This window comes from Pelecanus crispus, chromosome 7 (genome assembly GCF_030463565.1).
Source record: "Pelecanus crispus isolate bPelCri1 chromosome 7, bPelCri1.pri, whole genome shotgun sequence".
In the NCBI taxonomy this organism is placed as follows: Eukaryota; Metazoa; Chordata; class Aves; order Pelecaniformes; family Pelecanidae; genus Pelecanus; species Pelecanus crispus.
In genome coordinates, this window is record NC_134649.1 from 15,686,144 (window position 1) to 15,793,291 (window position 107,148).

Consider the following 107,148-nt stretch of genomic DNA (forward strand, 5'->3'; position numbering starts at 1 on the left):
ATTTGCTGACATCTAAGGAATTCAAAAAAGGAAAAAGTGGAAGATTTGTTCTGTTTGATTCTCTGGGGGCCAAGATTTCATTCCAAAGGAATAAAATTAGGAAGGAAAAAAGCTGGAAGCTGGCTGAACTGCGCAACTCCGCCACTTCCATTACCAGAGGAAAATACAAAAGTTTTCTTCTCACGTAAGCCATATATGTTCTAAAATAAAGCACACACAGCTTCAACCTGTCAAGTTACTGTGATTTATCAACTCATCACAGAAGACGTCCTACACAGCGAGACAGAAATGGACCCCTGTGCAATGAACATGGACCTGGGAGTCCAGCAGGCTCACGCAGCACGTCCAGCCTGCGTGGGCGGTGTCAAGGTATGGCACGTGCACGGCAGGATCTGGCAGCACCTGCGCAGGTTTTCTGGCACGTGGACACAGAAGCCAAGCAGCCAGTAGTCTCTCTCCCACCTGGACAGAAAGTGTTGAGCTGGAGAAAAGGGACACATGTAAGGAAATTTGGACTGTGATAGGCTTAGCTCGTAGCAGTCTTCCAGCATCAGTAGAGTTGATTCCCCCACCTGCTACGAGGGAAAAAAAATAAAATCAATAATTCATTTTTCTAAAAGGCCCTTTTTCATGTTATACAAATTAAAGTGCTAGGTCTACAAACTTGTACATGTTTCACAGTACTACTGTGATAAATAGGACTATTTATCAAGGCTGGAGGGAGTTTCTGTCAGGCCTGAGACAACACTAAAAATCCGTTGTTACACTAGAGTTACACCTCTTCCTCCAGACTCATTTGTTCTCCTCCGCATCTCCCTTTTTCAGGGTAGTAAAACAAAACACGGGCATGTTTATAAGTACACAGGGATGTGCTTTTTATGCCTTCTTAGTCTAGCTGGTCACGCAGCTAGTGTTGCTCTGGAAAAATACGTTAACCAGGTCCCTTCTGGGTCCATCAGATGTAGAGCATCTCTCTGCCAGTCTCAGGGATTGTAACTGTAACTGAAACAGTTTGAGTACAAGTCATTGAAGCTATTTTAGTGCAAATTGCTCACCTACTGGTGAATGTTACATCTGTTACGGTGATGTAAACCAGGTCTCATGAGCCCACGTCTGTTTCATTTCTGCTTTTAATCAACAAAAATTAAGACTGTCTAAACTTCTGCATTAACCATTCACCCACATCATATAAAGTACAAAGCAAAATCTAATTAATTGTCTGTCCTGGTTTCAGCTGGGATAGAGTTAATTTTCTTCCTAGTAGCAGGCATAGTGCTGTGTTGTGGATTTAGTAGGAGAAGAATGTTGATAACACACTGATGGTTTTAGTTGTTGCTAAGTACTGCTTATGCTAGTCAAGGACTTTTCAGCTTCCCATGCTCTGCCGGGTACACAAGAAACTGGGAGGGGGCACAGGCAGGACGGTTGATCCAGACTGACCAAAGGGCTGTTCCATACCATATGATGTCATGCTCAGTATATAAACTGAGGGGGGTTGGCCGGGGAGCAGCGATCGCTGCTCGGGAACTGTCTGGGTATCGGTCGGCGGGTGGTGAGCAATTGCATTGTGCATCACTTGCTTTGTGTATTGTTATCATGATTATATTGTTACTATTATCATTACTATTCTACTTTATTTCAATTATTAAACTGTTCTTATCTCAACCCAGGAGTGTTTCTCACTCTTACTCCTCCGATTCTCTCCCCCATCCCATCGGGGTAGGGGGAGTGAGCGAGCGGCTGCGTGGTGCTTAGTTGCTGGCTGGCGCTAAACCATGACATTGTCTGTTCATGTTTCAACTTCAGTCTGAAATGAATACAAAACTGTTTGTAGGAAGAAAGTGCAGAACACACTGCTTTACAAGTTAGTCCACAGAAGAATGTAAGATTTTTTTTCTGTAGTCCATTGCATTAGTTTTCTTCCATATGATGCATGATATATCTTGAAATCAAGTAAAAAGCCTGATGATCACGCCTTTGTCTAATCACATAGCAAATCATTGGCTGATGAAACATTTTTCTAAGCTTTGCAAGACAAGTTATTAGAGAACTGATCAAAAAATGTCTCAGAAATGTGTGCAAAGGGCACTCTAGCGTCACATCTACACTGGAACAAAATTTTTAAAGTTCAAAGCAAGCTCCTAGTTCTGAAACTCAGCAAGCCTAACTGATACCTTTGTTTGAGTGCACACTTACCTTTTCAGCTTACAGTTAAAACATAGCCATGCTCAAGTATTTCAGGAAAAAAAAAACTTCAATGCACTCAAGATACTCGCCAACAACACATGTGACTTATAAAGTTAAAACCTACAATTTTCCAACAGTTTTAAACTATAAAAATTTATAGCTGATATGTAAAAATTAATAAGTATAGTACCTAAACATTTAAAATATGAAGACAGACATTTATTATCTAGGAACTTGTTTCATTATTGTATTTATTTATATACCAAAGTACAAAAGTTTTGACAAGAAATCCAGTGTGTGTGTATATATTTACATTAAAAAAACCTCATTTGATCTGCAAGTCACCAAGGAACGTAAGATTTCTTTCCCCTTTACCTCTAGGGTACGTACAAAGGAAGTTTCAGTTTGCCATGTTAACTTTATCAATATAATACATTTTTAAAAGGGACAGATACATGTTTAACAAACCTTGTGGACTCCTCTGCAAGATGGAGTACTACCTACTCAAAGAAGTGGTCGCCTGTTGAGCAATGAATAGTGAAATGGGGACACTCTGTGGGGAAATGAAAGAAATGCAATTTCTTGTGCTTTCTGGATTATCATCTTTAATCCTTTACATTTTCCCGTTTATCATGATTTGATGAAAAGAGAGGCAAGCATTTAATTCCTGCACTTGCTCAGCTCTCTCAAGAGGCCTTTCTAGTTTTCTGCAAAGGCCACACTGATCTTTGCAATAACTGGTTACAAATCTGTTCTTGGATCCGGACTCTGTTGATGACTTTGCTGAGAGTCAGAGTTACAAAGTTCTTGTGCTGTAAAAACCTGAGGAAGCCTTGTCCCAGGTTGTCCTATGCATCAGTGCATTTGTAAGTAGGTAAGTAAGTAAATTTGGGCAAAGACTCTTCTGGGATTTGCATTGCAGAATTGCCGAAGTGAAATCGTTGCCATAAAACTAAAGGAGTGGTAATGCTAAGTCTGGAGGCAGCAGAGCCTCTTGCAGAAAAAGCTCTCCAGGCTTAGCACAGTTGTGTGGCTGTTCTCGCATCTCAGGCCTCTGCCTCAGTAAGAGCCGCGGACAGGCACAGAGCTTCCTGACCCGTACCCGTGCCTGTCTGTCTGCTTGCCCTAGAGGGAATCCTCCTGGATGCACTGCCTCTTTTCTCTTATACGCCAACAACAACTTCTTTACAAAGCTTTGCAAGTCATATTCATTTGACAAGATCTATATATTATAGAAACTTCCACACACAAAAATGTATTTGTTTTGGTTTATGGTCTGCTTTTTATGGTTTTGGAGAGTGCAGTTCACAGGGTGCTGCCTCTGTGATGGATCAGATCCACTGAACATTGCTGACTGAAGTCCTTGAATTTCAAGCACTAGGTCGTCTTGTCCAGTGAGAGTTAAATGCTTATGGAAACTGCAGCTCGGAGTATCAGGCAGAGTCACTGAGAGAACAGCAGAGGCTCCCCTCAGTACCTCTGTAGACTGTTCTGGATTATGTGATACCACTATACGCAACTTCTAGCCACACCGCAGTTGCTCTAACCCTAGTTACAGATGGGTAAATAACAGCTTTCTGCACTAAGGAAGAGAATCAGTACCTCATTGCTATAGCACATGTCAAAGAGCACATGAAGAAATAGATTTAATCCATACGTTTGTGATTCACTGTCTTCAATTAGAACTGACATGTATTAGTAGTGAGACAAAATACTGATGCTCAGCTCGTGGTTACAAAACTCAAACTCGCATTTAGAGGCCAGCTGTTTTTGACACTACTGTACTGGCTTCTCTTTTGAGGACTCTGTATTGGGGCTTAAGGGGTACATCTGATCTCTCTAGGAAGGACACGGATAGTCAAGAATAGGGAAAGATTTTAGCAAGAACACATCTGTCAAGAGGAACAATTAATTTTACAGCCACCTCAGTTAAATCATATCACTTGCCCTTCCCTCCATCCAGATCAGTAGCTGAGTTTTTCAACTACAATTACGTTTCTTTGAAATTAAGAGCAGGACACTCAGAAGCCAGCTCTATATTAAATAGCAAACAGGACCAAAATCTTAGTACAAAAATATCATTAATTTTTGTATTGGATGTCAGTGGCATGGTTTTGGTAGGAGCGGGGGTGCAGAGGTGGCCTCTGTGAGTACAGACCAGGGGCAATAAATTAATCTTCCCCAAGTCAAGTCTTGACGGTGGTGGTAATTGGTAGAGCAATCTCCCTGCCTTTGTCTTGACCCATGAGCTTTTTCATTTTATTTTCTCCCCATTCTGTTCAGGAGGGGGAGTGAGAGAGCAGCTTGGTGGGCATCTGGCAGCCAATCAAGGTTAACCCACCATAATGTTACAGACCTTCTTACAGTAAAACTCATATATTTGCAGTAATTACCAAGCATTTCCACAATTAGCAAGTAACAAGGAAATGTAGGTAGTAGACAATCAAGGAGACTGCTACATGACAGTATGTGCTATGTTTTTTTTTTTTTTTTTTAAGCAACTATAGCTTAGTCTTAATTTTTACAGAAAATATTTACTGTAATGGAATAACAAAACCTCTATTTTGAACAAGTAGCTATATCTGAGTAATTATTTGCTGGGAAGCAGGAACCAACCAGTGTCTGAATTTGGGGGTTTGTAGACTATGAAAGGAAAATGCAGCTAAAGCAGCAAAAAAGAAAAAGGTATCACAAACGTACCATTGTTAGAAAATGCAGTAAAAAAACCCCACTATAAAATCTCAGAATTCTGCCATACTTTGAGAGGCGACTACGAATCAAACTTAGTTACCTCTCTTGTTTATTGTACAACAAAAGCAGGGAAGAACACAAGAACAGATAACTAAATATGCCTAAGTACACTGTGACCTAGTTACATAGATGCTGCACTCACCCATTACATTTGAGAGCAGCTTCCCTAATCCCCAGGCTAGAATTCACATGAAATCCAGGATTTCAAGAAAAGAATGTGGAACTAATTATTTGAAATATATGCACTATCTGTCAGCAAACACCAAACTGGATTAAATTCCTTGACATGTATTATGCTTAGTGGGTACAATTCAAAATCTGAAATTTACAGACAGATGTTTTAGGGTGCTATACCTCTGTTCCTACAGGAATCCCGTCATTTAGTTATCTGCAACTGCAGGGCTGGGCTGTAAGTTTTGGCCAGGCTGGGCGACAGAAGAGAAGCATCATCACAAACCCTTAAAACCCTGTTGAATGCTAAACCAAGTTGTGGAGCGCTCCTATGAGAAGGCTGTTTCCAGTCAACCCAACTACAAATGGCAACCTCATCACTCAGGCTGAGACTTCTAAATCATAGGATATGATACAAGCCAGCACACTCTGCTGGGTGCCAGGGTGCTTATCCCCTCTCTAGTCAGTACTCAAAAGCTAATCATGGGTGTAGTCCAGGCTCAAATAAATCTCTGAGCCCTTACAATGGCAAAAGTGGACTCTTGGGTATTTGTGATTCTAGGCTGTGCTACAATGGCTTCTAATATGCAGACCTTCTTCACTGATTTTGTCTTACCATATGTAGACCACAAAGCTAGAGATGCAGTATATAAAGAATAAGAGGGTGCCTTCCTCTTTAACATAGTCATTTTTCTGTAAAGTGTTGTAAAAGCCAGTATCCGAATTCTTTCGTGTTATGAACTAGAGGTTGTCTTGCTTTTGGTTTTGCAGAAAAATTTTAATTTAAATACTTAGAACTCAAGCTTGGAGTTAACTTATCCCTTGAAGTTGGAAATCTTGATCTCAAGGGATTCATTCTGCCTTGACTGTGGGTTTTGTGTAAAGCAAAGCCATATTGTTTTATTTGGTAGAGACTGAGCAAGCTGTTACTGACTTTCAAATACTCAGGATCTGTTCCAAAGCATGATGGTTGCTAACATGAATGATATAATTTTTAATGGAAATTAATTGTATTTTTATTTTGCAGTCTGTGCTGTAAACTATCTTACTTCCAACTTCAACTGCATGACCTAATATAGGGAAGGCTATGAGCAAGTAGTTCAGTGGGATTGTTTTAAGCTAATATGACTATAAACTGCAAAAAGTGAGGAGGCAGCATATATTAAGCTCTGCCACTCATCCCCTGGTGATAGCTTTCAGCAAACCAGAGGGGTTAATTTCCTAGACCAGCACACCAAAATGCAAATTGTTAAAGGCTGTAGTGAGCTGTAGCATGAGCAACGCTTTTCCTGCCAGGCTGCTGCCTGGCAGCTTAGCCAGAAATCTGCTGCTTTACTCATGAAAATCTTTTTTTTCCCAGTGTATTGCCATGCAGATAGAAGGAAGTTCAAAACCATTCTATTAACATGACCTCTGGCAAGTCCCCAGTCACTTCCAGCTAAAGCAGAATCCAGTGTTTTGGGCACTCATTTAAAACTTCCCATGGAGCAGTATAACAGTTATCTTCAGTCACCCACAGAAATACACTTTCATCCTTCAAACCTGCAGATAATTACAGCATCTAGCATCCCCTGGACCCACCTGGAGTTTTGGTCAACTTCCAGTGATGCTTGAGCCATCTCTCCAGAGAAACCCTGAGGAACTTGGGGCCACTTTGCAACACTGCCAGAAAACCATCTCAGCTGGTTCTTGTAGGCCAAATGGGGATTCATACCTGACAGCAAGGGCAGAAATCTCTCAGAGAGCAGCTGGCACCCAAACATTTGCCAGCCCCCAGATCTCTATTGCCAGCCAAGGGGGATCCTATGAACTAGGGATATCTGTGCATAGTATATCTTTCAGTGAGGCACAGCTAGATTCTGAATTATTTGCATTTTCTCTATGTCTTAATGAATAGGATTTAAATTATGGGATTTAAATAAAGCTTACACTCCAGTTTCAGGTAGAAACAATAGGGTATCTCTTTGTCAAATGTGAGTTTCTTTACCTGGGGCTCTAGCATGCACATATGTGCAGAGAGGAGCGTTCAAATCGCATCCTCTTCACTGTGTGGGGAGGAAAAGGTGAAGCCAAGTCTTAATACATTAATTATAGAAAGAGTAGGACACTGCAACACAGACAGCAACAGCATTAGCACCTACAGCTTCTCTCTTACTGACAGAGGATACACTCTGCTGTCCAGCACCAATCCTGAGACCATGATTGCAGATGAAGGAAAAAGGGGAGACAGACTGGGCTGCACAGTGCCAACATGTATTAGAAATAAGATATGGCATAGGTTAATCCTACTGATAACAAATGCTTATGCATCCCCAAACAGAAAATCCAGCTGGACGTACTTGTAAATATTCAGAGAAATAATTTAAGGAAGAAATGAAAGGAAAGCAGACGACTTTTTTCATATATAACAAAATGCAAAGTCTGGCTTCAGGTGCAAAGGAGATTCCAAATCTGAAGTCACCAGAGCTCCAGATTTGGTGGAGAACTGTTCTGGTTTTCGAGATACACGTACCCAGTTTAGACCTTGGGGCAGCCAGTTCCTTTAGTGTGCGGTGCTCTGCACAGTATTAGCAGCCAAATACAGGCACAGACTCTGCTTCTTAACAAAGATGCCAATTTTACCTGCTGGCTGGAAGGATGAGGACAGGGACAGGAATTAACCCATAAAGAACTGCTGCTCACCTGTTGTAGTGCAAGGGATGCTTCACATAGCGCAATCCTGATGCGTTGCCACAACTGCAGGTAGAGTCCTTTCCCTCCCTACTCCCTGCTTTCCTGCTTGTTGGGGGCCGAGCGACCTGCAAAGCATGGCAGAAAGCTAGCTTTCTTATTCCAAGGTATTGATCCTTTTATGCAAAAAAACAGGTAAGCAAAGACTGTAGATTGATGTCACTGACAAACTAAACAAAGAAACAGCAATGTTGTCATTTCAATTAATGTGGCCATTCGATGCAAGTGGCCTACAGAGCTCACCTGTCTGAAGCTCAGGCATTCAGGTTGGTGGCAGACTGCAGGCAGGTAGCACAGCATCAGGTCACAAACCAGGGCTGTTTTAAAGCTTTCCTTTGCAATAATAACTCCTTGAAAGATGGGGCTTTACTATTTGTTTATTGCTATTGAGAATGAGGATTCTGGACTGTAAAATGCACTTGTAACTAACCAGCAGTAACGCAGTCAGGAACTGCACTTGGCTCCTGTTCTCACCTAGAGAAAGAACAGCATCTCTGGTGGACAACACTGGTAGTGCTTTCATATTACTGGACAGTCCAAGACCACTCCCTAGCTATTAGAAATTCTTTGTTGTCTTTTAAAATGTAATTTATTTACTATATTTAAGATTTTTTTTTTTTTTTTACAAATACACTGTTAAAATACTTTATTATTTCTTCAGTGTTGGTCTAATTTTCCTCAATTACCTCTGAATGACAATATTTCAGTATTCCTATATTTGAACATAAGGAATAATTTTGGATTAGAGTTTGTTTTATAAATAGTCACCACAACTGGTGCCCTAATACTCCCAGGGATAAATGTCATATAAGCTACCCAACTAGGCAGAACTGTTCCATAAGCAGACTCTGCAGGTAAGAACAGCTGAGATTCGTAAAGAAGCATGATGAGGCTTTTTGGCTTTCCTTTGTCTTCTGAGAATTCAAAAGGAAAGACATCATTCCCCTGTAGAATCTTCTGTTCTACTGTAGAAGCCAGGCAGCCCAACTCATCCACACGAGATGCTGCCAGAGCAGAAAGGCTCTGTCTCCTAGGGATGCACGCTGCACACCCTTTCTCTTAGGGGCGCCCGTTAAGTGACAGGGCACATGCCTCTTAGAGACAGTCAAAAGAGGTAGTAAAAATAAAGGTATTCAAAAGCAGTCATTTCCTGGACATAGAAGAAAATTAGTGAACATTTATTACAAATCTTCAATTCCCAATACTGTGATTTCAAAGCTTTGAAATACCTGTGAAATACCTTTCCTTTCCCATTAAGTATATTCAGTGCCAGTGAAGAGTTCCAGTCTTTCAGGGAACAATATAGATGAAAAACCAAAGTCAAACCTACCTAAGTATTGTGAGAGTTCAGACTCCATTGCTGTTTTGGTTTTATCCTCCCTAGAGACCCTGTAAATAACAGCAGTAATTACTGTGGTTTAATTTCCAGTAGTGTAAGATTTGCATGGGCACCGCTACTCTAAATCCAACCCCATACCTAACTCTCTAAACCGCTTGGCCAATTTTTCAGTTGCTTTCAAGTGGCAATCAGTAATCACCCTGCTAGCAATAGAAACCTTTTAATCCCTATAGAACATAATTTCCTCACTAATTTAATTTGACTGACTTTTGTCTGGAATGTAGTCCTTCATAAAAATAGCAATTTGCCTTTTGACCAACAGCAGCAACTGCATTTTCATAGTCAGGTCATACGTTGAAATACCAGGTTCAACAGTTAGCAGGTGTGAAAATGCCAGGGAAAGCTCAGTAGTGCAGCTTTGTCAGCAGCTTTCCAGACTTCTCAGAACAACTGCGCTGAGAACCACATCTTCCACACCCAATGAAAATAAACCAAAACAGAGATCTTGCATGGGTGTTTGACAGTAGTGGGACACAGACAGAATTTTTAGGTGGGAAGCAATTCCAGGTACATAAATGATATATGAGTACGTTTGGGAAAGTTCTATGAATGTCAATGATAAGGCATGTGCAGTTTACTGTCTACCTCTTTTTATGACTTCAAGTGCCAATATCGCCCTAGCTGCTCAGCCTAAAATGAGTCACTGTATTTATATCTTCCTTGTTTTGAGCCACTCGTCAGAGACACCGAAAAGAAAATATTTATCAAGTAGCACTTTTACTAAGGAAAACTTTTATTTCAACTGTGCAATCAATCAGTATTTAGACAGCAGTTTCATAAACTTTTGGCATTTAAACTTCTATTACTTTTTGGCATGACCATGGGGTAGTATATAAACAACCCTGGGGGGGAAAATGAACCAACACACTAGGTAACATTTACTAAAATGCTAGGAAAAGAAAAACAAATCCATATTATTAAACAAAATAGTTTTTAAAAGACATTAAAAAGTTACATTCAAATCAGGGCAAACATTAGCTTCCCTCATGCAATGGAATTCACAGAGCTGATCCCCTGAGACAAATATAAAATTAATACAATTCAGCTCCATCCTCCATTAGCCGGTCAGCCATTGCTGCCCTTAGAAGAAAATGGCACACAGAGTGAAAGGATCCAGACCACCACAATATGAGATACACACCTGGCTCCTACACTGGCAATTCATTCACAACTTCAAAAAAAACCCAAAAGCCAAACAATCAAAAAGCAACATTTGTGTAAGTCGGTTTTTCATATACAGTCAGTCTTTACTGAAAACATACCAGGCAGATGCAATGTGGGCAGATGCAACCACAAAAAGCTGAAAACTTCCAGAAGGAGCACAGCTCACAATGGAACCAGAGGGCCCAACACAGCAAAACCTTAAGCATGTGTTTACATCCCTTTTGATTCAATTAGGAGCAGTCTCAGTGTAAATCTAGAGGAATTCCAAAGAAATACACTTACTCATGTTTGAGCCAAATTGAATTTGTGTTCCTTTCATAGGGGCCTCTGTTAACAGAAAGTGATCTGATTTTGGACTTGTATTGAAGAATAGTATTTTTTTGAAACACGTGCTCCAAAATATACAGTTGCATAAATAATATATTTTAACTTATGTTATTATAGAAAGGCGGTATTTCCTGCAAATTCTTCTGCTTTAGAAATTGCTTGCTATTAGCAGAGCTGCAGTTGCAGCAACTAGTAAGTGTGTAACAACTGTTCAAGCTAAGAACTACCTCTTTAGCAATTACTAGGTGTAATTCTGCTTTCAATTTTACCAGAATAATTCCAGTAAATTGATTTCTGTGAAATACCACCGGTGTTACACCTGTGCAGCTCTCTTTTCAGTTGGTGTGAATGAGATTTTTGGCTAACCATGGAGTGCACTAGAAAACTTACCAACATTCCCCATGTTAGGAGATGGACTTTTCCCTGCATGAACTTTATTCTGTAACGAATAAAATGAGCAACAGCTCCTGGTCTTAGGGTTTACAGGTTTGCTCAGAGTAACATGTTACTGAGACCCAGCAGTCCAGAGCCCTGAGGGAATTGGCTGATGTAGTTGCCAAGCCACTCTCCATGATATTTGAAAAGTCATGGCAGTCAGGTGAAGTCCCTGCTGACTGGAAAAAGGGGAATGTTGTGCCCATTTTTAAAAAGGGAAGAAAGGAGGACCCTGGGAACTATCGACCTGTCAGCCTCACCTCTGTGCCTGGGAAGATCATGGAACAGATCCTCCCAGAAGCTATGCTCAAGCACATGGAGGACAGGGAGGTGATTCGAGACAGCCAGCACGGCTTCACCAAGGGCAAGTCCTGCCTGACCAACCTAGTGGCTTTCTATGAAGGAGTAACTGCATCAGTGGACAAGGGAAAAGCAATGGATGTCATCTACTTGGATTTCTGTAAAGCGTTCAACACAGTCCCCCACAACATCCTTCTCCCTAAATTGGGGAGATAGGGATTTGATGGGTGGACTGTTCGATGGATAAGGAATTGGCTGGATGGTCGCATCCAGAGGGTCGTAGTCAATGGCTCGATGTCCACATGGAGACTGGTGACAAGTGGAGTAGGGGTCCATACTGGGACCAGTGCTGTTTAATATCTTCATCAATGACATAGACAGTGGGATCAAGTGCACCCTCAGCAAGTTTGCAGACAACACCAAGCCGAGTGCTGCGGTGATGGGGAGAATCTTTTTAACAAGGCCTGCTGTGACAGGACAAGGAATAATGGATTTAAACTAAAGAAGAATAGATTTAGACTAGACATAAGAAAGACATTTTTTACAATGAGGGTGGTGAAGCACTGGAACAGGTTGCCCAGAGAGGTGGTAGAGGCCCCTTCCCTGGCAACACTCAAGGTCAGGTTGGACGGGGCTCTGAGCAACCTGACCTGGTTAAAGCTGTCCCTGCTCACTGCAGGGGGGTTGGGCTAGATGACCTCTAAAGGTCCCTTCCAACCCAAAGCATCTATGATTCTATGAACTATTCTTGTGTAGGCTCAGGTTGCAGCAAATGGTAAGTCATTCAAGTTGATTTAGTTTGCAATAAAAATGCGGTCAACTGACTTGAAATGCTCAGTATTTACTACAGACTAAGACTGGATGCATGGAGAGTTACAGCAGACCTCTGATGCATGGTACCTTGTTGTCTTACAAAAATCCATTTGCCAATGGGTGTTTTAACCACTTAAGAATTCTGTCCTTTAAAAATAATGATACTGTGAAGATTAAAAAACAAACAGAGATATGATTTTTTCTGTCCAGACCACGCATTTCTTCACGGAAAGGGCAGTCAAGCATTGGAACAGGCTGCCCAGAGAGGTGGTGGAGTCCCCATCCCTGGAAGTGTTCAAAAAACGGGTAGATGTGGCACTTCGGGACATGGTTTAGTCTAGTCTACCCTTGATTGGTTTAGTGTGGATTTGGTTGTGTAGGTTAATGGTTGGACTGGATGATCTTAAAGGTCTTTTCCAACCTAAACGATTCTATGATTCAAACTGAAACGAAAATTAATTGTCCCATTGACTTAAAAAGAAACAGGATGAGGACCCTGATTTGAATAAGGCAACCAAGATTTAGCTCACAGTCTAAAGCAAGGGAATAAAACCAAAGAGGGAATGAACTATGAAAAATAATTAAAAACAGGTAAAGAAATCTCTTAATACTCTTTCTGCTAAAATCTCATGTTATACAGAAAATGCACAGCTACTATAGGAAATTATTAAAAGTATACGTAGATTTTTCACATTTCTCTTACAAAAGCAGAGCTATTAAAAAAAAAAATAGGCCCTGTTCTACACAGCATACACATTCCCAATTCTCCTAGATAACTCCTGAAAGATGAGAATACTTTTTATTTGTTAAATATGAAGAAAGTACACAAGTGTAACTGTTGGAGATTGAGCATTTGGTTTTGGATCCAGGTCCTGCAGAACAGGCATTGCTGTTGCAACTGAAGGGCAGAGTCCTCACTTGGAAACACAGTTATCATGGTAAGCCAGTTTCAAGATTTCCTCTATAAGTTTTGATGCTTTTCAAGTCGCATCAACTGTAACATTTTTGCTTTCTTTTTGAAGTACAAGGGTTGCATATACACTCATTACACCAGCCATGGCTCTTTAGTTCTTAATACACTTAAACAAAATCAATTCACATAGTGTAACACTAAATTCCACATTTATGTTCATCTTCCAGAACATATTTAGTAAAATTCATAATTAAAAAATGGTATTTTTTTTCTCCAGGACCCAGTTTCTACAGACATAACCAAGAAAAAAAAAAAAAAAACTACTGGAAAACCTGAAACCATTCTGCCTGCTGTGTTCTGCCAGCTCTTTCTAAGCAAATGGAATGAACAAAGTTTACATATGAAAAACTGATTTCCTTAGGCAGCCACAGGTATAAACATTTAAGAAAATTAATATCTGTAATATCATATCTATAATTAGACGCATTGGCTTCAAGGATATGAAACATTTAAACTTTGAGCCCAATTTTGCACTGTTACAATCATGAAGGATTGATTCTGCTCTTGAGTTCAACAGAGAAAGTATCAATTTCTACACAATTTTTCTTGAGATTCCTTTGCTTACATTGGTGGAGTTTTCAATCATAAGGCAAATTTTCTCCTGCAAAATCTTGTGATATATTAGTAATAGGCCACAAATTTTGAGAATAACGTATTTTTTGTCCTGTAGTAATCATGACTATGTGACAAAGTAAAGGGAAGCACATGAATGTAGACTGGGTTCTGGAGAAACATGTTCCTTTTGGTTAACATAAAAGTAAAGAAAAAGACAGAATAATTAATGTCTAACTAAGCTTGCCTATATGCTGAGGTAACCTTAAATATCTTTGGTTTTCTTTATTTGCTGATAGAAAGTACCTTAATAAAACTTTAAGTGATGAATAGAGTTCTGGATGGACTGTTCTCACATACACTGAATATTTTAATCTCTTTGGCTCCTGAAGTTAGAGCATCTATATTAGATTGACAAATTTTATATGAAGTCTCTTTTTCTCATATTATCCATGGGCTAAACTACAGAGTCAGTCTCTGGAAGAAAAAGTTGAGGATTTAAAGTGTTTACCTGTAATGAAGGTCATAAAATTACATCGGATTATCAGTACTTACAGCAAACAAGTCTTTGGAGAAGCAAACAGTTACCATCTGCATATCAGCTCTTTCTGAATGAAACTAATAAAAGAGGCTACTCTGAAAGATGAAGTGTGAAACTTCATGCTACAGTTACACATTCTTAATCTAGTTTTGATTAATTCACACTTTACCTAACTAGAAACAGTACTCTGCTGTACACTAAACATTCTGCCTGATGAGACCAAAAATAAATCTTTGGTGAAAAGGTTTTCTTTTTCTTCAGCAAGTAGATAAAAAACTGTCCAAAAATACTTTTTTTAATACTGTATTGTTGATCAACTACATGCTGGAGAAAAATATTACACTTGAAGTCTTTGGAGATATCTGCTGGTATTATTATAACTTTCTTTAAAGGCTCTTGTAACAACAAGGTAGTTAAAATTGTAGAAGCATACAACTCATCTATGCAATCAACTACTACAATCAAGAAGCCCTATTGTTTTTTGTTAGTAACTACTTATACAATAAAATGTATTCAGCTCTTCAAACCTATAGCTTTTACCTAGTTCAGTTATTTTTGGACAATATGTGGCTTCCTTCTACAGAAAAGTCTTTGGTACAAGATTATTTTTAAAGCATTTGAATCAACACTGTTACAAAAAGGTGAATGTGTACTGTCTGGTTCAGAACTAGCAAACAGTCACAAGGTGAAGAACTACAGTAACTAGAGGCCGATTCATCAACACAAAACAGACAGAACAGTAGGGCTTATTGATGACTTCTGACCACCTTTCGATACATGAGGAACAACACAGAAGTCAGCCTGGCCTACCTTAAAGGTGACATCTTGGCCCCAGTAAAGTCAATGGGAGTTCTGACAGACTTAAATAGAGCCAGGAGTTCCTATGGTTGCTTTCTCACAACACTTCTTTTTTTTAAAGTAAAAACGTATGCCAATTTTCTTTTTTTTAATTTTTTTTTTTTTTTAGTAAAACAGGGAAAGAAGAGGAGTGGAGAAGAGGACTGGGTATAGATACAGGCAAGTTTATAACATTAGACGATTCCAACCTCCTCCCACTCTCTCCTTCTCTCCTATTAAAAAACAAAACGTGATACCCTGTCAGTTTGCTCCACGTTTCCGTGAGGCAGCTCAAAATTAACAAACTGTTCCCTGAGTACAGGAAAAAAACAACAACAACAAAAAACCCCAAAAAACACTAGAATAACTTTTAAAGGAGGTAGTATAAAACAGGAATTGCATGGGTTCAAGGCAGTAGCAGTACTCACCTCTTTCAACAGACTCTTCAACTAAAGCTCTGGCTTTTTTCTTTCTCATGGTAGCCTAATCAGAGTTTTAGATTGGCATGTGGGTAAAGTCACTCCCTGAGCTAAAATTCCTGGCTAACAGCACACTAGGCAAAGGCAAGGAGCAGGGTTGCATCCTAACAACAGTTCCGACACATACTACGATGCTAGCAGTGCTTATTAGCACTCAAAGCTGGGTAAAAATTAACTATAAACTCACGATACAGTTTACTTAAAACATGTAAGAAGCATTTAAGGCATCTTTCTGTACTCCAAAGCAACTTCATGAACACTAAAAAGGCATAAGGCAAATCAGTAATTTCATAATATATAATGCAAGGCACCATTGCTAAGAGGTACTGCGATACTGGAATACTCAGCATTATTACGTATTCCACGACTCTCAGGCAGAGCCAAACTGTTTGGAAATGCTGAACACTTCTTCATTTTGCCACGCTTTTTAGCATTAATTGTCAGTAAAGGGGCAACATTTGTCACTGTGGGGAACGCAACGTGTGCCAGAACCCTAAGGATACAGCATACATCCTGTCAGCAGTTGCTGGCACAAGTTTCTGGGGGAAAGGCACTGTCCTAGGCTTACTGGGGTTATGAGAAATCAGGAGGTACAAAAGATCTCATGTGGCTGTATATGTGGAAGCACCAACTCCAGTTTTCCCAGTTTTCAACATCCGCTATGTCAACCACATTAAATCATTACATTTTATACTCTGAGGTTTCCTTCTTTTTAAAGACAGAGCTTCAGCTAAACAATCTTGTTCACATACCTATACAACTCCCTGATCACTGAGCGCACACACGTGCGCACGCACTCACACACACACGTTCTACACACAAGTGAAAACAAATGAAAAAAAGAAACCCAAAAACCCCAACACTACTAGGAAGTATCATCAGTTCTATAGCTGAGACCAACTAGAACACAAGTGAGGTAAAGCAGTCGTCATTCAGAGTTCACCTGTCGGCAAACTGAGGTAGATAGTCAGCAAAAGGGCCAACAGCCTTCCCTTTGCTCCAGTGACATGTTTTTAACTTCAGTCAGAAATTTTCACTGTCCTTTCACATTTGTTGACCACTGAACATTCAAAACGAGTGAGTTTTAAAATACAAACAAAACAAACAAACAAAAAAAGTAAAAAAACATTCAACAGAAATATGGGATCACCTGCTAGGTTAGTCAGGCTTTCCACAATTAAACTTTGGCTCCCTGTTCATTGTCCTTCGAACAGACATACACTGCAAGAATGTCTGGCGTGGCCCTAAGGATGTCAGTTTTGCACCGCAGAGTGTATCTGAAGAGGTGAGGTAGGAGTCTGGTCAGTAGCGAACGGCAGAGGAGACGCCATGCAGTTACTTATGGCAGGGCTCACCATGTTCGTACCCAAGTCACTGCTTACAAAAGGACTGGTCATGGGAGGGGTGGCACTTGTCAGAGAGGAGAGGTGTATCTCATCGTTGGACTCGTGAGAAAATCTTCCGGAGTCACCAGTCTCGTGGCTTCCTTCGCTGTTGGCTGAATGCTCCGTATCGGCAGCAATACTGAACGGCACCTGGAAATTAGACTGCTGGCCAGGAGAGCTGGGGGAGTCATCCTCACTGGTCAGCACAGTGGTACCTGGCTGATACAGACACACCGCCTGGACAAATCTTCTCTGAGGCTACGTAAAAAGCAGAGAGAAAAAGGTTGTTCAGCCTCTCAAAAGCTGAGCCATAATTTGAATTTTCACTGTGTTTCCTATCTCCTATTCCTCCAGAGTGCCCCTAACAGCATTGGCTGAGAACAATCTGGGCTTTCCTACAGGAGGTTAAAAAGAATCAATCTCAAGTCTTGCTCATACTTGTCTCTTCCATAATAGATGAAATAATCCTTTCTAGCTAAGCATGGCTAATCAAGAATGATTTCACTGGAGAGACCTGAACGGTATTTTAAAAACATACTTGATAGAGCTCTCTCCTATCCCTTCATGCATATTCGTCAAGCATTACTCCTTGGGTGGTAGCAAATATTTTGCTTACAGAGGCATCAGAAATGTGCAGCTGCTTCTGGAAATATTTTTGAATACGCTTTTACAACATGGATATCAAGACTTCCCATTCCTTAAACATACAAGAGCACAATACAAGTTACAAATCAATAAACATTAGGTAGATGCCCCATAGGTGTGAATTTGCATGATAAGGTTCAGGATTTGGTTTAACACTGCAGCTTTAAACTGTTACTTTTCTCATCCAAATTGCAAATGTGTCGAGAGCAACAATTTCACAAACCAGACAGTTCTACTCAGATGCTCAATTTCTTCAGTACTTTGGGTAAATCACTTAATTTTCCTCTTTCAGTTTCTCTCCAGCAAACAAAGTTTCAGCTATCAGGGTGGGAGGGGATTCTTTATATTTTTATATTATTTTTATTTATAAATACACATTTAATTTGTATTTATATTTATACCAAGTCTCTGCAGAGGTAGTACTGTAGATGCTATGCATAGACCCAGTACACAGAAATCCTTTTGCTGACAGATAAAAGGGCACAGGCAAGAAAACCACCAGTTAACTGTAAAGAGTTACAATATCTGACAACTTGGGACAGAAAATGAAACTTCTGTAAGACTTCACTACAAGGTAGAACACCGCCGACCTTAACACAACTGAAACTATCCGATTAAAACTTAGACCACTAATTATGCTTTTCCATAAATAGAAAACTACGTAACTTCCTTTGCAAACACAGGGTATTACAGTAAAGATTGCGCATCTCTGCCCATTAGACCAATTACCTCCTCGGTCTTCACCTTCTTAGTATCTTGGAAGAACAGCCATCTTTTCTTGCAGTTAGCCTTTGTGACAGGCCCATAGCTGTTAATAATCAGATCAGATCCCCCCTACAATAGAGGGAGACACACAGACATTTATTTTAACAAACTAAATTTCTAAGATATTTGAAACGATTTTTCTATTCCTACCTATTGGCTCCATGCTGAAAAGGAAGACAAAGGAACTCTTGGTGCTCAGTCACATTTTTGTGGTCCGGTATTCATCTACTGCTCGAGACAAGTCAAGACCAGATCTACTAAATCTGGCAAGGCTAGAGGCCAGACCCAACAGCTATAATACTGCAAACACACAGCACAATATTCCAGCCACTGCTCTTGCTCTACTGCTTTGAATGTGACCATTCATAGACATAGTGTCTGTGCCTGTACCGGGGTCCATTTCCATTTCCCAGCTCTTGCATATATCCTCAGGGAGCAGCTGCATTCAAGTTCGCAGTGTGTACGGAACAAGCCTTAAATCAGTATGTCTGCATGTGAAAGTAAGGCCAGTGTGGCTTTGTCACGCTGGACTCCTGGCCTGTAAGACTCTACGCATCCACTGACACATCCTGCCATCTAGATTAATTTATAATTTGACCAAATATGAGTTTATAAAATGTAACATTGTCTTACCAGTAAATATACAGGAAAATAATACTTTTTTTAATACCTGCTGAGTGTCATACTTGACTAGATTGTGCGCAGGCACTTACTGAACTAAGTGCTGACAAGGACTCTCTCCCCTGTCTCCTTGGACTAGCAGAGGCCACCTAGCAGCCCAAAGTTTATGGAGCTTTTCTCCTTTGATGCTGTGTCAGAGCCAAACTCTGCGATCTGCAGAGTATAGTGTAAGACAAGTATATTGGAACAGATCTCTAGCTGAACTTTAAGACGAGTCTTGAAAATTTGACCCTGGATTGCCAAACTTGTGTTTGTCCCATTAAAAAAACCTGCTGTGGATTTGTAGTGTACATATTTTACTTTTGATAAGGACTCAGATGTTATAGCAATGAATGCTAAACAAAGATTTCTGGTTTGGGAGTGAGTAAAGCTCACAGTACCTTAGCATCGATGAAGCTGTTTCCCACTAACATTGGCAGTAAGGATTCTTCATTCTCTGCGATTCCTTCAATACTCTTCTCCACCTCATTAGCACTGGCTAATGAGATGCTGGTATGTGACAGCTGGTCCGTGCTTTGCTGCACAGGTTTAGGAGCAGATGTTTTCCTACACAATGTTAAGCAGGAATGAAATTGACCCACAGGAAGCAAATACAAAAAAATCAAGGATAAACTTTAAAGCTATTATTAATCAAGTAATATTGGTATATTCTTGGCATTTACATTTTGTTATACGATACTCCTAACTCTCACGGAATTTAAATGTTGCTGCTTGTGATAAAAATAACATCTGCTTCCAGTTAATCATACACAGTAGGCTACAAGCTTATGTGCAGACAGAAATTTTCATGATTACTAATATTACTTGGAGGAAGTAACTACTAATGACATTAAGACCTTTCTACCATGCTACACAGAGACTGTCTCCCAATCCATATTTTTTCCTGCGTGTATGCTAAAAAGCCCTTGTTATGAAAATACACTTTCAGACAGTTTTTTAATTTATTACTTCAAGTAACTTACATTTGTTCTGACCCCAAAGTTATGGGCAGAGTCAGTGGGCCAGTTTATGCCCCATAGCAGCTGATGAAAAGACAGAGAGATGGTGGCTTGCGCCACTGCAAAGAAACCACATCATGGAACTGCTTTATGTCAGAGTTCCTCTTGTCCAGCAACACCAGAGGGTTAAAGCCTTGCAAACCAGGTCTGGGCAGGCTGGAGGGTTAAGCAGGAGGAGCAGATGATGTAGAGCAGCACGCTTATCTGACTCAGAAGGGTTTTTTTTATTTGGAAACATGCCTCCTACTTAGCTGTCAAAGCGCCACTGACTCACTCTGTGGGTTCTTCCTTCTTTACATTGGAGAAGAGGCTCAGGTAGAGTAGCAAGAGGCAACAAAGTGCTTTGTTTCCACTGCTGGTAGGAATAGGTGAAGAGACAGAGTACTTCAGAGAACTTAGCACTCTTGGCGAAGAAGGCATGTCCCAAGAATCAGTGCATTGAGACAGAGCTCAATCTTTCAGAACAAAAACATACCTGGCTTTACTGCGATAAATTAAGATCAGGATGCAGATAAGGATGCAGGTCAAGGCTATGCAAACCCCAACAACAATGCCAGTCATTGATTTCTGGTCCAGATGGTAATAGTCAGAATATGCTACAGCAAAGAAGAACATAGAAAGGCTCAGTCAATAAGAAGAGTTACCCCCTGCTCCGTCAGGAAATTAATAGGGTTACAGTCACAACCACAGAGACAAATGCTTCCCTTTAATGAGATTTCCAGACCTTCTCTGTCATACATTTTGACATTTTTGAAAATAAAATCTGTAGACCAAACAGAGAAGTGTGTGCAGTCCTGGTGTGGGAGGGGAAGAAGGGACTGCCCCACACCACAGCCTCTTTGGTGACCTACAACATGGAGCAGAGGAGCTCTCTCCAACCCCTTCCTTACAGGGTGCTGCTAGACAACAAAGGGAAAAGGCTTGGAGAATTCCAGGCACTGTCACCTAGGAGGGTTCACTTTGGTTTATGCTTTGACATCATATGTCTATTAACCTAATCCTAGGGGCATGACTCTATTTGCTTATTCAGGCCTAAAATATAACTGAATTCCAGGAAGGGAGAAAACCTGAGCCAGAAAAATCCCTGTGTTTTAATCACAATTCAATGTGTAGCAACAAGGAAATGTTAAAAAGTTCATGTACCTGAATAATTACTAGCTCTTATCTCCCCACATAGCTTTAAAATCTGTAACAAGTCACCAAGATAAATCCTCTTCTATGTCAAAGACAATGTGTTCTTCCATTCTTATATGGAGAAACCACTGATATTACCTGAATTTCAGCAAGGTAACACATAGTTTTCCCCAAAGAGCTGCAGGTGGGGCTAACTTCTCTGGTGAAAATATATGCTGGTATATCACTGACTGACAGGTTGATTTGGGTTGCTGGAATACCAGGAGCCAGCAAATTTCAACAGAGTTATCTGAGATGCCATCTCATCTCTGCTGGGCTGTCTGGTTCTAACTGACCCAGTGCTACTGGTATCTCAAGCCAAATATAAGGACTTAAAGGAAGTGCCTTAAAAGAGAGGCTGCAAAGTTGATATTGATGTAAAATTCAAAACAGTTACGTATTCTCATTTGAAAGGCAAACTTCCAATTTCTGAGCAAAAGAATTAAACCAGTTCTGAGTTGAACTGAGATAAAAATTCCAAAATGGTTTCATTTAGAAGAAAACACTACACTGTTAGGACTGCCTCACGTAAAACAGAATGGTTTATCCAGAAAGCAGTTACAAGCTGAAACAAACAAGGATCTTCTTTCCTGGTACTTGTGACAGCAGTAATGCAAACATTGCTACTGACTTGCGGAATCTCCCAAATCCAAGCGTTTAGGTCTCTGATTAGACTCCGATGTCTCCTTTGGCAGGACAGCAAGTTCTACTGCATTTGAGAAGGGTCCTTCTCCCACTTCATTGGAGGCTGCTATTTTGACCAAGTAGACATTTCCTGCTACGAGGTTTTCCAGCAAAGCCATGGTCATTGCTCCTATAAAAAGATTTGATAAACAGTTCCAGTTAGACAAAATCTGTGGGAACAGACTGAGATTTAGACATTGGGACCTACGCTTTCTTTCCAATACCACCTCCAAAACTCGTTTGGGGACTGTGACCACTTTCATGCATTCTAACCCGCATATACAGGGTACAGAATGAACACTGGGGTCACCTGCTTGTCCCTTCTGTCCTTTCTCTCCATACTGCTTGAACACAGCACACTGCAAAGTGCCAGTATCATTCAAAACCAAGAATCAAGTATTGGCTACAACACACAGCATACCAATCCTAAATCTAGCACTAGCTGCATTTCAGTGTGACGGAGTTTATGTTGTGATCGTATCTGTGAGGAGGTGCTCCAAGCATTAATCGGACTTTCAGGCAGAGAAAGCAGAACATTAGAGTTCTCTCATGTACTAATCTATGTGCCTCTCCTAGATCCACTGTACCATGAATATGAATGAAAATTGTCCTAACAAAATAATTCAGGTTCAGTTTATCAAATTTCAGGCCTAGTTGGTAAAATGAACAGGACAGATTTGGAAGGGCACATTGTACACTTTTAAAATAAAATTAAATGCTATTTAGACCTGTGGAGGCTTCCTTGATTACTTTGCATCTAAGCTGTGCTACTAAAAATATTACAGAAAATGTCTCTCTTGCATGCTAAGGATTCATTTCCTAAAGTCCCTGAAGGCAGGAAAAACAGATTAAGAACATAAATAGGATTCACTTGCATTGTCCTTAGACAGGCAAAACTCCTATCAAAGTCAATGAGGGCTTTGCCTGTGCAGGGACTGCAGACTGCTACTTAACATTCCAATTCCTTTCTAAAATGCCTGTGTTTCTTCCTACTGTAGAAATATATTGCTTTCCTTTCCCTAAATAGTGGCAGTTACAGGACCAAATCTACCCCTCATCTTTCACATATTCCATTCACTGTCTCAGACTTAAGTCTAAATTTCAACCTTTCAGATCAGTTTTAGAAGTCAGAATTTATAGTATCATAGAAGCATATAAAATATAAGGTTGTTTTGTTGACAGAAAAGATTATACATTTGGCAAAAGGGAAGCTACTTCAAAAGCTGTTTCAGCTCTTCCATAAAAACACCCATTAGCTGAAAGCATTTGAAGTAAAATGTGAGGTATCTGTAACCAAAGGAGCTGTAATATTTAGCACCAGCAAGGGCGAAAGGTCACGTTTCAATATTACAGGCTCTTTCCCACCAGCTCCTTTCAAATCTGCTACATTGCTAAAGCAACTAAGCACTTTGTACTGATTTACTGCACACCAAGTGTGTAAAGGCTATAACTTCTGATCCACTTGAAGAGAACTAGGGAAAAGGGGGAAGGTAGCTGGAAGATAACTCACATCATGAATCAGCGACAAACTGCAGTTACATTTTCTAAGTCTGCCATGCCTAACACAAGCTCAGTCAAACTAGAGGGGTTTGTTTTCTAAGTTAGTGGATTGGTAGAAATTTTCATGCATAAACTAAAGCCCATGCTAGGACTTTTACAGGTGGTAGGGTTGGTTTGTGGTTTTTTGTTTTGGTTTGGTGGGGGTTTTTAATTTTTTTATTGGGGGGTGTCTTTGGAGATATGGGAAAGGAATGGGGTCAAGATTTCACAAATCTTCTGCAGAAGAAGTTTAGTGTCAAGACAAAACAATGCTATTTTTTGCATAGGGTTAGCTGATCTTATCAGAATAAATGCACTGAAAAACCCAAACCCTGCTTCTACCTCAAATTACCTATGAAAGGACTGTTATGGTTCTATCACAGTATTTGCCCAATTTTACCTGTACATACTAATTTTCTTTCAGACTTTTTCATCTGTACTTTAACTAAGAGCATTACAGATTGTCCTAACGTGTCAAGATGCCCGAATTCCATGCCATGCCTCAAACCCTAATATATCCATCAAAATACAAAACTAGTGTCTCTAACATTGATGGACATAGTAATACATGGAGATTTATAGCTCTCCATTTGCTCATCCCTCCAACACTTCCAGGATGGGAGCACATGAAAATGTTTACTGCTATTGCCATCTCCTTGTCCGAAATATCTATGGTAAAATACTATTTGAGATGCTGTTCAGTTTCACAGCCATGGCTGAGCTGAAGTATATGCCTGAAAGCAATTCAGCCACTTTGCTGCATGCAACAAATACAGCGTATCATCACCAGAATGACAAGATTTATTCTTCAAATATAAGCTCTCTGTGAATTTAAATCTGCCAGGTTTTTTAGTGCGTAAAAATTAATATTAAATTGGTCCTTTAATATGACAACTTTACATCACTCTTTCTTCCAACAATTTAATGGGACAATTTTATATCACTGGTTTTTTTGAACAATTTTAATAGTGAAAAAACATAGGCTCAATCTTCCCCCTATAGTTAGACCTCATTGATATTTCAGAGACTAGGTTTTTTCCCCACAAATTTTGCTTAAGATTAATAGTCATTTTACTGTTACTCTTCACAGCTGACCGTTCTATTTGAGGCCAGCCCAAGAAATACCATTCTGCTCCAGCAAAGACAAAGCGGCACTGCCACCTTTCAAAATGGCTGTTGATCCTTCGTCCTCTCTTCAGGAGCAGCACAAAGGACAACCACTATCTTTGAACTAAAACAGTTCACTCACTCTGATGGCAAAATGAATTGTCCTCTGTGAGTGCATACTCATTAAGTTTTATTAATTTTCTCCACAGAAAATTTAAAGCCTCACTCTCTTCTGACAACTAAGCTTTCAGCCATGAAACAACACAGAACAACAAAAGAGTAACTCTTCCTGGGCAATCCTCTTAAATAAGCTACTCAAGCACATGACTTTACTCTGTAACACTGAGCTTCCCTCTCTGGTTTAATACATTATTAGAACATTATCTATTCTGAACTGAACTGCCTCTCTCTATTTTGAATATCAACCAGACAGTAAATGCCTTTTTCCTTTTTTTTCCTGGCTATGGTAGAAATTGGTTCTTGATGCACCTCTTCAAATCGTAGTATTATTCTGGAAAGTGCCTATAAAAATTTAGACTATATCTACATCTAATCACAAAGATGTGACTGCAGTTCATATCACCATACCTGAGTTACTGTTAGATTAGCTAGCTGGGGCTCAGCAGTAGAATAGAGCCAGACAGTTAAATTGAATTCGCAGAGCAATTTACTAGGAGTAGGGGAAAGTTCATTAAGCAAACTGAGCTAACTGGATTGGGAGTGATCAAAAGAAACATATAAACCCACGCAGCCACATTTATAAATTTATTTCTGGAGAGCAAGGCATCTCGGAGACTTCAGATTTGAAAGAGTGCATTTACAAAATGAAATCGTCACAATCATGGTTACAACAGAACTAAGATGGATGTAATTGGATTTAGGAGACGTTTTCGTTCACATGCACACATTGAGCAATAAAGCAACACAGACAGCCCCTCTCCCCTCACCTTCTGAGTATTACTCGGTTTTTAACACTTTTTCATCACAACCATGTGAATAATTCTAAACTAATTATAACTTTTATGTGATCATTTATACGAATTTCTTTCTTATTGTAGTCCAAGGCAGATGAAAGTAACAAAGCATCTTATAAGTAGCATCATTGTTTGTCCAGTTCATAGGTTTATGATTCTAGTTTACCTTCTCTGTGCAACACTTGCCATTCCCCAGCAATCCAAGATTTCCTGGATGCATAGAGGATAGTATATCGTGTAACAACTGTTTCAGGACCATCAGGTGGCTTCCAGGAAACCAAAGCAGTATCATCCTCTATCAAAGTCACCTTCACTCCTACTGGAGGGCCAGATGGTGCTGTGAGAACAGTAACACAATGCTATTAGGCTAACCTAATTTACATGCAGTTAAATTGCTCAGAAAGAATCTGATGTGCAGACCTAATGGCTACTGCTACATCCTAGATGAACAACATATAAACAAACACATACTGCTCCTCAAGAGAAACTCTCCTGTTAACTCTGATCTGGTCAGTAGCTTAGATTTTCTAAAAGCAAATTGCCTATTTTTCCTTCAACTCCAGAAGGAAACAGTTACTGACAAAACCCCACATCATTACCCTGTGAACAGGTACATCCCAAACATTGCAATGCTGAGAACATGAAACTGAAGTTTTTGATCTTCACTGACCATGCTGACAGAAAAGCAAACCAGCAGCTAGAGCAGCACATGTGTAATATTCTTACAGTTTCCAAACCTTCTGGGTTTTAAAATATGTTTTCATAATGCCTATGGATCAGCCATGCCTCTTCCATACATATTTTACATTTTTTATTCCAGTTATTTCCATTCGTGGTTGACAATGGTGTAAGTATATCACATTTTATATAAAAATCATTGCTGATTTTGGGTAGATTTTGAAAAAGAATTTCACAGTTCCAAAACATGGATTTTTCTGACAGTGTTTTTCTATCTCTCACTGAGAAGAGCAGTATCTGTATCTCAGAGGAAAGTATTTCTCTCTCCTACAGACAGCTTAAAATTAACAAGCAATTTTTCAGGCCATTTAGTTAACAGAGCTTTCTTTTTGGAACCATGTGGTCCTCTCCTAGTGCCTTACCTTCCGGAAGGGTAGTATGGTAGACTACTGGACTCCAGGGACTGGAGAGCTGGTCCACATGCAGCCGAACTGCAAATTCATACATGGTTTTTGGCTCAAGACCTTGAACTAACATGTGAGTCTCTGACCTGTACAGATGAAGGAATAAAATAAATTTAACAGCAGCAGTTGACTTGAAGATCCCAAACTCAAATGATATCTCTTAGTCACTTGAGTAGATTCTCACTGTCAGTTGAACACAAGACAGCTCGGTTCAAGTCCAGACACGTGGTCCATCTGCACTGTCTACCTGAAAATGTAACTGTAGTAACCCTGGAGCTCTCTGGAGGATATCATGTCTGCTGTCAGTTGACTTGAGCTCAAGTTTTTATAAAGGTCACTTGGACAACCGATGCACAAGCAAGTCCAAGAACATTATTGCCCAGATCACCAGTAGGTATCCCAAACTCAGCTCTTTCCGCATTTGTCTGTAGGACACTATGCTTCAAGCTGGAGTAACACTGCAACTACAACCAGCACCACAGCTGAAAAGGCACATGCTGTTGAGTCCATTAGCTATTCCTGGATCTGCTTCTCAGTTCACAGAACAGACACAGGCTATGTGTGCAACTTCCCCTTCCACTTATGGCCTCTATCACCTCATGTTTAGGGGATCTCTATGGAATATGAATGTTCCCTACTCATCTTGTAGTCATATATAGTAATTTCTTAATTTTAAAATTGATTATATTAATAGTAATATTGCGGTTAACTATTTGATCAAAGTCAGCTGTAGACATCCTGCTTTCTTTTGGTTCTGGGGGTGGGGGGGGAATCTTTCATACACCCCAGGGTTAATTCTGGGTGATAATACCCACGTCGAGATTAAATCTCAAATTAAAATGGTAGTACTCTACAGATACTGCTTTATTAAATCTCATTTAGTATTTTCATCTTCCATATAGCAAAGGCAGTCACCAACATTTGCAATAGTCTCATCCTATCACAAAAAGCAGCATTCATTGCTATGCTCCATATTGCACACAAGAATTTTACGTGGTGATTATACTGTGTCTAATCGTTAAGTCAGGAGTTATACAGCAGGGGATATGCGCTTTGAAGAGAAAACCATCAATATTGGGGATGGAAACTATCTTTTAAGACAGCATTTTTCTTATTTAGAAGGCTTGAGTAAACCCAAGTATTGAGGGAGCTGCACACATACAGATTACCGCAACAGCACCATGGACCCCAGCATAGGCAGTATCTGTGAAGCAAAGTCTTCTGCTCCCATACCGCCTGGGCAGAGAGTTGAACACCAAGCCTAGGCAGAATTTCTTCCCTGTTCTGCCATTCTGTGGCTCATGCATTGCTTCTCTGAAAAGCAAGCTGTAGTTCCTACTCAGCTTTCTCCTGGCAGGATGCCACACACTCAGGAATGTGGCATTCCCACAATAACATGCTCAACCCCTCAACACTCAAAAATTCTTGGTTCCAGTCTTAAAATCAGACACTGGACTAAGTCCCATCTTTGCCCAGACATGCTACCTAGAAAAAAAGGTATTCCCTTTTGTTTGGTTGAAGAAGAGCTTAAAATTAAATTCAACTTAGACAGCTAAAAATCCATTAAAAATTCAAGAGCTTGTCCAGGGATCCAACACAAGGATCACAAGTAGAGAATTAAGCTGTTCTACGAACACATCTTAAATAACCCAAGAAACAGAACTAGCGGCCACTGAGCAAAACACACAGTCCGCTAAGGGAGATAAAAGTTGTTACAGTAAAAGGCAACTAAGAGAGGGCATGAAGAGTAGAAACTGAGTGGGAAGGACCTGGAAATGGGAAACCAAGACTCAATAGTAGCTCTGCACTTACGTTTGAAGGTAGAGAACCAGAGAAGCATTCTGCAGCCCCACTGGGTTGCAGCGGATTGTGTAGTTAATGACTTGCGCAGATGTAAAGGCAGGCTTTCCCCAGTGAAGGTAAATAGAAGATGAAGTATTAGCTTTGGCATAGAGGTGGTGAGGAGGTGGTGGCGGTGGCACCATACGATCACGGACAGCTGTTTAAAACAAAAAAGGAGCATGACTTATTTAATGATCTGTATAGAGATACTGGTAAGATTAAGAGACATGTCTGAGCCCACAGGTTTAGATTCAAATCTGCCCCTACCCAGCACTACCTGGTATTCAGACCCAGAAATCTGGTTAAAGCTATTAAAGATCCCTCCTAACCCAATACATGTCACATATTACTTCTGTAGTCCCACTTGTTTAGTCACAAAGTCAAAACTACAAACAGAGACAAGGGAGAGAGAGAGAAATCTCTCATAAGATACATGATACGGCACTGGTTAGATGATGCAGACAATCCAACAGCAGAGGAAAATGTGCTTGGTAGCTATCTTGTTTCCTCAGCTGCAGTTCATGAAGCCAGAAGACTGTCTCAGTTGCAGAATGACTAGGATAGTATTTGTCACAGATATGATCTTCCTGGTTCTCCGTTTCACACTGAATTAATTTATTATTTATAGGTTAAAAACACAGAGCTGCTGGGACCTTGAAACAGCTCAGCTCTTAATAAATTCTTCATGCACCTGCAACACTTACAGACACATCCTGGAGTGCTGACTGTTTGGTCTGCCTGATAACCTTCTTCCATATTGTTATATGCCAGCAGCCTTATGTGATACTTTCTTCTAGGATCTGCACAAAGAGAAAAGGAAAAATTAGACTCAAGATAAACAAATTATCTTCAGACTTCTACAGATAGCGAGATAACTTGATTCTCCTCCAAGTTTGGTTCAAAACTTGTGTGCTACATTCAGCAGACTGATGAATGGGCTGGATGCCTGGAAGCCTGTCTTTTCTCCAGCTCTGTGAATTTCCCTGAATCTTTGCCCAGACTGCACTAGAATCAGTCACATATCTCCCAGTCTCGCTTCCCATAGCCTGAAACCAAAGTTTGTAACAGAAATCAGTGGGAGTAGGATAAATATTACATTTCTATCTGTAACAAAATCACACCTTCACAGCTACAGAGCTAGATTTAATAGTATTATTCAGCATACTGAAAGTGTTTTCAGTCTATAATAAAGATTTGTTAAAACAAACAGCATGAAGTCCACAGAAACCAACATTTACTTCTGGATAAGCGGGCTGTAATGAAGCAGGGCAATCGAAGCAAAAGCAGGAAGACAGGATTCAGCAAAGAAATGGGATATGTTTTTGTTCCAGGTTCCGAGAGGAGATATACTGTGAAACACCAGGGATTATTAATAATGCCTTTGACTCACAACTTCCACTTCCACTTCCACATGTCTACCCTTGATTGGTTTAGTGTGGACTTGGTAGTGTAGGTAATGGTTGGACTGGATGATCTTAAAGGTCTTTTCCAACCTAAACGATTCTATGATTCTATGTTTACTTGAAAGCTGGTTCTGGCATTCTTAGAGCGTCACTGTTCCTAGCTTGAAGGGTGTCCCTATTTCCCTTTCTCTGGCCATGTCTTTGGGTACCCATATTGCAGTTTGCTGCTTCTCTCAGTTCTGTTAGTGGTACACTGGTCTTGATCCAAATGAAAAGCTACTACAGAGAAATGAGTTAGAAAGGGGCCTTGAGCTTTCTGTAAGTGGAGAGGCCATGGGGTACCCACAGGTGGTTAGGCGTGCAAACCACCAGCATGGCCGCACTGCTTCTCTGCAGTGTACTCCCTTGTGATGGTATTTGCAACAAATCCCTTCCATACAATGATAATTTGCACCTGCTACTAGCACATACAAGCTCTTCTGGGTTCAGCTAAACTTCACCTCAGTACTGATGTAGTTATTAGGACAGTTTCCTCTTCTATTGTCTTGAACCTATTTCTTTCTATTACGATTTCCAGAAGGTCTAGACAGATGTTATATAACTGCACCAATCTTGTTTCTTTCTTTTTTCCTTGCCCTAAAATACCATGACATTATCCCTTCTTAAAATAAGCTCTCCTCTTTCTCATTTTAGCTGAGATTTGACATGGCCTCTCTCATGAAATAAACAGGAACACAAATCCCCGACATTTCTTCACCACAAATAGGACTTTTGTTTACATCAGATCATTAGCTCCCTCTGCAGTCTCTGCACCAGCAATACAATCTTAACAACTTGATTTGATGTTTCCATAAAGACAGCGTAGTAACTTCGTAATAATGCATTTTGTAAAATCTTTTCATATTTATTTTGAAATAGACAATCTTCTTGTGCTGTAGTTACCAACATCAGCTTTAAATGAGATACCACTAGGGAGAGTTCACATCCCTATGTGTGTTTGTTTTTTTAAAAAAGACTGTTTTACCAAAATCTAAATATAGATGTAAAGGAAAAGGGGTTCTTAAAATTTGAATTAAAGTATTTCTTTGATGTATTTAACACTAATGGCAGAATAGGCAAGAGGAGCCCATTCCCATTTTTCAAATAGACTTTCATATCACACGTAGACAATATAAATAACAAAATCTCAAAAAATGAGGGTTTTTTTTAAAACTAGAGTAAAATTCTCATTTGCTTTGAAGTTTTTTTTCAGTTTACAATGTCACTTTAACAACAGATGACGTCAGGACATCAGTTGTTCCTAGCCAACAAATTACAATCAGAGAAAAGAAGATGGACACAAACACATAGAATAACCTTAAGCATGTGATAAAAGAAAATACGGAATTTTAATATTGAAAATTCAGAAAGACAGTAAGATATGTAAATCATTGCAATCTCTTAAAAATCTGTAAAAAACAAAAGACATGTGAAGGGAAGGTGCATTTAAAAACACTGAGCCCAACCAAAAAGATAATCGCACTTCAAAAGTACCGAGTGATTTGAATACCCCAAAATCAAGTTGTGGTGCCTTACTGAGGCTAATTACAGCACACTTCTGAGAAAAGCAGAAATATGTACCTTCCCAGTCTTTTTAACCTGTGGTAGGAACACATATATTTAGCGCATAACTGAAAAATTCAAAACCAAAGCCAAAATTTTAAAAAGAGGCCATCAAGGCCTCTTTAAGATCTCATTAGGAGTATGCTTTGGAGGTTGTTATAATAAACAATTCTCCCACCCATTCTTAGAAAAAACTTGAATTCGGCTACTATTTAGCAGACCCTTGAACAGATTCCACATAAACAGGCGGCATCCAACCGGCCAAGTGTCACAGTCTATCTTTTTCTTTACAAGTTCCTGCAGAAGAGACCCCTGCTGCATTTCCGCAAGACACAGGATGACAGACACGACAATTTATCATCCTGCCGAGCACCTTCAAAAACTGTGTGCCCTTTGAAAGTGGTCACCCAGAACTGATCATCTTCACTGTGAAATGAAGAATAGCTGAGGTCTAGTGCCCTGCTGAGCTGAACTAGGAGCCTGTGAGGTCTGTTTATCCTCATTGCCTTTTTTTTTTTTTTTAAACCGAATTCCTCATTAACACTTGATTGGGGAGGAGAAGAAGAATAATGGGATGTGAAGAAAGGCAAAAATGTAGCTCCCACAAAAAAAATTAAAATGTCTTTGAGAAAAAACACATTTTTTTAATCTTATTTTTAAGTGTCTTTAACGCTGTACATTCAGAAAAAGCACAATGTTGAATACCATTCATCTTACTCTTGTGTAATGCCAAGAAGTTTCAAAAAGAATTATCTTTATACAGAAGAACTTGTTTAAAAATAAAATCTGTCAGCTAGTCTCTACCACCTAAAAAACAAGGTTATGTCCACTTCAGGACATCATAGTTCAATTGGTAGCAAAACTAGTTCAACCCAAAATCAATGTCAGACTTTTTAAGCTGTCACACATTACTGCTTCTACAGTTGAAAAACCATCTGCTGGTATCTGTAACTGAAACAGCAACTGAGGAGGGCCGCATTACATACTGGCCTAGAAAAGCCTAAATGTTATAGTAATCTGAAAGGGACAATATAAAAGAATTTTAAAGACAGTATACTGAGCAGCGGAAGCAAGTGATGTGAAACTTGCTTCACAGATTACATGTACAACATTCAAAGTACCTACTGAGATGCTGTTCCATGTTGATCATAGCTTCACCATATGCAAAACAACATAACCAATAGCCAAAGATCTGCCTCCACTTCCAACACAGTTGCACACTATTTGTTTTATGAAGTGGTGGAAAATATTTTTTTGTCTGAAGTAGCCTCTGTTTAGAACATTTTTAACAATTGTTAGTTTCTTTTACAGGCTTATGGTATGATTTACTCCTCAATGGCAATCCCAGTACAAACTTGGCATAAACAATTTCATCTGTTCATCAGCTGGATCAAACATTCAAAGCCAGACTTATCTTTAGAGAGAAAACAAACTTCAGGAGCTTTCTTATCTTTAACCAGCATAGGTATCCTGACTAGTTTACACATAAATCATTGATAAAAGATTGGGGATAGCATGGCCACCTGGGGGGCTGACAGTCTCAAATTTAGCATATGCCATCCATGCACATTATACAGCAACAGGAGGCTTGAGAGGCTCAGAAAACAGAGAAGCGAGTATTGAGGCCATCAGTCATGCTCATAACAGACCCAGGAGTAACACATCTTTCCACAGAAGATCACTGCTATTCAGAAACAAATTAGGTGCAGTGATTTACTCAACCCATTCAACACATAAATTCAGTTTAAGTTAAAAAAAAAAAAAACCCCAAAAAACAACTTACATCAAGATTTCACCTCTGCATTTTCAAAATTTCTCTGAATAGCTGGTAACCTGAGTCATTTCAATTAATTCTCTTGCAATTGCAGTTGCCAGCATTTGTGGAATGGTTGAAGGCTTGTTCCCAGACCTAAGGTGAACAGGAACAATTTTGTAGCCTATTTACCAACTGGCTGAATTTTTTAAAGTTAATTTGTTTCTGTTGAATGAGGTTTGGTTTGGTTTTTTTAGCGCTGCTGGCATTAGGTTGTTGTAAAATTGTCACATCACCTACAGCTTTTTAATAGTATTTTTGTTGTTATTACTTAAATCAACTGGTGGAAAGGACGCAAAAACTACACTGTTTGTACAAATCAAGAGGCCGGCACTGATGTTGATATAAACATGCTAGAGCTAATTCATAAATTTTATTACAAGAGTGCCTCTGAAGTACACAGAGACTGTCTTAAAAGACATTATAGGCTGGATGTGATAAACTGACATAGCTTCACACAGTACAATGGATCTGCCTCACACACGCTTTTTATATAATCAAAACTTGTCTGTATTAAAAACACATGAATAATAGTTCAACCAGAAGCACAAATTTCCCCTCTGGTAATAATACCTCTATAAAACAAGAGTAAGAAAAAGCTAAATATGCCTTACATTGGTTAATTTCAAATTATCAAAATACGTACTGTCCCAAAAATCTCTGTTTTACAATTTACGTAGAATCAGCCTCATTTTCCTATGGCAGTTTTTGTAGGTAGGTCACTGCTCCCTGGTGATACTCCTCTGGAATCCCATATCCTGTCATTCACTCTCCCATAAAAATTTGCAGTGAGCCCTGCAGATTCAACCCTGATAGGTCTTTCACAGCAGGAAGACATGGGGGAGCCTTCTTTTGTTTTGCGAGTCTATGAATAGGTTCTACACCTTATAGTAAAACTATGGCAAAGCTAAATACTGCAAATATGAACAAAAAAAATTAAGCTGAACTATCATTTAAAACATGGATTGTAACTTGGAATAAACATTACAGTAGCTGAACCTTGGTAAGAGTTCAGATGACAATGATTTACTTGTGTATTTTACTGCCTTACTACATCCCTGAGATAGAATCTTAGAGATTATGTTCACTTCTCAGAAAGCAGATAGGAGGCTCATAGCAGTTACTGGTATTAATGCTGTAAAAACAGATTCTTCAAGAAAAATATTACACTGCACTCAGATGTTCCAACCCTGGTTTTGTGACAAGTCAGTGCATTTCCCAGTGCGGAGGGAGAACCACAACTGCTTATCTGTCTGGACATAAGAAACCGAGAGAAACTGCAAAAATATCATGAAGGATTGAGACTTGATTTATTAGCAGTTCTATTGCTCTACAGGTCATTGGAACATCCACGTTTTATTGCACCAGCTCAAAGTTATTCAGTATTCTTTACTACTGCCATCAACCTTGCTTCTACGTAAATCTTCCATTTCTCTTTCAGTAAGTGGAGAAGTTGTTACTACAAAGCAGCTGTCAGTCAGAAATATTCTGATTTTCCCATTTTCTTTTCCAAAACTTAAGATTTTAATATGTTCGAATTATATCTATTTGTTAGTTAAACATGGATTAAACATACAGAGCCCAGTTTTCAAAGCTTAGGAAAATATAAATGATCTAGTAAATACATACACAATGGTAGGCAAAAGCAACTACAGAGTTGATATCTTCTCATGCCAGAACTAGTTTTAGTGTATGTTGGTGTATTCCATGGAATTCCATTGAGTTACTGTCTCCAACTTAGTTCTTCAGTTCTTCTAAAACATTGAGACAAAGACATAAAACCATATAAAATGATCTGGCATTGTTCCACAACAGAATAAATGGTGGGTCTGTTGACCCTTACTGGCCGCTGAAATATATCCACTGAAACCCCAGGTTTTGCTGGGATGACTGCTGTAGCAGCTACCATTATTTGGAGGGGGTGGGGGGAAGGTTCTCTGTTTTGAAGACATTTCCCTAGTGAAAAAGGTGACATGGGGACAGGAAGGAACATCTCTCCAATCAACGTGGGTTAGTTCCATCTGGTAGAGTTATACCTCATTACTGCCAGATGGTGTCCTCATGCACTTCCAATGAACACAGCTGGAAAAACTAGAAGCACCAAAGATAAAATGCCTGTATTAGCAGTTAGACAACTAAAACCAAAAACGTGCTTCTAATCACTTTGCAGCTGGTGAAGTACTTTTTAATGCAACTACCTCATTCGTAAATGACCAAGATTGCACAGACTGAACTTTTAGGAAAAGTTACTAAGAACAATAAAGTCACTTCTGTGTTCACAATGGAACAAAAATTCCATTCTCAATACACTCTATTACATAATTAAACCCCTCTAAGCTTAAAGCAGCACGACACTAACAACACAGCCAATGAAAAATCCTAATCCATATATAATTCCATCCTCCCTTCTCAAAAGAATACATAGAAATGCAAATGCCCTGATTATATTTTAACACCATCTTCAAATCAGTTTTCTGCAAAAGACAAACTGCGTTTATCCCATTCAGGTTTTGATAACTCGTCTTCATAAGACTCTTCTATTCCAGGTTAATTTATAGCATTAAAGCATGAATATAAAACCTGTAACTGCAGGTTCCACAACCCCACTGTACACACGAGACACACTGGGTAACTGTTCGTTCAGGTGAAGCTTATGTTGAATACAAAATAAGTCCTAAATCAAGAGTGTTACAGAGCCATGGTTGCTGATATCAACACAGCCAAAATTTTGGCTTTCTGGCAAATGCTTCATAGAATACATCTGTTTACAGCCTACTTAGCCAAGGTTACAAGAGAGTGTAATATTGCAACCCCTAAAAGCCCTGTCATTGTTTCCTTCAGCTGCTGCATGTTTGTGAAGCATCGAAGGCCTTGAAAGGAGCCAGCGCAGAGCCAACAGGTCAGGGCTAGATAAAATTAAGAAAGAATCCGAGGTCAGACCATGAAAGAACTTTTTTTTTTTTTCCCCCACCCCTCCAGAACAGTGAGTCCACCTCCAGCAGCCTTTCATTCAGTCCTGATAAGAAGAGACAGCACTCCACAATCTGGATTTCAGACTTTTAAAGTCCTCTTTGGGGAGAGGAAAAGATAAGCAAGCCCAAAGAAAATGGATGTTTTACTATCATTTACTGTTAACTCATTAAGTCTGGATACTGAGCATACTTTCATACCTGTTTTGAACATCCCCACTCTCAGCACTTTAAAAGGAAAATATTGATAGAAATAAAAGTATTGGGGGCTTTGTTCTTGTTTCCAGAAGAATTACGATCGCAGAGAATTTCCAGAAAAAATAACAAAGAAGTTCAGTGGCTTTATGTTCCGAGTCCAGTTCAGCAACTAGAAACCTAGAAATAACTTACTAAGTGACATCCAATATGGCGATTCTAACAGTTGGGGAAGGGGATAAGAAAAATATTTCAGTTTTATTCCAGCTTGCATACAAAATTGTAAATAATACTTTTTACCTTTCAATTAAAGGTATCAAAACCACACTTCACTGAGAAGTCTGAAAAAATGGTTGTTCTAAGGGCAAAACTTCTGTGGCCAAATGTCCATTTTTAATTTAATCTTTTGTGCTGCTGGATTTTTTGTGTAACCTACAGGTCCATTGTTGGGTAGTGGTCCGGCTGGATAGCTCATTGGTCTGGTTTGCCAGGGTGACTGCGCTGCCCCCAAGCCTGTCCCTTCAACACAATAAACTCCAGATAATTATTCAAAGAAGAGGCCAGCAGCATGGGCTGCTCTGACATCGGGTCATGGCCTTTGACATCGAATCTGGGGCTAGCCAAAGTCTGCTCCAAGCAACAGAGGTCCAGGGGAATTATTAAGGGGGAAGGGTGGGAAAGGAAGAGCACTGAGAAATACTATCCTTAAAAATGTACTTTTGAAGCAAAGTAATGTAAATACAGCAGAAACTTATTAGGAAAATAAGCAAATACATTTCAAATACACTAGACGAAAGGGACAGAGAGAAGTGCATCAAGTCAAACAGTAACATAAAGCTGGGAAGTAGAAGGATGATACAGGTCTGTTCTCAAAAGCAGGTATTCCCTCTCAGATTTTCAGAACTAGATTTTATTTCTCCTTTCTAAAAATGCCCTTTTACCTTGCTTGAGTACATATGATTAAGCAAATAAACACAGTTTAGCAATCCTGTTCTATGATGGTTTTTAAAATCTTGTCAAGGCTCTGGGTATGTAATTTCTAAGCATTATTACTAGCTTCAGATAATAATATTTAATTACTTCTATTTTTAAAGGAGTTGGAATTTCAATTGATCGCACATTTTAAATAAAAACTTTTCAATATCAGATTAAAATAGTCTGAGAGGTTACAAATCACCAAGATTTTACATCTCATGGTTTCTTTTTCAATTTAAAGGTAACTTTAAACAGTTAGGTGGAACAAAGACTGTCTGTGATACTTATGTTTTCCTTTGCAAACCAAATAACTGAAGTAGAAACTAAGCAATTTGTTCTTTGTACAACATTGTAAAAGTTTATTTTTGGTAGAAACTAGAATATATGACATATGTGAATTGATCCAGCTAAACAGTCTGGCTTTCCACAGCTTTGGGTGGCTCTCGCTTATTTGTCTAAATCTGAAAAGGGTCTGTATCCCTTTTGTAGCTTTGCACTATCCCCTTAGAGGGCCCCAGGACAAACAACACCTCACACCCCCTTGCAGTAAAAACATCACCTCTCCTACTGCCCACCATCAGCAATAGCAGCTTTATGCAAAAAAAGTGTGGGGGGAGGGCTAGCGGGGCAGGATGAATCCCCAGCATATAGCATTTTGGCCTTTTGGAGACTACGGAAACAGAAGAACTACCTAAAGGTCTCTAATCTTTTTAAAAGAAGTGAAACAAAGATTTTAATTTGCTCCATTTCCTTATGGGCGTAGAACATTACCACTATGCCTGCAACGTTTTCAATCAGTCCCTATCTTTCTCTTGCACTTTAGACAACTGTTAAATTGCACAAGCAAAAAGCTCTCTTCCAATATTATTCTAACAACACACTCTAAAACTAGCAGACACTCTTATGTTAACTAGCCTGGCTCACCGTTTTCAAAGTGAGCCCTCAAAAGCTAACTTGAAAGCAATACCAGAGGCCTGGACAAACACCTAATTTTGATCTTTTGTGCTCGTCTTTTCTTCTGAGAGACCTTTTCTTTTGTTGCTGCCCAGTGGAAAGCACATAGCTCATTGGTCCTGCTTTGAAAGATGAGAGCACTGCCCCTCAGTCCACCCCTCAGAGCACAATCACTTTAATGGAATTATGTAGAGAGGCCATCTCTGGAAGAAGAAAGGGAAGGCGAGGGGGAAGGGAAAGACTGTCTGAAGGAGCCAGCAGAGCCTTAATTACCCCCACTTACTAACACAGATCTGTCCACTGAGAATTCATGCAGTGGTCCAAAAAGGATGTGCCGCCCCATACAACAGGTTCCCTTACATACAGCAGCTGACCCATGCATGAGTGACAGAAGACAGTAAATCAAACATTACAGTAGAGGGTCGGGGGGGGGGGAACCCCAAACCACACAAATGCTGCTACAAGCACACCTCAAAACAGGAGTGTGCTATAAAAGGTTCTCTTCCATAAGACGGAAGACGCTGAAAAGATCATCTCCCCACTGAAGACCAGCATTTCTGGGATGCAGATAGGAAGGAATTTCAGACAATTTGCCTGACCTTCGTGCTATAGGAATGCTTCCAGAAAATGCACCTAAGCACAATGTAATAAGCACTCTACCAAGTTTGGTTTGACATCTGTTTAGGTACCAAGCTCCATCATACATATGCACTAATTGCCTGACACCCAGCATCACCTTACAAACACCACATTTTTACACAATGACAAAGGCAATCTGTTCACAGCACCCAAACTTTCCCCTGAAGCTATGAAATAAATTTTCTTTCAGAACCAACATTTTCTCCTGGTCTGTCATGGACTCCCCATGCCATTTTGACCCTTTTGTGCAGCAAAATGAAAACACTATCTATCATTACTTGCACCGCAGTCACTTTCTAGGAGGTGCACAGTTTCATTGCAAAAACATCTGTGGTCTGGTGACTCTTCTCAGATCTCAAGCTTTAGGAGTTTTGCTGTTGCAGGCATGACTGCAAGATGCAAAAGTTTCAGGTAGGGCAACTAACAATCAGTCTGGCGCTCTCCTCCTTGAGAACGCAACAAGGAACTGCACTAGAACACATTCAAATTGCTAGATGTAAAACAAGTCAGTCGTGACAGGAAAACAAACAAAATATATGCAGGTAGAAACCACCACTACATTTTTCTTAAGGCAAATACTGGCTACATAGCTTATATCCAGCTGCATCTATAATTAGGGCCCAAACTTCAGTGGGACATTCTGTTATTGCAGGTGTCAAGGGCCATGTGTGCTCCCGCTCACACAGCACTCCCTTTTATTTGTCAGACCCCAGGTTGTGGTGGTGCACCTACTAGACAGATAGATACCTAACCTACACTCATTGTCCATGGGCTTGCTGGCATGCACAGCTGTGTGAGCGCTGAACTATTATTATACAGACACTTTGCAGATGTAAATAAAGCAACTGCTTAATGAAGCTCAACATTTGACACTCATTTGTTGAATACAGGGGTAAGCTAACCTAGAAGGCTGACAAATTTTCTATTGAATTTGCTAAACTGATACATTTGTCATAGACTGCCAGTTAGTCTGATACACATTTACCGCATCTAATATGACAACTCTCATACCTCATTTGCTAGAGTTAAATCCAGATGCATTAAAAAGGCTTAAAATCAAAGGCTGGCATCAAGCTTCCTTTGTCTGCTACTTTTAATGTGAAGTACTCATTGAAAACCCAGCATATAATGCTAAACATTTTCCAATTACACAGGTTAATAAACCAGGAGGCAGGGAAGACAGCTAACAGCACTTGTAAAGAGTTCAACTCAAACGCCTTAGCTCATCAGGTAATTTCACTTGTAGTGTGGTGGCATGAGGACACAGGTCTCTCTTTCCTCAGCCATGAAATGCATTGCAGTATCTCTCTCCATACATGAACATGTCTGTTACTTTTCCCTCACTATCTTCTTGGATGCCTCATTCTCTAAAGCATCGCTGACTGGTTGCGTATCTCACATTTAGCAAGGGTATTCATTTTAATTACATTTAGATTATGCTGAACAACCTCCCTAGTGGTTTGGCGCAGCAGTGTTATTTTTAGCCTTTACATTTTCATACAGCACATCCCGGGCTTCTAAAACATGCCCTGAAGAAAATTTCCATTTGTAATGATAATAAAAGTATCCAGGACCCTACAATGTCCTTGGCTCTAATATGCACTGCTGTTATATTCAAGAGCACACTGGCATGAGCTATTCAGAATGAGTTTTGTGGTAGGAATTTGCACAGAAAAGTTTATTAAAAGAACACAGTAAGTGACAGCTTGTCACCAGACGATGAAGCCTGATATACTACACACACTACACACTTATATTCCTTCTTGAATGCTTTCAGTGAGCTTAAGTTTGGTACAAATACCCATCTAGAAGGCCAGGAGAATTTGCTCCTCTGTAAAAATTATATTAACTTTTAATCTCCACACTGGTTCCACCTAAAACCATATTTCAATGGTATCTTGTGTTCACCTCTTTCCAGGCCAGGCCTCTGCTCTTCTAAGACAATTCACCAGAAGGATTACTCAGTCTATATTAGTGGCAGCAGCTGTGCAAGTTAATGTTGTTGCTGCTTTTAGTTAAATAGATGTTAATGGTTTATTTGAGGACTATTTAATTAAGACCAAATTTCTGGAACAGTATTCTTGAAAGCACCATAGACAGATCTTGCAGGTGGTGTAAAAGGGGTCAACATCTGCAATCTGAATTTGGACCTAATATTCTCAGGAGCTCAAATCCTTTACTCAGAGTAGTTCTCTGAACTGTGTTCTGAGTACTAATACCCTTCTACAAAAATGTTGTTTAATGTCCATGCAAAGAAGCATCTAAACAAGAAGAGCAGCCTGAAAGATTTCAGCTTCCTGAAAATTCTGAAAATCTTTTGCTATTCTGGCTGACAACACAGCTTCTACTATTTCTTTTACACTTTGTGGCATTTTGTAAAGACAAAAGTGTGCTTTTCCCCCACTTGGAAATGGATTACAACATGTTTTTAATGTAAATACTCCTTACTACAGGTAAATACTACTGTACTGTAAAGGATGCTCAGAATAGCACAAAATAGCAATAACAACATGGAAAAGTAAATTACAGCTTTGCAGAATCTGGAACAGATTTTCACAGACTGTGTCCCTTTTTCCAAGAATGCTTTCTACGTGTGTTAAGTATTTTCCATAATTATATACATGGGAATTTGGTCTGCCTTAAATTTTTCCTTCAAAATGTTTTCTTTAACTTTTTTTTTTAAAATAAACAAAATCACTTCTTATGGGAAGCAATGCTGTTGTCATCAAAATGTTTGACCACAGAACAGTTGTAATTTAAACCTTTTGCCATACCTGCTGTATTTTTTAATTAGTTAATTTTGTAAAGAACAAGCATTGAATACATGTCAAACATTGTATTAACAAACTGAAAGGTACAGAGTAAAAGACTAGGAGACTACTCATAATCAAGGTTGGTTTTGTTATCTTTCCTAATGCATTCAAGATTTAAAACCAAGCTATACTATCTTGATTGAAAAAAGGAGAACAAAATTATCTTGATGTAATTCCTCTGCATATGAAGTTTATGCAACTCTTAGAAAATGGAAAGCAGTCTGACTGATTGATTACTTAAGTAAAATAAACACAGAGCTACTTAACTCTTAGCTATCTTCCTTTGTAGAATTAAAAGGGTTTCCCATCATTAATTCAGTTTTACAAATGCTAAGTTGAGCCTGCAGTTTGAGCATTTTAAACCAGCATTAGCCAACACTGCTGCTGAAAGAAGCCAGCCTGCTTCCCCTCACCCTTCAGCCACTCACTCCTGCCACAACCTTCGTTTGCGAAGTTAGCTTTCATTCAGGCCAACTTCCCACTCTGTCCCTTTGCAACCACACAAGAGTTAATACAAGCACAGAGAGGAGCAGCACAAATTAGCACAGACAGGTACACAAGGAATGTGGGGTGTTTTCTTCCAAAAGTGCCAGCTTTTGCTACTTTATTATGCTCCAAGTTGCACGTTGACGAACTCTGAGAACCAAGCGACAACCCAAGGCAACAGAGCGAGCCACTGGCAGAACCACCCCGCTATTCCCAGTTGTGGCCAGCTAGTTAGGACACAACACAGCGACCATGAGACTGTTTCATCTTATGCAGCCTGGTGAAATCGTGAACCTCAAACCTATCCACACACAAACTCCAATGATAGAATAGCCATATTATTAATTTATTAATAAAAGACGTTTCCCTCAAGGGGGAGCTGTTATCTAATAGACTGAATGCAAAGCTGGCAATCTGGAAATTTACAGCTTAGTTCTGTCACTGATTTCGGGGATATCATATCACACTCAGTTTAAACCATCAGCACCCAAACAACTCCACGAAAACGGCCCTTCTCTTCCTTGTGTTTCAGGTACCCAGTTTGTAAGATGGGGCAGTGAACACTCATCCACCTGTGAAACCCATTGGAACGGTTACAAAGTGCTGGAAGAACACAGCACATGTTACTAGCAGAAATAACAAAGAAAAGTGGAAATATGAATAACTGCCTAAAGTGGATTTTTGTCACACCGCTCCAGCTCAAAAAAGAAGTTTGCTTCAGTTGCCTTGCATGGGGGCACAAGGGACAACACAGCCTCTGGGGTCCCACAGGGGACACTCCTCCTGGCTTCAACAATGGGGAAGATGACCCTTCAGAGGCAGCTCTTCAACAGGGAGACTCAAGCAAAAAAGGGAGGTGTAGGCACTGCTGGGCCAGCCACAGTACCCTGGACTTGTGCCTGCACTCTGAATCATGCTAAGCAATTCACTTTTCTGCCCTACAGCTTGACTGTGCTTTGGTGCTTTTCTTCAGGCATTTTATTGAGTTGACTGGAAGCATAATCTGGCTGTCATTTCTGAAGGAGAGGGATGATTATCACTGCATATATCACAGGGCTCTTCCAATCACAGCCCACGCATACCTGCCTACTCTGCTTGGATAACATACAAAGACTTAACACATCCAAGGCACCCCTGAGCAAAGTTTTCCAGCACAAATAACTGGTAGGGAGTGCTATAGCTATGCGTTTTCCAAGGCAAGTGGTCGTCACCGAGGCAACAAGGACTGATGGGAAACGAAGAGAAATTAGATAAAGGCAGGTGAGAAGCAGTAAGAAGGCAGCCGAAAGACATGAATAGAGAAAAAAGGCTAGGTTAGGCCAACATTAACAATTATAATGAAAATAAAAATTAATACAAAGGACTAATATAGCAAGAGGTATGCTTGTGATGGAGAAGTGCTGGACTAGACTAAGACAAAGAGGATCAGGAAGCCAGAAGGTATCTTATTCTTCTCCCAACAGTTTCTATACAGACATGCAAATATGGACACACACATACAGAGCTAGGCAACAGGCTGTGAGCACATCCCTCCCTGCATCTTAAAAATACAAAGGAGAAAGTGGGGAATTGATGGGTAAATGGACACAAAGCACAGTAAGTGCAACATCTACTCATCTGCCTCTCTTCCCCCATATACACCGTCCTATCCTACTGCTTCTAAACATCTCCAGGTCAACTACCTTAAAAAAAGCCCCGAGATCTGATATGCAGACCACATTTTCAAGATGTATTTGCTCACAGTATTTTATGCCTCCTCCTTTGTCTGAATATACAAATGTGTCAGTTGCACAAAGAGCCACAGCATGCACAACTGGACACACACAAGAGGCAGAAAACTCACGTCTTTAACTGATCTACCAAAAAGGATCAAGAATGTATTTCCCTGCCCCAGCTTCTACAAACATGGGCAGTAACAAGTATTTTTGTTTTGTAATGTCAAGCAGCTTGAATCAGGGTACAATATTCAGCTATTATAATGGTAAAAACACCATGAAAGTGAGTATAAATGCTGAAATATACATTTTATGCAAAACTTATTTCTACTAAACTTTTCTCCCAGATGCAAAAAATCACAGGTTTAAAAGAGAAGTTTCATAGCAAAAACTGCTTCGTCCAACACAAGATTGTTTTTTTCCCCACTTCTCGCATACCCTCCCTTCATTTGCCACAAAGTGTGGCTCCAGGCAGCCTGAAAAAGAAAAAAAACCAAACCATTGGCTTTTCTGCAATTGCATCTTTTCTCAAAATAGAAAAATGCTTCTGTTAGCAATAATGCCTTCATGGCAAATATATAACCAAGGTGTTACTCAAGGCAGAAAAGCTGCCAGAAAGCATATTAGCTTAGCTTTAGAAGTGCATTTACTTATTACTAACACAGAATTTGCAAAGAGTCTCTACTATTACCTTTCCCATACAACTATCACAAGTGGTAACATGACCCAAAAAAAGTTAACGAAAAAAAAACCTCAGGAGAAATTAAGTTAACATTTGATCACAACATCTGGATTGTTGTTAAACAAAGGAAGAAAATAATAAAAAAAAAAAGGGGAAAAAATTAAGAAATGCAACTAGCCCTGTACAGCAAATGTTTTCTTCTGTCCACTCTGAAGTCTCTTTCATGTGCTAATGGTGGCATTTTTTTAAACTCTTCCCCTTTGACTTACTCAGACCTTTAAGGACCTCACACATCTAATGGTTCCTCACATTCACCAAGAACAATCAAGAGAGGTCTGGGGGTTGACATGCAGTATGATTAATGGACAATGTTGATTTAATTTCCTATAACAGGAGTTTTCTCTAAGCTTTCTCCAAGGAGCAGTTTCTTTGCAATCCAGGACTTAAGTATTTTACTAATGAAGTCCAATAAATAGCAAATTAAATAATGCTGTCTCCCAGAGACAAATCCTCCCATTTCAGGAAAAAAGAAAAAAAAAAAAAAAACCCAAAAGAAAAAAACCCCAACCACCGTATTTAACTGTTTAAATGTAAAGAAAGGTTGTATAGCAGGAATGTACATAGTTGTGGGGGATTTTTTTTGTTTGGCTTGGTTTATTTTGTTGTTTTGTTTAAGAAGCTTGAACAATTATCTGGTCATTCCTGCCATTGTTAACTGTTTGCTCTTTTTTCTCTTTAAATGGGGGGTACACATTTAACTTAATTTCCACTTCCAAGAAATCAGTCTTTATTTATTGGTCACTTTTACATTATAGCTATTAAAAAATGTATATTATTACATATTCATTGTAATACTTAGAAACACTCAAAAAGCAACTTTGAGGGTTTTTATTTAAAATAATTTACAACTTACTTAATGTAAAGAGTGATCAATATGTCCTTTTCATGAGGAAAATTTTAACCTTCAGCTTCAGCAAACGAACAATGAAACACTATTTGCATACATCCTAACTGTTACTCAATCAACATGACACAATTTCCCAACTGAATTCCCACACAGGTTTAGCTGTAAATGGTGGAATTTCTACCCTGAGAACACAGAGCAGCAGACAGCATTTCCTGCAAGATTCTAATCACTTTCCCACCACTGAAAATTTTACCTTTAAATACTTTGAAGACGACACATTTTGCTTTACTATAGGCTGGCAAGTTGCAGAGTGCAAAAAATCTCCCCCTTCTATTTCCAAGGCTTTGCAGTACCCTTGATTCCAGTCCTTCAAGTTGTGACACAATTAGTCCGGTGTCCTGAGAGAAACAACTGCATCTGGCTCAGTTATGGGGACATTTGATAGAGACAGAAAGTCTCTCAAAAACAGGCAACAACCCTCCATGCTACTGGAGTGGGCCCATGGAACAAAATCTCTCCTGTTGCCTTAGTAAAGCCTGTATCTTTACATTGTTACCTTTAAAATTGCCACAAGGCATTGTCCCGTGAAATAATGAAACTTCTCTCATCCTGACAGCTCCCACTATCTCTTTAGAGAGCCAGGCTTAACTGGTCTTAGCACTCTATTTTGTTTTTTAAAGTACAGTACATTCAATCTTTATTCTGCACTTGGGTATCTCCTCCCTCACCATGTCCTTCCCATTTAAAGAGCCACTAGCTTGGGAAGTTAAAATGAATTACTACAAAAGTCAAGGCATGTTTAAATTAGCATGTCAGGACTATTTTCCCAGATAAATGGGTTCAAACTGGAACAGTTCAGAGAGCATGTTCAAGACGGTTACATAAAAATACATTAGGCAATCCTTCCTATACACAAACTACCTGTTTTGAAAGATCTTAACTGTCTAGTTAAAAGACCCAAGATTAAGTGCTTAGCGGGTAGACAAATCAATAATTTTCCATGAGTTTTAGAGATATTTCATGACTCTGCAGTTAATTCAAAGAAAGCCTAGAGATTCCTCTGTCATATGTAACATTTCAATCAACACCAAAACCAGTTATGCTGCTAATGCAGATGTTACAGATTTCAGTATTCCAGCACCTACTGAAGTTTATTATTGCCTAAATCAGTAACCTATTGAGAGGCTTCACGGTGTAATATAAAATTGACAAACACATTAAACATTAATTAAAGCTCTCCATTACAAATGAACTGTATGAAAATAACATTTACTTTCAAAAAACAAAAACATGGGCAGAAGTAACTGTGATGTGATTTAAAAAAAGAATTGATAAATTCAATTTCTTTAATAGAGGCAAACTTAAATGCTGTCAGAAAGAATGCATGACAAAGCAATCTTTTTTTAAGAACAGAAATTAAAGTGAAAATATGTAATTATGATACAAATCTGCAATAGTGCAAGAGAAATAACTGCAGAACTACACACAAAGGAGGGCACTACATTTTTACAGATGTGGCACTTGAACTGCATAATAAGCACGCAGCATTAGCAGCTGATGGCTAACTGGCCTCTCCTCAGCAAATCTGCTCAGAACAAGCTGATATTTATCTAGGATTCCCACTCAAGTCGCGTGTGACAGTGCTTAAATAAAGCCCAGCCAAAGACACAGTTGTTGTAATGGATACCATGCCAAATAAGCTCCAACAAAGGGCCGCATAGTTAAACACAAGCTTCAGTTTTGCTCAGTAAGAATTAAATTTACAACCTGGGTGAATCAATTTCTCATCTGAACAGAGCAGTTTAGTATTCTTCTTCCATAAAGGAGGCATGAACCAAGTGGGTGAGTCTGTGAATCAGTTTGTCTGGTCACCTCATCTCAGTATATTTGCACTGTGCAACCACTCCCCGCTCGCTTGTCCTGGTACACGTCAAGCTGCACATGGACCAACAAGTACATAATCAGAAACGCTGCACAAGACAGAGGCTTGATTCCTTCCCTACCTCTGCCACCCAACCTAGTTCTTTGCACAGGCAAGAACAGTAAATCTGAATCAAAAAGGAGCTCTCTGCTACAAACATATCTAGAGAAATTACTAGGACTGACAGACATTTGAAACAAAACAGGATGCAACAGTGTAAACTCCAACAACAAAACAGAACAAAAACCAGTTTGATCTCTATTTAGTTACAGCCTGTAAAATGCAACATGGTTCCTTATATAAAAGAGGTAAAAGCTTATCAAAGCAGCATTTGCTTTGATATTTTGCAGGTAAAAAAAAAAAAAACCCAAACCCAAACTTACAGGGTAATAAAGCCCCCTCCCTTCTCTCTTTTAATCTGTAAGGGTTTCTCCCCCTCCCCTTTTAAACCCTGAAAGAAAAAAACAAGGAAAAAAAAAATATATGCAGATATGCCATGTCTGCATTTGGAAGAAGGGCTCATTTAGAGTGGTGACAGGTCTGCCTTTCATTATTATGAAGTAAGGAATGTAGGTCTCTTGTTTATTGACGTGTAGGGGAAGTGCACTATCATACCAGGACTAGGCAAGAGCTCGTGTTTAAGTATATAAACTGCCATGTCTGCAAAAGAGAAAGAGGTCACAGTTAGCTAAAGGAAGAGGTTGCTTTTAAACATGCCCAGTCTACTTCTAGGGCTTTTGGTTTTATTACTGTGCAGTATGACCAATTCCTCCTCCCCTCTCTCAGCAAATCCCTTATGTTTTAGCTGATAAGTAGTAGTAGCAAGCCTGTTACACACAATCAGGAGAATTGACAGATAAGGGGTTTAGTTTAAGGATGTAATCAGCGAGAGTAAACACTAGACTGACCCAGCTGTAAACAGTGGAAATAAATGATAGTATTTGTCCTGGTCACCTACTGAACTATTAGACACTTTTCACTATGTAACAATGTAAATATAATGGCTACAGTATATACAGCATAGAGTGCTATCATCTGGTTTTCCAATCAAGAAAACTGAGCTTTTAGTTGGTCTTTATTAAGAACTAAAGTAATTTCTGATTTTTTTTTTTAAACAGAGTTCTACTTTGTTCAAAGCAACATTTCATTAACTGTGAATGTCTGATCTGATATAAAATCCCTCAAACAGAAATAAAGTATATCTGTAATTATATTTTATTGAATGGCATTTGAGAACAGTTAACTATGAAAAAAAAAATTGAGTGTTGAGGAAGAAGAGCTCTGTTTCTTTCACATCATTTCATGAAACTGTAGGAAAGCCTCAGTCCTTGAATTTGTATGGGAATCCCAAGCTAAATTTCCATAGTAACTTATAACCAAAAAGCAGTATCAATTCCCACATACACAATTTTGGATATGCCAGAATTTTCAGATGCAAGTATGTAAGACTACATTTTGACACCAACAAAACCTGGAATAAAACTGAAATTATAGCCCTAGCTATCAGAAATAACTACATTAACACCTGTAATGCTCTTACAGTATTCCTTCTCAATATTACAGCATCTGCAGTTCTTAACAAGAAAGATGTCATCAAAGCTGTCAGATGTCGGGTTTTAAATTTACATTTTTCTAGCTGTCCTGGTTTTGGCTGGGATAGAGTTAATTTTCTTCCTAGTAGCAGGCATAGTGCTGTGGTTTGGATTTAGTAGGAGAAGAATGTTGATAACACACTGATGGTTTTAGTTGTTGCTAAGTACTGCTTATGCCAGTCAAGGACTTTTCAGCTTCCCATGCTCTGCCGGGTACACAAGAAACTGGGAGGGGGCACAGCCAGAATAGTTGATCCAAACTGACCAAAGGGCTATTCCATACCATGTGACGTCATGCTCAATATATAAACTGGGGGGGGTTGGCCAGGGAGCAGCGATCACTGCTCGGGAACTGTCTGGGTATCGGTCGGCGGGTGGTAAGCAATTGCATTGTGCATCACTTGCTTTGTATATTGTTGTTATTATTATCATTATTCTATTGTTGTTGTTATTATTATTATTTACCTTATTTCAATTATTAAACTGTTCTTATCTCAACCCAGGAGTGGTTTTTTTCACTCTTACTCCTCCGATTCTCTCCCCCATCCCACTGGGGCAGGGGGAGCGAGCGAGCGGCTGCGTGATGCTTAGTTGCTGGCTGGGGCTAAACCACAACACTAGCACATCCACTTACAATATGGTGCAAATGAAACCACTATGTCATGTCTGGCCATCCTATCAACTGCTTTACAGAACTTCATAAGCACTTTTACATAATTATTACAAGAGACACTCGGGTGACACACATCGGGCAGTTTAATTGGAGAAATTCTTTGCATCGACTCTTCTTACACACCTTTATTCATTTTCTATGGACTGTAGAATCACCTTGTCATCTTTGCTGCCCTGGACTAAAGCTTAGCTATAATCATGGTTGTAACGTGATATAAATAGATCCAGGGGAAATTAAACAACTGAAGGCCAAGTCTCTGGGGGAATGCTAAGTGCAGTAGGTAGTTTGCTAATTCTTCAGCACAAGCACCCTTTTCAGAGGAGAGTGCCATGCAGGGTCACAAAATGTGTCTTTGTGTCATTTAGACTTTGACAAATTCTTCACTTGGAGATTTTGTGCGTCCAAGTCGCGGGGGAGAGGGGAATGCACTTTCCCTTATTTCTCCTCTCTGCAACTGGAAAGAGGTAGGACATAGAAGAGCTTTCAGGCAGGTAAGTTTTTCTGATTAAGACCAAACTTTTTGGAGTAAATCACACAAATGAGTCTGAGAGAATCTAATTATTTTTCTGAAATAACTAGATTGGGGCAGGGGAAAATGCCACCAGGTAATGTAAAACTGGAGTACCAGGAGAAGCAGCAAGGGGTTGTGATGCCCCTCATGTTAAACAGCTTAGATGACCCCAGTCAGCATAGAAGAAGCTTTCCCAGAGAGAGAGCTTGCACTCTCTCCACGCCTCAGAGGAATCACCAACCAATTTTTTTTTTTTTTTGTAAAGCACATACACTCCATTTCATGGCCATCAAATCACTTGGCAGTTTCTGCCCAGTCCCCTGCAGCTTGCAACTGCCCCAAGCCCTGGGGAACCAGCAGTGCTCCCGGGGGCTGCAGCTCCCAGTGCAGGACACTCCACTCTACAGGCTCTTCTGGGGAGGGGCCTTCACCAGGGAAAGGCCAAGGTATGTGGGCTCCCATGCTCAAGGCATTTTCACCAAAGCTAACAGACCAGTTTTTCCATCCCCTAAGGTGTCTGCCTGAAAACAGTTATTTACTGCGATATCATCTTGTATGCAACAGAAACAAAAGAGCACCTAAGGTGCGCACATCTGTGCCACAACCTGCTTGCCTCAGGGTTTCGTGTGCATTTAGTGAGACCCTACTTCAGCCTTGTCACCGAAGTGCAACTTTCTGAAATCCTCACTGTAACTACCATCACTCAAGGTGGTACAGCTCACAGACAGCAACTATGGAAGGATGAATTAGCAGAGTGAATTCTTGCTTTCCTCCCTCCCTCCAAGCATAGAAGGCATTAATGGCACAAGAACATGAGGCATTCCCCCATCACCAGTGCATTCATTTAATTACGAGCATGATAAGAACTGAAAAATAGAGTTCAGAGAGGGAGACTTCCAGGCAGCTTGAAGGACAGTGTTCTTGTATTACAGCATCAGAATTGATCACACTTTCTTGAGTTTGTTAACCAAGAAGCTGAATTTGATTTTATTCTCCCTAGACGTAGGTTCCAGGATGAGATTCTTCTCAGCATCACAATCTAGTTATGAAGAGTTTCTGGCTCCAATAAACCAGATAATCTTAAAATTGCTTCTTCTGAGTCACTGCCCTTCTTGTATAGGTTCTGCCTTCCTACTAGTGATATAGCTGCAAACACAGTAAGCTACGACAGGCAAACCAGGCAAACAGTCCACCTAGCACAACTAGGTACCAACAACACTGAGGCAGAGGTGCATATGCACATGCTTAAAACACTCTTTGAAAAAAATAATTTGAAGACATTTAATGGGGGAGATGAGCTTCTCTCTTTGTTTTAACTTTCAAGCTTTGTCAATCCCTCTCCTGCTGCACAGCAAGAAGGTTCCCAAACAAACTCTTCCACCAACAAAACTCACTTCAACTTCTGAACACACATATTCTGAAACAGAACCTGTACCAGCAGACTCATCAAGTCTCACAATGAAAGACTCTCTGTTAGGGAAAACTTTCTAGAGCTGGAAGAAGCAAAGGAGGAATTAAAAATAGAGGCAAAAATGCATGGTATGCACCCAAGGGTCTGCTCCTGTGGCAAATTCAAGTGATAATGGAATTCACACTGGACTAGGAAGCAGCCTGCTATTGAAAAATAAATGCCAAGACCTTTAACACAAAAAAATGTCTCTGTGAAACTGTGAATAGTTATTTTGAGAATGGCAGCTCTGACTCTGATCAGATCATCTAATGCTGTTTACATGGTGACTATCATGCTAAATAATCCAGTTTAAAAATATACAGAAGTAACTGGGTAGACCTACACTGGAGTAAGAGAGATCAATTCTCAAAAAAACAAGGTAGGAACCAACAAGAGATTAAAACATACAGCATAATATTCCTATTGCTACATTTCCTGTTCAATCATTGTAACCTATTTTACACTAGCATTGCTGATTCTGCTTTACCTATCACACTTGTCCCTCCATCAAGAGTCCTATAGACATTTGCAAATCATTTACAGTAGTTATATCAATGCTATCAACAATCAATGCAATCAACAGTGCTTATAATATCAATGCTAATGTTCTCTTTGATTAGACAATATTATGAATTCTGATTTTGTGATGCACTTCAATTGCCACAAAGTAGGTTAACCATCATCTTTAAATACACAGATTTTGCACAATTGGCAGTTGTACCAACATCTGCAGAAAGTTCCATGGAGAGACATATTGATATGCTCCAAATGTCACTAGAAGTCTATCTGCAGTTTATTAACTATGCAAGAGAACAGGGAATGGTAGGGCAGCCTTAGGTCATGACAAACCAAGACATGAAGAGGGAGTGTTTGGAAGCCTCATAACTTCAGTGGTGACAGATAATGCATGAGAAACTACTCCAGCTTTGCCACTGCGAAGCACCTAATACTATTAGCATATTCTTCCAAATTACGAATAACCTTTTCTTTTGACCATGTTATCCAACATATATGAAACCAAAAATCTTAAAACACACCTTTTCCCTTCAGGTTTCGCATTTGCAGTACTCTACTAGTTCCTGTAGCTCTTAATGAAGACATTCATTTTAAAGAGGCTGTCAATAAATCAGCAGTTTAGTGTACTCAGGAAAGGCAGATGGATGACAGAACATTAGTCCTCAGAGCCTCCGCCCAGTTCATAAAGATTCAGTTTACCATAGTCACAAAACCTAGAGCGGTGGCTTGTCTTGTTTTATCTCAAATTCTACCAGGTAGGACCACTTCCTAGTAAGTAATACTTTAAATTTGAAATGCATAAATACAATAACCTGGTCCAAATGATTTAGATTGTTCACAAGAACTACCGACCTGTCAGCCTCACCTCTGTGCCTGGGAAGATCATGGAACAGATCATCCCAGAAGCTATGCTCAAGCACATGGAGGACAGGGAGGTGATTCGAGACAGCCAGCATGGCTTCACCAAGGGCAAGTCCTGCCTGACCAACCTAGTGGCTTTCTATGAAGGAGTGACTGCATCAGTGGACAAGGGAAAAGCAATGGATGTCATCTACTTGGATTTCTGTAAAGCGTTCAACACAGTCCCCCACAACATCCTTCTCCCTAAATTGGGGAGATAGGGATTTGATGGGTGGACTGTTTGATGGATAAGGAATTGTCTGGATGGTCGCATCCAGAGGGTCGTGGTCAATGGCTTAATGTCCACATGGAGACCGGTGACAAGCAGAGTCCCTCAGGGGTCTGCACTGGGACCAGTGCTGTTTAATATCTTCATCAATGACATAGACAGTGGGATCGAGGGCACTCTCAGCAAGTTTGCAGACGACACCAAGCTGAGTGGTGTGGTCAACAAGCCAGAAGGACGAGATGTCATCCAAAGGGATCTGGGTAAGCTGGAGAGGTGGGCCTGTGTGAACCTCATGAGGTTTCAGCAAGGCCAAATGCAAGGTCCTGCACCTGGGACAGGGCAACCCCCGATATCAATACAGGCTGGGGGATGAAGGGCTTGAGAGCAGCCCTGCACAGAAGGACTTGGGGGTATTGGTGGATGAAAAGCTGGACATGAGCCAGCAATGTGTGCTTGCAGCCCAGAAAGCCAACCTTATCTTGGGCTGCATCAAAAGAAGCATGGCCAGCAGGTCGAGGGAGGCGATTCTGCCCCTCTACTCTGCTCTGGTGAGACCTCACCTGGAGCACTGCATCCCGCTCTGGGGCCCTCAGCCCAAGAAGGACATGGACCTGCTGGAGCGGGTCCAGAGGAGGGCCACAAAAATGGTCCGAGGGCTGGAGCACCTCTCCTACGAGAACAGGCCGAGAGAGTTGGGGTTGTTCAGCCTACAGAAGAGAAGGCTGCGAGGAGACCTTATTGAGGACTTCTAGTACTTAAAGGGGGCCTACAAGAAAGGTGGGGAGAATCTTTTTAGCAAGGCCTGTTGTGACAGGACAAGGAATAATGGATTTAAACTAAAGAAGAATAGATTTAGACTAGACATAAGGAAGAAATTTTTTACAGTGAGGGTGAAGCACTGGCACAGGTTGCCCAGAGAGGTGGTAGAGGCCCCATTCCTAGAAACATTCCAGGTCAGGTTGGATGGGGCTCTGAGCAACCTGACCTGGTTAAAGCTGTCCCTGCTCACTGCAGGGGGGTTGGGCTGGATGACCTCTAAAGGTCCCTTCCAACCCAAAGCATTCTATGATTCTAAGAAATAAAAAGAAAAGCAAATCAGTCCCTTCTTAATGCGTGGGTGTTGCTACAGTCTTTGTGGGTTTATATATTGCATATAATTTTACCTGCTATATTCTCCACATGTGCAGCTGCCACAGCCAGAAAAAGGTTGACTGAGTACTGTTTTCTAAGAAATAATTTAGCATGCACAAGTATTTCAAACAGGCAGCTTCTCAATGGGCAAATACAGTAGTCAGACAGGCACTGTCACTATGAGAAGTCTGTGTGAACTTTCCAGGGTTCAAATATGTAATCACCCTAGCAGTGAAAAATCAATACGTCCCATTAAAAATTAAAAAAAGATAACTTCTACTGAAGTTATTTGAAAAAATACTCTTCAGTGGATCTAACCTATGGCAGCATAAATTATGCACATGTGAAAAATATAAATGATGCTAATCAGATTATATGGAATGTATCATGTTTTGGTCACCATACTTAGATACTTAGAATTATGATAAGGAATATACACTCAACACATCACATGCACCATGACTGAATGGTTAACTCAAGCACATGAATTATTTCATGCCCACGCTTCTTGTAATTCAGTTAACAAAATGTGACCATGTGAAAGTTGTAATTTCCCAAATTCACTTTGCTTTTGTTTTCTCCTCTGTCTACATGCTTACTGGAAAGAAAAACCAATAAACACACACAGATAATATACATTCTAACATAATTCTGTAAAATAATCCGAGGAGGGTTAGTGTACTGAGAAAACGCATATGATGTGGATCACACAGTTAATAAGTTTGCATGTGTCTGAAATGACTGCTTTGTAACTGCATAACGAGGAGAGAAAAAAATGCATTTATGTCCTAGAACACACAGACACCACATCCTTTCAACCCACTGCTCTTTTGTCTCACAGCTCTGTTAAACAGTCAGCTGCTGCCAGATGCTCTGGCTAGAAATGGTCACAGATGGTCAGTTGTCCACTTAACAGACCAGAATGCTCTCCTCAAATCTCCCCTAAAATAGTATCTCAACTGTATAGAGCCAATGAGAATATCTGAGCATGGTCAAGAGGACATTTGACCTAGTTAAGACTACAGGTCGATTTTGATAATTTAGTCAAGATTAATTCTCCACACTACCCCTAAGTAAACTGCCTCAACACACTTCAAACACTGTCAAATCCTACATTACTTTTGCTGATTACATTACAGATAACATCTTTTTATGAAAGAAATTCTCAGTTATATATGTAAACAGAAGCACCTTCTACCTAGGGATAATACCAACACATCTGTACTAATATACATCGCAAGGGCTACAGGAGGAAACGGAGTCAGATGATTAATGGAAAGACTCCAGTGGGACTCAGCAAGCTCTGTGCCCTAATCTTTGTGCTCAGTCCTGCAAATATTTACCAGTACTCCTTAAAAATATTAACAGGATAACAACATGCACAAGGGCTACTTGCTACTCTGGTAAGAAAGCAATGCTTGTTGTGAAGTATAGCTGTGACAAAGGCTACAAATAACAGAGAAATAGCCTAGAAATACCAGAGAAAAATCTTTGGTATTTTGTATTAATCTTTCGCTGTTACTAGATCAGGTGTAAATACAGAAAAGCTGAAAAAAATGGAGTATTAAACTGAATATTAAAAAGACATGCCATTTACTAGCGGTATTTACTAACTATAAGTTCTGTATCTTGTGATAAGTAGTTGGGCATCCTTCTTCCAACTTACACAAGATTTACAAGATCTGGCTATCCAAGTGTTGTGCAACACATGTTTTGGGAGAGGATTATTCCATCAGCAGCATAACTCAAGCTTGCAAAGCTTATTGCTGGGAAAATAGATGGCCAAACCTACCACTGTGCCTTACAGGTCTAATGATTTAAGCTAAGATGTCCTTTGACTTCACTGTCTTCCAATAACAGAAATATTAAGAAATATTTTATGTACTCACCTAAACCACTGACAGTATACTCAAGATCACTGGCATCCAACAGAATTGGTCCATTCTCCTGTTGGCCTTCTTCCTTGTAATACAGCTTGTACCCTTGAATAGTTGCAGTGTCCTCAGAGTCCTGCTGCCACTGTACTGTAATGGTTGTACAGTTCATCGGCTCCAAACGGAGCTCAGGAGACTTTGGTGCTGGTTTTAGAGAAATACATATAATATTCTTATATTCTAGAAACAACTAATTCTCACACAAAAATCTGGATGCCCATCAGACCAAAGTTCACTCAAGACTTTGATTCTAGCTCATCTGTGTACTCACATGATTATTTCCTTATTATGATGTCTGACTCCCTATAACCTAATCTAACAACTTAATTAAGGATAAATTGAATAGAAACTTTTTTTTAATTCAGCATCTTAATAAAGAAATTAATTAATTAATTAAATTTATAAGGTTGTCATTTTCAAAGAAAAACAAAACCACTCCAAAGATAGTCATAAAATTACCTCCTGTTTTAAAGTGAGCCAGAGCAAACGTGATTAACAATAACATCACAGTTCATCAAGTGCTAATAATTTGCTATAGTAGTCAAAACTCAACGAAATCTGAAGTGGATGGATGTGGATTACAGCTAAGAAATAGAATTAAAAATTCAAATCACATCTTTTTCAAGCCATTCATGCAAAGTTGAATGTTCTTCTGCATGACATTATTAAATAATTTAATGTAATCCAAAGCTCCAGTATAACAACTTAAATTAGACTTCAAATATCAAGTCAATTTTCATATTCAAAACATATGTGCATTTTGTTTGTAATATAGACATACATGCATCAACTCAGATCTTTTCAGTGCCTGTACACACTGCTAATGTGTAATGTCCCAATCTGCAGAAAGGTATTTTATGCTGAACAACAATGGGGTTTGGTGGTGTTGGATTTTTTTATTCAAATTATATTGAACAGAAGAAAACCGTGTTATCATTGGAAATGAGCCTACAAGCTAAAACATTTGAGCAGCTCACAAACATGAATTAAAAGTTTCCTGCCACCATGTCAAATATGTGAACATCAACATGTGGAAATAATCAAAGATTGACACCAAAATAATATATCAGCTTTTCCTTCTCCTGTCACATATAAGGCCTTTCATAAGACAGATTAGTTCCTCTTCAACTTTTGATCCTGAAACTATGCATTAACTGCATTTAATTTATTAAAGGAATCAGAAGTTTTTGCAGATTATGCACAGAATCATGGGTAGAACAGTATTTTCTAGATCACCAGAAGAAGAATATGTAATGACTAAACCTATTTCACATCCTTGCACTACCTGTCAGAAAAATTTATAGCCTTCGGATGAGGTCTGCAGTTGACCCCATCTCTAGGCTGCTGGGAATGTTAAGAATTACCTTTCACACTTGTAGCTTTGGGAGTCCGGTGGGAAGTCCACAAAGATGCCTCTCCCCAGCCAATCCTTGTTGCAGCAGTGATACGAACCAAATAGACACTGTCAGGCCTCAGGCCTTCAAGAAGATACTCATCTGAAGTCCCTGGAAGCTCCAAGACTTGGATTTTGGTCTCTGTGCTGAGGCGGAAAGACAGACGGTACAGGACCACCTGACCTCTCCTGTATTTTGCAGGAATTGGCAGCCAAGAGATGAGAATATCTGTAGGACTCCTGCTTGTCAAACTAATTTCAGGAGCTCTCAAGGGAACTAAAAAGGAAGAGACAAAGCTTTTGAGCTCAGGGAAAAGAAAGATGGAAAATTCTCATCTGACACCTTAGCCTATGATGAGGTGCCAGTAATGTAAGAGTAAATAATCCAGGAAGTTTCATAGATTCTTGTTTATTTTAAGGATAACTTGACACTGCTCATACTTCTCACCTTCTGTATGCCATATAGCCTTAGCAAGCTCCTTTCTGTAAGGCCCTCAACATTTTCTTCTCTTATTGCTGCCAGCAGTAATCAAAGGCAATCAGCATCTTACTGTTCTGACAAACTGACTGTCAAGGTTAGATGCAGCAGCTTAAACTGACAGCCTAGACAACAACCTGTACTCAGTGCATGTTCTCTACTGCCAACCATGTAACAAGGGCAGTAACTCTTGGCAAAGAGACAGGCAGACAACTGGAACCGGCAATGTTGCATGCTGCCAAAGCTTAACCCTGTCAGAATTTATTAATCAGCTCTAATGAACTATACTAAACAGTTTGTTGTTGTCATGATGTTCAGATTAGTTAAATCACTGCACAGAAGTGAGTTAGTAGGGTCTTTTATGAAATTCTGATTCTACTAACAAGCACATAGACAAAAAAACCCACCAAAAACATGTTAATTTTTTTTGGCATAGCAAATTTTTATTCTAAATTTTCCTTCAAAACTTGAAAAAGATGCAGTGGGTGTGCAGTTTGATTCACATTTCAGATGCAGAGAGAGTCATAGAGACTAAATCCTAGGCTATCATCAAATTCTCAACCCTGAGGGAGTTCTTAAAGATCTACAATAGTTATTTATATGATTTAATGAAATGTCTTTCAACGTAGAAAAAGACACCATGTAATATACAATGTTGCCCTGACAGAATGTTATTTTATTCTCATTCATTTCATTAGCTGGCTCAGCCTTACATTGCACGTATCCAGAAGTCTCACTGACATCAATGGAAATTCGGGATCCTCAAGAGCTGTTAGCACTGGATTGCACATTTTTATTCAGTGCAAATAAAAATGTTCACCTAGATCAGTGGTATTTGTCTTACCATCTTCAAGGGTGTGCTGAGTCACATGATCTGACATCTGACTGGCTCCCAGAGGCATATAAGCTACAATATAGAAGGTGTAGTTGCTGGCTGGTTCCAAGTCATCAATAATGTAATGGGTTGTATCATTTCCAATGACCACTTGGTATTCTTCATTATTTAAACCTGGCATAAAACAAGGGTTAGACAAACAAAAATTCCTGACAATCCCTAAATATCACAGTATCTTGGCGTTAAGATCTTACAAAGTTATTTCATGTTCTTCCCCAGCCTACCTCTATGTTTTCAACCCTGCTAAGTAAAAGCTATTTAATACACAGGAGTAACTGTGTCTTGCTGTGGTGTAGATTATGGTGTTTCAGGATTTTCCTGAATAAGGGATGCTGAATGCAATTCTAAACCCTATTTAGAATTAGTCACAACAAACTGTGCCCAATGTACAGTAACACAACAGACAAGCTCTAATAGCCTTATCATTCATACCAAGCTTCTAAATCTATTTGTTTAGAGTCAGGAAGGTTTTTTTCAAAACCTATTTACAGAGCCTTTCTATAGCAGACTGCAAGGAATGCGAGGGCTCCACTCCATCAAAAACAAAACAAACACCCCTCCCCAAAAGAAACAAACAGAAAGAATTTATTCAGCAAAAGGATCTCATTTTAGCCCTGAGAATTCTATTAATTTGATTGACACGTTTTTTTCTTTAATTTGGAAAAAGGCCAATAAGAACAGATCAGAATGAGCCTCAAAAATGTTTGGCTCCTTGGTGAGTTGTTAAAAAAAAAAAAGAAAAAGAAAAAGAATTCTCAGCAATTCACATTAAAATATGCATAGCAATGCATGCAGCAGTCCTTGTCTTTGTTGGGCTTTATTCCTGTGCAGGAAGGCTATAAAGTGGAATAAGTGTGGTGAAAGCTGCTGTGTTAACGAACAATTCACACCAAGTGCATGTCAACTTAATCAAAACTCTGTAAGAGCCAGCTCCTCTTCTTCACAACTGAATTTATAAACAAAACGAAAGGCAAATTCCACCATTAAGTTTTCCCACATTTATGAATTAACTTGATAGCATTTTAATTAGACAAGATTACGAGCATCCCACAACAGACTAGCTAATGGCTTGTTAATTAGGAATTGCAAGGCACGATTTCTGACCTGCTAAACAAGATCCTTGAGCTCAAATTAAAAGGACTTGTTCTCTCATTGAATGGATTGCTAGGCCTCATGCAGAGGCCCTAATGAAACAGCCATAATAGAGAACAAGGCTTGCCTTCCACCACAATCAGTGTTCCCTTTGTGCCTTTTCTAAATCACTAACAAGGAATTAACACACTCCAACATGCACGTTCATCAGACCCTTATTCTTCTTGCTACTGTGACCCCGATTTGAATGTAAAATCTTCTGCTTAAAGAAACAAAAAACAAAAACCCCACCTGCTAGTTTCTTCAACTAACTTGATTAAAACACTAACTTTTTTTTTTTAATAGGGAAGAGGACCTGAACCTGTTTTTACAGTGAAACATCAGAATACTCGAGTTGTGAAATTAAACAATGAGTGATGGTATCTTTTGTATTCAAAGCACCTACCACATTGTGAAGTCTACAGAAAAAAACCTCTGCAGAACTGCATATGAGAATGTATTATCCAGTTTTCCTTTCTGTTTGAAGTTTGTGGAATCATAAGCATCAGTACAACTTAAGAGACTTAGCAAGCACTGTTATTCTTTTGCAATAAAATGTTCTTTACTCACACTGCACAATGTGGTTCCTAACTAGAACAAGAGAGCAATGTATGAACATAAACGTATAAAGTAAAAAGTCACACATGAGAAGCTTTAAGCAAGTAAGATATGCTCTAGTTAAGTCAGATACATCTGAGATCATTTTTAATCTTCATTAGGGTCTGAAACGGGGTGTGAGCACGGACTGGGGAAAGACAGGCTGAAAGGAATAATGAAAGCAATATATTCATACAAACTATTTACATTAGTACATAATTATCCAGAACTCTTACAGAGTAAATAAGGTGTTGATAATGTCAACAGTCTACGTTGGCACCTCTATGGCCTGGTATGGTGTGAATGTCATCAAAAGATCTTCTTTAATGTTTAAATATAGTTGCTTCTAAATTTACATTAGAGAGATGGCTGATGTGATACTTTCTCACAGAGGCATTTTCTAGGTTTTTAATAATCCCTCTGATATGTAGGCAACATCCTCAGAAAGGTTTACAGACTATCACTTAGAAAGCAATTATTTTTACAGAAGTGCAGCCCACTAGCCTTTGAAGCTCAACATTTTTTCTACAAAACAAGAAGAAGGTGTTTTTATGTCCTGATGCAGATGATCTGGTACTACCCAATCATGTTACCAAAGGAAAAAATGCATGCAGATCACCTTCATTTTGATTCCCACCACTGCAATTACTCCTCTTAACACAGCCCTCCCCACTCGCCCTGTGTGGATTTCTTTACTAATGTGAAAGAATGCACAGCAGCACTATATTAAATAAAGTAAATACCACAAGATGGTCTGGAAAGATGAAAAAAACGGGTATTTGAGAAAGCAAGTACAAATAAATTAGAGTTTTTTGGTTGCTTGCTTGCTTTTGTTTGGAGTTTGTTTTCTTTTTTAAACCAAGACAAGCTACAGTCTCATTTCAAAAGATATAACCTTTGGATAAGCAAGCAAATGAAGCAGGGATTGCAAAATGATTTTGCAGAAAACACATTTTAGAAGATACCTCCTTTCGCTACCGCGCAAGTGTGTTTCCTGCACAAATACACACTTCCCTAAGGACAGTTTTCCAGTCGTCTTTGAAGAAAAGAAAGCAGTCTCTGCTCTCTACACTGGCACCGGACATACAATTACCCAGATAACTTATCTAGTGTGACTTTATTCATATTAGCTTTAAGAGGGGGCTGTGAGCACAATACCTCAGTGACTGAAAGTGTAGGGGGTAATTTCCCACACCTCTTGTCCTCATTATCTTTTAAAACTCTTTCCTTCCTTCCTTCAGACAAAATTCTCTTGTGTCCTGAAATATCCCACTTGCAAAAGCAAAGGCAGCTATTCCTGCATCAGCATTAGAGTAATTAAGCTGTTCTTCCTGTCCTCTGCTGAGCAGATGGCAGTCTGGTATTCCACACAGAGCTGAGCATCTGCAGTCCTGTCCTTGAATAAACCACTTACTGAATAGAAATGGGGGCAGGGAGGGGGGGGCAGAATCACTTGTAGCAAACAGAGCTGCATCACAGCTTAGCTTAAGCCACACACCTAACAAATTTCCAAGTCATTTGGCAAACACTTCTCCTGCTTATGAAAAATGCCTGTTTTCTATCACCTTAAAGATTATCTTAACTTAAAGCAATTACATAATATTAAGGGGTTTTAAAATGCCTAGTTACTCATTTTTACTCTATCCATTCCCTATTATGTAGGAATTTATACATCATTTCAGAGACTAGGATATGGCTATGTCAGCATATTTTAGAGTTTGAGTATACTTTTCTCATTATAGGAGACCAATGGGTGAAAGGAGAGCGGATTTTACCATTCAGACAATATTCGTTCTAAGAGAAGACAGTTAAGCCAATAATGTATCAATTATTCTACTCCAAAATGTAAGAAAGCCAGTAGAGTCACTGGAATTTGGGGATCTAAACAAACAAGCTGTCTCTGGGGAAAAGTTCAACTCCATAAGCCTCCAGGATTCTTTGTGTGCTCTCTCCTTCCCTGCCAAGCACACACACAGAAGAGAGTAAGCAGAAGCTCCTGCTGAGGATAGAAGGAAACCCAGATAGTAGTATGGAGGCCCCAGATTTTAAAGCGCGTTCCTAACTTCAAAATCTGCTCACTGGAGCAATCAGACAAGGGTGAGTCGGAACACTCAGTCCCACAAATGAGAGATGAGGCAAAAGCATTTTTCCCCAAGCATGCCTGTTGATTACAATATGCATTTATATGCTGGTATGCTCTGTTGCAGCCCTGGTTATGAACCATTGAAATTTGACAGTCTTTGCAAGGACATTCAAGTTCTTACCACATACAAGTGGTTAAATAGTATATAAATCAAACTGCTTACCTTCTGCTTTCATGTAATGCACGGAGTATGCAATCACTTTGTCCGAATTATACAGCGGCCTCTCCCATGCTAGCAGGATTGCTGAGCTTGACATCGTTTCAGCATGGACATTGTAAGGTGCACTGGGTCTGTCTTCTGACATAACTACAGTAAGCCTGGCCCTGGAGAGAATAGATCCCTGGCTATTCTCAGCCATGCACTGATAAATGGCATCGTCTTCAGGAATGATCTGGTTGATCACCAATTTACTGAATCCAAAGGAAGAAAAAGGGGTAAAAAAGCTCACATCATGGATGAACTTAGCTCTACATAATGCAACAACAGTTATGTTTGCCTCTGCTTCGTGAGTTTAGTATATTTGACTTAATGTGCCACCAACTCTTCTATTAGAAATGGATGCGTAGCTGTGAAATTTAGCAACTTGAAGTGTTCCTCAAAACCTGCCATGTTTATGTTTATGCCTGCAAAGCCAGGCACAGTGAAAACAAACCTCTAAATCTATTCCCTTCCTGCAAAAAGCACAACCTTAAGAGTTGTCATTTCTTAACCAACTCTTTAATATGAGCTGCTCACTATACAGAAGTAGTGAAATGGAGCCTCAAACAACTAGCAAGATTCTGGTCTCTGCTATGCTATTGTTAATCTGGAGCAACTCTGCTGTGAAATCACTTCAGTTTCCCCCCCAGGTAAGGTAGTGATCACAAAAGCTTTGCTGAGGATTTTAGGTATTGACCAATCTGCATTCCTTCCGCAAAGGAAATGCCCATAACTACATTTAAGGTCCAATTTCATGTTTACTTGAGTTATATCTTGCTTGGCTATATTTAGTTACTGGAATTTCATCCTTTGGTAGCATATCACTAGCACAGCTCTCATACAGCAATTGTAGTCTTACCTGTTGTACGTTTTTATTCTACCATTGGAGTGTATTCTCCTTCCATTTTTTAACCATGAAATTTTGGGGGCAGGATTTCCTTCTGCCTGACAAGCAAAACGAGCAGTACCAGCTCTAGGCCTTGTTAAACTTTCTGGCCATTCCACAAATGAAGGTGGAGCTACAGATAAGTAACAAGGGGAAAAAAATAAAAATAATCAAGCCCCCACAAATGCAAGGACAGTCAGAATAATACTGAATTTTCCACACACAAACCTCTCTCCTCAGGCCACTCAAATACACATATACCCATGCAGAAAGCACGTTCCACATAAACAAAGTGCATTTGTTTGAAGATACATACTATCTGCACAGATAGCAACATTTCTACACATTTTTGTTCACCCATTTATGAATACAAACAAATCAAACTCCAGTCTATGCTATGCTGCTCACAAAGCATACATATATATTACATATTTCTATTTTGTTACGGGATTCTTTTCTGTGTTGAAAGCCTGTCTTCCCAGAGCAAACATTGCACCTGGGTATCTCCAAGTGCAAACAAACTGCTAGTTTATAACTCAAACACTGAGTATCTGACACTTCTCATCTAAGTCAACAGACAGAAGAAGGCAGTCACAGTTCTGTCATCTGTCTCATCTCTGCAGTCTCCCTACAGCCCTTGGCATGCTATGTTTGAGATAAAAATTCAGCCCAGTACATAGCACAGCTCAATACAGACACATAAGTTGTTAAAACACACTGTGGAAGTCAAAGCAGGCTCACCCAGCACAGTGAGAGTTGCCATTGCTACCGTGAAGTTTCTTGTGCCTGGAATAGTGGCTCGACAGACATACACGCCTGCATGCTGCACCTTTACATCAGAGATCATGAGGTTTCCATTTCCAAGGACACGGGTATTGAAGACGTCAATGGACTTATGGTCTATTTGAGAGAGTGGGAGAAGTGTGGTTACAAGGCCATTCAACGTATCTGAATAACTTACCTGAGTAGGGTTGTCTAGGCAGTAATGGCACAGATCAGAGTTTAAAAGTCAAAAGATGCAAAGGAAAATTGAAAATCACAGATGAGCTTTCAGAGGTTTCCATTTTGCATTTGCTTTGCTCTTCACTCTAGTTATCTGACCATTCAGATTGTTGGGTCTCACCACTTGGTAAGTGGTTTATATCTGAACTTCACCATCACAGCTAAAAAACTAATGCCATTTTCCCAGTTAGCCTCACCAATTGCGTTGCACTATGATTCAGTTCATCACTACCAACCTCCACATCATCTTTACAAACAGGGGTCATCAATCTCCTTCTGAATTATGCTGGAGATAAAATGAGTGTATTTGATTACCATGTATTTTCTTCTATGCTCTATGACTGTTAGGTAACTTTTCTTACTTGTTTGTCTGTAAGAGCCACTGAATCAAACAGGACATGTATGTTTATTTCTCCCACTTTTAGAAATAAAAATGTAGGAAAACTTCTCATGCTTGCAGAGGTACCTGACTTCCACACTTAGGTACATGTCAGAATAAAAAGAGAGGTAGTTTTCATGGAAAATGTGATGTGCTGATGAATGTTGTTATTCTTACTGCATTCCCTCTCTTCTCCCTTTCTAGGCAGACTACTCGGGGTTCGACTATACCTATCCATAGGACTATGGCCCATTAACACAAGGTCCAAATCACATTCACATACTGCTTCTAAGAAGAAGAGACATTTACAGGACTGTTTCATAGGATGCAACCACTCCAACCTGCCCTAACTCACCTCTGATTCTACCCCAAGTCACAGATCCCTGGAGGTCACCACCCTACGCAGCACTTTGCCCACACTGCACTGGGGGCAGTGCGGGATTGACAGCAGAAGCGGGGAGTCCAAAGCCTCAGAAAACCTCAGGGCTTCTTAACAGCAGTATGGAAGTATGCAACTGTTCCACTTATCCCGCCCTAACCTACTAATCATTACCTACTACATGAAGCCTCAGAACAGTAATCTAATTGCTGAAATCCTTTCTTTCCAGTTTCACTTCCTCTCCACAGGCTGAAGGTCATATGCTGTAATTTTAAGACCTACCTAACCGGCTCCATGAGATGATTGGCTTTGGATTCCCTGTGGCTACACACTCCAGTATGACAGTCTGATGAAGAGATGCCGTAATGTTTTGAGGACCAGCTATTATAGATGGCTTGTGAAAAAGCTTCAAGTCTGAGGCTTTGGAGGGGAAAAAAAAAGAAAACACAATCAAAGAAAGTGAGAACAATTAAACAAAACCTAAATTAAATATGAAATAAAATATGACTTTTTTTTTTAAGGATGCTTAAAATTAAATTTACACCAAAGCCTTATTTCAGTAATTGTGGAAGTTTACACTGAATAATATTTTAGCCACAAGATACAAGCAAGCAAAATTATTATTTGGGCAAGCGGTTCAGAGGACAGTTACAGCACTTCAATGCATGTAAGTGTTTTTGCTATAATGTAAAAAATAATATAATGCCATTGAAAAAAAATTTCACATGTAGAGTACCTGGAATAACACTCAGCACTGCCTCAGTGCTTTTACGTCTATTGGCTACTGTTGTGGCAACACATCGATAATTCCCAGCATCCCTCTGTTCAACACCATAGATCTGAAGAACTCCTGTAGGTAGAGTGGTTATCCTGTCACAGAAACAAAAAAAGAAACGTACATAAATGATCAGCTCAGCCAGTGAACACCATAATGGAATTAACTACTCGATTTACAAACAGCCATTGCTACACTAACCTGGGAACAGCAGGCTGAAGACTCAAACATTCTCCATACATGACTCACCTCCCCGCATTTCTGAACTACAGGTGAGATTCCCCCCAGCACCAATATGAGAGCAGAGGAATTTACTTTCAACAAGCAGATCTTTCTCACCCTCAGAAACAACCACCCCAACCTTCTTTACCCAGCTACTACATTCATACTGTTCAGGTTGGCTGATTTTTGGCAGCAATTTCTGATAAACTGGCATAACTGGTATACAGTTCCCAGAAACTCACCTACGCTTTCAATTTTTATGTTTCTCTTTTTACCTTCCTTTGCACACTAGGTATCTTAGACAAAACAAAAGTTACATGTTGAGAAGGATGGGAGTAGGTTCAACAGATACAATCTGGACAGGCAAAGAATCTAGTAGGGAGCAGGCTGTATGCTTCAGGTTAATCAATTCAAGAGAAGTCCCCCAGCGCAGAATTTCCTTAGCATGAGGTGTTTTAACTCAATTTTCTGTACATATAATTCTTTATTGGCCCTCTAAAGAAAAACAGGTTTGGCATCAATCCTTCTGTGAAAGCAATCTCGCTAGTTCAAACCACCCCCCCCCAGCCAAAGGCCATCTATTCTGTATCCCACAGCAATTCTCATTCCTGAGGATGACTTGCAAAATTCTCCAGTGACAATCCATAGATTAATGATTACTGTGTACACAATAGCAGGTGACTCTGGTCTGCCCTCGTAACACCCTATTTAAAATTCATTAACAACATAACTATTACTAGCTATTTTAATAGTTGACGTACTATACACATAGAACCTTTTTTATGTAATGGCATAGCACATATTCAGGTTTTCTTCTTGTAGCAGACTCAGAATTATCACAGAAAATAAATGACATTCTAAAACGTGTAATTCTACATACCTGTCCATGACTAAAGGTAAAGTTGTTCGATTCACTTCCCATGTCACAATGGCAGGAGGGTTTGCTGTTATTTTACAGGCAAATCGAGCTACTCCACCTTCTTGGACCTCAGTTGAAAGTGGCTGGACTTCAAATGTAGAAATGGCTAAAAATAAGAGAACATCAAATTTAAAGGACTACAGTGAGGAAAAATTCCTGGCTAAACCAAACTTCAGATCATAGATCAACTTGCAAAAATACCCAGAAATACTTCAGATAGTCCTCTTTTCTACACACAAAGAAAGATAGGTCTAATTACCTTGTCAACTTCACTCGATAGCGTGGTTTCATTGGTTGAAGCTTTACTTAAAATAACTTTGCTTTAACCTAATTTGGTAAAAAAATGTTTCAATGAAAATGACACTCTCAAATAGAATTAAGCATACAAATTGACTGGCATTCAGCTGGAAAGCATATCAATTATGAAACTACTGAAGTTCAAGTCAATTCAACTAGTTTGGGACTGACCCCACTATACTTAAAAAAAAAAAAAAAAAAAAATTGACTGCAATAGAAAATTTCCAAAACAACATTTGGTTCCTAACAGTCATATTTTAGTCCTTTAATAATACTCACTTTGGTAAAAGCATTTGGAGAGTTGCACAAGTTCATGTTTGATAAGAAAAAGAAATCAAAACCAAAAGAGATATCAACATAAGTTTAATCATGTAAGAACACTTTCATACCAACAGTCTGAGCGGATGTCTGATGCACAGAGCATCAATATAATTTCGAGCATTTACAACTTAAGGAGTTCACAAAATCAAGCCAACTGAAGTGGCAGATCAATAAATACCTTCCAGCTAGCAGACAGGTACCTAAGAAATTGATCAGTAGTTGAATTTCTTTGCTCAGAAAATAAAAGCCAAAGGGAAAGGAATACAAAACCCTGTAATTAATTGCTCTATTTACTGCTACTTACAACATAATTAACAGGAAAAACAACTCTTCAGAGGCAACTCCTTTTGGATAACTTGCAACACAAATAATTCCACCCATATTTCCACCCCCTGTAACTGCACAGGGAACAATCTCTGCATAAACTCAGTGGTACTGATTTTTTTTTTTTTTTTTAAATCAGGTTTCAAATAAATTTCGACTCTTGTATAAATTATACAGAAACATTATTTCAATAGACAAACCAATATTAGTAAATTACCCATCTCAACATTCAAGTTTTGTGTTGAAAGAATTCCTCTATTTTACTTGCTTATTAACTGAAATAGTTTTTCATCCTATTCACTCTAACATGTTCTCAAAAATACCCTTCTGCATAGAGGACACATACAGTACTGATGCACACCAAGCATTCTAACAAATGTTGTCCACCCCCTGTCATTTTAATACTACGGCATAGCATCATAGATTAATATTGGAGTATGAAGGAAATGTGACATGACCTGGTTGCTTTCTGCTCCATGCACACATGAACTCCTAACTGGGCCTAACTACATAACTTACAGATTCCTATTACTAGTATACCTATTTCACTTCCCAGGTCAGAATAAATCCTTTTTTTGCACTGCATTCCTGTAGTTGCATCAGCACTGCAGGAATGAGCGTTCCTAATCATACCAGCTGAGTTAAAGCATTGCAACTTTGTGAACAGACCTCCCAAAGATTGTGACTGACAAGACAACCGAACCTCCTTGTACAGCAATATCACCCGAAAGCAGTTGTGGCCACATGATGCAAACACCGTGGCCCTTGGAAACTAGGTCTGGCACCTCAAATGTGATTTAGACTCCCAGGACACAAGCAGAGATGCTCCATTTTTACGACCAGTCCCATGCTTTTGGCAGCAGGTCCCTGCAGCCCCAGCACACTCTGCAGTCTGTTCCCTACCCACCTTCACCACAGATAGAACTAGCCTTCTCACCAGCAGAATTTAACCCAGTTCCCTATGTTCCACTTTTTTGTTCTTTCTTTCACTTTTGAGCAGTACCAGTACCAAAACCAACCAACCAAAAAAGCCCCACATCTTGCATAAAGATGTTACAACAGAAGTCTTACATTTAAAGCCTGTTGGGGGGAGACATAAAAACAGTTCTTTCCTTAAACAGATTTTCTTTTGATTGATAAGGAATCATCAGAAAGAAAAAAAAAAACAAACCCAAACCAAAAACACAAAACCAAAGAGACACTTAATAGTTCTTTGCCTACCTACAGAAGTTCAGTTTCACAGAACAGAAAGACTCAGTGCAAGTCAAATAACTTGCGCGTACACCAGGTTGTTCCCATAACTCTAAACTTTCTGGATTTGCTTTCTGCTGAATTTGATGCAATCCGACTCTTCTGTAGTTTTCCACCATGGGGGGCGGGGGGGAAGCATCCAGGCTTGTCTTGCTTCCTCCCTTCCCTCCTTCTCCATTCTAATTCCTCCCTACACAGAAAATGTATGTTCACCTGGAGTCAGAATATTATTTCCCTAGTGCTGTTCTTAACAGATTTTAACAGAAAATGTAGTGCTTTGCGTTTTTCATTTGTTTACTGAAAGTATGATGTAGCAAACTAGGCAAATCTGCTTAGCTTTCAAAATAAAGTCTCTAGGAATGCAATAAAGGCATACATAATAAGAACACAAATCAACATAACACAAGTTTCAGAGCCATCATGCAGCACAGCTGCACCACAGAGCCAGTGGCATAAGGACGGACCATTTTAACAAAGCAAAAAGGTAATTACACAGTCTTATCGAAGCAAAGCTCTTACATACCTTTAAAAGTTTCATCTCCATAGGAACTATAAAATCACACCCAGAATTTTCTTATGGTTGTACGATTATTTAAAGGGACAGAGTGAGACAACAGAAACACAATATCTGGTTTTCATTTATATATATAAAAAGAATGATTTATTTCCACGCATCCGGTACATTACAGCTGAAGATTAAAGACAGAAGTGAGACTCTCAAGAACTACAAAAGAAACTGAGGAAAATTAGTATTTCACAGAACTCAATATGTCACGATGATAGCAAGCAAGAACAGATTCAGCTATACTATTTAGAAAATCCAATGCAAGTTGTTAATTGAAGCTGATATTTAAAGAACATTTTTCCACCTGAGCAGGAACACCACATTTCCTCAGAAAATTAATCTTTAAAGATAGCAAAAGTCAGAACTATGGAGAACTGCACAAAACCTTCAGAAAAACTCATTAATGTTACTAACTGTGGTTTTAGAAACAAAAAAATCCCCACTTATCTCTCATCTAACTTTATACATTGTTTATCAGTTTAGCTCAATACTTGCTCCTTCTGTATCTTGTTTCTTCACGCAAATCTCTGGTTTCTTCTTAATTCTGACTTCATTTGTTCCAGTAAAATCTGTTTTTACAAGTCTATTGCTGTCTTGTGAAACCTGACCTCTTTGTAACAGGCTTGTTTTCATGGCAAGTGCTGATACCAACTCAGAACCCCAAGAAAAAGTCATTAAAGCAGTGCTGTTAAGAGGCCAGAGCTCTATAAAATGGATAAGAAACAAAGTCTCAAGAGACATACGTTGTTCCCAAAAACAACCCTGCAAAACGCAATAAATGTAAGTGCCTTTTTATTTGAGTTTCCCCCCTCTTCTCCAGTCTATTTAATCATTTTGTTCCCAGATTTATAGCCAAAAGAAAACAATTAACGTTACTCCAAGAACCTGATGCTCTCACTCTTTTTAACTTGCAAGACACTGAACACTGCTTAGAGAAGAAGAAAACAATAGCTAGAAATTGTATTTACTTTTATAAATTCCTGCAACTTACGTGTTAGGAACATGTGTTTGCATAGTTACTTTTGAGTATTAATATCTTTGATGGCATAAAAGACACAGTTCTATGCAATAAAGTTATCTATGCAGAGAGAAATCAGAGTTCAGTTCCGGTATGGGTTCCCTCATTTACCATGGAGGGAAATATCCACAGGCTCAAAAAACAAATGATTATTTGCTGTCACACACTGATCAAATGTTAGAGAAACACTGCTGGTGCCTCCTGCACCATACACAGATTGAGTACTATGCTGCATGCACGCAAAAAAAAATTTGTGTACCTAAACGTGTTTACATATATTTGGCTATTAAGGTATGAAAAAGTAAAACTTAAGAAGCTCATGCCTCACTTGTTTGTTTGTTTAAATACAGCAGCAGTCCTTCACTCTAATTAAAAAAAAAAAGAGAGAGAGAAACAAACAAACAAAAAAGAAACGCAACACAACACACACCCACTTCATTCACCGCTGAAATGAAGTCCCGAAGCTCGTTCAAACACAAGTTCAGGTGACTTGTTCCCCTAAATGCCACACTTTCTACTCACACACTTTGTGTCATTAGGTGATTTTCTGAATGAGCTTTCTTAAGAGGCAAAAGAAATTCCAACAACCTACATGTTAAAGCTTGCTGGTTTCATCACAGCTGACACTAGCCCAACACTGGACTGCAACTGTATAATAAAGAAGCTGAAAGAATGGAAGATAACACCCCCGAACTGAAATTACTCCCTGCACTGAAACAGTAGCACAGAATTGGGTTTCATGTAACCAGAATGCAGCAAATATTGAGAAACTCTCCAGCACATGATACCGACCACTTAAGTGTTTCTCAAGAGACAATGGCCACTCAGATAGATGAACTGCTCAGGTGGAAAGAACAGAAGTGCGTGATGCTATTTGTAGAACTTACACATTAATGCTATTGAGAATTACACAATAGCCCTAACCCTTCAAATGAAACCAAGAATCTTTTCCCTTTTTTTAATTTGCAGGTGAAGAGGTTTCACTTGAGAAAAATAAACTTGCATGTTTAGCAAGAAAAGCTATGGCTTTTTCCAAATAAATGGATTTCAGAACAGCACATGATAAATTTAATATCAATTTTCTCTTTTTGATCTAGTTTTTGTGATGCTCCCTCTCTCTGAAACAGTGTTTAAAAATGCAGCAAATAGACATATGTATTAGATTTTATCACCGAAGCCAACTCGCACATATTTTCCTTGAGCTTAGTGTGACTTCTCAGTCCTTGCAGGAGCGAGGCTTAAAACAGATTATGCCATGCCTTTTGGCATATGGACACATATTTCCAAATGATTTGCTACTCAAATGGCACACTCTGGTCTGGATCTAGTTTGGAAATAACCTTTGCATAAGTACTGACAGATTCAGACACACAGCAAGACTACAGACACATGGCTATTCTCCCTGTTTCTGGTGAAGCAGTGGGAGTACACCGAGCTGGAGCTGTTGTCAAGTGATCTAATGGGTGGATCTTTGCTGAGTTTCCCAGGAGATGCTAGAAAAATTAAATAAAGTATTTGGGAGCGCAAGTTCTGCTTAGTACATACAGTTGAGAAGTGAATGTCATACAAATGGAGCAATATGGGTAAAGTTTTTCATAACTGCAAGTGACAAGGGATTACTGTGAAAGGGTGTTCTGTATGTGCTACCACAAGCACAGTGACTTCTTACATTCACCCTTAAAATTTTAATCAAATGTTGTTTGACCTACAATTATTATTATTTTTAAAATGTGAGGCAGAAAACCAAGAGATTCCAAGAGAAAACAGAACCTGACCTGTAAGGAAAGACTGAAAGAGCTGGGACCTGATCAGCCCCAGGAAAGGAAACTGAGTCTTAAAAATATACAAAGGAGATATTACAGGCAGCGATGACTCTCATTAATCAGTAAGAACAGAAAAAGCAGGAAGAGGCTTTAGCTCTAGCAGGGGAAGTTCAGGTGAGGTTGCTCAAGGGAAGCGTATAAGCAAGGAGCAGGCAAGTAGAGGAGGCCATACAACTGCTAGCAAAAGGGGTTCCTGGGCTGTTATCTACCTGTCTGAGGGCTGTGACACTGCTCCTGCCACTCTCCTCACACCAAATGCTACAGTAGAGATCCTTTCACAAAGAAAATAATTTTCTGAAGGATCAGAAACATCCAGAATCTATTAGTGGGTTGTTTTTTTTTCCCCAGGCAAAAAGACAATTCAGAGTAGATTTGTATGAAAAGGCTCTTTGGTTTTCCAGTCCATGGCCTCCCCCCTCCCACCACCATCCCACCTTCTCTTTCATTCTTCTTTGCTCTTCAGAGTTTTATCAGTGTAGTATATTTTACATTGATAGGCCCTAAAATCTGTGGAGATAAGATAATGAAGCTAGTACATAAACAAAAGGGTATCTAAGAAAGAGTCAGTGCCAGAAGCACCCCTGGGTAGAACACAAGTGTCAGCCAGAAAGCGATCCCCTAAGGCATAACAGAGAGCTGAGGTGTGCCACCGCTCAACCTCACCTGGAACCAGCAATAGCTGGACAACGTTTTGTACACTTGCTATTCAACAGCAATGCATTTGAATAGCTTTATCAATATCCTTACACATCTCCCTTCTTTTCAAGCCAAATGAGTCAATAAACCTATTTCTGAGAAAAAAGTGCCAAGATGATCAACAGGTATAAGAGGTAGCCTCTGATGCCTCAACAGCTGTCCAACTACATTGAAAGAGGAGGACAGCCCTACTGATTTCTAAAACCAAAACATCAACCTACTTATTTAAAACAGCACATTCAGGATTTGAAAACAAGTTGAATTGGAGATAAGTTTTACAGCAACACAAACCTGAACTGTTCAGTCCAAAAAAAAAAAAAAAACCCAAAAAACCAAAACTAAAAAACTGACTGTCTTTAATCAGTATAGGCTACAGTCTACAAATGAGTGCTGCTTTTTCAGAAAGACGTCCGTGCAGAGAACAAACACAAAGTGCATGGGGAAATCCAACTCTCTCAAAGTAAAATAGTATTGGCTTTTTTTTTTTTTTTTTAATTATGAAGCAGGTTATAACCTGTTGTGTTTCAATTTAAAATTAATAGTTTTAATAAAAAAAAAAAACATAAAGCCAACTTTGGCATACAACGTACAATGATCATAGTCCAGACTAAAGTATGGTATGGAACCCTAAACACAGAAGGAAAATCTCTCCAGGTGACTGTAAAGTCTCATAAAATAGGATTTCTAGGATGCAGGTAGATGACAGCTCTTGAGGCATTTAAAAGGCCATGTTTTTAGTAAGCTGCTAAGGAAGCAGCTTATACATCAATTCATGCAGAAGCACATAGTCTGTAAGTGTCATGTAAGAGGATGTCTATTTTGCTCAAGGGGTTGGGAACATGCTTCTCCTCATTCACTAAGAAATGTGGCTACAGGTCTGATTTAAATTATAACTTATGTTCTAGATACAAGACACACATCTCCTTTGCATTATTATTTAAAGGCAATATAATATCCTTCCAATGAAGTCGCCAAAGTACCAAGAATCTCACAACTGGTTCTGAACATCTTCAGTTACCACTAAATATGCATATAAAATAGTGCATATGCTCATATAAAGTACGAACATCAGAGAACTCTAAATTCTAGCAGGGACTGCTTTAAGGTTCTTGATCTAACCTGTCCTTACAATTCACTGTGTCATGATGCACTCAAAAAAATTTCAGTAACCATTAGGCAGCTAGACCAAGACCAAACACATGGACCAGTATAATTTACTTGTAGTCTTCTGTCTGAGTCTCTTTATTGTCTCTTTCTTCCTACCTAAATTGTGAATTTCTTGGCGCAGGGACTACATTTTTTTTTTCTGCATTTGCTCAATTACAAGCAAATGCTGTCTTCTGCATGTATGAGGCCATATCTCAGTTTACAACAATCTTAAATCCATTAACAAGGAAGTGGGACTTTTCCTTCCCTCCTTCACTCAGGTTCCTTTTTTTTTGTTTTGCAAGTATCCTTTTCAAGTTTCTCTTCATTAACACATGTATTATTCAGCAGGACTACCATACCGAACATAGATGCTACAGCTGATAGAAGGGATTATAATGCTCAGCTTTTCGTTATAGAATCCTGTGACTTTTTTTGGTCCAAATTATATCCATTTTCAGCGAAACACCATGGACAATTCAGGTAACTCCACATGACTGGCACCGTCTGCTCTGCAAAAACTCAGAACCTGCAGTGTTGTGGGTCAGTGGGGACATGAGTAGGACCAAGATTGTAAGAGAAAATTTGCACAGTGTCAGCCTGACTTCACCCAATTAATAAATTTCCTCTGTTTAAAGAAAATAAATTTTTTCAAAAATAGGAAAGGAGAAAGAGGAGAATAAATTGAAAGAAGTATTACAACTATGTTGAAATCCTTATTTGGATTACTGTAGTTAATTGGACCACTTATGCAGAAAGAGTACTTTGCAAGTAAGTACAAGTAGATCCAAAATTGTAAGTCATTCTGGAAAGCAACCAGACAACAATCTACTGTTGTCACAGTGGAGGCATTGCTACAGCTGCAGCAGCAGAGACGAGATCAAGAGGAAATTGAACTTTACTGATATACTATGATCAGAAGAAGACAGCAGCACCATACTAACGAACATGTCTTCATATAATTATGAGCTAAACACTTGAGGAACAAACCATCTGAGATCCTCTTCATCAGGCTGGATAAAATCCAACATAATTGGAAGAAAACCAAAGCAGTAAAAAAAGCAAACGCGCACACACACAACAGAGGAGGAGACTACTTGTTGGATTTTGCTTCTTGCAAAGTTTTCTCCTTTAATTGGTCCTTCTCTAAGTCCAAGGATCAGACTCAATTTTATCTTGTCTTGCTTTTCTTTGAAATGCAACAGTGTGTGTTAACTTGGGACCAAAACATTAGTCCTCTAGTTTTCTTGACCATTCCAAGCATCAGAAAGATTTGCTTCTGAACTATGGACCTCTGGTAGTTTAGCTCATAAATGCAAGCATCTGCAAAGACTTTCTCTTCCTTCAGTCTCACTCATTGTCTGCACAGACATTTTCCTCCTCTTAATGGCTATTATTTAAGGCAAACAACTGAGTGAGACAGAACTGAGTTCCGTCCGTAAGAGGAAGTGATATCATCCAGAACACATTTGTCCCTTTCAGGCACAAAGGAAAAGTGTCAGTTCATTCTGACTGTTATAAAAGAGTAAAGAGGAAAAGACTGTAATTCAAACAACATACTGGTAATGGCATTCTTTTAAATTACCAGAGATTTAACTCTTCTGATAAATTGGAAGTGTGGCTTTTTCCCTAAAGCCAGCTGTTATTTTTAATTTCTGCCAGAGTGGTTGGAAAAATAAGCTTAACTAAAGTACACTTTTTCTATATCCTTGCGTTTTAAAGAAATATTCTAAAATTGCATACTTTTGTACTACTACTGTTTAAAACTTTAGTTTAATATACTTATTTTTAATTAATAACCAAAGATGTATACAGTGACAAATGCATGATACATAAACTCAGTTGGAACTAAATGAGTCTTCGCCCCCCCCCCAAACTTCAGAAACATCACAAAATAAATAAAAGCATCAAATAAATCATACAGGCTGCTGACATCACTGCCAAGATGTTAAGAACTCATAATGAAAATTCTGGATAACACTATATCAGGTGTTTAACTTTTTGCACTAAAATTTTAGAATTTTTTTTTTTTTTAATCTGTATTAATCCCTGGCATTAAATGCTATCACACATTGACATATTCATGAGTTGAGATAGCCTAACAAAAAGCAACTGATAGCAATAAAACAACCAATCAATTGTCCTCTCCTTCTCCCCAAAATCTAAAACCAGGGACACTATAGTGTCCATAAACTCATCCTATGCCTCTCCTCAAATTCATTAATTCATAAATTAGGGCTCTCAAGATGGTTGTTCTTCTCACTTGCATGCTTAGAAACACCTGTAGCATGAAAGGGAGAAGAAAAATGACCAATTCTGTTCCAACTACTCACACACACTGCTCATGCGGCATACCTCTGTATATATCCAGGAGAAAAGCACAGAATATTGCATATTATCCTAATTATCTAATACATAAGGAAGTCTTGTTTACAGGTTGAATCTCCAACACCAGTATCCACAGATTTTAATGTCCTTGAACTAACCTGAGCCCAACCACTCCTCCAGTCCCAGAAAGGCAGTATGGACCCGTAACTCCAACTGCCTTTCTTAACATTTCAAACAAGCTTTTCCAGACAATTTCACTTCCAAAGTTAACATCCATTATAAAGGATTATTGAACCAGTTCCTCACAATTTTAAAATCCACACAGGTATATATAAAAAATATATAGTATAACTAGGACAGTTAGAGAAACCACAGTCTTTAAGCCATCCCACTTCACCTCACTGATACCTTGGGAATAGCTTTGCTAGAATGGCACCTTGTACCCTCTGATCCCAAATTAAACTAAATCCTGTTAATGTGCAACAAGGAGATTGCTGCTATTAATCCCTGGATTTTAATGAGGTACTAACACTAAACTGTTAGACATGACTTTAAAATCAGTATTCGCTTGAATTGTCTGGAAATGTGATTATCCCTGTTAAAGGGTATTCGTTTTACCTTTCTGGTTTGTTTTCCAGCTTCATGTTTTAGCTTTAATTTCTGCTTCTCCTTTGTTCTATCAAGCTGGTTACTAAGATCTCACTCTTAGAAAGATTTCAGGATACAAACTTAAGATTACATTACAGAAACATGCTAGTTTGCCATTAGTGAGCATGGCATTTAATTTCCCAACAAGAAAAGTAAAATAATTTTCCTGGAAAACCTAGAAGTTGAACATCAAAAATTAAAAAAAAAAAAAAAACCAAACCAAAAAAACCCCAAGTCAGATATTATGTAACAAAGTAAGTATTTTAGGGAAGACAGGAAAAGGAAAAAAAAAAAAAAAAAAAGAGATACGGAATCGAGCATAAATAAAAGGACTCCTCAAACCACAGTTTACTGTGGTTTGTTACAAGTTTAAAAGCACTTATAGCCAGGTGTGCAGTTTTTACTCCTAACACTGCTACAGAGCAAGGCTTGGTTGGCACCTAAGCTAGTGTTTCTACATACGGAAGTATTACAGTACTTTTCAGATTCTTCATTAATACCTTTCTCCAGAAACATCTGAACATGCAGGTCAATAGCTAGCAGAGAGTCTTTTCACAAAACAAAAAGCCCATGTGTCTACAGAAGAACTACAGTGCTGGCAGGATGAAAATTCTACAGAAAAATCTAACTGTGCATGTAGCCCTAAATCTATACTGCCAATACCACACAAAAATCAGGAGGTTTTCCTCACAAATAGTTTTGAAAAATGCCTCTATAATCACTCCCAGTGGCAGGGAAACTTCCTTATAAGAAATGTTTATACCTTGGCTTACTGAAATTAAATCTGAGAAAGAAAAAACTTCCCTTTAGTCACTAAGCAAAAGTTTAAGTTTAAATTAATCAAAACTTTTTCCATGAAAAATAATAGTTCAAGACAAAAATGTAATTCTGTGTATGGTAACGAGTCACATTTCCTTTAGCCTACACTGAAATGAAAAGTAGTCACAGAAGTGCAAATAATGCTCCCTTTTTTAATAAACTCTCTCTACATTGTTCAGGAACATACAGAACAAAACCCCCAGCCTGCTGTGTATACTGGAAATATCAGCAAGCAGGATAACATTTAGCCTATCACGGTGTTTGTGAAACAGACTACACTGTGTATTTTCACAGATAGTTCTTGAGTTAAACATATTTCCAGGATAAGCCTAATACACCAATTTTCTCTTCCTAAAATGAAAACAAAAAGATAAAGAAATGTTCCTCTGTGACTTTACCAGTATTAAGAAAGTCTCAGATTGTGACAGTATGAACTCCGTAGCAGTAGTTTTGAAGACAACAGTTCAGAACTGTATTGAAAAAGGTGTCCAGTTTCAGGCAATTACCTTAGAGCATTATAATTAAATAATAGGGAGCTTAAATGAGACTGAAACTGCTGCACTGATCTGACACTATCAATAATTGATATGGGACACCTACTAATCTGTCTATCCAAAAGATTTTTCTTAACCATTTGCCACTTAGAATCTCCTAGCAGGCATTTTAACATTTTAAAGAAGGTGGACTGGAATTACAGCTTGTACAGAATACAATCATATTCTACAGTGATGGTTATTATTCTGATGCTTTGGAAAACCCTGCAGAGTGGGAAATTAGAGAGCTGCATTTTTAGGACCCACTAGCTTAGCACTATAACTTGGGTTCCTCTTCCCTTCCTACCATTTTTTTTCCAAAGCCAAAGAATAGATTTTATCACAATGGGATGACATTTTGGGAGCTACTGGCATAGCTTATTGGCATCCATGCACTTTATGTTCACAAATCCACAGTGTTTGAGAGCTGGACGTTTAAGACTGCTGACACGCATTTCTTCATTTTTCCCAACCTGCTGACATCTGTTGACTAGTAGGAGTCTTATCCTTGATTTCAATAGGCTTTGAGCCAGGGTCTTATCTTAGAGAGATAACAGACCCTTTATTGAGAAAATACTGTGCCTCCTCAATTCTCTAATGTGTGTATTACTCCAGAACTCTGGCATATATTGCTTTGTTGGGATCAGAAGGAGGGAAGAAGAAAGACTGGAAGGGAAGGGAGTTGTTCTAGTTTGTTTTACTAATCTTTATAAAGTTGGGGTTTTTTTTTTAAATGAGTGCGAAATATGCCAATATTTCAACTGAAAACACAAACCTAAACAATTTTTTTTTTTAAAAAAGGTTCAAGTATTGCAAAAAACTAACAAGATTAGAAACCCCATTTCTACAGTATGAAAGACATGTAAGCACACAGAATGAGCCAGGTTTGGCCATGAAATTTGACATTCCCTATAGACAAAAGTGATCCTTCACACCATGTGCTCCTCATGTTTCAGTTCACAGAACAGTATTGGCAGGTTGTAGGTGAGGAACAAATCTTTCCGAGGCATTAGTCTGCGAGACCCTCTCAAAATCACACTTTGAGTTTTGGAGGGACCAGAAACTGCTCTGCACATAGAGGTAATTACAGAAAGCTTTCACTGATAAATACCAAGGACACCCCAGATGAGGTAATGAGTGAGGATTTGAGCTATCTGCTCTTTCTGCTATTCTCAAGTCATTACCTCTGCTCTGGACAAATCTTCTCCAGGGCCCTGATTGCTAAGCTAAGGGGTGAGCTCCTTTGCAGAGCTTACTGCAGTTTCACCTCCAACAAACTGCCAGTCAATTGCATTTGGGAAACAGTCTGCTATGCTAAAACTTATGGCCACCTTATTGCAAAAACACTTACTTCTAGCCTACCATATACTTAGTTCCACCACTAAAAGTAAACAAAGAGGGGGAGCTGCCATAGAGAAAGGAATGGAAAAAGGAATGTTTTATTTTTTCCTTTCCTCTCTCATATTCTTGCCAACCTGTTGACAGATATCCAAGAAGCGTAATTTTTAGACAATGATTTCCAAACTAAGATGCAGATCACTAAGAATTACTCTCTAATCTCTGATAAGAAGGGAGAAAAGGAAAAAAGTCATTAGCTTCATATATAAAAATCACACTTTTACAATACAATGCAAAACTGCTCCTTTGCACATTAAAATCTTTGCACAGCAACATCCATGATTGCCTCCCCCACCAGAAAAAAAAAAAAAAAAAAAAAAAAACAACCCAAAAAAAAGGCAGCATTTGCCCAGTCACAAACTAGCCACTACTTCTCTGGTACTGAAGAATGCTATAATCTAAAGGCCATGAAATGGAGAAGCAAAGAGGTCAACAGCCTGAGCACCCTTGAACAAAAGTTCCCTTGGAGATGTCAGCTGCAATCTCATTTGTTTCTTCTAACACTTTCAGGTCCTCCTGCTCCTTTCTTTAAAGCTCCTAATTCAGTGGCTGACAAATGATCACTTTAAAAATCTTTGTACAGGAATAACCAAGTCTGAATATGTCCACTGAAGATCACTAAGCTCTCCACCATTTGGGCTGGGACTCTGTAAAAGATTCTGTAAAAGCGTTTCTGGCCACACACATAGACACAGTTTTCACCACCAGCTTCTCAAAGTTAAGACCAGTCTGAAGCTTCATATGTAGTATTTTCTCTTCCTGAAAACTTGGAAGTCAAGTAGACTATTCTGGACTAGGTTTTTAGGGACATGGTACTCATTTATTCTTTCTTTCCTACAATATCCTCTTACTCCTTCCTTCTTACAGTATCCTCAGAAAGTAGGAAAGTACATTGTCTTCTCCACATACAGAATGGAAACTATTGTGAGCAAGTTTCTGATATATTCCAGTGCAGAAAGTCAAAAGAAGATGAGCACTCAACTGAATGCATGTTGAAGACAGTTAACAGGAAAGGAGAAGAAACTTGACAAGATAAGGAAAAATTCTGCCTCTGTCCCCAGGAAGAACTGAGAATAGCCTTTTCCTTGTATGTCCTGACTTTCCCAACTTTGTTTTTGTTTTCGTTGAAAACAAAACAAAACTTTCTTCCCACCTTGCAAGAGCTCTTTAGAAGTGCAAGGTTTGGAGACAGGATCTCAAAGGCAGAGTAACATCTTTGACTGCTCCAGAGAAAAAACAGCAGGAAAAAAAACAACAAACGAGGCATGTGGCTCTGGAACAGCCTCCCTTTGGTGAGGCAGTTTTGGAAATGCAACCCCTTCCTACACACATGAACATCACTTAAGGCAGAAGCAACACCTACCACTGCCATTTAACTATTGTCTCGGAAGCTTTCAGCCCTGTAAATGTTTGTTTTCTAGGCACAGGACACATGAAATGGCACACCAGATTCTCAACATTTAAACATGTGGCTGGCTGTCTAAGCTTTCCTTCTTGGGTAAAACTGTGAATTCAAAATTATTATTATTATTATAAGCATCACAATACACCAGGAGTCTCTATGATACTGATCCATTCTTTCAAGGATAAAAGCAATCATTTCACCTCAGGATATACTATACTTTATGAAAGATGGTCTTTCCTTTTGCTAAATAGGCAGCATATGCTCACCATAAATTTTGGAAAGCGTTAACCTTAGCAACAGAAATGAGTTCATAATTAGCATGTCTGCTGTATGTTAAGAAAAAACATCAAAACAGTTAAAGAAAATTGGCTCCTCAGAAGTGGATAATCACCCTTCAAAAAGTTCTCTTAAATGCAGAAACATGCATGCATGAACAGAAAAGTACAATTTGACGGGGTGACTATTAGACATACTGTTTCCTCCTCACTTCTTCAGACCACTGGAACAGACACACAGCTTGCTATTTATGACATATTAACATAATTGTGACAATGAATGGGATCCTAGGCAGCACCAACGTTCTAGAGAAAATAACAGGAGGATCCTAACTGACATACTACCAACCATGAGTGCCTTATATTACTGTTCATTCTCTGGCCCATCAGGTACTCTTAGAGCTACACTGAGATCACGATGCAGGAGAACTGCAATGCAGGGGCATGCATCAAAGTTCCCAACCTATGAAGGAAGAAAGTACAGGATAATACACCCAAGTCTTTGTATTATACGTTGGGCAAAGCACCTAATGATATTGCAACAATGGCACTTTCCACCTCTTGCAGCTATGCATAACCTATTCACATAACCACACATATTGCCTTACTACACCTCAATCATTACGTAAGTGGCAAAAAATATACCACTACCACCCTTCCCAATGAAACCAGGTATACATACCATCTCAGGAGTTATCACTAGCACTGTTTTAAAGGAAATAAAAGATTGAGTCTTAGAAATATGCGGTTCTATATATTCAACAGTCTATTGATGGTGTAACTGACATACCCTACTGAATCATGTAAACAAGCATGAGAGATTTGATCTTTTCACTTTTGAAGGCATCCCAGCTGGGATTTTTCCTTCTCAGTCTATCTATCATCCAGGCAACAGTGTGTGGCCACTGAAGTGCACAATAAATGCTAATGCACTTATCAAGGAATTCCCCTCTGCTCTTCTGCAGACAAGAAATGTAGGAAATGGTACAGAAAAGGCACACAGTAAGCCACATTAACCAGCTTCAAAGCTGTTCTACTTGTGTGGCTGCATGCATTCAGGAGAAAGAACACACCACTTTCTCCCTTGCAAGGACTGCTTTCCTTCAGCAGTTTGCCAAGTGCTTGCCTTCTAGTATCTATGCTTACCCTACAGATGCCTTTCTTTGGAGTTGTTGCCATTCTGTGAAGAAGTTCTGCTTAATAGCCCAACTGTTGCATGGGGAACACCCAGCACAGTTTTGCACTTTACTACATGAAAAGAAAGATCAGAACACAAGCAGGATTGTGCAACAAGAGACGTATCCCTTCACAACTATCCTAATTTGGCATCAAAAAAAAGAAAAAAACAAAACCAAAAAACCCAAACCCCAAAGAAAAATAGGAGTAGAAAATTAAAGATTGACTGCTACGATTCTAACACTCCTCAGAGAACAACCCCAAAAAGAACAACAAAAACATAACCATTTAGCGCAACACAGAAAAGACAATTTCAGCACCGTGCAACAAGAGCCGCCAGCACTGTAAGCACTGAAGCTGCCCCATTCTGAACAATGAATTTCACTGCAGATGCCAGCTGAACGGTAAGACCTCTATTTATCAGTCATGTACCTTTAAAAAATAAATAAATGCTATTCCTGGCTAAAATAATACAAGACCCTAAGTAGAATGCAGTACCCGCTCTTCACCTCACCCTGCCCAGCTCATCAATCAGAGGAAGCACCGCAGAGCACATCCCAGGACAGGAGCGAGGCCCCACACATTCCTCTGCCATGTCGCCCACCACTGCGCCTTCCCTCACATCTGGGGGGAGGCAGAGGAAGAGGTTTCATTTCATACAGTGGCAAACTGACACCATCCACATATGAATGAGCGTAAGCTGATATGGTAGTGCTGTAAGTCTTCAGACTGTCAGAAATGCTATCTCTGAGAGATACAAGCACTCTCCATTTTTTGCTTACAGTGTTTCAGAATCAGCATCCTAGGATCAAAGACACAATTTCACTGCAAAACACTGAGGAGAGGTGCTGGGAATTCAAGCCCTTCAGCCTCCTCTCCAAATGTCAACATTGCGTCCTTCCCATGGGGAAAGGAAAGAAGAGATGCCTCCACTCTCAAGGGCCAAATGCCTGCAGCTCATTTCCCTGTCACCAAATGCCCCCCTACTGCATTACACAGCCCAGCGATGTCTCCCCAGTAACAGTCTTTCTACACAGCGTAGTAACTAACAGCAAAATTTTGAACGTCTTAAAAGTTTGAGAGCAGCAGGGAGAACAGAAACAAACGTCACACAAAAAAACAAGTAACAAAAGGCATTGTCAGTACTGCTTATTTATTGAAGGTAGTTAAATCCTCTAATTAGATGTTTATCTGAAAATTTCTGGAGGTAGGGGAGGGGGAAGAGTTTACAACTCTTGCAATTTTCACATAAAACAAATCAGAAGTGTGGCTTCCAGATAAAAAACATATTGCCTTCAATGTCATAGAAATCCCTATGCTTTTCCCCAAGTATATTTCTCTCACTCCCTTACATGTCTTGGAAATACCCTGCAAATTTATTCTGAACACACCATAAAAGCCCTCATATCAAAGGCAAACGGAAGAAACCAAAAAATTGCATGTTTAGAGGAAGTCACCTTGCTATGGCTTTGACTGCTCAGGTGGGAGGCAATAGTTGGATTTCCATTTTGCCCAGTCACAGTGCAAGCAAATAACCGTGTTCTGCTAAGTAGGTAATACCTCTGGCTATTAGATTACTTATATTCTCTAATAAACAGTGACAACCCATTTTACTTTTCCACAATTTTCAAAATCATTATTCATCTCCAACTCAAGGCCATGAATCAAAGCCACCACATCAGGAAGGTGCTGAGGGAAGTGTTATGTGGAGCACAGAGAAACCGGTACCCCCATCTCAGACATCATGCTCCAGCCTGAAACAAGCAATGTCTGAGAAAGGGGACTGATCCCCAGGAAATGCAACTGCAGACAGGAAAAGAATACCACCCAGCCTCCATGACAGGAGGCCTATTGAACAGGTGTTGTACTTATGCCAGATTTCTGACACACACATAGAGGTGTATAACAGAGAAGAGTTAAGCAAGGTTAGCTTATCCCAGACTTCCTTTCTCTCTTGTGCTCTAAAGATAGTTAAGCCACTTAGTTAACTCTACAAAATTCTCCCTTTTCCCCCCAAAAGAGGGAGAGAAAAGAACACAACAGACCAAGTCTCACTGTATTTTCTTCTAAATTATGCACTTGTACTTCCATCAGCAGAGTAACACCTTGGCCTGAAGCCAATCAGAAATCCCTCATAATGCGTTCAATAAGCCAAATCAAAACAATACATAGCTTATGAGAGTGGGGTAAAGAAACTTTAAGGTCATGTTTCATCTGCTGCAGCTCATCATGTTCTTTCAAATGGAGGCAGAAGGTTAACTGGCGGGATATGCTCTTTAATGCCTGTTATTTCCAGTGGAAGGAGCTAAGCAACAATGTTCTTTTCTCAGTACTTCATGAAGAGTATCAGCAAAAAAAAAAAATCCTAATGTTAAGGGAACACAGCCCAGCTGAAGGGAAGATGGACAGAAAAGCCTGGCAACACAACGAAGAGGAAACACACCTCCCTAGTGCAACTCAAAGTTGGGTTTTGTATGCATTTATTACACAGCTGAAAACATGATTCAAGTTTCATAAAGCATGGAATCACCTTCCTCTTGTTTTTAAAAAAGGGGATTCTAAACCAGCAGACAAATGGACAGAATTTGGAAAATGCTGTGTTTGTACAAGAAAATGTTCATCAGGTGAAAATGGGGATTGGATAGAAAATACTAGGTTCTACCCTCAGATTTACAGCTGCCTGTATTGTCTATAGGCAAGTAATCTATTAGTTTGATCCTGTAGAATTTATTCTCTTCTCAGTTTTCTCCACATCTGAAACAGAGGTAACACACTAATCTTTTACTTACTCTAGGCTTTTCTGGATTGCTTAACACCATATATGAGAGACAGTAGGAGCATTAAGCATGCTGGACTTCAGCAAAGCCTTTGACACACTCTTCCACAGCATTCTCCTTGGGAAGCTGGCAGCTCATGCCTTGGATGGGTGTACTCTTCAGTGGGTAAAAAACTGGTTGGGTAGCCAAGCCCAGAGAGTTGTGGTGAATGGAGTTACGTCCAGTTGGAGACCAGTCATGAGCAGTACTCCCCAGGGCTCAGTTTTGGAGCCAGCCTTGTTCAATATCTTTATTAACGATCTGGATGAGGGGACTGAGTGCACCCTCAGTAAGCTTGCAGATGACACCAAATTGGGTGGGACTGTCGATCTGCTCAAGGGTAGGAAGGCCCTGCAGAGGGACCTGGGCAGGCTGGACCGATGGGCCAAGGCCAACTGTATGAGGTTTAACAAGGCCAAGTGCCAGGTCCTGCACTTCAGTCACAACAACCCCATGCAACGCTACAGGCTTGGGGAAGAGTGGCTGGAAAGCTGTCTGGCAGAAAAGGACCTGGGGGGTGTTGGTCGACAGCCGGCTGAACAGGAGCCAGCAGTGTGCCCAAGAAGGCCAACAGCATCCTAGCTTGTATCAGGAATAGTGTGGCCAGCAGGACTCAGGAAGTGATTGTGCCCCTGTACTCAGCGCTGGTGAGGCCACACCTCGAATACTGTGTCCAGTTTTGGGCCCCTCAATACAAGACAGACACTGAGGTGCTGGAGCGTGTCCAGAGAAGGGCAACGAAGCTGGTGAAGGGTCTGGAGCACAGGCCTTATGAGGAGCGGCTGAGGGAACTGGGGTTGTTTAGTCTGGAGAAGAGGAGGCTGAGGGGTGACCTTACTGTTCTCTACAACTACCTGAAAGGAGGCTGTAGTGAGGTGGGTGTTGGTCTCTTCTCCCAAGTAGTTAGCGATAGGACAAGAGGAAATGGCCTCAAGCTGCGTCAAGGGAGGTTTAGATTGGATATTAGGAAAAATGTCTTCACAGAAAGGGTAGTCAAGCATTGGAACAGGCTGGCCAGAGAGGTGGTGGAGTCACCATCCCTGGAAGTGTTCAAAAAACGGGTAGATGTGGCACTTGGGGACATGGTTTAGTGGGCATGGGGGTTTTGGGTTGATGACTGGACTGATGATCTTAGAGGTCCTTTCCAATCTTAATGATTCCTAGTTTTTACTTTCATTATAAATGATCCAGCCACCAAGCCAGGAAACATGAAATTGATACTCTACCCTTAATTGGTTTAGTGGTGGACTTGGTAATGTTAGGTTAATGGTTGGACTGGATGATCTTAAAGGTATTTTCCAACCTAAATGATCCTATGATTCTATGATTAATATTCATATATCATCCACATTAAAACTAAGAGTGAGCTCAACATAAATTAATATTCTTAACCCTCTGTCTTATCAACTGATCACAAAAATCTAAGGATTTGTTTGTAAAAAATGATAGGGGGGGCAGGAATCATAGAAAGGAGGGGGGGAAACAACAACAAAAACACAAAACAAAACAGCCCTATTGCACTGATGGAATTGAAATGATCTGTCCCTCTTCATGAGCACCACACTGCGCTGATAAACTAAATCTCTCTTTGATTGAAGACCGAATTAAAACGGAGCAATGCAGGAACTCTTCTGACCCAAAAGTAATCCACTCAATCATATAATGCATCCCTTTCCTTTTAGTAAAATGAATAGCCCTCCATAGAACCTTTTTCTTCCTTGACAAGTCCTTGACAGAAGAATGTGAATCTGGACAGTTAAATGAATCAATCACCAGCTGCTAGTCTAGGGCCAAGATGGTGAGCCGAGGGGCCTGCCAGAGTTCACTGACCACTGGTCAAAGCAGGACAAAGGCTTTGCCTCTATGAATAGCCTGCTTCTGGGATCCAAAGGTCACTTAGCTGCCTTGGAAACGGTCCCCTTTGGTTATTTAAAGTTCTCAGGCTTTTCTGCCACAGATATTATTGTTTCAGGTGGTCACCATCTTTCCTCTTCACAAGTTTGTGAAAGGCCAGACAACCATTATTTAGGTAAACGTAAGACAATGGCACACACAGCAGCAACTAAATAGTGAGGAAAGGAACAATTAAAATAAGCACAAATAACGCTTTACCTTTCCTCATAATTCCAACTTCTCAGCATGCCTGTCAAAAACATCCTCAGAGAGAGAAGGTGCCAGCACACAAAGGGCCAGGTCCCTGACAGGATCCAGGTGCATACCTTGCACTGGAGGTGCGAGGTGTTGAATACTTCACCACCTTTGAGATTATTTACATAAACGTGTCAGGAAAAAAGAACAAAAAAAACATATCAGGGCTTTTCTCTAGTCATGGCCGGGCTGTATTTCCAGAAAGCTGCCCTATGGCTCAAGGCAAGACCTGTAGCCTAACAAGTAGATGGTACTGTAGGCTATGTGCTGGAGTAAATACTTGAGAAAAGCAACAGACCAGATGAAGGAGGAGGTGAAAGCCACAGGTGCTAACTCCTTGCGCAGCACTGGAGCCTGCAGTCCTCCCTGGCACCTACCTAATACCTTGCACCACAAAAAAACTCTTCTCCTGTACACCAGCAATAAACCCAATTTCCTCTCAGAGAGGTCACAGAGAGAGTAAAGGGTTCCACTGACAAACACCAGAGGGTGTACAAGTGAGCACTTACCTAAGCCCTGTCCACACACAAGCTTAAACTGTAGTCAAAACTATAAATTAAATGTGGGTTTTGTTAATACTGTGCTAAAATGGTTTCCTAAGTCGCCTTACATTCTGATAAACAATACTACCAACAGGTTTATAAATGTTGCTGCAGACCTCTACAGTGTCTTCACTGGTCAGTAAACATTTGTGTATTACAAAAAGTTATCCGAGGATTATTATTATCAAGTTATTGCTATTTGCTCCATTTATATACATGCTTTAGGAAACAATCCAACTGCATAATCACACTTCCCCCACTGCTCACAGCACCAAATGAATAGTCACATAATCAGCATCTATTCAATATTTTGTTTTCTCTTCTCTGTTCAGTGTGTAGCCTCATTCCTTATTTATTACACTCTATTAAGCACTGCCCTGAAGACAGAGTTATTAACTTCCCTATGGCCTTTTCTGAAGAGTTCTGCACTACAGCTCTTTGCAAATGTTAACACAACTACTCTCACAACACCTCAAGATGACATTCTATTATTATTTTAATTTTACTGTTTGGTACAGACACACAGTTGGATGGTGGCCCAAAATATTCACTAAATTTAGGTGTCCAAGGTAAGACACTGATGCTTCACAGCACTCCATGTGTTGCAACCACAGCTCCTCCAACTTGCTACAGTTCCAATTTGATGAAACCTCAGAACCTCATATCAAACACCAATACCATAAGAAACACGTAATCACAAACTTCCCATGAAAAGTAGGGACAAGCTGACTTGTGTCACATATTGTAGATGCTTCTGGCTGAAGAATTGAGGCAATTTAAATCCTCCAAAGCTCCCCTGACTGGGAGGTTCTTCTTTGTCTTTCTGAAGTTCCCAAGGGAAGTCCAGGACTCCTGGGTCCACATTCCATATCCTGAAAGATCAGCTGCTCCGATGGGCACCACTCTCTTGCGTCAGTCTTTGCCTCTGTCCTCTCCCACTCCCAACTTGTATCCCACTGCAATTTCCAGAGTCAACTCCAGGCCTCACTCCACAAGCCTTTCCTTAGTACTACCCGCTGCTTCCCACCAATGCGTTTCTCTTCCCCTTCCTGACCTCTAGACACGAGACCGCTCACACCTCCACCTCACCCACTTCCTCTCCCAAACTTCCTCTCCAGGTAATTAGACCACTCTTTTCACTTACTTCAGCTTTCGATGCCAGCTGGTTTCTCCAGGCAGTGTTAGATCACACTTCAGCTCCTCACTAATTCAGAACAGTGGAAAAAAGGCAAGTCCCCAGCTGCCTGGGACTGCTTAGAGGGAAAGCCCAGCTCAGTGTTCACAAGCAACATGCTCAGCACAAATAGCATCTTCTGTGTCTTTAGCTAGTCAGGCTGAGTAAGTCTGTGCTGAACATGTCGGGGGGGGGAGTTTGAGATTTTTCCCCAAAACTTACAGGACAACCAAATTTGCAAATATATTCATAGCAACAGCAAAAGCTACTTCCAGACACAAAGACCACTTCCCCAACAAGTCCCATGTCTCTGTTCGCTAAGTAGATATTCCCATGCTATTCTAGTGAAAAACAAAAACACAGAAAAAGCAGTTGCATCTTAGATTTATTCTAGGGAACAGGATAAACAGTCCTGCAGAAGTATACTGTATTTAAAAAAAAAAAAAAAAAAAAAAAGCAAAGAGATGCATACTGACATGACAAATTTCTATCCAAAAGGTCAACATGTCAGAAACTCAGCAACTACAGTCCTGCAATATAAATATTTGGTAAACTTAACAGCAGAGTGCCACCAGCCCCTTTAGAATAAGATCATCATTTGCACAAAACAACAGAGCAGAAGAAAAGTCTACCACTGGTATTTTCTGCAAGAGTCATGATTAAAAGCATCAATAGGCTTCACCCCTACTATGTAAAAATAAAGGTTGGCAGCCAATTGTCTTTCTTGGGGTGGGTGATTGGAAGACTTTTTATGTCTTCTCAGAAAATCATGGGGTTTTTTTCCCATTGATACAACTCTAGGCTCTGCTACTCCTTCAGAAACAGTCCTGCTAGGAGGACTATAGCCAGGCCCCGCTAACAATTCAAACCTATTTCACCTTACCTAGCACAAACATTTTGATGATTTTAAATCAAGATAACATAGGAGTGAAGTTACCTTCACACTGCTGTTTCTTGAGATGGTCAGAGCTAATCTACCAGTTAGTAGATGCTAAAAAGTGAAGGCAAACTTTTCCCAGATAGTCCCAAATCCCCACTACTCTTGCCTACTTACCTCCAGGCAGCTCTAGTACTTGTCAGATAACACAGAAAGCCAGTTCAAATCATCACAGCTAACTGCATTAGTTAGATAACTATCTAGCTAAAAAAAAAAAAAAAAAAAAACCCAAAAAAAACCACCACTAGTCTCTTTCTGCCAGGTTATCAATCAGATCACAGCCTGCCCAAGGCATATGGCATTAACTGCATCCTATTCTACATTTCCAAAATTTCAGAACTAGTGTCAGCCACTTCATGTTTAAAGGATGATTTATTGTTCTCTTTTTGTAAACTAGTGGACTGATTAAACTTCTTTATATTCCATTGCAGTTTCTTTTTTAATAGCTTCATGTTTATGTCATCAGTGGACTTTCATATCTAGTACAAACCAAAAATCCCACAGGCTACTACTACCGAAGGGCATTAAAGAAAATGTCAATGTTATAAACATTCATCTAAACACAAAGCAGAGATTTTGAATGTGCTTCATTCTCTCAGTAGGATCTATTTCCAGTATCACCTCTGGTGCAGAAAGCGTAATACGCCTTTGACACAGCTCTAAAAGGAAAGACAGACTGTTTCTAAACTGAAGTGTAATAAAATTCTTCATGAGAAATGTTTATTATACTCTTAAAATTGACCATTTCCAATAAAATCTCTGACCATAAAAGAGCCTAATATACTACCATGTATCTCATAATGATACCTATTACCAGATTAGATATGTCGTCCTTTGTGCAGAGAAATAGTTTCCTGCAGTTATTTTTATGATAGATAAGTATAGGGGTTTTTCTAGTGTGCATGTTTTTTATTATTATTGTTTATTTATCTTAAATAAAGTCATGCAAAGACAGTATTTATATTGGGGGGAGGGGGGAATAAAGCACTGTGTGGATTTCAGGGATTCACCATCTGAAAGCTTTTATTCTTCCACAGTGAAGGAAAGTTATGACCTTTGACATGCGGCCATGGTGCCAAAGAAACTGCTCATAAATGTGTGTCAGTAAAGAAGCAGAAATCAATAAATTCATTTAATCCAGTGAACTATTATGTAGTGAGACACAACATATTTTAAAGAGCCAACTGCTCTGCTCTTTCTCGCAAAAGACAAAAATTTTATGTAATAGATTTTTGGATATTCAATTTTTTGGAAGGTTTTACAGTCTGAATATTATCTTTGACCCACTAATAAATATTTTAGTCAGTTATGCCACAATTTGTTAGTACATTCATTCCTGTTTGAAAGATCCCTGATACAGTTGGATTCAGGTAGCACAATAGGAACACTAGCAGGTGGGCAGATATCCTATTAACAACCTCTACCAAACCTCTACCATTACTAGAGATAGCTATCCACAGGAATCAAACACAGGCAGGTGTTAAAAGTGCATATTTTTTTCCACACTGGGTGCTCAAGAGCAGAACAAATGAGATATTGTTCATTATTCCAAACACAGTAATTTTAAAAGACCAAATGAAGCACTGCTCTACAATGTATTTTATAAAGGCTTTCAACAAAGCACCTACCATATATTTTATATGAATCAGTAACAAGCTACATCAGGTGAAGACGATGACCATGAAAAACAAGTACTAAATGCCATGTGCTGAGAATGTCACAAAACTCCCATCAATGCTACCAAGAATTCCACAGTTAATTTCTTGTACAGTGTATCAATGCTTACCTCTTCTAGTGTTTAATATATCCAAGAATTCCAAACACTAGAAAACATAATTATTGCTAGAAATAAAGTTCACACCCTTAACAGGGGAAAAAAAAAGAAAAAAAAGAAGAAAAAAACCCCAGAAAATTTACTAACTGGAATAAACAAAAAATGCTACTAATAAGAAACAAAAACAAAACAAAAAAATCCCCATACCCAATTATGTCTCCATTTCTTAAATACATGAAATTCTGATTTTGAGAGCATAGGCTATTGCATCTGAATACAAACTCACATGTAGTGGTTCCATGAGCCACTGTGCACAGAGCACTGTGGATTTGTATTATGACCATTTTTACAATAATTTGGTCGTGAGATAAAATTGAGCTGCCTTCCTGGCACAGACTGGCTGAACAAATAAAGGCAGTATCCACTTTCAACCTCCACTGAAGATCAATGATAAATCTGCTTGCAAACTGTGGACCACAGGGTTGTTTGCATAAATAAGCATTAAAAGTAAGATGAAAAAAGAGCTGGTCATATGCTCACTTACGCTTTTGGGGAGGGGGTGGGAAAAGGAAGTTTCACCCTTTTAATTTGGGACACACTCTGTACAAAGTTTCTCTCTCCTCAGGCAAAATGACAGAGTCGTGCCAGAACTCCCAGAGAATATTTCCAGTTAACATCAATTTGCCGGATGTCACAGACAAGTTTAATGAACAAAATGATAAATGTCTGTCAATGGCTTCATAAAGTCAATGAATTCTCATTACAAAGAACATACATAATGCACAGCTCTGCCCGAGGCACATGTTAGAGTTATTAGAAGTTTAGTAGAGATCTTGACATGGACAGTGAAATGGTAATTTAACAATTTACACTAGTTAATTTGCTGATAAGTTACCTAAACAATTGTTAATATGTTGAAGATTGTACAAGCAGGAATAAGAAAAAAGAAATATTTAAAACTCCTCTGCATGTTCAAAGACCTTAAAATTAATTTTAAGGTTTCTTTGAAAAGATAATGGCTTATTTGATAACTTCCAGTTTTAACAAGCTGTAAAACAAAAAACAATACTGTGTAACACTGAGCTGTTTTCATTGTACATTGTAATGGCTATCAAAACAGCTTTTTGTTAATCATAATTATTATCTGATTTTTAAGTGACAGCCAGACCACTTGAGACAAGATATTACACTTCTGTCGAATCATTTTTCTCATCTAAATTTGGGGTCAAAACTGACCTCAAAGTATCTTATGACACTTCCCTCCTCTGCCACAGCTGTGAAAATAAGCTCCACTGGAAAACAGTACCTCCTTCCAGTCATCAGACAGGAATAAGAAACAGGGGGGTCACCAGAAGCAATTTGCAAATCCAAAACAATGATACAGCATATACGTAACAATTTCTAAAGAGAAAAAGGAAAAAAGAAAAAACCTGACTACATGCTGCAAAACCAGCCTGCACCTGACATGAGAAAGAGAAAAGAGTGGAACATGGGAGAAGACACAAATTATGAGAATTCTGAATATTAGAACAGATCAGCAAATAAATGAAAAGCTTTTCTATTTGGTACTTTTTCCTCTCCATTTTAAGGTGTACAGGAAGCGAGTGTCTCTCAATACAGCTTAAAAGAACTGACAATCCCACTTTGTAAATAGGCTGACAGATAACTTTCATGATTTTAGTGGGAGAAGAGAAGGCTGACCATTGCTACTTTACATGAGAAATTCATGCTGCCAAAGTTGAGGAGGTATAGAAGAGTAAGTTATTTTTCTAATCCTATTTTATCTTGTTTTGTCTTTAATCTGAAACTGCTTAAAGGAGAGCCAAAAAAAAAAAAAAAAAACAAACCCAAAAACATCAAAACTCAAAACCCTCTTGACTGGAAGATTCAGAAAGATCTCTGGTGTAATGCAAGATTTTCTTCACTATGAGGGTGGTGAGGCACTGGAACAGGTTGCCCAGAGAAGTTGTGCATGCCCCATCCCTGGAAGTGTTCAAGGCCAGGTTGGATGGGGCTTTGAGCAACCTGGTCTACTGGAAGGTGTCCCTGCCCATGGAGGGGGGGCTCGGCCTAGATGACCTTTAAGGTCCCTTCCAAACCATTCTATGATTCTGTGATTTTAAAAGTGAGTCATGTATCTATCAGGGTGTCCAAAGATGAGCGAGTACACATGTGGTAAAATTACACTGATCAATTAAAAATCGAACTTTTTCTTCCTACTTTTATAATTCTATCAATTTGCCAGTGATACCATTCAGACATGAGGGTTTTGCATGAGAAAGTCTGATCTACTGAAATGAGAGCAATGTAATCAATCAATGTGAACAGCACTATTATCTGAAGACGCTAAAAATAAAATCTGAAGATACAGAATCCCCTCCAGTTTCCAACATTCATGCATCACTATACACCAGATACACATCACAAACTGTAAAGACTTAGTTTAAATGCCCCCTAGCTATGTATTAAAAGAACACCAGATGACATGTTTAATGCTTGTAATAACTTTTACATAGCCCCTACCCCTGGTCAGTCAGGTGATTATTTCTTTCAAAACTGTCTCTCATACACAAATCATTTTGAAATGGAACTACTGCACCTCAAAGCTAAAGAGCAAATTTCCATTACACATACTTCTAAGACAAGGCAAATCATTGCTATTATTAAATTCAAAATCATAATTTTAGCATGTTCTGAGGCTAGAGGAATAGGATGAGGTAAGTTTTGCTGCTTTGCCATCAATATACCACTCAGCGTAGCCTGTAGCTAGAGACAAGCTCTTTCTCCTTTCTAAAATAACTGTATTCAACCCACCTAAAGCTGTGATTCAGAAAAGCCTACAGTTCTGTCCAAAATTGGCAAATTTGCACAGAATGGAATCTGTTGCCCATTCCAACATCTACTTAAACATGGGCTTGGCAAAGATGTTCCACATCTGAACACAGACTTAGTGAATTGCAATGTTTTGAGACAAACCCCATCCTACCCCCAGTCCCTTTGTATCAGCCAGTACATAGGAAGTTTTCTTCCTAAGATTCTATAGATGCAAAAGGATGTCAAAGACACTCTCTGTGGTTAGATTCATGCTTTTCATAACAGGTTATAATTCAGAAACAGCAACAATCTTATTCTTTGTGGTCCAGAAGAATTTTACCAGGGTTCTTGTGGCAGGCACCGCTTTCAAACACAGTTCTTGTGAAAGGCTGGAGATCTAATTTGCTCACTAGTATTCTACCATTGAAAAAAATTGGTAAAATATAAGTCAAAGTGTATCTGTAAGGTCCTGAGAGGAAAAGTGTTGATCATTATTATCTATGGAAGGGATTGCTGAGATTTTGATTTTTTTTTTTTTTTTTTTTTTTTAAATACTGACTTAACTGAGCAGATGGCTCAGCTGTATTTTCTCATGTAGTAACAGCCCTTAAAAATGGCTGTTGAGAGAATTGTTTAGTGTCTACTGAGGCATCCAAAGGCAGGACTTCCACACTCGCAGATTATTAAACATTTTTGTAAAAAAGAAGCCCTGCTCTTTGGATTTTCAGTTTTCCAAGGTTTTTTTGGCTTTGCTGTTTTGTTTGTTTGGTTGTTTTTTAGAAAAAAAATTCCTTGGTTTATGTTATACAAGGTAAAATCACATGACCTGGCTGTTTCTTGTACACTCATTAGTTTAAATCAATGCCCAGATTTAGTGACAGGAAGAAATATCCCAGGTGAAAACATTAAAGTTGCATTTCTTTTCTACTTTCATTTCTCAAGATCACCTGAGATATTTTCACCAAACAAATCCCCTACAACCACAGAGATGTAGGATATGGGTGGCACCCTTGTGCCCTCATGTTCTTTCCCTGTGTTAGTATTACTGTCTGGGATAGACAGTAAGGACAGGTTTCTAGAAGGAGCTGGGACAGAGTGCATCGCATGTTCTGTGAGCCTCACAAGCCTCCAAGCCCATGACTGCAGGAAACTACTTAATGAGGTTTCTACCTGTTTTCTAGTTTTATAACATGTTCTTGTCTGTCCTCAATTTCGACCGAACTTTGCAATCAGTGCATTTCCATTTTTTTCATATTCCAGAAGTCATTCCTTTCCTCAAAACCTTGCCTATGTACAGAAACAACTTCATAAGATCATTTTAAATTTATGGGAATTACTGTGTATTCTTACTACTTTAGTCAGAAGAGGAAATCAGTTTATACAGGTATAAATCCAAGAACCACAATTACAGAAGATTAAATAACTGCACTCCTTGCTGACTTTCTTCCTCCCCAGTACTTAAGTCCCCAATGACCCTTCCAGAGATGGTGAAGTAGTATCTTGGTACATTGCAACTTTTGCCTCAAATTAATGATTAAATTCTGATAGGACTTTTGGATATAAAGTTTGTTGTCAGCATTCCTATGTTCATTTTCAGTATTTCATGTCTCACATTGCATTCTACTGCTCTGACATCCAGTAAATGAGAAGGTACTCACCGAATATTATCACAATTGCTACACTGAAGTGTTCAGGCTAGAAGCAAACATAACTTCCTCAAGCTTAACTATTGAAAAATTTACAGAGTTTTCTCATCAGTCAAACTCAGGCAACACCCTGACCACAGCAGGAGTTTTAAAAGCTGTTTAGTGTAACAGTGGCACAGAAAGATTCGGTAACCCTGAAATCTTTACCCCCAAAAATACAGATTGCACATTCTGTCATTTTGGGGTTATGATAGTAAGAATCTAAGTGAACTTCACAAGCACACAGCAGACCTATCTGCATCTGGGGGCAATGGTACCTAGATCCCATTTCCCCTAAGCTGCAGATGCACTGATGTGTCAGAAACCTTCTACCAGAAGCCCAACAGAGACAGACAATTGAGAAACAAGCACTTTGGAACAGGGCCTCAAGATGATAACTGTATTATCCAGATGCCGCTTAGTTTATTTTGCCTTCGTGAGCATTCATGTTGTTAAAAACAACTAAGGACATCAAATTTGATTTCATTGGGGGGGGGGGGGGGGGAACCCCAAACAAACCAGAGTTACTGTTGAGAGTTATGAAACAAAGTAAAAGCAGTAAAGAAAATCTGTCTAGTACCGCTTATTTATATTCTCCTCTAATATATTAGGAAGGCCATCTCCCTCCAAAACTTTTACATAAAGAAAAAACAACACAGAAGAGGAAGCTACAAGAATTTCATAAAGTAAGTCACAGACAAACCCTCCACACTCCAGTGGTTTCACAACCATCTCCTTCCTATGTCTGCTGTTTATCTATTAAAAAAGTAACAATTTCATCCATACTAACAAAATATATTTCCACTATAGATGTAGGTTTTGGAAGACTGCCAGATGGATTTCAAACTCCCAACACAGATCATCTAATGCGATTTTTTTTTTTCTCCTCTAACTCAATTGCGGAGACAATCAACTTTGAAATGTAGACACTGCTTAAAATGCTGCTGCTTAAAAGCTACATAGAGATTGACCCTAGTAACTAATGTTGACCATACAACCCACACTTACTCAACAAAATGTGGAGACTTGACATTGTTGATTACTTTTTCACTTAGGTGGTGATTACCAGTTATAAAGACTGGAAGTAATCAATCCCAATTTAACAGCTGGGCCTATTGATGAAACAAAAAAACCAATGCAAAACTAAACAACAGATTATGTCCACAATTTTGGAGATAAAATGTAGAAAAACATGAAATCCTGAGGAAGACACACAAAAACTAAGCACAAATTTGTCCAACAATAGAAGTTACCATGTTTCTGTAGGAAAACGCTTAGTAACTTTTAAATTCTTCCTCCAAGATTCTCTTTTGTCATTGTCTTAAATTGTTCTGCACACCATCAATAGCCACAGCTGTTAAATTGTGAAGACGTGACAACAAGTCTCCAGGCAAACAACTGCTCAGAGTGAGATCCTTTTCTTTAGGATAATCAGAGCTGGCTGACAAAAGGGGGCCTTACTGAATGCCCTTTCAACAATTTCTACACCAAGAAATGCAGAGAGAGAGGGAGGGGGAAGAAGGAGCAGTGCAGGGGGAGCACCACACTGCAAGAACAGAACAGCATCCTTTGCTGCCATACATTGCTTTGCAAGTACAAAGGAAATCTCAATAGTTTAGTGCATATATCACACATATCACCAGGTAAGAATTGAGTGCCTCTAGTCACAGCTCTGAACAACTTCTAGCATGGTGCCATGTTTTCCTTCAATATTTCTCAAGTAGGTGAAGGTTTTATTAGCTACAGAGTACACTGCGAATAAGACTGAGCATTCCTTTAAAAAAGAAGCTGGTAAAAACTTTATACATTATAAAGTTACGGTGATAAAAACTAGTAAAAACCATAACAGCTTTGGCCTTACTAGCTAGGAAGAAAAGCAAGGGCATGAAATACCTGTTTGGCATTATGCTTGACACAAATTTGAAACTGAGGTGTTGAGGAAACCCATAAAAAGCTCACTTCTCTAGTGACATGGTAGCAGAAACAAACACTGTTCATGTGCGCTAAGTAAAGTTTCATACATTTTTTGTCCTGGCAACAATATAAAAGCCCATCCCTTAGTCTGTGGAAAAGTTCTTACAAGTGCAGACCAGTCATTGCTGAAAGAATAGGGAATGCCCTAGTGCCACCAAAGAAGTAACTAGTGGTTATGTCTTAAAAGGACGTTGACAATTTCCTCTATAAAGGTGTTGTAGGAGTCCAGGTCAAAAGATGTATGGGGGAATTCTAGAGGAAAATCCTACAAGAAAAAGAGTTAAGAAGGAAAGTATTTCTCAGTTTTCTTATTTCTTCAGTGTATCTCAGTTAAAGAACAAAAATCTTGCTGCTCTTCATCGCTGTCAACTGACATTGCCAACTGAGACATTAAACATCCTCCTCCTGCCTTAAATACTGGAATTTTCCTCCTGCCTTAAATACTGGAATTTAAATGCACTAAGGATCAGCCATGTGCACTCTCAGCTTAGAAATGGATCCTCCTCTCTGACATTCAAATCAACTAATCAAAGCAATAGCAATAAGGCAACACTTGTAAAAACCTAACCTTCCTCAAACTTGTAAAAACAAGACCTTCCTCAAACTGTCTGTAACCACACCAGCTCTACAGCAGTAAGACTTTGCTATCTCTTTTAATATAAGACTGTTGTCTACAACAGCCATTTGCCATTTCACTTCCACCACAGTCAAAAACCACTTCTGCCCCCCAACCTTCCATCTCAGAATTTGTTCCTCTCTCCATTACTATTTAAAATAATTAAACATACCTTTGAGCTCTATATGCATTTGAAAGATACCTGAAATGACAGATTCCACACAAAATGAAAACTATATTTTTAGACCACAGCTATTAATCCCTTCATTTAAGGCAAGATACTAAAATTAATTAAAAAAAATTAGTAGCAGAAGGGCAAAATTTTTGCCTACACACATGTTCTATAAAGGCCATAGACTGATGAACACTTATTTTTGCAACAATCTAAGTTTCAGCAGCCTCCCTCTGTCCCCACTAAGCCTTCCCACCTCCACATCATTCCTCTCAGTTACGCCAGCGTAATCACTCTGAGTGGCTCCATGACAAACCGCATCAGGGAACTCATTTGGGTTAAACACCATCTTTTGTTTTAATTCTATTATTTTAACCCAGATCAGTTCCCTGTTCAGTTAGCCACACATGCAGCTGTGCCCACACAAGGAAGGGCACAATGCACAAGTGGAAACAAACAGCTGGACCTGCTAAGAAGACATGATTCTCACAGTACAGAATAAGGCTCAGCTAGATGCACTCCTAAGTGCAAGTATTTAAAAGCAGAGCAAAGATGTTATTAGGATATCAGAACATAAATATTGCCAATTATTGGCATGACGGTGGGACCAGAAGTCACATCACTGCCACAGCAGGTAAGCAAAATTACAAACTCTCCACAAACTATAGCCTGCTATGTGTAAAAGGCCAGCATTTCAAACTGCAGTGCAGCATGCATGCACAGTTTCCCTCCAGGAGCATGTTCCCAGAAACCTTCTGCTTGCATAACCTTTCACTCTTGTGAAAGGTAGAAACCCGTGTACATGAAGAATTGGGCTTACATTTCCTGTAATTCACAAACATTAAAATCAATTCAGCCAAGTTACAAGAGGAGAAAGGTATGAATGCTCCTAACCTACCTATCCCATCCAACCATCTTAAGACTTCAATTTCCACTTTTTGTGAAAAGGCAATGTGAAAACAATGAGCATTCTGTCCAATCACTGCCCAAAGCCCATGTTACCAGCTTCAGAACATGATCCACCTTCTCCATTTTTTTCTTAATATTATGTTATTGGAAGTCTAGCTTTATTTTTAGACAGAATCTTAGTTCACTGTGGTTAAACAGTCGTAATTCAAAAATGCAGGAATTCAAAAATCTCAGCTTGTTTATTTTTGGCTGATTCAAAGTTGTACCAGAAGTGCTTAGACTTTCTTCACAGTCTACATTCCTTTATATTCCGTTCAAAGACACCTCTCTTAGTAGCAGTTAAGTTGAATTTTGAGTAAGTCATACTCTTCACTATTAGCATTTTACCCTCACGTGTTGCCTCACAAAGAACCACACAGGAACCTCCTCCTCTCCCCCCCCACATCAATTAGCCTGCTTTGGAAGCAACTACAAGCATGTACTGAAACTAATATTTATTTTTACCTAAGCAATACCTCAGCCCCACCGTTTCCTTTAAAAAAGTAGGGGGATCTCACCGAAAAAAAGCCCTAAATTAGTCAAATTCTTTTGTGCATGGATGAACAACAGGAAAGCAAAGCCTTGGGGCCTCTGGGGAGGAACCCGGTCCCAGCAGACCTACTCTGATGTGCTCGGGAGATAAGGCTCCATAGTGACACTTAAGGAAAGGCCTGCTCACATTTGAATTTCTGCATTCCTCAAGAACAATTCATGGCAATCACTAACTTTGCAGAGGAGCTACATGAAAGCTTTGGCCAATGAATGAGGGTCATCTGCTCTTTATCACAAGGGTAAACCTCATCCTGGCCAGTTTCTAACCTTTTAACCCTGTGAATTCTTAATTTGCACATGAATAATGGAATTCTTGCCAAGAGTGCAACCTTCAGCTTCCAGTTCCTAACTTTAGAAACCAAGACCTGATCTCCTTGTGTGTTCAAATCTTAAACTCTTGGACAGATTAAAGTTTTTGATTTCCAAATGCAACACTAAACATTACAATTCTGAAGCAAAAGATAAGCTTACTGGCAAAAGCTCTGACCAGGCAAAGTAAAAGAACATCCTCGCACCCTGCTGCTACCAGAGACTAAAGAGAGCATTTGCTTTATTCCTCCAAAGAAAGAATGCCCATTTAATGCCTATTCTCCACCTGTTTAATATGTATAGTTCCTTCTGTACCCTGACCACAAGGTAATTTGCCTTCGCAGCAACCGACAACTGCTTCTAAACAAAATTATAAGCCTACAAAATCCCCCACAAGACTTTAATTTAGTTCACTTAAAACATCTGCAAAGTTCACTCAACTCATGATAGCAGGCAGAAACACTGTAAAAATGAGATATAAAACTAATTTTGCATGTGTTTTATGGGCTTCAAAATATAATGATGCAAATTACTGCCTCATTTCACAGCTTTACAATAAAGATGACATTCTGAAACAGGTCAGATTGGAATATGACTTAAAAAGAAGAGACTGCTACGTAGGATAACTTCGTGTTTGGCCACTGGTTAACCACTTAATCACTAAGTCAACAACACCTACTGTGATCATTATGGATCCACTATCTCTTCCAGTTTTCTCCAACAGCCATAGGAAACCTTTCAAGTATTCAAAGAAGAAAAAGAAACCTTTTGTCACAGTCTTACAGGGGAGGGGAGGGGGGGAAAAAAAAAAAAAAAAAGAAAAAAAAAGGAAAAGAAAAAAAAGGGCTGCAAAACAAGAGTCTCACTCCACAGCATGCAATCTATTGGTTCACAACTCTTCCTTGGTGAAAATCTTTCATTATCAAAAAAACAAAATTAAACCATCTTTCTGGTGAAATAACATGCATACGAGAAACATTTATAAAAGTTCAGTACTGTCTGAATAAAACCAGATACTACAAGTGTATTACTACACTGTACTACTATAGTGCTCTGTACTATTACAGTTCTCTGATATTGAGCACAGCGCTCATCCTGCAGTGTCTCAGATTTAAAATGGCCCTGAATTTTCCATAGTCCTACACACAGAATCCATTAGCCACTGCCTTGCCTTGTATTTATTAACAATAACAACAACAAAATTCCTATTCTCTTAAGAAAGGTTTTCTTCAGTCTGTTTATTAATGGTGCTGACACTCTGAAACCTAATGATGTGAATTTAAATGTCAACAATATTACTACTTCATTTTTCATCATTTTACCAAAAGTATCCAAGAACTGCTTGGTCTATTAATCCTGTATATGAATAAGATGCCATGATACAAAGTAGTCAGGTTTTTGAAATCAAGAATTCACAGATCAGCCTCTTACAGCATGTGAAAAACTCATCACTTACTTGGAGCCACCTGCTTCCAGGCTGGTTTTCAACTGCCCAATGCTCTAGCTCACTGAACAAGGTATTTCACACCTTCCTGGGGTATCTTATGGACAGTTTTTATAATCAGTTCAGAAGCACACAGGAAAAAAGCTAACAAATGTTAACATTCAGATTTTTTTTTAATGTAAGCTAATGTACCCATTGTATTAACTAGCTTCGGACTGAATTTGGCAAAACTTGCAATTTACAACTAATGTCAAGTTTCCATAGAGGTATCAGCTCCACAGTTTGGCGCAACTTGCTAAGAATAGGGTTGAAGAGGTCAAAGGAAGCCTTTTCCTATTAGATTAAGTTCATCAGTTAAGTCCTATTATAGAGGGAACATGAGACGACTACATAAACTGTGTACTCTCTGTATTATCCTTTCTTTGAAATGACTCCATGTACTTTTGGAAAGCAAAAAAGATAGTGTTGTAGAAGCAGCCTACTGGCAAAGCTCTGCTCTGGCATGGAAAAAGGCATGGCATTCAGTTCCTAACACACATCTCTTGCTCAATACGTTTAAAGATGCTAGGAAAACGGAGGGCAACACACACTCAGGGTCAGACCGTTAAAGCCATAAAGGCACTTACACACAGCTATTTCCTTCACCATTCATCCAGTAGTAGGGAGTCACCCTAGAAACGTGTGTCTCGCTTCCTAGTGGAACCACGTAACAGGCCCTTACGGCTGGTTCCAGCGGATCCTGAAGCAGTTCCAAAAGGGAGAGCACCCACATCTGCTTGGCTGAACACACACGTCAGAAAAGCAAGGGCTTGGCAGATTAACCCTCACGGTTGCCCAGAAAACATTTCCCCTCTTTCCCCTCCCAAAGACAGCCATCTCTATGATCATTCTGCCCTGCCCAAGACAGCACGACACAATATCAAGCTATCGAACAAGGAGCGATAATTTTTTTTTTTTTATCAGATTTGTAGATAACCCTTGTAAGGCTGCCTGAACAGCACTTGAGAAACAAGACCCAGGACTTTTGTAGCAGGCTGCCAGCACGGCTCTGCACCACCACCTGCTCTGGAGACCAGTGACTCACATGAGCCACCCACACAAGGTACCACTGCCCAAGAGGTCTCACAGGTGGCTGTGCCCGCTCCTGCTACATCAGGGACTCGAAAAGGGGCCACCACAAGTTTTGCTCATAGTCTTTACACATTTAAAAAGAAACAAAGATTCTGCAGAATTGACTCGATCTTTACTTTTGTAATTTGTCTTTTCAGGTACACGATCAAAACAATAGGTTGCTGCGCACTGTTCAGGGAATTACTGTCACAAACCAGGAGCAGGTTAATAAACAAGAGCTGGAACTTACTTGCTAGTGTGAGGTGGCTTTTTTGACTGAGAATGGCCCCATATTTGTTCAGAGCTAAGCACTGGTAAAATCCTTCATCAGACAGCTCTCCTTTCTTTCCTTCCACCTCACTGATATACAATGAGCCATTGGGTAAAGTGTAGATCCGTTCATTTTCAGATACTTTGCCTCCATTTTTCAGCCATGTAATAGTTATAGGAGCTTCACCACGGGCTTGGCAGTCTAAAACCACCGGATCCTTCCTTGAGACAGTAACGTCCTGAGGCTCTTTCACAAAAAACAGTTCACTAAAGCACCACAGCCCTAAGAGAGAGAGAGAAAGGTTTTGCCTGTTAAGTATAGACATGCAAGTTAGCAAGTCCACTGGCGAACTGCAAGTCATTGTGCCGACCCCACAGCACGAGGTAAAACTATCATTATTACAGGCTCTGAGGTCTGCGGGCCCTCCAGACTCAGAAAACTCTGTGGAAAGCTGTGGTACTGACTTCAAGTGGAGTAAACCCACCAGGCTGAGAAACACCCAGGCCTTCGCCTCCTAGTTTTCCGATACGTTATGTCAAGGAGCTAGACAACCAGAACCTTAAACACCCGTGCAGCAATAACCACGGCGCAGCACGGGAGGCGCCGGGTGTCGAGGTGAGCCCCGGTGAGCCCCGGGGGGGGACGGCCGGGCGCGGGGAGCCGCCCCGGTGCCGCCGCCAAGCCCGCAGCGGCGGGGGCTGCCGGGCAGGTGCGACCGTTAGTGCTGCCGGGCCCAGGGAGCCGGGGCGCCCGAGCCGCTCGCTAATTTTACAAGCCTGCCAAAGGAGCCGGAGCGGGGCGAGTCGTAAAAGGCTAATTTTACAAGAAATCGTCAGCGAAACCCCCTCGCCGGCCAGCGGAGGGGCGGCAAACCGCCCGGCGCCCCTCACAGCCGCCCCCGGGGGAGCCGCCTGTCCCCGCTACCCGGCCCCTCAGAGCCCCCCCCGGCTCGCGAGCGCGCGGCTGCCGAACGGCCGCTCACCGCCCGACCTGCTGCGGGGGAGCTACCCGCCGCGCGCGCGCGCAGGAGCGAGGCCCCGCGGCCCGCTGGCGCCCCCTGCCGGCGGGGCGGGGCGCCCCTCCGCGCCGCCCGCCCCGTCGCGGCGCGAACAAAGCGCGGGGCCGGGGCCGGGGTCGGCTCCCGTTCCCGCTCCCGCTCCGGCCGGTCCCGCCGATGCCGGGTAAATAAAGCCACGTGCGGCGGAGCGGGGCCGGGGCGCGGGCGGACAATGGGCCTTTGGGGCGCGGGGCGGGCGGACTCACCTGGCAGCGGGAGCAGCAGCGCCCGCAGCAGCGCCCGCGGCAGCGCCCGGCGGCGGAGCGGCGCCATTCAGCGGGAGGCGGCTGGCATGCCGCGCCGGCCGCCGCCAGAGAGACCGGTCAGCGGGCGAGGGGAGGAGACAGGGGACGGACGGAGCGGCCCCGGCGCGCCCGTCCCGGCCCTACTCCCCGCATCTCGTCTCCATTGGCCTTTGGGGAGGAGAGGGGCGAGGGGCAGGGCCGGGCGGGGGGCGGAACGCCGCTGGACGGGGCGGGCCGCGGGGCGGGGGGGCCGCGGCGGACAATACGCGGGGAGGGGGCGGGCAGGACCCGCCAGCCCCGCGCACGAGGGGCGACGGGGTCCGGCGCCATCTGGGCCGGTCACGGCCGGGGGGGCCCGACCCCGCCCGGGTGAGCACCGGCGCTGCCCCGGAGACGGGGCCTCTCCCGGACGGCGGCGCCTTGGAGAGCGCCGGGACCCGACGGCAGCTCCCCGCGGGCCCACCGGGACAGCCCCGAGCCGGCCCGGCTTTGCCGGCTCCGGTGTTTCGCGGGCAGGGGCTGAGCCCCCCCGGCC

At 39.9% G+C, this 107,148-nt stretch overlaps 1 protein-coding gene across 1 annotated transcript; it reads right to left on the reverse strand.

Moving 5' to 3' along the window:
• Nucleotides 1-16,912: 16,912 nt before the first annotated feature.
• Nucleotides 16,913-106,662, reverse strand: PRTG (protogenin). Its single transcript, XM_075714507.1, is given in 20 exon segments — nucleotides 16,913-17,302; nucleotides 18,419-18,523; nucleotides 19,516-19,681; nucleotides 20,609-20,729; nucleotides 21,938-22,120; nucleotides 25,777-25,947; nucleotides 26,711-26,838; nucleotides 28,565-28,751; nucleotides 29,299-29,394; nucleotides 56,560-56,748; nucleotides 57,969-58,274; nucleotides 59,320-59,484; nucleotides 63,405-63,652; nucleotides 64,300-64,459; nucleotides 65,068-65,226; nucleotides 66,369-66,506; nucleotides 66,823-66,956; nucleotides 67,964-68,108; nucleotides 105,291-105,593; nucleotides 106,575-106,662. Coding segments are annotated over 20 exon segments (3,582 nt in total).
• Between the last annotated feature and the right edge of the window lie 486 nt (nucleotides 106,663-107,148).